The sequence below is a fragment of the Rattus norvegicus genome, chromosome 20 (genome assembly GCF_036323735.1).
Source record: "Rattus norvegicus strain BN/NHsdMcwi chromosome 20, GRCr8, whole genome shotgun sequence".
Classification (NCBI taxonomy): Eukaryota; Metazoa; Chordata; class Mammalia; order Rodentia; family Muridae; genus Rattus; species Rattus norvegicus.
The window spans coordinates 4,076,984-4,193,803 of record NC_086038.1 but is presented as its reverse complement, the minus strand read 5'-3'; the positions used below and the strand labels follow the sequence as shown (position 1 = coordinate 4,193,803).

The following is a 116,820-nucleotide window of genomic DNA, read 5'->3' as shown; positions in this document are numbered from 1 at the left end:
GGGGAAGCCATGGGAGTGGTCAGGGAACTGTAAGCCAAACTTGCTTTGTTGGGAAGTAACCCTGGGAGGTGGGGCTTACAGTAAGATGCTAATGTTTGACCAGGAGAACGAGAGGCTGGGGGTTCACGAGTTCAAGGTCATGAACCACTGCCTGGGGAAACCAAGGGCACCCTTGCCTACAGAAGACTCTGTAAGGGTGGGGGAGACAACTCCGGTTAACAGAGCTTGCTGCTCAATAATAAGGACTGGAGTTTGAATCCCAGCACCCACACCCAGCAGCTCACAACTGCCTGTGACTCCAGCCCTACGCCATCCAACACCTTCTGAACTCCTCAGGCGCCCGCACTCACTGTGCATGCAGATGCGTGCCCGTAGACACTTAAAAACAGGAAACAGGTCTTTTTTAAAAATGCAATGGTCCATAAACATGTAAAACTCCATAGGCTGGTTCTACAGCAGAATGGAGATTACAAAGGAGGGACCATGAACCTGAAGGTAAGGCACAAATCAACTTGAAATGAAGAACAGAAAGAAAAGCAGTCTGGAAATGTCGGAGCCAGCACAGAATCATAAGGGAAGAGCAGAACAAGGTGCTCAGAGCCCCTGGGCTGCACATCTCACGAGAGTAGAGCGGAGACTGCCCTTCACTGGTATTTAATAGAGTAGGATGCGCTCAGTGCCGAGGGGGCGGGGCGGGCGGGGTGGGCGGGGCGGGGGCGGGGGCGGGGCGATGACACCCCCCCCCCCTTCACACTAAAGCATGATGGTCGAGTTCAAAAGCAACTAGACAGAAATTCTTGTTGGTATCAAGCAGCACCCCTAAAATGGACGCCTCCCAATAGAATAAGGTGTGTCTGTGTGTTATGAGATTTATATTTATATATTTGGTGTGGGGGTGGGGATGTGTTCCTGCGCACCGGGGAGGGGGTGCCTGCAGAGGCCAGCAGAGGGAGTCTGATCCTCTGAGGTTGGTGTTCCCGGCAGTTGTGAGCCTCAGGGTGCTGATGCTGAGAGCCAAGCCACGGACCTCTGGACAAACATCTAGTGCTCTTAATCTCTGAGCCATCTCTCTGGCCCTGGAGCCAGATTTTACGGTTTTGTGCTTTCAACCATTCGGATCCCGATCCTTGGAGAAGTTGCCGACTGTGGTCAACCAGATCGCAAGGATGACGAAATAAACTGTGTAGCCTGGGAGTTAGATGGTTAAAAAAAAGAGCTAAGGGATGGGACAGGGTGGGGGAGGGGAGGTCTGGTTCGGGATCAGGGTGGCAACGAAAGGCCTGGGCTAAGGCAAACTTGGGCCGGGAAAGGTCCTCGTGTCAGGGAACACCCACATAAACGCTGAGCTTCCTAACGTGGAAAGTTCCTACGAGTGACATGTAAATAAATGATTGACACGTTTATCCTTCTCCACGGATATACAATGAAAGAAAACCCCCTATCTGAGAGAGTTAAGGAAGGGGGTGGTTTTACACCGATGCACCCTCGAATGCTAGTGCTTGGTTCACCAGGCAACTGCGTCAGCGTCCAGGAAGCCGGAAAGAGAAGGAAGCGCTCAGTGAGCGCTGCCCAGTTTGAGCAGTGAGGGGTTACAGTGGACCCAGGAGCCCCACAGGCAGCCTGAGCAGGTGCCTTGCCTCGGCACAAAGCAAGCAGTGCCCTGAGCAGCCCCACACAGCCCTTCACCCAACCACCTCTGCTTCCCCTTCTGCCTCACCACTTCCCTGTCTGCCTGATCATTTCTCCTTTCTCATAAGCTCCAGCCTGCTGCCCCAGCCTTCCTTCTAAGTGATGTGAAGCTGGCAGCGACCAGTTCTCTTCCCACTGAGCCTTCGCGGTTCCTCCAGAAACCAGGTGTCTCTTCCGGGTTTCGCTTTGCTGCCCTGCCAACACCAGGTGCCCCAGATCAGCAAACCAGGCATGGGAAAACAGGGACTTCTCACACTGGCTATTCCCAGAGCTCAGCTGCCTCCTCGACTAGGGATGGCTATGGGAAAATGACACATCTCCAGGACAATGGGCTGAAGGCAAGGCCAGGAAATGCACAAAAGAGACATGAAGACCGCCATCACACATGTGAAACAATGTTAACCCTTACTAACAAAATGCGGTGGGGTTGTGTGTGGTTTGATTGGGGGGAAAAAAAAACCTGTTCTGACATGGAGTCCCTAGACTCCAATCCTCCTGCCTCAACCTCCCAAACTCATTTTAAGACCCAGCACAACTGCAACTTTGAAGCAACAGTGAGACATTGTAGCAAGAAGTCAATGGAGAACAAGAACTGGGACAGTAAGGCATCAGCAGACTTTACTCACTGGGATTGAAAGTCCTGCACCGTGGCTGGATGAAGGATGGTCTAATGAGCCATGGTCTAATGAGCAAGGTTTCATTCCGTGGTCATCTGTAAGCTTCTGAGTTTTACTCCCAGTCAGCCTAAGAAAACAAGCAACCACAGGTCTGAACATTTACTGCAAAACAGTTTGTCCTGTTAAAAATCGGCTCCCTCTTTGACAAATCTCAATAGGAAACTAGTTGAAGCGACCTATGGCTCATATGGTAGAGCCCTGGGCAAGCATTTAAGAATGATGATGGGTAAAAAAAAAAAAAAAAAAAGAATGATGATGGGTGTGGTGGGGTGCAGTGAGCCCTGGAGAGGGGCGCACGCTTATCACATATGAAGCCCTAGGTTTGATACTGAACACCCCACAAAACACCTCAAACATCCGATATTCTCAAAGCTTAGAGCCATCTGTAAAACCGAATTAACTGACTAAAATCACAATATAAGGAAATACATACATATATATAATGTGTGTGTCTGTGAACCAGGGACTGGTCCAAGGTGCACGAAGCTCAGGGTTTGATTTTCAATGCAGCGTAAACCAAGGGGACATCGGTGCACAGTAGTGATCCTAGTAATTAGGAGATGGAGCAGGAGGATCAGGAGTTCAAGGTCATCCTCACCAACTTAGCAAGTTCAAGGCCAGCCTGGTGGGGGTGGGGACACTGCCAGTGTTCCTAGCAGGCAGTTCAGTACTGTGGGTTCCAGGATTTCTCAAGGCTGAGGGATCTGCTCCTGCAGACAACTCCACCACCCTGGGCCATACCCAAGGCCACTAGCGGAGCTCCAAGTATGACGGACTCCAAAGCAGTGCTGGGTCCTCAGGAAGGAGAGTGAGGCCTGGGCATTACAAGGCATACTGCAACCCCAGCACTTCGGAGACTGGGACAGGAAGACTTGTGAGTTTGAGGCTACCCTCCACTACATGGTGAGTTCCAGACCAGCCTAGGCTACAGAATGAGACCTTGGGTTTTTTTTTTGTTGTTGTTGTTGTTGTTGTTGTTTTTTAATGTATGTGAGTACACTGTCGCTGTCTGCAGACACACCAGAAGAGGGCATCGGATCCCATGACAGATGGTTGTGAGCCACCATGTGGTTGCTGGGATTTGAACTCAGGACCTCTGGGAGAGCAGTCAGTGCTCTTAACCACTGATCCATCTCTCCAGCCCCATGGTTGTCCTTTTTTACAGATGACTTAGATTTTATGTCTTGACTAACATCTTGACTGGATCCCAGCATCCTTTGTGGGGAAGGGAGATAGAGGTGGATGAAATACAGTGTCCCTGTGTTATTGGTAATGACGGTATTTTACACCCCTCTCTGAAGAAAGGTCAAGCCTCCCCCTACCCAGTACTAAAAGCAGCCCAGCAGGCTTTGGCCAGACTCATGGTGGTAGAGTGTCGGGGTGGAACACAGGAGACCTGGGCTCCATCTACCAGGGGGAGGGCCCAACATCCTGTCCTATCCCCAGGAAGAAGCCAGGCGTGCAGTCACGTGCCTATAACCTCAGCACCGAGGGGCAGCTGCAGAAGGATTCCCACAGGTTCCAGGCCAGCCAGGACTATGCACATGGTGAGACCCTGTCTCAAAACACTTCTTAAAAATAACACTCTCCCGGTTGGGGATTTAGCTCAGTGGTAGAGCACTTGCCTAGCAAGCGCAAGGCCCTGGGTTCGGTCCCCAGCTCTGAAAAAAAAAAAAAAATCCAAAGACACAATTAAAAAAAAAATAATAGGGCTGGAGAGATGGCTCAGCGGTTAAGAGCACCCGACTGCTCTTCCAGAGGTCATGAGTTCAATTCCCAGCAACCACATGGTGGCTCACAACCATCTGTAAAGAGATCCGATGCCCTCTTCTGGTGTATCTGAAGACAGCTACAGTGTACTTATATATAATAAATAAATAAATCTTTAAAATAATAATAATAATAATAATAATAATAATAATAATAACACTCCCAGAAAGGGACAGGGAAAGGTCTAAAGATGCCCTGGGTTGCCAAAGTGACTGGTTTCCGTTCAGGACAAGTTGCTGTTCCTTTGAGAAGTGGGTGTGCTACCCCAGAAACTTGAGTATCCTCTCCTTGTCCCAACACCTCTGTCTGTGACCTGCCCTTCCTGGGACACAGTGGCAGCCACTTACTGTTCCCAGACCTGTAAAAAGGAAACCATAGTGACAACTAAAAAGACAGGGACTCTCCCATTTTCCCGACGCCCCACCCCTATCCTGGTTTGCCCTGAGAGCAAACCTGCTCCCCTTGACCTTTCCCTGCCAGCTACACCAGCTACTCCGTTCTCTTCCCAGGGAGGCCCCTCCCTCACTCTCCCTTCGTGCTCTTTCACACACACCAGCCTCTCACCCCCCCACCCCCCAGTCAGTAGGGTGTCCAGGACATTGTGTGACTCAGGAAACAGCTCAGACTGAGGCGTGCAGCAGGCCCAGGAGGAAGAAGGGCGGTAGAGGCAGAGGAGGTGGCCTTGCCTGGCCACAAACGCTCTGAGGGTCCTTGCCTGGAGAGGGAGAGGAGACCGAGCCAGGGACAGGCGCTCTGGGATGCAGCGCCAGTGGCTGCTGCTTCTGCTCTTGCCGCTCAGCTTCCCAGTCATCCTGACCAGAGGTGAGGCACTGCCAGAGGTGAAGGGGTGAGGCATATCTCTCTCGGGGGAGATGCTTGGTGAGAGCAGGGAAGAAAACCAAACCGCCAGCTCGGAATGGACACTGCAGGGAGCGCTCGCTGACTCCCTCCGGAGGAGCTGCGGAGACCCACGCAGGCTTTGTGCCTGGTACTAGAGGTGGTGCCTGCTGTGGGATGGGAAGGAGGGTCCACGCCCACGGAGAAGCCAGCTGGCCCTGAAGTAAGAGGCAGAGGGTTTGTGGTGTGGGACAGACCGGAGGAAACATGGACTGCCTGCTATAGGGAAGAGAGGAGTGGTGCGCAAGAGATGGAGACAGAGAAGGGCCCACCAGCTCTCTCTCTCTGTCCAGATGTCTCCACCCGCGGTGGCTCACTGCCGGTCTTTCCTGAAGGAAATCCCTTAGGTGTCTCAGCCATTCACATCCCTGGAGCGCCCTTGGCTCCCTCCTAACTCCTGTTGTCTGGCTTCCGGGGGATGGAGCTGGGCTGAACTTGGGAGGCTAGAGAATAAACAGGAAGGGGGTGGGAGTAATAACAAGCCATGAATGGAAGGCCTGGGCCAAGGGGACCCTGGGAGACTGGGACTGGGTGTGAAGGAGAGAGGGTGGATACAGCACCATGCCCCTGGGCCACACTGTGGGGCAGGGGCTGCTGGTCAATGGCCTGTAGGGAGGTACCTGGTGGTGGTGGGGCACAGGTTCCATCATCTGGTCTCTTCTTCAGAGCTTCTGTGTGGAGGATCCCCAGAGCCCTGTGCCAACGGAGGCACCTGCCTGAGGCTATCTCAGGGACAAGGGACCTGCCAGTGAGTGTGTTTCGTGGAAGTGGGACCTGGGGAGACAGAGGAGGGAGAGAAGGAAGAGGGGCCACTGGCCTGAAATGTCCCTCTACCCTCAGGTGTGCCCCTGGATTTCTGGGTGAGACTTGCCAGTTCCCTGACCCCTGCTGGGACACCCAACTCTGCGAGAACGGTGGCAGCTGTCAAGCCTTGCTCCCCACAGCCCCAAGCTCCCACAGCCCCACTTCTCCACTGACCCCCCACTTCTCCTGCACCTGCCCCTCTGGCTTCACTGGTGATCGATGCCAAAGCCCTCTGGAAGAGCTCTGTCCGCCTTCTTTCTGTTCCAACGGGGGTCACTGCTCTGTCCAGGTCTCGGGCCGCCCACAGTGTTCCTGCGAGCCCGGGTGGACAGGTAAGTACAAGCGGGGAGGAACATGCCAGTCACTCTTGTTGCTGTGACTAAACTTCTCCAGGATGGCGGTAGCTGCCTGAAGGAAGGAAGGCTTTATTCTGGCTCAAAGTCTGAGGGTTCAGAATCATGGTAGGGAAGTCCTGGGTATTGAATGGCAGTCAAGGCAGGAACCCAAAGCTGGCAATCACACAACATCCACAGTCAAGAGCAGAGAGAATAACAACACCCTTGCTTACTTGGCTTCATCTAGCTTTCTCCTGCCGTACATAGTTCGGGACCCTCACCTAGGGAATGGTGCTGCCCATAGGGAATGGTGCCGCCCACAATGGACTGATAGGGAATGGTGCCGCCCTTAGTGGGCTGAGCCCTCCTGCATCTGTTATCAATATAGACAATCCCCCAAGACAAGCCCACAGGCCAACCTGATCTAGATAGTTCCTCAACTGAGGCTTTCTTCTCAGGTGATCTGGGTTGCGGTGAGTTGGTAAACAGAACTAACCAGCACACTAAGTGCTGGTACGTAGCTTGCCTTCTTTTTAGGCAGTGCAGAACAGCAATCCAGGAATGATGCTGCCCACATTCAGAATAGCTTTTTCCCGCCCCAGTCTAGAAACTCCTTCACTGCAGGCCTCTACAGGTGTCAGGCACACATGTGGGGCACAGTCACACGGATATACGCAAAGTACATGTAACATGAAAAAATATGTAAAATGAAAAAGAGTAAAAAAAAAAATAATCAGGGGTCCGTCGGGCCAGCAAGATGGCCAAGTGGGTAGCACCTGCTGCCGATCCTGGCAGCCTGAGTTCCATTGTGGGACCCACACCACACAGTGGAAGGAGCACAAAAGAGCAGAAAACAGGGCTGGAGATGGCAGCTGAGCTGGCAGTGTTGGCCTAGCATGCGTGGACCCGTGCATTTGATGCAATGGTGCATGATTCAGCTGTAGGAGCCAGGAGCACACGCCCACAGCCAGGAAGTAGACCCAGGAGGATAAGCAGTTCAAAGTCAGGCTGGGCGGTGGCCCAGCGGCAGAGGACGCCTTCAATCACAGCAGAGGCAGGAGGATCTCTATGAGTTTGAGAGCGAGTTCCAGGAGAAAAAGGAGGAAGAGAGGTTCAAAGTCATCCTTAGATACATGCTGATATAAGACCCTGCCTCAAAGAAAACCGAAAAACTAAAACAACAACAACAAGAAGAAATCCACTCAGAAACTGTGGCTTTTCCACCTCCCCAAGAGGTCACCACGGCGAGAAACACTTGTCCCAAGTTTTCTCGGGGGAACCAAATTGTAAAACTCCCATTGTTGACTACGTGTGCTTTCCAAAGGAGAGGGTGTGAACAGCCTACATACAAGCCTCCCAACGTACAGCAGGGCTAAGACAGGCCATGGAGCGCCAGGGTAAACGGTCAGGAGAACAGGCAGGGGCTCCTACACGCAGAACTTAGATGCAATAAACTAAACCTGGGCAGTGCCTGAAACAGTCCCCTCCCCACTCCAACCCCATGCCCTGCTGCAGGTGAGCAGTGCCAGCTCCGAGACTTCTGCTCAGCCAACCCCTGTGCCAACGGAGGTGTGTGCTTGGCCACATACCCCCAGATCCAGTGTCGTTGTCCAACCGGCTTCGAGGGTCACATCTGTGAACGCGACGTCAATGAATGCTTCCTGGAGCCCGGACCCTGCCCTCGGGGCACCTCCTGTCACAACACCTTGGGCTCCTTCCAGTGCCTCTGCCCTGTGGGGCAGGAAGGTCCCCAGTGCAAGCTCAGGAAGGGAGCCTGCCTTCCTGGAACCTGTCTCAATGGAGGCACCTGCCAGCTGGTGCCAGAGGGAGACACTACCTTTCATCTCTGCCTCTGTCCCCCAGGTAAAACCTCCTGGGGCTCTACTGCACCCCTCTCCCCTCAGAAGGGCTCCATGTTTGACTCCATGATCCTGACAGGTTTCACAGGGCTGAACTGTGAGATGAATCCAGATGACTGTGTCAGGAACCAGTGTCAGAACGGGGCCACCTGCCAGGATGGGCTGGGCACCTACACCTGCCTCTGCCCCAAGACGTGGAAGGGTGAGTTGTTTAAAGCAACTTCATGACTACTCCCGGCCTCCCTCCCTATGAGGCTCCCAATCCCAGCCCTTGTAACCCCCACCCCCGTGCCCCTCGCAGGCTGGGACTGCTCCGAAGACATAGATGAATGTGAAGCCCAGGGTCCGCCTCGATGCAGAAACGGTGGCACCTGCCAGAACTCGGCTGGTGGCTTTCACTGTGTGTGTGTGAGTGGCTGGGGAGGCGAGGGCTGTGACGAGAACCTGGATGACTGTGCGGCCGCCACCTGTGCCCTGGGATCCACCTGCATCGACCGTGTGGGCTCCTTCTCCTGCCTCTGCCCACCTGGACGCACAGGTGCGGACAGAGGGCCTGGTGCAGGGAGACATGGAGGGCAAGGGAGGGCCCCAAGCGTCCTCCTAGAGCCTCGCCCCTCGGTCTCCCACAGGCCTCCTGTGCCACCTGGAAGACATGTGTTTGAGGCAGCCGTGCCATGTGAATGCCCAGTGCAGCACCAACCCCCTGACGGGGTCTACCCTCTGCATATGCCAGCCGGGCTACTCGGGACCCACCTGCCACCAAGATCTGGATGAGTGTCAAATGGGTGAGGGTCCCCAGCAGAGCCCCTGAGGCCAGCCGAGGCCTCCGTTCCCGACAGAGGCCAGGCAAAGCAGTTGGTTTATGAAACTGAAACACTAAACCAGGCATGGCGGCCCATGCCCGTAATCCCAGAACCCAGAGGATCAAAGCAGGAGAAAGCTTCAACGACATATTATGTCCCGGGACTTCTGGAGGCTCACAGGACCCTGGTGGGGCTGCCGAGATGAGTCCACGGTTAAGGCAGTAGCCACCTGGGAGTGAGGACTCAAGTTCAAATCCCAGATCCCACAGAAGGGCTCACCCACATGTGTGTGTGCCCACGCACATGCATACCGTACACACACAAAGTGGCGTGTGTATGTGTGTGTGTGTGTTTTATGTATAAACTTATTTATGATTTGCTTCAGGTCTTCTCCCCAGTACTGAGCTCTGCAGACCCCACATATTGTCCTGTCATCCTCCATTATAAATACATAGCCCCCTTCCCACTTCTCTTATCTCCACAGACAGGTGCCCACACACACACACACACCTATCCTGTCAGTTTAGCCTCCTTGTCCTCTCCACCCCTGACCCCCAGATCCTCTCTCCTCCCAGCCCAGCAAGGACCCAGTCCCTGTGAACACGGCGGCTCCTGCATCAACACCCCTGGCTCCTTCAACTGCCTCTGCCTGCCTGGCTACACGGGCTCCCGCTGCGAGGCTGACCACAATGAGTGCCTGTCGCAGCCCTGTCACCCGGGCAGCACCTGCCTGGACCTGCTTGCCACCTTCCAGTGCCTCTGCCCACCAGGTAGAGCTGAGTGGGACTGTGGGTGGGCAAGATGGAGAACTAACTTGGAACCCAAGGGGAGTTGCCTGGCATCGGTGTCTCCAAGCATCTTTCTCTCCCTAAGCCCAACTAAAACTGGGGAACCCACGACCCCTAGAAGGGCGAGCTGCCCTGCAGTGAGAGTGTGCACTGTGTAGTTTAGGGATACGGTGCTCCATCCATGTCCTGATCGTCACGGAGTGTACATCCTGGTCCACTGTACACAGTGGTTCAGACAAAGAAGACAGAAAGGCAGTACATATGCCAGCCCAGAATTCACACGCACACATGCACACACACACACATACACACATGCACACACAGGCACACACATACACACAGGCACACGCACATACTTAATCACACGCTCCCCCATGCAGAGATGAAGTGTAAACCCTCAACATTCCACATGGTGGTGCGCTGGAGTTGGTGCAGTAGGAGAGGAATGCCTGAGGGTTTCCCACACAGTCGCCACCACAGTGGTCTTTTCAGAGAAGGAATCCCCATCCCATAATTAAGAAACTGGACACAAAGAGATGGAGTGAATTACCCAAGGTCACGCCTCCAGTGAGGAGCAGAGCCCAGCCTCCGCCCCCGGCTTCAGCAGTGTTAACCTCCCCACCCCACTCACTACTGGAAGCCAAGCAGCACCCACGCATCGTGGCTCAGGCCACGCATAGACAAGAACAGAGACGTAGGAAAACAGTTCCGTCATACAAGGGACAAGTCACAGGTAGCAAAGATGTCAAGGCAGAACCCCAGGAAAGAGGAGAGGACAGGGAGGTGAGGAGGCTGACCGTGAGACCACGGAGACCAAGGTAAACCTAAGGGTGAAAAATGGGAGCAACTCGGCTGTCCTAACGCCTTTCTTCAAATCATCCTCCTCCATCACCCTCAATACCGCCATAACCGTCATCAACGTAACCCCCACCCCACCACCACCACCACCTCCACCACCATCACCTCTACCACCACCACCTCCACCACCTCCACCACCACCACCTCTACCACCATCACCTCCACCACCACCACCACCACCTCTACCACCACCACCACCACCATCACCTCCACCACCATCACCTCCACCACCATCACCTCCACCACCTTCACGACCACCTCCACCTCCACCACCACCACCACCACCTCCACCTCCACCTCCACCACCTCCACCACCACCTCTACCACCTCCACCACCTCCACCACCTCCACCACCACCACCACCTCCACCACCACCACCACCACCGTCTCCATCACCACCACCACCACCACCACCACCACCACCACCACCGCCGCCTCCACCACCATCACCTCCACCATCTCCATCACCACCACCACCTCCACCACCTCCGCCACCACCACCTCCACCTCCACCACCGCCTCCACCGCCACCACCATCTCCATCACCGCCTCCACCGCCTCCACCGCCACCACCATCTCCATCACCGCCTCCACCGCCTCCACCGCCACCACCATCTCCATCACCGCCTCCACCATCACCTCCACCATCTCCATCACCACCACCACCTCCACCACCTCCACCACCATCACCTCCACCATCTCCATCACCTCCACCATCTCCATCACCACCACCACCTCCACCACCACCACCACCACCACCTCCACCACCTCCACCACCATCACCTCCACCATCTCCATCACCACCACCACCTCCACCACCACCACCACCACCACCACCACCACCGCCTCCACCGCCACCACCATCTCCATCACCGCCTCCACCGCCTCCACCGCCTCCACCGCCACCACCACCACCTCCACCACCTCCACCACCATCACCTCCACCATCTCCATCACCACCACCACCTCCACCACCACCACCACCACCACCACCACCGCCTCCACCGCCTCCACCGCCTCCACCGCCTCCACCGCCTCCACCGCCTCCACCACCTCCACCACCTCCATCGCCTCCACCGCCCTGGTACAGAGGCCTAGATAGTACATGAGGGCTGAATCACACCCCAGGCAGAGATGTCCACTTCCCATCTGTACTTCAAGAATGTCCAGGCTGGGCAGCCCACTGTGCGTGCCTCACCCTCTAGGTACACAGAAAGGGCTTCAAGCACATTTCCTCTCAGCCCTCTGCAGGTACCCTGCTCCCTGAGCCTTAAGCCCAAGGGAGGTAGACAGCCTGGCTGAGCCCACTTCCCACCCTGTCTGTGTCCTCAGGCCTGGAAGGGAGGCTCTGTGAAGTGGAGATCAATGAGTGTGCCTCTAACCCCTGCCTCAACCAAGCTGCCTGTCACGACCAGCTCAACGGCTTCCTGTGCCTCTGCCTTCCTGGTGGGTGAAGATCCTGACCAAGCCAACCTCAGTCCCCGGGGAACCTAGAGACCAGCCCCCTGCCCCAAAAGCCTGTGTCTCTCCCCCCTTCTTCAGCTCCCCAAACTCTTCCACCATCCCCAAGCCTTCCCTTGCTTACACCCCGGCCTTGCTTCTGTCCTGACAAGTCATTCAATGGGTTTCTCTTATCCCCACTGACCCCCATTCGTGTTGGTCCCTGCTTCGGCTGGGCCACCACAGACAAGAGAATGTCTCCTTCCCTTGGCAGTTTGAGAGCGATTCTTTCTTTCTTCCTTTCTTTCTTTCTTTTCTTCTCTTTTCTTTCTTTCCTTAAGATTTATTTATTTTTATTCTATGAAAAAATGAGTGCTCTATCTGCATGTACACCCACACGCCAGAAGAGGGCACCAGATCACATTGTAGATGGTTGTGAGCCGACTTGTGGTTGCTGGGAATTGAACTCAGGACCTCTGGAAGAGCAGTCAGCGTCCTTAACTGCTGAGCCATCTCTCCAGCCCAGAGACAGGTTCTTTCTCTATCAGTGCTGGGGACAGGAGGCAGGGTCTCACACATGCTGGGTAAGCACTCTACCTCTGAGCCATGACCCACCCCAGGCTCCATCACTACCCCCTCCTACACAGGAAGAAATGAGAGCAGGAAGGGAAAGTGGGTGGGCTGCCCGCAGCCCAGCAGCCTAGTAGCCAGCAGGGGCTGAGCCTCTCTATCGCCCGTGTTGCCCAAACACCTGGAGTCTCCTCGGAAGACTCACCTTCGTTCACCCCCGTGCCTCTCTGCCCTTCTTCGACACCCTCCATTCGCTTCCCCTCCCCCACCAGGATTCACTGGTGCCAGATGCGAGAAAGACATGGACGAGTGCAGCAGCGCCCCCTGTGCCAATGGGGGGCACTGCCAAGACCAGCCTGGAGCCTTCCACTGCGAGTGTCTCCCAGGTAAACTGAGGCTCGGTCCCTAGGACAGGGGACCATCTGTGCGATCCCTGACCCAGCCCTATGCCACAGGCTTTGAAGGGCCACGCTGTGAGACTGAAGCGGATGAATGTCGGAGTGACCCCTGCCCCGTGGGAGCCAGCTGCCTTGATCTTCCCGGGGCGTTCCTCTGCCTCTGCCGGCCTGGTTTCACAGGTCAGAGGGCAAGAGGAGGAACTGGGAGGGCGGGCGTGTGAGCCCACTGGGGGCGGGGAGGAGGCTGCTGGGGGGTGTTGGGGGGTCAGGACGGGTAAACAGAATGAGAATGGCCCTTCCTACAAAGAGTACTTAGAATGAGAGCTAGGGACATGGCTCGGAAGCAAAGACCTTGCCAAGTATGTCCCTGGGTTCGGTGCCTGGCACCACAAAAACCAGGACAGGATAAACGAATACTTGAGTGGGTAAAAGCAAGCAACGGAAACTGACAACCTGCACTCGGGACTCAGAATGGAGGGGACGGCGGATGTCCAGAACGGACTCTGTGAAGTCATCCTCTGGCTTCCACTCATGAGCCTGTGGCCCATGCCTGCCAACACACACACTCATACATATACACACTCACACACTCATACACACACGCTCATACATATACACACTCACGCACACTCATACACACACTCATACACACACTCATACACACACTCATACACACACACTCATACACACACTTATACACACATACTTATACACAGACTCATACACACACACTCACACACTCATACACACACACTCATACACAGCACATACACAGACAGCACATACACACTTATACACACTTACACACACACCCACAAACGCATGCTACACAGTCACACACAGCACACACATTCACACAACACACTCATACACACACACTCATACACGGCACACACATACACACTTAAACACACTCAAACCCACTAACACTCGATACACACACAGTCACACATACCACACACACACATACCACACTCATACTCACACATCACATACAACACACACAGCAAACATCACACATACATGCACCACATACAGATGCACACGCACACGCACACACACAAGACACCCATCCTACACACATACACTGGGAGCACAGGGAGGAACAGCACAAGGACAAGAATGAAGAGAGAGGGGAAGATGGGGCTGGGGATTTAGCTTAGTGGTAGAGCGCTTACCTAGGAAGCGCAAGGCCCTGGGTTCGGTCCCCAGCTCCGGAAAAAAAGAACCAAAAAAAAAAAAAAAGAGAGAGAGAGAGGGGAAGAAAGGACTTGTGCATGGGGATTGAGGAAGCCACACCTGGGAGGTGGCCTTTGACCCCTCAGGACATAAAGGGACTTTCTTTCCTCTTAGACTCATCTCCCCCGAACCCTCCCACACAGGTCAACTTTGTGAGGTTCCCTTGTGTAGCCCCATCCTGTGCCAACCTGGACAGCAATGCCAAGACCAGGAACACAGAGCCCCCTGCCTCTGCCCTGACGGAAGTCCTGGCTGTGTTCCTGCTGAGGACGACTGCCCCTGCCACCATGGCCATTGCCAGAGGTAGCCCCTTCCAGCCTCCTCCCATCAGCCTCCGCTAGGACAAACAGCAGGGGGCGGTGTGCAGGCCCGTGGGATCTGACCAATGGGGAAGCAGGAAGGAGACCGTCAGCTTCCTTGGGAAAGGAAGGGCATAGCTGAGGAGTGGTAGCTAAAGAGGGAAGGTTTGAGCATCGCAAAGGAGGCAGATGAGGGTCAGAGCACAGAGGACAGTGCAAACGATCTCTCCTCACATAAATCCCAGGGGCATCTTTGTGTGGACGCTTCCCAACACTGTTATCACATGGCTTTAATCAGAGGAAAGGCCGATGGGTCTGCAGCCAGGGCCACACTTCAGCTGAATAGTGAGCTCTGAGGCTGACCTGGGCTACAGGAGACCCTGGAGAGAAAGGGATAGGGATACAGGAAAGGGGGAAGAGAGGGGGAAGGAGAGAGGGAAGGAGGGAGGGAATGGAAGGGAGGGAGAAGGGATGAAGGAGGGGGAGAGAGAGTTTAGTTGGTAGAATGTCTCATCTACAGGTACATAGTAATTTGGAGGCTAGCCTGAGCTACCTAAGAAACGCCCCGCCCCCCCCCGTCACGCTTTTTCCCCTCATATACTTTTTCTTTCTTTCTTTTTCTTCTTCTTCCTCCTCCTCCTCTTCTTCACTTGGTTTGGTTTGGTTTGGTTTGGTTTGGTTTGGTTTGGTTTGGTTTGGTTTGGTTTGGTCCTTGAAGACAGTTTCTCTGAGTAACCCTGGCTGTCCTAGAACTCACTCTGTAGACCAACTGGCCTCAAATTCACAGAGATTCTCCTGCCTCTGCCTCCCCAGTGCTGGGATTAAAGGCATGCACCACCACAGTCCAGCTGACCCTTTTTTTAAAGGGAGAGAGCATTGGAGACACCTGGAAGAGCTTACAGTGGCTAAGAGCACTGGCTGCTCTGGCAGAAGTCAGGGGTCCCAGCATCTACAGGGCAGCTCGGATCCATCTGTACCTTCAGTGCAGAGGACCTGATGTCCTGTTTCGGCCTCCAGGGGCACCAGGCACAACATGGTGCCCAGGTGTGCATGCTGGCAAAACACCCACAGACATAAAAATAATAAGTAAAAGTAACTCTTTTTTTTTTTTTTTGTTCTTTTTTTCGGAGCTGGGGACCTAACCCAGGGCCTTGCGCTTCCCCCATAAAAGTAACTCTTAGTGGAAAGAGAAAAAGGCTAAGGAAACTCTCGAAGCCAAAACGGAGCCGGTCTTAAGGGTGCAGTCAACAAAGCAGGCAGGGAAAGAGAAGGACCCTTCACCTCTTCCTCTCCTTTATGACCAGATCCTTGTGTGTGTGTAACGAGGGCTGGACTGGACCAGAGTGTGAGACAGAGCTGGGCGGCTGCCTCTCCACACCCTGTGCCCATGGGGGGACCTGCCACCCACAGCCCTCTGGCTACAACTGTAGCTGCCTTGCAGGCTACACGGGTGAGTTTCTCCTACACCACACACACTCCAGCCTGCAGCCCCACAAACCAAACCTGTGGCTGCAACCTCTTCGAGGAGAGTCGGTGCGGGCTGTGGGGGACACGGGTGACTCCTGGGGTGGGGTGGGGTAGAAAGAAGAGGTCGGATGGGGCAGGGAGATATAGGATAGGTGAACAAGAAGACAGAGAAGAGAACTCCATATTTTCAGAGCTCACCTGTTCCCTCAGGGCTGACCTGTAGTGAGGAGATAACAGCTTGTCACTCAGGGCCCTGTCTCAATGGTGGCTCCTGCAGCATCCATCCTGAGGGCTACTCTTGCACCTGCCCTCCAAGTCACACAGGTCCCCACTGCCAGACTGCCGTGGACCACTGTGCGTCTGGTAAGTACCATCCTCAGTCTGAACCGCAGCTGGTTACAGAGGCTGAGCTGCAGGGGGACAGGGGGGTAATACGGCTCTGACATTTTAACTGTAGGCCGGGGATGTAGTTCAGTAGCGGAGGGTAAGACTGGTATCCATGAAGCCTTAGATTCAATGTCCAGCACCACAAGGGTGGTGCCCACTTATGATCCCAGCTCTCGGGCGACAGAAGCAGAGGACCAGGAGTTCAAAGTCATTCTTGGCTTACGCGTCCCCTTCAAGGGGACCCTGTCAAACATACTTTAGAGGTTGAGAAATGGTTCTGAGGGTCCAGGTCCTTGCCACCAAGCCCCAGGACTCCCGTGGCACAAGAGAACTGACTTAAGTTGTCCTCTGACTCCCGCATGCCCACTGCAACATGCACAGAATCCCACCATATAAATATAAAGGCATATATGTGTATATACATAAATAAACGTATACAGACATACATTTACGTATTAAACTTTGTTTATTAAAGAAATAAGTGGATGCCTATAAAAAGCAAATGTTAAATAGGTAACTGGACAAAAGTAAGTTGTATTGGTGAGAGGCATGCGCCCTTTGTGCTTCGTGTGGCCAAGGTCACAGGCCAAGGTCACAGGCCAGATTACAGGCATGGAACCCAAGCCCTCACAGACTCCTCTCTCCAGCCTCGTGTCTCAACGGGGGTACCTGCATGAGCAAACCTGGCACTTTCTTCTGCCACTGTGCCACTGGCTTCCAGGGGCTGCACTGTGAGAAGAAGATTCACCCCAGCTGTGCAGACAAGTAAGGGTGACCTGAGGTCCCCCGAAAGGAGCAGAGGAACCCCCAGCCTCCCCATACCCTCTCTACCTCTCCTTGGGCTCCGGTGCTATCACAGCTCCCTACCTTGTGGCTGCCCCTCCTCCACTATCTCCCCACAACCGCACCGCACCTGTTGCTTCACGGTACACATTCCCCGACTCCTAGATCTTCTTCCCACAATGCCCTCTTTGTCTTGTCCAGCCCCTGCAGGAACAAGGCAACCTGCCAAGACACACCTCGAGGGGCCCGCTGCCTCTGCAGCCCTGGCTACACAGGAAGCAGCTGCCAGGTGAGGTGGTCGTAAGCCGGATGTGTCAGTGAGAGAGCTGCAGGCATTGGGATCTAAAGGGTGGGCACCAGGGAGACTCAGACAGACGTCTGCATGAAGGGACATACGGATGCCGGGAGCATCTCACTTGGGTGTGAGGTAAGGGAAGGAAAGAAAATCTGGGTATGGTATAATCTATAATCCTGACACTTGGGAAGCACAGGCTGAAGGATCAGGAGTTCAAGGACAGCCTTAGCTACATAGCAAGTTTGAGGCATTCCTGGGGTAGGTGAGACCGTACCCTACACACACACACACACACACACACACACACACACACACACACGCGCGCGGGCGCCTGGGCGTGAGGATGTACGTGGCGTGAGTGTCTCATCCTGGAGGCTGTTCTGAAACATGAAGCCAGAGGTCAGAGAAGATCACCAGCTCGGGCCAATTGCAAGGATGTCATCTTAGAAGCGATTTTGAGGGAGCTATAAGTGGAGAGTCTCATCTCTGAGTCCCAGAAGCCTGCCCATCTCCTGTTCTTTCCCAACCCTCAGACTCTGATAGACTTGTGTGCCCGGAAGCCCTGTCCACACACTGCCCGATGCCTCCAGAGTGGGCCCTCCTTCCACTGCCTGTGCCACCAGGGATGGACAGGGTCTCTCTGTGACCTCCCACTGTCCTGCCAGGCGGCCGCGATGAGCCAAGGTACCAGATCCAGGGCCAATGGAGGGGCAGGGAGGGGTGTCCTCTTTTGACAAAACCCTCAAAGCAGCTACACAGCTTGTGTCATGACCAAAACAACCCAGAGTAATTCATTCTACAGCTCAACACACAGGATAGTCCTATACAGCTCCACTCTGCTACATTCAATATCAACGAACAAGGCTCTGATTTAACACAACCACTAGGGCAATGCCTCACCGGGAGCCACTCAGCTCTACCAGGGTCGAAACACCCCTGGAGTGAGCCACTATAACCCAACTTCACCAACATCTCACGTGTCTCTTACGGAACACGCTGTGTCAGGGGCCCCTGAGCACCCTCCCGCCCAACTTACACGCATCCCTCCCTGTCTGTCTGTCTTCCCAGGTGTAGAGATCTCCAACCTGTGCCAGAATGGGGGCCTCTGTATTGACACGGGCTCCTCCTATTTCTGTCGCTGCCCTCCTGGATTCGAGGGCAAGTTATGCCAGGATACTGTGAACCCCTGCACGTCCAAGCCTTGCCTTCACGGGGCTACCTGTGTGCCCCAGCCCAACGGCTATGTCTGCCAGGTACGAGGTCTAGAGGAGGATAGGGAGGGTGGGTGAGGCTCTAGTTTATCCAGTCCTCGTTCCTTTAAGCCAGGCACCCAACCACCCACCAGGTTTCACTTCCTCTTTCCTCCCCCTGCCCCCACCTTGACACCAACACCAAACTCCTGCCACCTCTGCCTCCACATTTGCTGCCTCAGTCTTCACCCCACCCACTCCCAAGGGAAGCTGGCCATCCCTCTCTGCTTACTTCACCCCTGCAGGATTTCTCTTCCCACCTGTCTCTCAGGCCACAGCAGCTCCCATCCCCCACTGTCCTGCTCCCTGATCCAGTGTCCCAACACGGCTTCTTAGCCTTTGAGCCTCATTTCCTGCCCCTTCCTTTGGGGGGGAGGGTGACCTGAGCTAGGGGAAGGTTTTCTCCTCGATGGCCCAGGTCACTATCCGGAAGAGGAAATGTTGGAATTATAGTAGAACCAGTTTAAATCCTGTGCCCAGAAAGTCAACTTTCTCTCTCTTTTTTTAATTTTGTGTGTATGAGTGTTTTGACCGTACGTGTACCGCATGCATGCCCGGTACCAATGGAGGTCAGAGGGCAGATTCAGACTCCCTGAAGCTGGAGATGCTGAGAGTTGTGAAGTACCCCGTGGGTGCTGGGGACTGAACCCCAGGCCTGTGCAAAAGCAAAAGATGCTCTGTCCTGCTTCTCAGAACACCCTTTCGACTGCCTAGCCTACCACAGACTTAACCTTGTAGTCGCCATCTCCAACAATAATCTATTTAACTTTATTTTAAGGACATTGGTATGTGTGTCTCAGATCCCCTAGAACTGGAGCGACAGACAGTTGTGAGCCGCCATGTGGTTGCTGGGAACTGGACCTACATCCTCTATAAGAACAGCCAACATTCTCTTAACCACTGAGCCATTTCTCCATCCTCCCCCCCACACACACACACACTCACAACTTTTTTATTTATTTTAAATTACACATGTGACTTTCTATGTGTGGGTATGTGTGCATGAGTACTGTGGCCCACAAAAGCCAGAGGCGTCTGATCCCCTTGGATTACACGCCACTATGTACTAACCTATGTGGGTTCTGGGACTGGAACCTAGGCCCTCGGCAAGACCAGCGTCTGCTTTTGCTTGTTGGTGTTTTGAGAGGGGCTTGCCCTGTGAAGGGCTGTCCTGGAACTCACTCTGTAGACCAGGCTGGCCTTGAACTCAGAGATCCACCTGCCTCTGCCTCCTGGGGGCTGGGATTAAAGGCTCGTGCTATCACCACCCAACTTTTGTGTTCTTAACTGCGGAGACATCTCTCTACCTCCCACCCCTACCCACCCTTTTCTTCTTCCTTCCTTCCTCCCCCGCTGCCTTCCTTCCTTCCTTCCTTCTTTTCTGAGGCAATGTCTCATGTAGCCCAGACTGGCCTTGGAAAACCTTTATGTTGCTTCGGATAATCTTGAACTCTCCTGCCTCTGCGTAGCCAGTGAGGGGACTGTAGGTATATACCCCCACACCTATTTTATACAGTTCAGGGGATCGAGCCCAGGACCATGTGTGTGCTAGGCAAACTCTACCCATCACCATCTCAAACCCTTATGAGACTAACCAGACAGAGAGAGCCAGGGTAGGGATGACCCTGTCTCAAGAGTGAAGCGTTCTGGGGTTGGGGATTTAGCTCAGTGGTAGAGCGCTTGCCTAGGAAGCGCAAGGCCCTGGGTTCGGTCCCCAGCTCCGAAAAAAAGAACCAAAAAAAAAAAAAAAAAAAAAAAAAAAGAGTGAAGCGTTCTGAACCTCTGCACTCTCATTTCACCTCACAAAACCCCCTCCTCCGGTGGTTTCCAGAATGCCCTCCACCTGTTCCTACCGCTCTAGGGTCAGGGGGGGTGGCCAGGGGGACTCCCTGAATTCTCTTGACTCCCAAAGCCTCCCTTCCGGCTTGCCATCTGGGAGAAGCATAGCGCTTGTGACTTTGGCCCAGCATGCAAAAAAAAAAAAACACAGTGTGGCTCTGGATAGAGCCGGTCTTGCTTTGACCCAAATGTCACTTCACCTTCTCCGCACACCGTTTCATTGTTGCGGGGTGGGAATTAAGTGAGGTAATATTTCTCTACACGGTTGTTAAGAGGATGGTTTAAGGTTATGCACACAGATTATGCAATCAAGGCCAACCACCTCTCCCCTCAGGCTGACCTGTGCTTCCTAGAAACACAGACGAGCTTTAATCATCCCTTTTATCTGTACTACTTAAACTGCCACCTGGCCAGCTAGGGAGATGGCTTAGCCAAGATCCTAGCCTGAAGATCTGAGATCAGATCACTGGAAACCCAAGTCCAAAGTCAGGCTCAGCAGCTCAGCCAGTAATGCCAGAGACGGCGAGACGGAGGCAGAAATAGGCAGATAGTCTCGTCTGCATGGCAAAGTTCCCAGCCAGGAAGAGGCCCTGCCTCAAACAAAAGGCAGAAGAGCCTGAGGACTAACAGGGAAAATGTCTTCTGATCACTACACACCATGCATATATGTGTGCCTACACACACACACACATGCATGCACACACACGCACGCACAACCTAAGTGGGTAATCAGCGGACACCTACAATTCATTGCATGGAGGGTAAGTTGGTATGGGGAAGAGGTGTCCCTCAAAATGAGGCCACATTATTTGGGACTAAGGATTGTGCTCTGTCACTGCACAATGGTGTGTCAGGTAGTGCCGAGACAGGCTGCAATGGAGGAGGAGCCTCAGCTGCTGAGGCGGGAGGCTGGAGCCTGGCAGAACACCTTGAGCTCTGCTCTTCCTCTGGCTCTGGCTGTGTCTCCAGTGTGCCCCAGGCTATGAAGGACAGAACTGCTCAAAAGTACACGACGCTTGCCAGTCCGGGCCGTGCCACAACCATGGAACCTGTACCCCCAGGCCTGGAGGCTTCCACTGTGCCTGCCCTCCAGGTTTTGTGGGGCTGCGCTGTGAGGGGGATGTGGACGAGTGTCTCGACCGGCCCTGCCACCCCTCGGGCACTGCGTCCTGCCATTCTTTAGCCAACGCCTTCTATTGCCAGTGTCTGCCTGGGCACACAGGTAAGGCCTGGGATCTCTGGGGCACATCTAAAACCAGGACAACCCGATGGTCCCTTCCCAGGAGGCAACCTCTGCCTCCACACCTCTCCCCATAGCATCTTCTTCCCCACCTATCACATGCTGAACCAACTGTCAGGAGGCAGCCACTGGAGCCAGGGGTGACCTCCAATCTCACCCCCCACCACAGGCCAGCGGTGTGAAGTGGAGATGGACCTCTGCCAGAGCCAGCCCTGCTCCAATGGAGGGTCCTGTGAGGTCACAACAGGACCGCCCCCTGGCTTCACCTGCCGCTGCCCCGAGGTAACTGATTCAACACCCATTTCTCTCTTCTCCATCTACTGATGAGAGGTGAGAACACCAGAGCCAGGACGGAGGGCCATGAGTGGGGAGCGCTGGAGTCAGAATTACTGGAGAGGGCCCGAGTTCGCCCTGGTGAGTGGCTCTCAGAAACAGTCAGGGGAAAGGCAGAATCGAAAGGTAGCATGATGTAATTCTGTAGTCCCTGCCTTTGGGCATCGAGGCAGGAGGATGAAGGGTTCGAGGTCATCCTTGGCTACAACAACGAGTTCAAGCTGGTGAGATGGCTCAGCAGTTGAGGACGCTTGGCTGCTCTTCCAGAGGTCCTGAGTTCAACTCCCGGCAACCGCACGGTGACTCACAGTGAATCTGAGATCAGATTATCTCAAAAAAGCAAAACGAAACAAGAGACTGACCCTTCCAAGAATGGCTTCAGACAAGATCTCTAAACTGTGTGGGGGGACAGGTGTGGGTGAGGAACTCCTGGAAAGAAACTGCCTGAGGCCTTGGTTTGTGAAAACAGGGTATACCTTCTTTTCTCACCCTGATGCCCTTAAGCCAAACCCAGGAATGCTGATAGTAAACACATCCCCCTATTTTCACCTTCCTCTCATTTACCCCAAGCGTGTGGCTTGTCTCCAAGGATTAAAATGACACAGTAATCAGTCAACTGCGCCAGGCAGTGATCAGTCTTCTTGGACTTGCACCCTGAAACTACACATGGCTACACAGCCACATTTCATACCGAGGGCGATATGCCATTGTGTGCAGTTAGCAGGGACCTACCAGCGACATCCGTTACAAGGGACTCTCTGAGGTCCCTGCTACGTATGATAGTCTAGAACCCTCTGTCCCATGCTGTCCTAGCTTGCTTCAGGAAAGAATAATGTAAGGTTTTTTCGAATTCTCTTCTCTCTGCCACAGGGTTTTGAAGGCCCCACCTGCAGCCGCAAAGCCCCTGCCTGCGGCAACCATCATTGCCACAACGGAGGCCTATGTCTGCCCTCCCCTAAGCCAGGCTCCCCACCCCTCTGTGCCTGCCTCAGTGGCTTCGGGGGCCCTGACTGTCTGACACCTCCAGCTCCACCAGGGTGCGGTCCTCCCTCCCCCTGCATGCACAATGGTAGCTGCACTGAGACCCCCGGGTTGGGCAATCCTGGCTTTCAATGCACCTGCCCTCCTGACTCTCCGGGGCCCCGGTGTCAAAGGCCAGGGGCGAATGGATGTGAGGGCCGAGGTGGCGATGGAGCCTGTGATGCTGGCTGCAGTGGCCCAGGAGGGGACTGGGATGGAGGGGACTGTTCCCTGGGGGTCCCAGACCCCTGGAAGGGCTGTCCCCCGCATTCCCAGTGCTGGCTTCTCTTCCGGGATGGGCGGTGCCACCCACAGTGCGACTCTGAGGAGTGTCTGTTTGATGGCTATGACTGTGAGATCCCTCCAACTTGCACGTGAGCCTTGGGAGTGAGGGGTGGGTGAGGGTCGAGGGTGGGGAGACATACATGCCCGCCCGAGTTACAGAGTGACCAGCATTGGACTCCAGGGGGCTTCCATGCTAAGAAAGACTCTAGGTTCCAATCCAGAGGAATGGAGTGAGAGACACTGTGGGACACAGGCTTGGTCTCCACTCCTGAGAACGCTAAGGCCTCAGACCTCAGCGTCTCTTCCCCGGCCCTTCCACCAAAGGATGCCTCCCTGGCAAGCAACACCCCCAAGAGAAAGGGTCTTGGGCCCTCTTTCTGAGACAGGGGCAGGAGGAAAGGTTGGCCCCAGTAAGCGGGGGTCAGCAGATAGCAACCTTAGCAACCCAAGTCCCAGAGGCAATGGAGGGGCCGTAATTCTCTGTGAAGAAGGGTCAGATTTGGGGAGAGTGCTGAGTCCACGTTCCCTTTGCCCGCAGCCCAGCCTACGACCAGTACTGCCGAGATCACTTCCACAACGGGCACTGTGAGAAAGGCTGCAACAACGCTCAGTGTGGCTGGGATGGGGGTGACTGCAGGCCAGAAGGGGATGACTCAGAGGGGGGCCCCTCCCTGGCCCTGCTGGTGGTGCTGAGTCCCCCAGCCTTGGATCAGCAGCTGCTTGCCCTGGCTCGAGTACTGTCCCTGACTCTGAGGGTCGGTCTCTGGGTGAGGAAGGACAGTGAAGGCAGGAACATGGTGTTCCCCTATCCTGGGACCCGGGCCAAAGAGGAGCTGAGTGGAACTAGAGATTCCTCTTCGTGGGAAAGACAAGCCCCTCACACTCAGACCCCGGGCAAAGAGACAGAGTCCCTTGGTGCAGGGTAAGCAAGACATGGAGGGGCAGGGGTGTGGGGGACAAATAACAGTTCTTTGGATGGAGCAAAAGGGAAGCTGGGACTGGACAGAGGTCCCTGAGGTGCCTTTCCCACAGGTTTGTGGTAGTGATGGGAGTGGATTTGTCCCGCTGTGGTCCAGAGCATCCTGCGTCCCGCTGTCCCCGGGACTCTGGGCTCCTGCTGCGTTTCCTTGCAGCAATGGCCGCAGTGGGAGCTCTGGAGCCCCTGCTGCCTGGACCCTTGCTGGCTGCTCACCCTCAAGCAGGGACCGGTAGGTGATCCCCTACCATTGCCCTTGCCTTAGCGCATCCCGTCTCTGGTAGAGATAAAACTGAAAACCAAAACGTTCTGCGTGGGGCACTCAGCCTAACACCTCTTCTTTGGAATGAATCTCCCCCCTGGCCCATCCGCTCATTGGTCTCCCTTCCTGTTTCCCTGAGGACTTTGTACTAACCTCTGGCATAGCCCAACTATTCTTATGAAAGAATAGAAACTTTCATATCATATCATGTCATACCCTATCCTATCCTATCCTATCCTATGAGCTCTCCTCTAAGCATGTTAACCGTTAACGTCTTAGGCAGGCTACTCCACTGGCCCAATCTTACCAAGAATGGCCCCTTCCTGTGACTGACTCTCTCCTACCAGGGTCCCCCGCCACCCGGCTTCCCTGGCCCATTCTGTGTTCGCCAGTGGTCGGGGTGCTCCTCCTGGCCCTTGGGGCTCTTCTCGTCCTCCAGCTCATCCGGCGCCGGCGGCGGGAACACGGGGCCCTGTGGCTGCCCCCTGGTTTCATTCGAAGGCCACAGACACAGCAGGCACCCCACCGGCGGAGGCCCCCACTGGGCGAGGACAACATTGGTCTCAAGTGAGACTCTCTGAGGGTCTGGGGTTCAGGGGAATGCCAAGGGTGCTAAGAACTACTCTGCAGAAGTGGAGGGGTCGGAAGGAGATGTGGGAGATGCTGATTGGCCGTAGCCTAACTACCCACTCACCCTCTCCAGGGCGCTGAAGCCAGAGGCAGAAGTGGATGAGGACGGAGTGGTCATGTGCTCGGGCCCTGAAGAGGGCGAGGTAGGCCAGGTGAAACTGTGTGTAGTGAGGCCGTGTGGTCTACAGGTGACAGTGGCAAGAAAAATCAACTCACTGGCCTTGCTCTTGCCCCAAGGCAGAAAAAACAGCCTCAGCCTCCAGGTGCCAGCTCTGGCCACTGCGCAGCGGCTGTGAAGGGCTCCCACAGGCAGTCATGCTGACCCCTCCTCAGGAGTGTGAATCAGAACTTCCAGATTCGGACACCTGTGGACCTGGTACACAAGCCACCTAGACCAAGTGGGGGAGTGGGAGGTCCTACTCTTGACCCTTTTAGAAGCAAAGGCCATTAGTATCCACACTGGAGAGCCTTTAGAGCTCCCAGGGCAGAGGCCCCAGAGAGAACGGGCACCACCTGGGGACGTGTCAAAAATACAAGCTGTGGTAGAGCAATGGGACCAGCCCTCTAGGGAAGGCTGACTCAGGTTCAAGCCTCAGCTCTGAGAATTAAGCCCTTCCTGCTCCGGTTACTGATAAACTGAGCCTCAGAGAGGTGGATGAAGATACCAAATCAAGCCGGTTGGTGGTGGTGCACGCCTTTAATCCAAGCACTCGGGAGGCAGAGGCAGGCAGATCTCTATGAGTTCGATGCCAGCCTGGTCTACAAGTTCCAAGACAGCCGGCACTACACAGAAAAACCCTGTCTTTAAAAAAACAAAACAAAAAAACAAACCACTGAATCAAGAGCCAACACTTGGCTGGCAACTGTGGTACACACCTTTAATCCTAGAAGGAAGTAAAGTTTTAGTCCTAGCACGAGAGAAGCAGAAGTAGGTGGATCTCTGCGAGTTCGAGACCAGCCTGGTCTAGTGAGTTCCAGGACAGTTGGAGCTACATACTGAGAACCTGTCTCAAGCATCCCTCTCCCCTACCCCCCAAAAAGGAAGAGCTTGGCCAAGATGGCTGCAATTCTCCCAGGGGCGTGTCATTATTCTCGGATCCTTCCAAATTGGCCTAGTACTCATTCTCATCCACAGATGGGGTGACACCCCTGATGTCTGCCGTCTTCTGTGGGGGAGTGCAGTCCACCACTGTACAGAGACTGGGACTAGGAAATCCCGAACCCTGGGAACCACTGCTGGATAGAGGGGCCTGCCCCCAGGCTCACACTGTGGGCACTGGAGAGACGCCCCTGCACCTAGCTGCCCGATTCTCTCGGCCAACTGCTGCCCGACGCCTCCTGGAGGCTGGAGCCAACCCCAACCAGCCAGACCGGGCTGGGCGTACCCCACTTCACACTGCAGTAGCTGCTGATGCTCGGGAGGTTTGCCAGGTAGGCACATATCTGGGTTCCTAAAGGAAGTAGGAGTAAGCTTAAATGTGAAATGGAGAGGTCTTCTCTGGAGATAGACAGATCTCTTGAGTGCCAGGCTAGTCTGAGCTGTATAACAAGACATTGTCTCAAAACAAAGACAGGCAACAAAAGCACGAGGAGCCTGACCTAGAAGCCCAGGGGTCACAGGCCCTTTCTGTCTCCCCAGCTCCTATTGGCCAGCAGACAGACCGCTGTAGACGCGCGCACAGACGACGGGACTACACCTTTGATGCTGGCTGCCAGGTTGGCCGTGGAGGACCTGGTTGAAGAATTGATCGCAGCCCGAGCAGATGTAGGAGCCAGAGATAAAAGGGGTATGCATAGAGCCGCTGTGGTATCGAAATGTTGGGGAGAGCGGGAAGGAGGTGAAGTTCAAACTACAGGCGCAGTAGGGACTACTAGAGGCTCCTAGGCTGTGGCAGTGTGGAGAGCGAGTTTCCCCACCACGGTCAACTACACGTCTTGTCGCAGTCCATGAAACGGGAATGGAAGAAGCACCTGCGGGAACGGGATGGGGATACCCGTCCCACCGACCCAGAACAATACCTATTGTCCCGCCCGCGCGCCCATGACGTCACCAGGGCAGCACTTGCAGCCGACTGTCGGTTGCCTGGGCAATGCTTCCCGCCTCTGAAGAACCCAAGTAGCTCTCCCTTCCTCCCCCCTCCTCCTACCAAGGCCAGAACCCGTGGGAAACTAAAACGTAGCAGTCTGACCCCCAGCTGCGGGGTAACCGGCTCCCACGTGGTACCCTAGGAAAAACTGCACTGCACTGGGCCGCTGCAGTGAACAACGCCCGAGCTGCCCGCTGTCTCCTCCAGACTGGAGCGGATAAAGATGCCCAGGACAGTAGGGTGAGCCATATTGCAGCCTCTCCACTGCACAAGCCAAAAGCAGGGGAATCCAGCAGGGGGTGGGAGTGGGGGTGGGAGGGAGATCAAAGGGGGCGGGACCCAGCGTCTGGCGGGAGGGTACCGACTCCCGGTGGGCGGAGACTCCCTGACCCTTCCCGTCCCCAAGCTTTTGGGTCTCCCCGACAGGAGCAGACGCCGCTGTTCCTGGCTGCGCGCGAAGGCGCCGTGGAGGTGGCACAGCTGCTGCTGGAGATCGGGGCAGCGCGGGGGCTGCGGGACCAGGCCGGGCTGGCCCCAGCAGATGTGGCCCGCCAGCGTAGTCATTGGGACCTGCTGACGCTGCTGGAGGGGGCAGGACCGATCACGCAGGAGGCCCGTTCGCACGCACGCAACACGCCGGGGGGCGGGGCCGCGCCGCGCTGCCGGACGCTGTCTGCCGGAGCGCGCCCGCGCGGGGGCGGAGCTTGTCTGCAAGCTCGCACTTGGTCGGTGGACTTGGGAGCGCGCCGAGGGGCGGTATACGCGCGCTGCCGGAGCCGATCAGGAGGCTCTGGAGGCCCCTCCATGCGCGGCCGCAGGCTTTCCGCGGACTCCCGTGGACGACGCGGGGCTAGAGTATCACAGGATGACTGGCCTCGGGACTGGGTGGCCCTGGAAGCCTGCGGCTCTGCCTGCAGTGCGCCGATCCCGCCTCCCAGCCTTACCCCGTCCCCAGAACGCGGATCCCCTCAAGTTTCCTGGGGTCTTCCAGTCCACCAAGAGGTCCCCTTAAACTCGGGTGGAAGGAATCAGAACTAGGCAACTTCGTGGAAGGAAGGAAGTGACACGAACGAGTCTGGAAGGCCCCGGACTTTTAAGGCCAAGCTAAACGTTATGCCCACTTGTCTTCCCCATAGAGTATGAACAGCAATGGCAAGAGGGTTTAGGATGCCCGGATTAGATATGCCGTGCTTTTTCCTGGAAAATAGGGCAGCTCCAAGAGGACAGAGTGGATTTTGAGAATCCCTAAACTGAAACCAAAAACTGTGGGCAAATTGGGTGTAAAATGTTTCTTATGTATGGTTTTCCAGAAGGAGCCTCTGCTATCTACTCCCCAAAAGTAGCTGGCAAATATTTATTGAGCACCTACTATGTGCCAGGTGTTGTGTAGATGATGAAAGCTAACCAGTGGCCAGTCCAGCTGATGACTCCTTGCCCTCTCTCCGCCTTCCCCACAAGGAAACTGGTACAGGAATGAAGCCCTGCTCTCTAGTCACGGTTATGTCTGAGAACCCCGAACTTATGAATAATAAAGCTATTTCGAAGTGCTACTTTATTTTCTGAGGGACTGGAGGATGAGTGCATTGCGTTTGGGAAATTAGGCACTCCAGATTCATTCATATAGGTAGAGGGCTTTTAAATATAAATTAAGAAGGGCAACCCGACCATCTGGGGGTCCCAGTTCATCTGGGGTATCACTGAAAGCGAGAATCTCCAATAGTCTAAAAACATACAAGCTGATGACCGCGTCCCTCATCCAAGGGCGTTTAGCTGTAGCAGCAGACTCTTGAGGGCTCAAAGACAGGAGGATCTTGAACTGCTCACATGTCAGCCCTGTGGCTTTACCTCCAGGCTGATAGGCCAGGAGGCATTCTGGAAGATCACCCACCATTTGTAGAGTGTTCTCCAAGTGCTAAGGGCCTCATTACAATTAACCCTTAGTAATTCTGCGAGGCTAAGTGCCACTACGGTCTGTTACAAGCGGTTGGGGTGCCTCTTTAACATACCAGAGCTCACTTGGCCTCCAGGTTCTCCCTGCAACTCCCAAGTCACCACCTGTTACAGGATATGGCTGTCATACCCTACCCCCTACCCTGAACTTTCCAGACAGGGGCTGAACTGCCCTTCCCCCCAGAGAGGCTCGACACTATATAACCCAGACACTTTGGTTACCTACTCCCTCTCCGTGCCCACCCCCACACCTCTTATACATTTATACCTTTAACTTGGCTTGAATTGGCTCATTACATCAGCAGAGAAACTTATCACGGTCTGCCTCGCCATTTCACACTTCCAGGCACAAAGATTCATTCACCTAAGACGGCCAGGCTCTCTTCAGCCAATTTCATGCTCCAAGTCACTCGACTTCACAGGGCAGACAGCCATCTGAAGACCCCCAGATGGCTGGCTGTCCTGCTCCCTTCTCTGGGCTGCCAGAACCAATCAAAGGCCAACCTTAAGATCAGTATTCCACTCTCAAACCCCTAGGCAACTCTTCCCCTGACCCTTGTTAACACTAGTCCGGCCTCTTGTAACCATTCCCTCATTCTCTCTGCTGTCTGTAATGCCTGGGGGCGGTGGTAACTCTCCAGCCTCAGTCTCTGGCTACTTACTGTATGTTGGGCCAGTGTTAGGGCCTAAGATGTATTGTGAGTGCATCCGGGGTCATCAAGTCTGCCCTCCTCTAGAACCTCATGCCTTTCCCTGACCCAGTAAGTCAAGAGAGATGAGAAGGGTCAAATCCTACCTCAGGATCAGACTTAGGGAGAGAAGGAACCTAGTTTGGGGGAGGGGGATCCTGAAGAGTGAAACCACTTCCTGTGTTGTAGCTAGTTCCGGTGTTGACAGAGAAGGGCTGAAGGGGAGGTGGGGACAGAGGAGCAGTGGGGCAGGCTAAGGGGTTACTGAGGCTCTGGAGATGAGACGGCAGGAATCCGCCCGTCAGGAGCACACTCCACTCCTGCAGCTGGAATTTCTCCCAGTCTCTGTCCTCCCCTGGGGCAAGAGAGGTCAAGCGAGCTGTTTGGGTGGGAAAAAGCGAGGATGGAGGAAGTTGACAGAGATGGGCGGGGCCCGTGGGGGGGCTGACCAACAACCCAGCTTCCTGCTCAGTACCTAGGCATCCAGCCCCCAGCTCACCCCCACCCCTTCCAGACCCCATTCCCCTCAGGAACCCAAGGTTCCAGTCCTCCTCCCAAATTCCAGCCACCCCTCCCCATCAGTGTCTCTCCCCAAGTCCAGGGATGGAGGCTGAAAGACCCCAGGAAGATGGTGAGCAGGTGAGCTGCTGGGTTGCCGGGCTGGGGGACCAACCCAGGGAGAAGGGACATGTGGGGGCCTAGAGCAGAATCCCAGTGAGCAGTGGACTCAGGAGACTTGGGAAAGTTTGGGCGCACCAAGACAGGAACAGACACACAGGGGAAATGGGTCACTGGCCTAGCCCTCCGCGAGCGCATACACACCCCTGACTGGAATGAACATCTCTTGGTATCTATAGAGTCTCCCTCAGGATGATCAGGGCTGGCCCCCTGTGAACTCCACCGCTCGGCCTTGGAGATCTGCACCTCCCTCCCCTCCTCCTCCTGGAACCCGACACACAGGTACCCCCCCTACCCTGTAAGATCTTGACCCCCCATTTCCCAGACTACCCCAGTGTAGGTCCACTAACCATAACACCTGCTGGCTTGCTGGTCCCTACCTAACCCAGTTACCAGCTCACCTGTCCTCTTGCTACTCCATTCTGCCACAGCCTCCGAGTCTGAACCCTCCTCCCTCCTCTCCCATAGCCCTGGGGCCCCGTTCTGGCTCCCTGCTCTCCCTGCAGACTGAGCTCCTTCTGGACCTGGTGGCTGAAGCCCAGTCACGCCGTCTAGAGGAACAGAGGGCCGCCTTCCACACCCCCAAGGTTCCCCCAAGCCTAGCCCCAACCCCACCCCGGCTTCTTGAAGACAAAGAACAGCTCTACAGCACCATACTCAGTCACCAGGTAAGGCACATCCCACCCCACATGCGCCCACGGAGGCAGGAGCCAGGTCTCCTAGCCGGCCTTCACTTGAGCCCTAACTTCTTTCTCCCTACGCATACGTGCTCTAGCCAGCCTCTAGTCCCCCATCCCTATCACAGATTTCCTATCTGCCCTGCACCAACCCTGGCCCCTCTCACCCCAAACCATCACAGGCTACCCATGCCCTTCTCTCCCTCCTTCCATGCCTCTAGTGCCAGCGGATTGAAGCCCAACGGTCCGACCCGCCCCTTCCCCCCGGCGGGCAGGAGCTCCTGGAGTTGCTGCTCAGAGTTCAGGGTGGAGGTCGAATGGAGGACCAAAGATCTCGGCCCCCTACACACACCTGCTGAGGCCTGAGCTCCCAACCAGTCCCTTCTCTCTGGGACTCAAAGCTGGGACACTCCCCGAAGGTCTTCAACCCTGTTTGGCTGGGGTACCAGAGACTGAAGACCCGGCTAAAATTGCACCCACTTTCCCTGGGGACTGGACTTGAGACAAGTACTCTAACCTTGAAGATAAGTAAGGTAGGGTTGGACACAGCTCCCTGAGGCAGTTAAGAGTCTCTCTCCTGAGCTGTCAAGCTACTAAACAGGTTGTGAGGGCTGAGGCCTGTCCCTGCCTAGTGAGAAAAAAGGGAAAAGAGTAAGACGACTGTCCAGCGCTAGCACCCCCCACGCCCGACCCCAAGGCAGAGGGGCGCAGAGGCTGTGAAGCGACCTTAGCACCGCCCCCACCCTACTGCCGAGTCTGTCTGATGTTTTGGTTGTACGAATAAATATAATTCCCCTCTGGACTGAAGACTGGTATCTGGGGGCCGGGTGCGGGGTGCAAGGTGGGTAGGTGAGGCCTGGGGCAGCCGCTCTCCGCGATCTGGCCAGAGGCCAGCTCCCCTCCCTGGCTGGTTAATTACTGGCTCATTAAGCAGCGGCTGGAGACCTCCCTAATCATTTCCCCCAGCCCCCAGTCTCCCGGTTTTAATTAAGTTGAACAAGGAGGGGAGTCATTAGAACAAGAAATATGAACCGAGTTGTCGGAGAACATTCCAGAGGCCGGACTCCGCACCGCCAGGCTCGGAACCCAGGTGGCCGAGCCACCCTCCACCCCACCGCTGGCTCGGCCGGCCCCGGGGCCAACCCTGCCTCTCCACGGCCGCCCCGCCGCTCCCCGCCTCCACCCGCCGCCGCCCGGCCTGCGTCTCCCCGCCCCCGACTCCTCCCCGTTCCTCCTCTCCTCCCCTCCTCTTCCTCCCGCTCCCCTCCCCCAGCCGCCTCCCTCGCTCCCCCTTCTCCCTCCTCCCTCCTCTCGCACACACACCCCCGCTTGGGCCTCCTCTCTCTCTCTCTCCGGCTCCATTTTCTCCGCCGCCGGGGGCCGGGGTCTCCTGTGGGGGTGCCCAGGCGGCACCCCGGGTCTCCCCTTCAGTGCCGGGGTGAACCCCCGAAGGGAGCCGGGAGGCGGGTTGCCGGGCGGGGTTGGGGCGGAGGGAGCAGCGGCCCCAGCGAGTTTGGGGGGGAAGTCACCCGGCGGGGGGAGGGGCGAGCAGGGAGGGGGCCTCAGGGCCCCCCCCCAGCTATGGACGAGCGGCTGCTGGGGCCGCCCCCTCCGGGCGGGGGCCGTGGGGGTCTGGGGCTGGTAGGTGGGGAGCCCGGGGGCCCTGGCGAGCCTCCCGGTGGCGGAGACCCCGGTGGGGGGAGTGGGGGGGTCCCGGGAGGCCGAGGGAAGCAAGACATCGGGGACATTCTGCAACAGATAATGACCATCACCGACCAGAGCCTGGACGAGGCCCAGGCCAAGTGAGTGCCCCCACCCCGGGACCCCGCTCACAGCTCTGAGTCCTCTGCCAGCCCCCCTCCCCCCAGGGCCCTCTCTGGATCTTGCAACTCTTTTCTTTCCTTAGTTCTAGTGTTCTCTCAAAGCTTGCTTTGCTCCTAGGCCCTAAAACCTCCACAGAGGGAACCCCAGGTGGTCTCACTCCCTCCTAACCTTTTGCTGACCCCTACAGTCTACACCGGCCCATCTCCTGGCTCCCAGACTTAGAAACTGTTCTCAGCCAAAGCTGTCCTCCCTAACTATCCGGCTAGCCCACCGCCTTCTCCACGTACGGATCCAGGATCTCCACACATTCCCTTCCGCTGAGGTCGGGGCCTCCAAGAGTCCTGCCTTTCCCTTGCTCAGCCCACACACCATACTGAACTCCCGGGCAGCCGGGCACCCCCTTCCCGGCCCCCTACCGCCTCACACTGACAGGCTCTGCTTCCCCTTCTCCGAAACCTACCTAGTCACCTTTATTTCTTCAGTCAGCTCTAGATCCTTTCTCCATCTTTTTGCTTGAACCATCCTTCTTAGCCTCAGCCCGCCCATAGTGACTTTAGCCCCATTGCCTGCACCTTCTGTTTCCCGTGGCCCAGCAGCTTCCAGACACCATGGCAGCCGATCTCAAGAACTTATCTCTCCGACTCCACACTACCCCATTCCCACTTACCCGCCTCACAGATTGTGTCCCCACCTTGCTCCCTGGCGCCCCTCTCCTGCCTGCCGCCTGAACTCTTTTCTCTCCTCCCTTAAGGAAACACGCCCTAAACTGTCACCGAATGAAGCCTGCCCTGTTTAGTGTCCTGTGTGAAATCAAGGAGAAAACTGGTATGTGGGTGCCCCTCTGATTCTCACTTCTGGGAGCAGGGCCTCTCTCTACCTTAGGGCTCAGAGTTTGACAACTTGAAGCCCCGAGGAAAGTGAGCGCCACAGAGGCCTCTTGAATGCGAGTGGGGAAAGGGGCGAAGCCTGGAGCCCTGGGTCTTCGAGGAGTTGAGGGGATCCTTAAGTCCACTTGCCTGCCTGCTAGGCCTTAGCATTCGCAGCTCCCAAGAGGAGGAGCCAGTGGACCCACAGCTGATGCGCCTGGACAACATGCTTCTGGCAGAAGGTGTGGCTGGACCCGAGAAGGGGGGCGGCTCTGCAGCGGCAGCTGCAGCCGCGGCAGCCTCCGGAGGTGGCGTGTCCCCGGATAACTCCATCGAACACTCGGACTATCGAAGCAAGCTTGCCCAAATCCGCCACATCTACCACTCAGAACTGGAGAAGTATGAGCAGGTGAGGAGGAGAGTCGCGAGGGTGAGGTTGGCGAGGGTGAGGTTGGCCCGGAGAGCGAGAAGGGCCCCCCCACCCCCAGACTCTAGAGGGCCCAAGCCGCAGGGCTCCTCCTCGACAGGCTTCCCGCTCCAACAGGCATGCAATGAATTCACAACTCATGTCATGAACCTGCTGAGGGAGCAGAGCCGCACTCGTCCTGTGGCCCCCAAGGAGATGGAGCGCATGGTGAGCATTATCCACCGGAAGTTCAGCGCCATCCAGATGCAGCTGAAGCAGAGCACCTGTGAGGCCGTCATGATCCTGCGCTCTCGATTCCTGGATGCCAGGTGGGGCTCAGGGACCCCTGAGCTTACCCTGGGTACCTGGCTCCCTCCCACGCCTCTCCAAGACCCCTGCCTGGGCTGCCACGTTTTCAGTCACCCACGTGCCCAATGCTTCTCTCTCTCCACAGGCGAAAACGCCGGAACTTCAGCAAACAGGCCACTGAGGTCCTGAATGAATATTTCTACTCCCACCTGAGTAACCCCTACCCTAGTGAGGAAGCCAAAGAGGAGCTCGCCAAGAAGTGCGGCATCACCGTCTCTCAGGTACTCCGGGGGCTTCGGAGACGTTACTGGGAGAGGGGTCCTGGAGAAAGGGTTCCACTTGACCCTCTCCGCCCAACACCGCAGGTTTCCAACTGGTTTGGTAACAAGCGGATCCGCTATAAGAAAAACATCGGGAAGTTCCAAGAGGAGGCAAATATCTATGCTGTGAAGACAGCCGTGTCCGTCGCCCAGGGCGGCCACAGCCGCACCAGCTCTCCAACGCCCCCTTCCTCTGCAGGTACAGCTCACTGCCGCTCTGGCTGGCTGCTTTGCCCATTTGCTGCCTTTGCTTCCACTTTTGTCCATGCAGGACTTTGGGGGGGTGAAAGACCAGGCTAAGACGGGGTGGTGATGTCAAGGGCCTTAAGTGGGTAGCCAGTTCACGTTCACGAATAGCCTGTCCTGAGGGTGGGCCTGTGGATAGTCTGCATATGCTTCCTGAGTGAGCTTTCTGGAAGCCAAGGGTTGGATTTACCTCCTGTCCCTCATCAGGGTGCCCTGTGCTTTTTCTCTGATTCTCTCTCTGCCCTCCCAAGGCTCTGGCGGCTCTTTCAATCTCTCAGGATCCGGAGACATGTTTCTGGGGATGCCCGGGCTCAATGGAGATTCCTACCCTGCTTCCCAGGTCAGAAGGCCCACCTCTTCTTTTCTCTTTCATTGCTGCGTGCATGATGGGGAGGTGGGTATATGTGTGAGACTGCGTATACGGCGATGTCGCTGCACACATAGTGATGTCACGGGGCATGTGGCAATGTCACTGCACATGGCGATATGTGCGGTCAGTTCTCCCATCTTTACGTGGGTTCCAGGGATCAAGCTCAGGTCACCAGGCTTTACTTGACAAACACCTTTATCCACGGAGCTGCACCAACTGGCCCCATCCCCTGCCCCACCCCCAAACACACAAGGCCCCTTCTAAGGCTTCTGTCTGTCATGCTTTTCTTTGTGCCCTGCAGGTGGAATCTCTCCGACACTCGATGGGGCCAGCGAGCTATGGGGATAACATCGGGGGAGGCCAGATATATAGTCCTCGAGAAATGCGGGTGAGTGAGTTGAAGGGCCTTAGTGCCTCCAGCTTTTGGCTCTACCAGGGCAGGAGTGTGCCCCCGCACCCCCCACCCCTACATTGGAGTTTCCCATTCTGACTCTCATTCTCTTACCAGGCCAATGGTGGCTGGCAGGAGGCTGTGACCCCGTCCTCGGTGACATCCCCGACAGAGGGACCAGGAAGTGTTCACTCTGACACCTCCAACTGACCTTGCCCCTCAAGGTCACAGGGTTGGGGGCTCCCACCAGGCAACTCTTGAGGAGGACTCTGGGCACCTAGAGGACTAACCCCACAGAAGCACAAAACAGGGCGATTGGGGTTGTGCCCTCCCCAACTAGACACTCGGTGCTGGGGTGCTGACTACATGGCAGGGAGAGTGGGGTGTCTCCGTTTCTTTTCTCCCCCTCCACGAAAAACAGATACTTATTTCTCAGATATCTCTCTTAAATCTACAACGTAATGCCAATTGTGTTTGGCTTGGGCTCCCCCTACTTCTATTCCCCACCCCACTTGTATACTCTGGAATCTGAAGACGTCAGCCCTGCCCGACCCAGAGATGCCAAAAATGGGGACTCTTGGACAGAGGCCCTGGGACGACACCCCCTCCCCCATGCATCCCCACCTTCTGCCCCTCCAGACGGCTTTATTACCTCATACGCAGCTCATCTTAAACCAATAGAATCGCTCGGTGGACAAGAGTGTCTGACTCAGATATCTACCTCGGAGGGACTTTCTGCTACTTTAGAGAATTGTTGACCAGGTTTTGAAGTTGGACTTTTTTTTTTTTTTAGAAAAGAAACCCTGAATCTGTATTTTTTTTTTTTGTTTGTTTTGTTTTTGTTTTTGTTGGTAGTGGTGATCATTAATTTTTTAATAGTTTGAAGAAGTAGGGTTTGGGGTGTGTATGTGGGTGTGTGTGTGTATGTTTTAAATAAACATGCTGATTTATTTTTGTTTACCCACTCGAGAAGTAAGCGCCAAAGGGGCCTAGTAAGAGAACAGACAGCGCTGGTGGTGGCTATTTGCTCCAGGCCTACCAGTGGGGAAGTGGATTTTGCGGGACACCGTGTCCTCAGCCTGGACACTTAGGTGTTTCTTAGCTTGTGCAGCCAAATCCCTGCTGTATCTGATGTGGATCACGATGCAGCTGTAGCCTCCTGTCTCCCCCCACACCTCCCCAGTAACCTTTGGGCAAGGCTGGACTGAACTCAGTGATTTTTGAAAAAGTCAAAAAGCTTTCGGTTTTGTTTTTTAAACTGTTTGCAGAATGGAGAAGATCGATCAGGAAGGGGAGTTCTTGCCAAATACGCTAAATACGGGCTGGGTGCTTCTCTACGTGTCTCCGCCAGTTTCCCAGAAATAAGTCTTTCTATTCAGTTCTTAATCTCATGCCAAAATCAAGGGGGTGGGGAGAGGAGGGAGGTCATGCAAAGCCAGGTATGAGGGAAGATTAAAAGTGTCTCATCTCAGCCCGGAACCCTTCTATCTGACCCTTCAGACATCCTCAGGATCTTCCAGACCTGTCACAGTGGGAACCCCTCCCATCAGTGGCCCAGGCGGGCCGGAGGGAGTGTGTGGAGAGGGCGGTGGGAGGGTGCCAGGGGCAGTTTCTCTCCTCACTTGTAAACTTGTAGATTCACAAAAAAAGAAATGGCAGTTTTAAATAAAGAGATTTCTTTTTCCCCTGGGTTTAGTTGAGATTTTTTTTTCAAAAACAAACAAACAAACAAAAAAACCCTATCCCCAAAGAATTATTACAAGGCTCCAACTGGCTCGAGGCCAGTCCCCACTACAAAGATTCACTCAGAAAGACAACAGACCAGGCTGGACCATGCTGCCTAATAACCCGCCCAGGTCAAGATAGAGCACTAGTGAGCTGGTGGGACTCATGGACCTCGGTGGGCTGAAGGAAATGAGATTTTTTATTGGTGTAGAACCCTACCCTAGGGAGAGGTTGTGTCCGAAGACTGCCAGTGTCCTCAGGTGGGGTGAGATTGCTTCTAGTACCTGAAGGACTCTTGTCCCAGAAGCACAAATTCCTGGCATTCTCTGATGGGACAAGATGGCAGTTGGGGGCAGGGTAGAGGGTGCAAGCCCCACCTAGGGCAGTAGCCACAGTAGGAAGTGGGGCAGACAGAACCAGGAGCCTGGGAAGGAAGCACCATGCCAACGGGGACAGTAGCTAGAGCCTGGGTACTGGTTCTTGCTCTGTGGGGTGAGCTATTCCCAACCCCACCAACTCTCCCCATCAGCTGCCCTGCTCCCATCCCCCCAGGACCTCTTCTCCCTAGAAATACCCCCTCCTGCCCCTGAGACTGGGCACCACTTCCCAAAAACCCAAACCTACCCTGCCCTACACCCACCAGCCCTGCCTCTCTCTCCCCTTCCACCCTTCTACAATGATGTTACCACCCAGGAGCCGTAGCTGGTGGTCAGAACATCACAGCCCGGATCGGAGAGCCACTTATGCTGAGCTGTAAGGGGGCCCCTAAGAAGCCAACCCAGAAGCTAGAATGGAAACTGGTAAGCAGGACCCCACCCACCCACACACACACCTGGCCACACACCTGGCCACCAAAAGCCCTCCTCGAGGGTCCCCAGCACCCGGCCCTGACTAAGCAGTTCTTCCCCAGAGGGCCCAGTCCGCTTAGGTTTTTCTCTTCTTTGCAGAACACAGGAAGGACTGAAGCTTGGAAGGTCCTCTCTCCCCAGGGAGACCCCTGGGACAGTGTGGCTCGAATCCTCCCCAATGGTTCACTCCTCCTTCCAGCTATCGGAATTGTCGATGAGGGGACTTTCCGGTGTCGGGCAACTAACAGGCTTGGGAAGGAGGTCAAGTCCAACTACCGAGTCCGAGTCTACCGTAAGGGTTCCAGGCCGTGGCTAAGTCACTTTGCATTTAACAAAAAGCCTTCATTTACAACCCCCCAACCCCCACCCTTGACTCTTAGCCCTGGTGTGTCTGGACCTCTGATCTCCACGGCCCTTCCTCCCATGCCTGGAGTGTGAGAAATTATGACTGAATTTTCCCTCTAGAGATTCCTGGGAAGCCGGAAATTGTGAATCCTGCCTCTGAACTCACAGCCAATGTCCCTAATAAGGTAGTAGGAGAAAAACAAGAAAACAGAGAGGGTCCTTTGGATGCTGTTGTGTGCCCATGTTGCCTTCCACAGAGAGGACAAGGTCTCCATTCTTTGTCCAGGTGGGGACGTGTGTGTCTGAGGGGAGCTACCCTGCAGGGACCCTTAGCTGGCACTTGGATGGGAAACCTCTGATTCCTGATGGCAAAGGTGAGTGCCAGGGTGCCCCACACCCAACCACCTTCTTCCTGATGGCCCTCCATACCGCTCTGGGTGTCTGATCTCATCATACGCACTACAGGGACAGTTGTGAAGGAGGAGACCAGGAGGCACCCTGAGACGGGACTCTTCACGCTTCGGTCAGAGCTCACAGTGACCCCAGCCCAAGGAGGGACCACTCCTACCTATTCCTGCAGCTTCAGCCTGGGCCTTCCTCGGCACAGACCCCTGAACACAGCCCCCATCCAGCCCCGAGTCAGGGGTGAGTAGGGAGGAAGGGCCCAGTCTGGCTCTCAGGGAGACGGGTCAATGCCAGGGTCATCAGGCTGGCTGCCAGGTGTCCTGATGGACCTCATGCCCATGCCCACCCAGAGCCCCTGCCTCCAGAGGGCATTCAGCTGTTGGTTGAGCCTGAAGGTGGAACAGTCGCTCCTGGTGGGACCGTGACCCTGACCTGTGCCATCTCTGCCCAGCCTCCCCCTCAAATCCACTGGATAAAAGATGTGAGTGACCTGAAGGCCTGAGGGCTGGGAACGACAGGCAGAGGGCTGATGCAGGGAAGGTGGCCTAAGAACTGCGTGGGCTGGGAGACAGAATGTTTGGCCGTGGAAATGAAGAGTCCGGGATGTGTGCACAGGGTTTCTAACAGCCCCCTGCCCCTTTCCATCAGGGCACACCCCTGCCCCTTGCCCCCAGCCCTGTGCTGCTCCTCCCTGAGGTAGGGCATGAGGATGAGGGCATCTACAGCTGCGTGGCCACCCACCCTAGCCATGGACCTCAGGAAAGCCCTCCTGTCAACATCAGGGTCACAGGTAACCCCTCCCCAAATCCCAGGGATCCTGGGGCTCAGGTGAGGGACACAAGACGCCAACTCCCTACCCCACTCAGACATGAACCCCAATAGCCATGCCACCCCTTCCTCGGTGCACTCAAAAGCCTGTCAGGAGGGGTTGGGGATTTAGCTCAGTGGGAGAGCGCTTGCCTAGCAAGCACAAGGCCCTGGGTTTGGTCCCCAGCTGGGGGGGGGGGGGCAGGGGGAAGCTTGTCAAGAGTAAAGCCCAGCTTCTCCACTGAGGGGAGATGCCACTGGGTCTGAGCTTGTCTTCCCTCTGACCACTGTCTTCCAGAAACCGGTGATGAAGGACAAGCTGCAGGTGAGGGACTAGGAGTCAATCAGAGAGAAGCACATGGCTGCCTTGTGTGGCTAGGGTCACAAGGAAGGAGTGGTGTACGCTAGAGCTATGCCCTCAATCTTCCCTATGTCCTTCCAGGCTCTGTGGATGGGTCTGGGCTGGGAACGCTAGCCCTGGCCTTAGGGATCCTGGGAGGCCTGGGAATAGCCGCTCTGCTCATTGGGGCCATCCTGTGGCGAAAACGACAACCCAGACTCGAGGAGAGGTGAGTGAAAGCCAGTGGGTTCTGGGGCGGCATGTGAGGGCTGTTGGAGTGGGCCAGTGGGTTACCACACCACTGTTCCTTCTCAGGAAGGCCCCAGAAAGCCAGGAGGACGAGGAGGAACGTGCAGAGCTGAATCAGTCAGAGGAAGCGGAAATGCCAGAGAATGGTGCAGGGGGACCTTAAGAGCGCCCAGGCAAACCCTGTCTCCTTCAGCTTCCGACCTCAGCTGTGCTGGCTCCAGACGAGCTCCCCCACTCTACGATCCCAATTCAACCTCGAGCCACTTTCTTCTCCAACCAGAGCCCACATGATCCATGCTGAGTAAACACCTGACACATGTTGCCGGCTTGTTGTCTGTGTGTGGGAGAGCGGCAATCTCACTCCTGCATCCCCGGGGACCTTGTAGGGGAGGAGCACAGTCCATGCCTCCCACCGCACCGAGGTCTATTCAGGCTGGGCAGAGTGGGCAGGGCAGCACTGTCCTGAAGGAAGGGACTGGAGAGACTTCCCAGCAATGCATTTCATTTATTATTATTATCATTATTATTATTATTATTATTTGAATTTGTAATAAAGGAGGTAGTGAGGGGTGGAAAGAGACACTTAAAAGAGTCAAAATTCATATTAGACAGTGTGGAGAGAAAAATTAAATTAAGTCGAGTGGAGGAGTTGGGGAGAGCCCACCTTTAAACACCAAATCAAGAAATCTTGGGGAAAGCAAAGGCTTGGGAGAGGGGAGAACCAGACACCTGTCTAGTCCTCCAGGCTGGGCGTGTCTGTGCTACTGGGCCAGCAGTACACAGCAGCAGGCACTCCCATGGTAAGCATACTGCTCACTCCTCCCCACGTCCTCCCGAAAGAGGCCTCGGCAAAGAGATGGGTCATGGAAGTAAGAGGGTGGTCCGGAAGCAAGGAAGGGCCAGCAAGGGACTCCCAATACTGATTCTCCTCTAGCTGGAGGTGGGCAGGGAGGAGATGCGGCTCAAATACTGAGCAGCCAGAAAAAGAAAAAGATGGCGAGGAACAGGAACAAGGAATCTTGCCAGCTGGAGGCTGGGTGACCCTGCCCCAGATCCACACCTGTAGGGGAAAGGAAAGCTTCACAACCTTGTAGGGCCAGGAGAGGACCCCGGTGGGAGCCAAGGGAAAATTCTTACCTGCACCCCTTCGGAAAGGCTCGTGGGCATTGAACACGGTGGTAAAGAAGCCAAAGGGGAAGGCGCCAACACCAAAGGAGAAGTGAAATCCCCCTGCATCACCGAATGGCTGGAACCCCTAGGGAGGCAGGGAAGATGAAGGAAACCCACAGGCTTGGGCACCGGAGGGACACAGCTGGACAGGGAGACTCACCCCTCTGCTCTCCGGAGCTGGCCGCTGGCCCTGAGGGCGGGGTGGGGTTTTCAATCTGAGAGGAAGGAGAGAGGGGTCAAGCATTCCTGTCTTGGGACGAAGCCTTCAGCTCCCCTTAGCATCACTCGGGTCTCACCTGGGATCCTGTGGCTTCTGGCTCCCTCGACCATAAAGAGGGACGACCTTCTCCCTGCTTATTCCGGCTTTACACACCGGGCATTCTTGCCGGTCTGGCCGTGTCTCCAGCCACTGGGAAGAAAATATGAAGTGTTTTCGAGTACAAAGAGGGTCTCCAAGCTCCTTGAGCCTCCCTGTCTCCCTGTCCACCTCATGAATACATACCTGATGGAGACAGGGCCAACTGGATTTAAAAAAAAAAAAAAAAAAAGCACGTGTCAAACTACAGGAGAGAGCTGCAGACCCCAGAACATGGAAGCTCATGGCCAGTCCTCCCAGGTACTGCTGCTATAATACTATTTATCTCTCCTGACAACTTATAGAATACTTGCTAACTTGCCTTTTCCAACCTCTCGTCTTTGACACCCAAACTTCGAAGGTACTCACATCTCACATATGATCCTCAACACATCTGAGTCTTTCCTCTCTTCAGGTGTCTCTCTTCCCTGTCTCTTTACACACACACACACACACACACACACACACACACACCTCCTTCAAAACCTCTCCTCCTTCTGCCTCCGAACTTGACTTCCCAATTCAACAGGTTTCCTTTCAGCCCGAACTCCATTCTTGCTCCTAATCCTCCAGACTCCCATCATTAACATACACCCACACACTGTTCCTTTCCTTCTCACTTCAAGCTCAATAAACCCCCCTCTCTCCGCGACCCTTTAACCTCTCCATCTTGTCCTTACACAATGCCCTGGTCCTCCACCCCCTCCCACATCTCATCTCAATACGACCCACAGCTAGGTCCAAAGTCCCTAGATCTTTCTCTCCTCCACCGAGAGGCACATTCCCTAAACTGAAAAGTCTCTCATCTATTTTTATCTCAACAGCTGGGTAGATCTAACGGGGTACTCTGGTTCAAATCTCCCATGCAGGAATATGCAACATCTCTCATTTCCCATCCCTCCTCCTAGAATACCACGTACCGCTTCCTACGACCCTCCTTTCCAGACATCTCATCTGTACTGACACGACCCTTCCCTCACCCCCCCCCACATACACACACCAGCAATGACACAAGTCCCCACTTCAGGCCTCCCCTACCTGTATGTGGGGCGGGGGGCGGGGGTGCCCCTCGGGTCATCTGAAAAAACTGCATGGTTCCCGCTCTCGGGCTCCCCAACACAAAGATGAGTCCCGCCGCCTTACCCCAAGCCCCTGCCTCGGATTCTCACCAATAGAGGTGGCCACACACGCTGACCACAGCTTCGCGAGCTGTCTCCAAACATATATTACATTCGAAGGTCGCGCTCGCCCCGCCCCGCTCGCGATTTGGCCCTTCGGGGCCCCCGTCCTCTTCCTCTGCTGCTGCCATGGCAAGTTCTGCTTCGCCCCCACGTAGCCCTCAGTACCCCCAGGCACACACACATATACACTCACACACGGCACACACACGGGCACACACACACACTCACGCCCCAACAAAGCAGGACCGCCTTCTGCCCACGATCGTTGGGCAGACTTCAAGGTTTTCTCATCAGTATTGGTCGAGGGGCCTGCCCATCATCCAGGATCAAAGGACACGATTGATCCAAAGAGTCGGGGGGCGGAAAAAGGTGTGGGAGTCCTACCCTTGCCCGATGATGATTGGCTGATAAAGCTTCAGTCACTACGCACTGCCGAGGGATTGGTAATAATGAGTTAGGCCGGTGTTGTCGCTCAGCTAGAGAGGCTTTGATTCGTCTGTGTAGCTGTCAGTCATAGCCAGAGCTGAGAAGGGATTGGCCCAGGCCCACAGAACTCGCCCACTATGAACCGCTTTCTTTCCTTCTCTTCCTCTTTCGAAGAATGTCCGGGTTCCTATTGGACTTTAGAGCGGACGGTTCCAAATCAAATGATTGGCTGGCACGACACGGAAGGATGAGCATGCGCAATAAGCGGGGCGGGGGGGCATGGAATGGGCCAACCGGACGAAGGCTGTGCCGGCTCCGGTCCCACCCCTTCACTCTATCTCGTCACCATGGCAACCGTTCTGCTATTGGCGGGGCTTGCAGTTCAAAGGCCTTGGCTCGGTCTCATCCGGGTCTTCCGGCGGGGACTCTCTCTGGTCTTGATTGGGCGGTTTACTTCGCCGCTGATTGGCCGAGCCCTGGAGAGACGGTGCAGAGCTCGGAAGGAAAAAAGAGCAGAAGTACCAGGGTCGCAGGGTTCAAGATGGCTCCGGCCTCCTTGGGTGACGTAGAGGGAAGACCTTGGGTCCGCCCCTCCCTCTTCGAAAAGCGGGGAGCAGAACTGGGGTTAGCCCGACGTGTGGATGGTGCGGCCGTCGGCCAGTAGCGCTGGTGTTAACCCCACTCTCTCGGTTGGACCGCTCGGCCTCTCTAGGTGATTCTCACAGCAGGACCGAGCCCAAGGCCCACCGTTGTGATGTGACCCAGCAGACCACAGTGGACCTCAACTCCGTTCTAGACCTTAAAAGCAGAAAAGGACTGACTGGTTCCACCCCCTTATGAGTGGGCGCCCAAAGGGCAGGGTCCGATCCCTAGGTGACCCGCCGCAGGATGGAGTAGATCCGCCCCTTCCTTGTAATTTGCCCTGCAGAGATTTGGATCTTCTTCCTGGCTGAACCGTTCCAACAGTCAGTGACCCTCACTGTGGCCCAAGGCCCAGAATTAGGTAACAGTCCTCTCACTACCGAGGGCTCTTCACCAAGCCACGTAAACCCAGGGCAAAGGTGTCCATGGGCGGGAGACAAGAACAAGCTAGCTAAGGATTATCCGATACCTTTAAAAGGGCCTGTGTGACTGAGGAATAAAGGTGAGAAGCTGGGACTCTATAGAGGAGGAGGTGCGGAGAAGCGAGGATTCTGGAGTATTAAAGAGGTTTAGATGCTGAAGTGGCGACTATGGAGGTAGGAGTAGATGGACTGGTCCTGTAGAACACATGGCTCGTCCCATCATTCTATCGCCCTTAGGAAGCAGCGTTTTCTTGTCCAGATCCCATCGAAAGAAAGAACTTAAGATTCTCACAAGTTTCAACGATAGCCTCAAACTCGGATACTCCTGTTCCAGGCTCTCGCGTGCTGCTATTACAAGCACACACTACCAAAGCCTGCGGCCAGATTCTGTGTTGGAAGGGGAGGGTTTGGCTCAGATTGGGTGAATGAAGAGCTAGGAGAGTACGTAAGCAAACAAGCTCGTAAGGGACAGAGGTCAGAGAGGGCCCCTTTTATCTTTAAAGACCGAAGGTGGGTGGAGGAGATGAAGACCAGGGACAAAGGGCAAGTGGACAGAAAGCTGGACAACTATTCGGGGAAAGCCGGAGTCCTGGACAGAAAAGGTGAACTTAATGCTCGAGTTCAGAAGGTACTTCATAAACGTTTGTGATTGAAATGGGGACAGGAAAAGGGGGGGTGGGGGATCCTAGAGTTACACAGCGCTGGGGTTCAAAGGAAGGCAACGGGGTCAGAGAGAACGCGAACGAAGCTAGACGGTGCAGAGGAACAGAGCAGGGAGGGAGGCAGGGTAGCAGGTGCCGAAACCCGGTGGACCCAGCGATGTAGCTGGCCGAGGCCTCGAGCTCCACTGAGCTCCCCGGGGCGGGGCCAGCGAGAGGCCAGGCAGGCGTGGGGAGGAGATGCGGGTCTCCGAAGAGGCGATTGGCGGGGCCCGCTGCCCATCATAGCCCCCCACTTCCTGGCCAGCCCCGGAAGTCAGCAGGCGCTGGGAGGGGTGGGGGAGATAGCGGCGGCAGTAGCCCCGGCCCTCAGAGAGCCGGCAGGGAGGGAGGGAGGGTGTTGGGGGTACGGCCCCCCACCATTCCTACCGGTATGGGCCCAGCTTCCCACTCCCACCACCCCTCCATCGGCCGGGGCTAGGACATCCCCAAATCCTGTCGCCCCCTTGGCACCGACACCGAGACAGAGATACAGCCAGCCGCCACCACCGCTGCCGCAGCCTGGCTGGGGAAGGGGCCCGTCCCCCAGGCTCCCCGCCCCATTGAGGTGTGGGCGGGAAGGGGGTGGGAGGCTGTGGGAGGAGGGGGCTGGAGAGGGACGGGGCTGGGAGGGCCGGCTGGGGACGGGGTTGCTGGGGAGAGGGGCCTGAGCGGAAGAATGGGAGCGACGGGGGCTGGGGACTGGCTCCGAGGTGGAGGGCTCGTTCTGAGTGCAAGAGGCGATGAGAGGAGGGATGGTAACTCCGAATTTGGGACGGGGTGGGGGGTGTGGATCTTGAAGAGGGGATTCCCTTCAGGTTTCCCAGTCCTTCTGCTGCGTTTTGGCCCCACATGACTTCTGGGTGGAGGTGAGGAGCCAGGTCTGCTTCCGAGGAATGCTATCAGGCACCGTTAACCTCTAGGCACAGAAGCACTTATTTCGAACAGGCCTTCCAAACTGAGACCCTTAACTAACACTCGGTGTCCTGTGGGAGGCCCCGAGTGCCTTGGATAGGTCGAGTAGCTTATGTGCAGCCCTGTGCTCTCCTCACAGGCTGTAGGGAATGACGTTTAAACTCCCATCAGAACGGCTCTCCTATTTTACACCCATGCCTCAAGTTCAGTTTGTGACATGCTCCAGTGTCAAATTTATGCGAGGACTTGGCATGTTTCACCTGTTGGGCGTTTTCTGCGTTGCCTCGATGCTCTTGTCTCCCCTGTTTGACTTAGCTCAGCCCCTCCGCCTCACAGGTGTCCAGAGCTGCACTGATTCAGTGGCTTCAGCCCTGTTGTGACCACAGGAGCCTGTTTTATTGGAGGACTTGGTTCTCACCACAAATCTGCATGCCCGTGGTGTGACATGTTGATGTACTAGTTTTACCTGCCATTTATTTCCTAAATTCGTTGTGATTGATTGCTCATTAACCCGTTTGGCATCCCAACATGTTTATGAATCTTCAAACATTTCTGTCTAAAGATGATCCCTTCATCAGGCCAAGTGTTACACAAGTATTACTTTTAATTCCGCCAAGTTTTGTTGTTTTGTTTTGAGACAGGGTCTCTATGTAGTCCTGGCTAACCTCAGGCTCACCTGTCTCTGCCTTCCAAGTGCTGGGATGAAAAGCATATGCCACCATGCCCGGACTAAGAATTCTCTTTTCCTTCTTTCTTTTTTATCACCTCCGGCCCCACCCACCCCCTTGGCAGTTTCACATACCCTACGCTGGCCTTGAGTTTGACATTTAGCCAAGGCTAGCCTGGTATTCCTTACATGTTTGTGTCACAACACCCATATCCCAAAGGACCGTTCTCCCTTTGCTTTACTGACCACCCAGCCTGTCTCTTCACATCTGTTTCTCCATGGGCTGGGTTTATAGTCTGTGTCACAGCTTAATCCATGTCTATCCGTGGGGAGCCCCCAGTTGTGTTCATGGATGAACCACTGTTTGTGCCCCACTCTTGGCAGGGTTGGCACGTTTGGTGACAGGAGTGTGGTGACATGTTGGTCCCGTTGTGCATACTGTCTGAGACAGCATCTTCCTGATGTAACTTCTGTCCCTGAGGCTTCCCTCTGGCCGTGCGCGTTTAGAATGGGTTGTTCTGAATGAAGCTTGTTGTCAGTGTTTTGGGGGGGGGGGGGGATGCCCTTTCCTGATTAACACACCTGAAAAGGTATCGATCTGTGCTGATCAGAGCTGCCCAGCACAATGTCTCTGCACTGCAGAAGCAAAAACGAGAGGAAACAGAAGGGAACCATGCTGCCTAGCATTTGCCGGACAGTGAGGTCGTGTCCATGGCCACATAATCCATTCACCAAGACTCGCTGAGCACCATTTGTTCCCACAGCATTGAGAATAAGACACAATCCTGGCCTGAAGTCTTTACAGTTTGGAGGAAGCTGGGCAGGAAAAAGAGCAGTGAACATTTTACCTAAAGCACTTACCATCAGGAGGTGTCAAGGCAGGCAGTGTAAGACTTACCTGGAAGGCACATTAACATACAGATTGGCCTGGTGCCGTGATTGGCTCATTATGTGTGTGGGTGAGGCACGAGAGTTTACATTTCTTTTTTTTTTTTTTTTTTTTTTTTTGGTTCTTTTTTTCAGAGCTGGGGACCGAACCCAGGGCCTTGCGCTTCCTAGGCAAGCGCTCTACCACTGAGCTAAATCCCCAACCCCGAGAGTTTACATTTCTACACCTTGACAACCACTGCTCTTTGCCGGTGAGGTGGCACACACCTTTGGTCCCTGCACTTAGGAGGTACAGGCAGGAGCATGACCAGTCTAGGGATATGGAGGGACAATAGAGAAAAGTTGTAATGAAAACATGGGCCTGTCCAGGTTCCAGAGACATTGAAAAGTGGCGCTGGGTTTGTGAAGCCTGAGGAGGCAGGGCCTGCCAGCCAGAGGGAACAGAAGCATGAAGGTCTTGTGGCAAATTTGGGGACATGAAATCAATCATTTTTGAAGATGGGGTCAGAGAAGTACAAGTCAGCTTTTCAAGAAAGGCCTTTGGAGAGGCAGATACTCAAGATGAGGTGACAGCATCTCTGGCAGCCATGTGTGAATGGGGTGGAGGGCACAGTGACCGAAGGGTACAGCGTACACAGCACAGGGAGGGAGAGGCTGGGCAGAGCAGTCAGAAAGCCCACTGTTGAGTTCTGGGAGGGCAGGGGTGGGGCAGACTCTGAAAAGAAGGAAGAGCTTTTAGCCTGCGTGGAGAGACAGGCTAAGCCCCTTCTTGTCACCTCCGAGGGGCAGAGTGCAGTAAAGAGGAAAGGCCCAGGAGGCAGGCGGCGCACACTGCCCTCTTCCTTCCCGTCTTGGCAGGGGATTAAAAGTTCCTTTGACTCTGGCCTGTTTCCTTGGCATGGCCTCTCACACAGCTGTCCTCCCTCCATGAGGGTAGAAGGAGAGACAGGAAAGTTGGGTTTGTTTGCCCATCTGGAAGCACACTTGGTATGTTAGGTGTAGGGCACAGAGGTCTCCGCCTGGGGAGAAGAGAATTTTCTAGACGTGAATTTACTGTATCCATCCCCAGGTTTGACGGTAAATGTGTGCTTGTGTGTGACTATCAGCCTTTGTGTGCCGAGACTTTCTGCGCCACGAGCCTTCATTCTTGTCACTTGTGCCATAGCGTTTTTGGGGCACTGTTTCCACGTCTGGCATGCGCATGCACATGTGCACACGCGTGCATGTGTAGCGACAGTGTAGTAGAGTTCAGAAGCACAGGACGATTCGGGTTAACCTGGAAGCTGCTGTGTGGGAGCCAGGTGGCCTCAGGTAAGGCCCTTTCCTGGAGTCGTTTCCTGTGAAACCGATAATGTAAACTGAACTGCTGTGTGGACCACGTACAGAGTTTAACATGGCACTTAGACCAGCGCTGTCCACCAGGCATGAAATAGGGCTGCCCTTTAGTTTTAAATTTCTGATAACCACAGTATAAAAGGCAAAGAGAAGCAGGTCTGTTTTGTTGGTATTTTTGACCGAAGCCAGTAGATCCAGAAGGAATCGGTAAAAGATTAGGTCAGGTGGTGGAACTCTTACCTTGCATGCGCAGCAGGGCCCCCCTCCCCCCTCGCACTGGGAGGTGGGGCGAGCACTAATGGGATGGTTTACACGGCCGTTTTTTACCCAGAATCCTCAAGTCTGGTGTGCATTTAACAATCTCAGCTCCCTCTCCATTGGAAGTGGACGGTACACGTGTTGTAGACTACCTGCCCAGAGCAGGTCTTGGTGCCCTGTGCTGGCTGTCACCTTGGCATGTAGGAGACAGGAGTGTCGGTCACTATGAGTTAGTTAGAGGCCAGCCTGGACTGCAGAGTTCCAGGTCAGCTTGAATTGGAATGAAACTCTGCCTCAAAAACCATAGTGTCTTCCAGCCACCGCGTGTGCCCCCAGTGTTGCGTGCTGCTGTCCCGCTTTCCTTGCCTGGGAGCACAGGTGTTTGGGGCTCTTGTCTGTCTACATCTAGAGACCCGGAGCAGCAGAGAAGAGCTGTCTGACTGAGTTCCTCCCCACTCTGGACCCTTGGAACCTCGTTCAGCTCTGCCCACCGTGCCTGGTTAACCTGGCTCTTCCCGTCCACAGGTGACCAGAATGGAGCTGTGGCCCGGGGCCTGGACGGCGCTGCTGCTGCTGCTCCTCCTCCTGCTGTCCACCCTGTGGTTCTGCAGCTCCAGTGCCAAGTATTTCTTCAAGATGGCCTTCTACAATGGTTGGATCCTCTTCCTGGCAATACTCGCGATCCCTGTGTGCGCCGTTCGAGGACGCAATGTCGAGAACATGAAGTAAGAGTTGAAGGGCCAAGAAGTGGGGGGTCTTGGGGGATCCTTAGGGGGAAAAGGGAGTGGAAGATTTGCAGGGGAGAAGAACCCAGAGACAAGGATGGGGGAGAGTACCACAGAGGTGGCCAGAATGTGAGGAGTAGGTAGGGGCCGCAGAGGCATGCATGTGGGATCCACTGACGCCCCCTTGCAATGACCCCACAGGATCTTGCGTCTGCTGCTGCTCCACGTCAAATACTTGTATGGGATCCGAGTGGAGGTGCGGGGGGCTCAGCACTTCCCTCCCACACAGCCCTACGTTGTTGTCTCCAACCACCAGAGTTCCCTCGACCTGCTTGGTGAGGCCTGTCACAGGGCCCAGTCCTCTAGTAGAGCCTTCTCTTCTGGTCCCTCCCCACACCTGCTTTAACCTCCTCTTGGATGCCACCCCTCCTTAGGTCTCCTTCCCCTAGGGTGGGTCACTTCGCCTCAGGTCTCCTTCCCCCAGGGGTGGGTCACTTCTCCTCAGGCCCCACCCCCCACCCCATGGCTCACTTCTCCTCAGGTCTCCTTCCCCCGGGGTGGGTCACCCTTCCTCAGGTCTCCTTCCCCTGGGGTGGGTCACTTCTCCTCAGGCCTCCTTCCCTGGGGTGGGTCACCCTTCCTCAGGTCTCCTTCCCCCGGGGTGGGTCTGACCCTGCAGGTTCACATACCTGTGTCAGTCCCGATTCCCAGGCCTTTTACCACCCAGTCCTCAGTGTGTGGGGGAGTAACCTGGGCTAGGTGGTGCCTCCTAGAATGTTGCTTGTGCCCTGATCTGTTCCCCATCCCACACCCCGCCAAGGAATGATGGAGGTACTGCCAGATCGCTGTGTGCCCATTGCCAAGCGTGAACTATTATGGGCTGGCTCTGCCGGGCTGGCCTGCTGGCTGGCAGGAGTCATCTTCATTGACCGGAAACGCACAGGAGACGCTATCAGTGTCATGTCCGAGGTGGCCCAGACCCTGCTCACCCAGGATGTGAGTCTTCCTCAGATGGGGATTTGGGGATTGGGGAGCGAATGGTTGCAAACCACAATAGTCGGTGCTGTGCCCTTCCTTATATGTGCTCTGGCCTCCCTCAGGTGAGAGTCTGGGTTTTTCCTGAAGGAACAAGAAACCACAATGGCTCCATGCTGCCCTTCAAACGAGGCGCCTTCCACCTTGCAGTACAGGCCCAGGTGATTGATTGTAGCATCAGCACCCAGACCCACCCCTCCCCACCCAGGACAGGTGCACTCACTGCTCTGCCTCCTCCCAGGTCCCCATCGTCCCCATTGTCATGTCCTCCTATCAAGACTTCTACTGCAAAAAGGAACGCCGCTTCACCTCTGGTGAGCGCCCCAGGTCGATATCCCTGGGGAGGGTGGAGCCAGAACGATCATGGGAGGCTGGGGGATGCCCCTGAGACAGGGGCCATGGCAGGTGGGTAGTACTGTCTGGGAGGGGAGTGAGCTGGACTGATGACAGTTTGAACACTGGCCGCACACTGCAGCCTGGACAGAGGCCTGGGGACTTTGTCAGCTGTTGGATGGAACAGGGACGGTGGCGGGATGGTGGCGGGATGGTGGCGGGATGGTGGAGTGGTGGGCTGGCCCCGCAGGTGGCCGGGATCCCAGAGTGCTGGTCACATAGATGCTCCTCCTCATCCCACCAGGGCGATGTCAGGTCCGGGTGCTGCCCCCAGTGCCCACAGAAGGGCTCACACCAGATGATGTCCCAGCTCTGGCAGACAGAGTCCGGCACTCCATGCTCACCATCTTCCGGGAGATCTCCACTGATGGCCTGGGTGGTGGCGATTGTCTAAAGAAGCCTGGGGGAGCGGGCGAGGCCCGGCTCTGAGCTCCACCCGTCCTCCCCTTCTTCCTCCCCATACCTGACACAGGGCCTGAGGCAGGGCCAGGCCCACTTCCCTGGTCCCCACTCCCTACTCTCCTTTTGGAATCCTCAACTTCTGAAGTGAATGTCACTCCATGTTCTGTCCCTGCCCCACCCATGGACTCTCCTGCGTGGGTGCAGTCTCCACTCCAAGCCCACCTGCCATCTTGTCTTGTGGGACTATTGCCTACCCTCATCTCAAGTGGCTCATGATACAAGGGTGGGAGACATTCCATCCCATCCCTTCCCTAGTGGTCTCTTTGTGGCCTTCTCTCCCTCTCCGCCCTACACTGGACAATGAACTCATCTGTTCTGTGGAGCAGTCCACCCCTCACCCCAAGTCTGCAGACTGACTGGGCTCACCTGCTACTGAGGACTCCCCCGTCCTGTGGCTGGAAGCTGAACCTGACACTCCTCACCGGCTCACCTGGGGACTGCCTCAGCACTGTCACCCTCCATCTCCATGGGGCTGTCACCCTCCGTGGGGCTGGCTCTTGTCACTCAGAGGTCTCTCGTCCCTGCCCATGCCCGGGGCTGAGCACACTCCACATGCCAATGTCTGTGTCCCCGCCACACCACACCCCTGCCCCCAGTAGTGGTCTTCAGGGCCCTGGCCCACACCATCTAACCAAATTCTGGAGAGGCAGGTGCCAGAAGCTGTGCTCTCTCCTCCCTGGGGCCTTAGGGAGAAGAACCTGACTCTGGCAAGAGGGAGAGCGGGGCACTTAATTTATTTCTTTCTTTGAGGTACCTCCCTCCCGGGTCAATTTTCATTTCCTCCCAGTGGCGCTGGCCCCCCTGCCTCCCACTCTAGACCCATTCCTCAAACCCAGGAGGTAGACTGGGGGAAGAAGGAACGGGCGGGATCCAGTTTTGTGTGGTTGGTTTTTATTATCTGGATAACAGCAAGCAACTGGAAATAAAGAGAAAGAGAGACGTGGGGTTCTCTGTGGCTGTAGCACCTCGGGGTTGGTACCAGATCTTGGGATCCCACGTTAGCAGGCATAGTTTCTGTGTGAGTTAGGGACCCCAGCCGCTGCCGGCATTCCTTGTCATCCATGGAGGCCTGGGCCCAGGCTGTTGTCCTCACAGGAACCTGGTTAATGGCAAAGTGGCAAGGTGGCTGTGGCCTGGAGACCTGTCGCCCAACAACACACAAGTGGCCTGGGGACCAGGACAGGGCGAGGACAGTGTGGGAGGGAGGGTTTCAGGAGTGCAGTGCTGACTTGAGGCTGGGTCTTCAATCATGGAGGAGGAGCGGGGGACTCACAGGCACCCAGCCTTTCCTCCAGTAGCAGCACCTGGTCACTGAGGGACTCGATCCTGTCACCCCGGCCCCAAAGTTCAGCCACCTGTTCAGGCCGCAGGTCTTCAGGGGCCACCGGCAGCACTGCTCGAACCCAGGCCCCAGCCTGTGTGGCCCACTACAAAGGAAAGTGGTACCTCAGGATGCTGGCAGGGGCCCAGGAACACTGGCAGCCGCGCCACTCCCAGCTGCTCACCTGCTCCAGCCTCTCTAGACGCCCACGAAGCTCTGCAACCTCCCGCCTCAGGGCATGCTCCTCGCTGTCTGCTTCCCGAACTAGGGCAAAGGAGAACAGAGCGTGGCCTTCCCCGGCGCCTCTGCAGAGACCAGGCCACCCCACAGGTGCCCCACACCCACCTGCCACACTGAGGATGCCAGCACTCGTCGAGGACTCCGGAGGGCCCCCTGCACAGGCGCGTCCATCGGGCCCCAGCACCAGGGGGTTCGGACAGCTGCAGGTGAAGCTGCCCAGCGTGTTGAGACAGCCATGAGAGCAGAGGGTAAGGCTGGTCCTGCATTCATCCACATCTAGTGACCAGAAAGAGGAGGGAGTTGAAGGGGGCAGGATGCCTAGGGTGGGTGGGGCGATCCCGTTCCCAGCACCCACCCCCACTGCCCGTGCAGGGGAGGGGCGGAGCTATCCTGCTCACCCACGTGGCAGTGCTTCCCTGCCCAGCCTGAGGCACACTCGCACTGGTCCGGTCCGGCGCACACACCTCCATTAAGACAAGGCTTAGAGCAGATGGCTGGGGTGCATGTGAGAGGAGAGTTAAGACCCAGACAACGGACTGGCTCCCCAGCAGGAGGGAAGTGCCACAGCCAAAAGTCCCAGCCTCACCTTCACAGGTGAGAGCTCCTGGGTGTGGCTTCTTCCAGCCCTGGCAGCACACCACATGTGTCTGCTGTACCTCCCGCCTCACTTCCCTCCAGGCCACGCGGTACGTGGTCCTAGAACAGGGAAGCAGGTTCAGAATTCCGGGTACCCATCCTGGGCTTGGTTCTTGGGATCCCTTTCAGAGATCCGGGAGCCCTAGGGCTTCACCTCTCACCTGTAGGTGCTACATATGCGCCTTCCAGCACACAGGGTCAGGTAGGGTCTGTACACTGGTTGACTGTAGGACTCATTGTAACGGAGTGGAACCAGCAGCGTCTGCTTGGAGCACACTCCCAAACTGCAGGGACACCAGCGGGGGAAGGTAGAAGACAGGGAGTGTGTCTGGCCCTCAGCAACTCACAATCGAGACCAGGCACCCCCTCCCATCCCCCCACCCCACCCAGGTCTCTTGCCTTCATTCAGAACTTTCCATTCTTTTGCCCAAAGATACCCCCACCCCCGCTGGCTGTCACCTTTCTTTGAAAGGTCCTCCTTTGGCCCCTTCTGTCATCAGTACCAGGAGGAATGAGAATCCTCGTAGGAAAATGCAGCACCCAGCCCAGGGCTCCATGGCTTTCACTCTGAGGGCTGCAGACAAGCAGTTACAGGAGCTCTTCCCTTCTCTTTGGTCTAGGTGAGGTCCTCAAAAGCAGTCTGAGGTCAGCACATTGACTTTCCTGAGCCACTCACACGGTCTGGGCACCTGCACATCTAGCAAGCCATGGCCCTCAACCAGGCTTGCCCCTAACGCCCCTAACACTCACCACTCTCAGCCTTCCTAAACATCCCTTGCACACTAAGAATGTTACCTCTGCAAGTGTACACACCTTACACCCAAACCCAAGCATCCTGAACACATCTCGTCCACCGCTGCTCCCCCACACCCTCACGCATACCCCACACCCGTCGCTCAGAAGCCCTCCCCCTCATTCATCCGCACTGAAAGGCGAAGTGATGCCAGTTCTTCCTACCATTGACATCCTCTCCTATGCACCCACCTCTCCTCCTGTTGTTGTCCCTTGTCCTGGAGGCTGTCCTGGAGGCTGCAGCCGTAGCAGCTGTAGCAGCCCCAGCAGCTACACTGGCGGGTGGGCCTCTCTGGTGAGAAGATGCCAAGGGGCTGGACCACACAGCCTCCCTCCCAGTCCTGCCCCCTCCAACTAGCTCCCCACTCTGGCTGGTTGGCCAGTAGTCAGACCCTGCCTTCCTTACCTTCTCCTCAGCCAAGTGCCGTTCAGCAGGACCTACACAATCTTTGGAGGTCCCCAAATCAGAAGCTCTAATAGGAACCAATACCCCACCCCCTCTAGCCTAACAGACTGTGGGATAATGTGAGGACATGGAGAGAGGGCGGGAGACAAAGCAAGGGCAGGTCACGGCCAAGTAGGCCAGATCAGCTGAGGAAAGAAAGCAGCCGTCACAGAAGGGCAGGGGCAGCCCAAGGCACCAAGGGGAAAACTGTCTCCATCTCTTGATGGCATTTGTTGGGGGCTGTGGGGCACCACCCCCAAGCCAGAAGAGACAGGGCCCTATTGTCTCAGCCCAAATTCCTCCTCCCAGGCAAAGGGAGACTCACTGTCCAGCCCCTCACCCAATCCTGGCCTCCAAAGGTCAAGGGGTATGACACATGTCCACCCTGACCCTCAGCCCACTCGTCTAGGCTGGGGGCGGCAGGCCAGTTTCATCCATGAGGCTGAGACCCAAACTGGCAGAGCCTGGGGCTTAGCCCCCTAACCCTAGGCTGGGACAGGAAGAGAATTGTCTTCAGCAGGAAAGAACCCACAGAGTCAGGAACCCACACAGAATGGGCATTGAGAGGAAGGAAACACCAAGGGGGTCCCCACCCCAGGCCAAGCATCCGGGCACCCAGGTCCCAGGCTCTATCCCCACCCACTTGGGGGGAGCTCAGGTCCCCTTTACCTGGGAAGAAGCCAAGCCACATTGAGGAAATGGAACTTTTATTTCTATAAATACGGGGACCACCCACTCAAGGGTGGTTAAAAGAGGGGCTGGGGCCTCAAAGAACCTAGGCTCCCAGGGGATACCCCAACACTGATCATAGGGACTGGGGGATCCCCAAACCTGAGATGGGCCTTGCAGGCCACAGATATTCCCCAACACTGACACTTCAAAAGTGGAACTGTCCCCATAGGGGAGCCTCAGAACCCCCTTGTACGGGCGCCCCTCTCGGTGGGGAGGCTGGCCACAGGGACAGAAAAGAGGGGCATGGGAATAACAAGCTAAAAATGTCCTGAGTGGCCTGGAAGACCCCTGAGGTGGGCAGGGGCTGGGTTCTCCTCCGGTACAGCCAGACCCGGAGAAGCAACAGCAGCAGCGGTGAAGCCACAGTTAAAAACCTGGTGCTTGCTTCCCAACCTCAGCCATGGCAGAAAGGGAGAGCATGGAGACGTCCCCAAGTGAGGACATGAGGTAGGGGACCAGGACTTGTCATTCACAGAGGAGCAGAGGGGAGGGTTTGGGAGCCCTGGTGGGGAGGTGGGGCAGTGTGGGAGCGACGAGGTGGTCACAGGCACGCCAGAAGGCCACCACTTGATCTCTGGGCTGGGGAATTCCTGGAGAGCCCTGAGGACGTCTTCAGGAGAGCCAGGGCTCAATGCAAGCGTCATAGAGCGTGCGATTGGAGTGCCAGGTGGTGTGAGAGACCCCAGCCATGGGGCATCTCACTATGGCCCCCCGGGCCAAGAGAGTCTTCAACCCAAAAGAGTCTCGAAGATACACCTTCAAGAAACATGGGAGAGGCAGGAGTGAGACACCGCTGGGGTCCACACCAGCCCCTCCCTCCTCCATGAGGCATACCCTTCAGTTGAGTCAGAGGCAGACAGAGCCAGAATGAAATAGAGAAAATGGGAGAGGGAGAGAGAAAGCAAGATGGGAGGGGCTTACCGGCTGTTCCTCCATCTCCAAGACCGTCTCGTTGGCATCATAGAAACCAAAGAAGCTACAAAGACACGTGCACAGAGGTTATCAGGAAAACCAAGAAAATTAGTGTGTGTTCTCACTCACAGCCCAGGGAGACAGGCGGCACCGAGCACACTCAAAATCTTAAGGGGAGCTGGCATGATGACACACTTGAAGGCCAAGTGTGGAGAGCGTGACCCCATGACCCCATAGTGAGTTCCAGGCAAGACCTGTCTCAAACAAAAAGCTAAGAACAGTTCATGAGTAAAAGAAGTTAAGGGCCATGTGTGGTAGCACACAGCTCTTTAATCCCAGCACTTGGGAGGTAAAGTTCGAGGACAGCTTGGTCTACAAAGTGAGTCCAAGACAGCCAGGGCTCTAATACACAAAGAAAACCTGCCTTGAAAATACCGAAATAAAACAAGCTATAGAATTTAAGGTCTGAGAACTGGCTCAGAGGTTAAGAGCATGGCTCCTTCTCCAGAGAACTGAGGTTCAACCCCAGCACCCACATGGCATCTTACTCCATTTGTAGCCCCAGCTGCGGGCCATCCATGCCATCTCATGGCCGCGGCCTCCCTGGATATAGGGCATGTGTATGGTACACAGATGTGCACACAGGCAAACCACTCAGGCACATAAAAATTTAAAATAACCGCCAGGTGGTGGTGGCGGCACACACCTTTATTAATCCCAGCACTTGGGATGCAGAGAGGCCAGCCTGGTCTACAGAGTTCCAGGACACCAGGGCTACACAAAGAGACCCTGTTTCAAATTTTTTTTAAAAAGAGCAAACATCTTTGGGAGCTGGAGAGACAGCTCAGCAGTAAAAACAATGGCTGCTCCCCCTACGAAGGCACCTGCATGTGCACTCGCACAAACACACACACACACACACATGATTTAAAATGAAAATCCTTAAGGAAATAAAAGAACTGAGTGTGATGACCTATGTATGTCATCAGCACTGGGGAGGCAGATGCAATGGATCTCAGCAAGTTCAAGGCCAGCCTGGTCTACATAAACAAGTTCCAGGATAGTTGAGGCTACGTAAGAGAACTTGTTTGAAAAAAACAAAAAAGCCACGAGCCTGCGGGAGTAAGAAGAAAGCAGGCTAGGATTGAGAGAAACATGTCCTAGCCAAACAGGACAACAAGATGACACAACGGCCAGTGACTGCTGCCCCCAAGTGAGTGGCTGAGAGAACTGCACCAGGTAATATAGGAAAAGGGAGGGGCTAGAGAGAAGGCTCAGCAAAGAGAATCTAGTGCTCTTTCAGAAAACCCAGGTTCCATTCCCACACCCTCAACGGTGGTGGGGGATGGGAGCGGGGCTCACAGCCGCCTGTGACTCCAGCTGCAGGAGATCTGACACCATCTTCAGGCACAGCAGGTGAAGGTGCCTCAGACTGAGTTCAATCCCACAGACCCGCATAGTGGAAGGAAACAGCCAAGATTTGCGAGCTGGCCTCTGATTCCCCACGTATGTGCCTGAGCATACTCAAAGTAAATCAATGTAGCTAAACTGAAAAATAAATCGTAAAGGGGGGAGCCTTACAACAGTGCTTTGGGACAGACCACACGCTATTTAGCCATGAGCTATTACAACCATGGAGTTCTTTTACATGCGAAATGGTGCTGTGTACATAAAAGCCACTCTTACTCTTGCACTGTTTTTATTTTGGAAGGTTGCCGCTCCTTCAATCCAACATCTTCCTATCCCACTGAGAATATTTTGTCTGTTTGCTTTTGAGACAGCTCACTTTGCAGCCTTGGCTGCCTTTGAACTCATTTTGTAGACCAGGCTGATTTTGCACTTGGCGATCCACCTCCTAGCGCTGAGATTGATTCTGATAAATCTGACTGACTTATTATTATGCGTGTGAGTATTTTACCTTCGAGGAGACCAGAAGGCTGTGGTGCATACCTAGGACTAGAGTTACAGATGGCTGTGAGGCCCCCCCGTGTGGATGCTGGAAACCAAACCTGGGTCCTCTGAAAGAGCAGCCAGTGCCCTGAACCACTGAGCAACCTCTCTAGCATCTTTTTCAAAAAGCAAGCACACTGGCTGCCTGGGGTTAGAGGCGGGGAACGTCTAACCAGCACGGAACTTCAGTTTAGTGGACAATGTTTTCCAGAGGGATAAAGTTGAACATTGTACAAGTATTAATGTAGCTAATGTCATAAAAGTAGACATTTAAAAACCATAATTTCTAAGGTTGGTTACATAGCTGAGTTGGTAGACTGACCGCCAAGCAGGCCCTGAGTTCTGGGTTTCCTGTCGAGCACTACATACACCTGACACAGTAATAAATCTGTGTCTTTGGCAATACAAATTTGAGGCTATCCTGGATTATATGACTGTCTCACAAAAGACAAAAAAAAATTATAACTTCCGCCTACCTATCTACCATAATTCTGTTTGTCCTTCTCTCTTCCTGGTGCTAAAAGTCAAACCCAGGAGCCAAAGGTGGTAGTGCAGGTCTTTAATCCCAGCATTCAAGAGGCAGAGGCAAAAGGATCTCTGTGAACTTAAAGCCAGCCTTGTCTACAGAGCTTCTTCCAGGATAGCCTGGGCTATGCAGAGAAAAACCTGTCTCCAAAACCAAGCAAGCAAACAACAACAACAATGAAACCGAGCCTGGGACTTAAGCACGCTAGCCAAATACTCTGAGCTGTACCCTCTCCACCTATCTGTTAGCTCATTTGTTTTAAGTTAGGTCTAATTGGTAGCCCAGGCTGGCCACAAACAGAAATATCCTCTCCTCCCTCTGCCTCAAAGGTACTGGCAATACAGTTGTGTAGACTATGTTCAGCTACAGTCTGTCACAATAAAAACCAGCCCAAGGGCCTGACACTTGGCCTACAAGGATTCATGTGGCCACACCCTGCCTCACTCACCTCTGGCTTTCTCCACACTGCCTTCCCCAACCCTCACAGTGCTGGGCTCCCAGGTCACATGCCTTCCCTTACTTCCTCAGGCTTGCTCAGATGCCAGCTCCTTCAAGGACACTTCCCTCCCCACAGACGACACCAGACCTCTTCTCACTGTACCCGCCACCAGTATTTCTAGTGTCTTCTCCATAGCTAGAGCATAAAGAACGCGGCATTAGGGTTGTTCTTTAGTGCGGCTTCCCCAGGGCCCACAACAGCACCTGGGCACACACAGTGTTCAGTAAATATTTGTTGAGTAAATGTCAGGCTCCCAGATCAGCCCATGACGACACAGAGACAGGTTCACAGCCTTCCTGAGGAATGAGGAGGATGCAGAGGCTCGCAGGTGGGGTGAGAATCTGAACTGAATGTGATAAAAATGGCGGGGACCTCACTCTTACACTGTAGTTATGTCAGAGTTCCGGCTTTGCTCTTGAGACTTTTTTGGTTGGTTGGTTTTGTTTTGTTACTGTTTTTTGAGACAGGGTTTCTCTGCGCTGCCTGGGAATTTACTATGTAGACCAGGCTGGCCTTGAACTCAGGGATCCACCTGCCTCTGCCTCCAGAGTGCTGGGATTAAAGGTGTGAACCTAGGTACCTAAAATACTGCCTCTAGGAAAATCTTGACAGCATACGCTTGATAAACCATCTCTGAAACCTAAGGATCTGTGACTAAAATGAGTGGTTTTTGAAATCGGTCTCAGAGCCCAGACTGGCCTCATAGTCACTAGGTAATCAAAGGATGTCTTTGAGTATCCGATCCTCCTGAGTGCTCCGAAATGGCCTTTGTGATTGAACAAGTGGCCTCAGGCATGCTAAGCAAGCATTCTACCAGCTGAGCCACACCTCTAGCTGCCAAAATTAGAAGGCTTTTTCTACCAGTAGGCTCGCTTGTTTTTGGTGGTATTTTGCTTTATTATGACAGACTCACTGTATAGCCCTGGATTGCCTGAAACAGGGATCCGCCTGCCACTGCCCCCTGAGTACCAGGATTAAATATTGCTGGCATACGACTGGAGAGATAGCTCAGAGGTTGAGAGAACTGACTGCTTTCCTGAGTTCAAATCCCAGCAACCACATGGTGGCTCACAACCATCTGTAATGGGATCTGATGCCCTCTTCTGGTGTGTCTGAAGACAGCTACAGTGTACTCATATAATCAATAAATAAATCTTTTCAAAAAATTACTGGCATTAAATATATCCATTTGTGTGTGTGTGTGTGTGTGTGTGTGTGTGTGTGTGTGTGTGTGTTTTAGTGAAAGCAACCCATTGTCTCGCCACACCCATACTGAACTCCTGGGCTCAAGTGACCTCCTTGCCTCATACTCAAAAATTTCTGGGGTTGGGGATTTGGCTCAGTGGTAGAGTGTTTGCCTAGCAAGCACAAGGCCTCTGGGTTCGGTTCCCAGCTCAAAAAAAAAAAAAAAAAAAAAAAAAAAATTCTACAAGGGTCAAGTAAGCAGTATACTTGCCAAGTGTGCAAAAGTTCCAGGGTCTGGTCCTCAATCCCACCAAAAAATAAGAGGGAGACATGGGTGTGTGTCACTTGGGACACAAAGGCAAGAGGTCCACCAATCAAGCCTGAGCCACACACTGGTAAGGACCCTGTCTGTCTCTAAAAAAGAACGTCTGCTGTAGGGGGCTCTAACAGGCCAGGTTAGGGAGCTAAAAATTAGTGGGGGATGGAGAACCAGTCCTCAGCCTCTATAATCCCACATTACCTAGATTGCCAGGGAGTGATGACTCCATCGTCCGGACCCCCAATCAGCACCAGACGGCCCACACGAAGGAAGTTCTTCCGCCATGCTGTAGAGACGGGAAGAGATGGGAGTCAGCCGTGAGTCAGGCCTGGTTTAGGGAGGAGCAGAAGAGGGAACGCAGGTGGGAGTCGGGGGGTCTTACCAGTGGCATTCGGATGGTCTCTCTCCCCATTGATGAGGGCCAGAAAGCTGCTGGCGTTGAGGTACAAGTCATCGTGGTGAGGGTCTGAGTGCAAACAGCAGTTAGCAGGGACTGGGGATGTGTGACAGATCACGTGCCTGCCTAGTACGCCTAAGGCCCTGGGGTTTGACCTCATGTACCACATGAACCAAGCATAGATGGTACACACCTATAATCCTAGCACTCAGGATGTTAAGTCAGGAGACTCAGACGTTCAAAGTCATCCTTGGCTACATAGAGTTCAAGGGGGCCGGAGGACTGGCTTAGTAGTTAAGAGCACTGGATGCGGGGCTGGGGAGATGGCTCAGTACTGACTGCTCTCCCAGAGGTCCTGAGTTCAATTCCTAGCAACCACACGATGGCTCACAGCCATCTGTAATGAGACCTGATGCCCTCTTCTGGTAAGTCTGAAGAGAGTGACAGTGTATTCATATATAATCAATAAATAAGAACAACCAATATATATTATTTAAAAAAAAAAAAGCACTGGGTTCTTCTAGGACTCGGGTTCAATTCCCAACAACCACACGGCAGCTTACAACTGTAATCCCATCCCCAGGGGATCCAGTGCCCTCCTCTGGCCTCCACAGGCATCTGTGTGGCACACCAATACGCAGATTAAAAAGGAAAACCCACCAGTATACAATTTAAAAAGGAAGCAGTGTGTTAGAAGCAGGATGGTCAAGTCAGGAGACCTCAGTAATAGTAAAGACTGGGGCTGGAGAGACGGCTCAGTGGTTAGAGCACCCACTGCTCTTCCAGAGGTCCCAAGTTCAATTCCCAGCAACCACGTGGTGGCTCACAATAGTCTGATGCCATCTTCTGGTGTGCAGGTGTACATAAAATACAAACATAAATGTAATAGCAAAGATAAAAGAATAAAAAATAACCTCAACATAACGGAAGGCAATTTTGGGGTTTGGTTTTGTTTGCTTTTCGAGACAGGGTCTATTTAGTCCCGGCTGTCCCAGGACTCCTATGTAATTCATGGTGGCTTCAAACGCAGAAGCCTCTGCCTCTCAAGCGCTGGGATTAAAGGGGTGCACCACCATGAGTGAGCAGACTGGAAGACACTATCTGGTACCCTGTATGAGCTGGTGACAGTGTTTTTCTCATTGAATGATTACAGCCACCATAGGGCCTATGGTCCACACTGTAGCAGCCAAACTGGGACCCACAATGGTGGAGAGAGAAAACAGACTCTACATAAATTCGACATGAGCATGCACACGCATGTGCACACACACCCACACACACGTTGAGTGTGCACACACATCCATGCATGCAGAGAGACACACTAACAATAAAGATAATAAGCCGTTTTTCTGGTTTGTTTTTTTTTTTTAATTTTGCCTCTTTGAGGCAACTGGCTGGTTTGCATACCACGTTCTGAACGGTGGCCTATTTGATAAGTATTAGATAAGCAGAAGCTGTTGCTATGGTTACGGCAGAGTGGGAGCAGCAGGCCCCACCCTCCACGGAGCCCCGGGCAGAGGCCCCACCTCACCGCCCCCGACTCAGACTCACCGTGCCAGTAGTTGCAAATGGAAAATTCCTGGCCCCAGGGGCTATAGCAGATCCGATAGAGGTTAGACCGCATGGACGTAGGGAACAGCCACTTCAAATAGTCCGTGTCTAAGAAGAAGAGAACAGCAGTGCCAAGGGGCCTCAAACCTCTGTGCCCCGGACATGTTGGCTTCTACAGTCCACAGTGCCCACTCACCTCCATACTGTCCCATCTGTGGAGAAGAAAGGGAGATGAAGGAATCCACATTGTGCTCATCCATGACAGACAGCAATGCGCGGCACACCAGGCCTCCTGAAAGCACAACGCCAACGTTGGAATGGGTCTTAACAGGCTCTGACGTGACCCTGCTTCCTGTCTCTCAGAACACCAAAACCAAGACCGGGATCCAAGGCCGCAGATACACTCGGTGCCAACACGGGTCACGGGTCACATGATGGAGCCGAGGTGAGAGTTTAGGCCTCTCTCACCAACGGACACGCTTTTAGCTGCTCTCCAAATCAAAGAACTGCGGCCATTGAGGACAGAAAGAATCCTCCCTCCCACTCAGGACACAAACACCAGAAAGCACGCCTTAGATAAGGGTCAAGCTCAGACGGGGTTTGGGAGTTAAGAGTGTGTGTTGCCTACCCTGGGAGTAGCAGATGAGGTGTACCCCCTCAGGGGCCTTTTCCATGATGGGGACCACAGCCTCTCGGAACCCTTGAACCTGTTCCCACAGGGGTCGCAAGCTCTCTCTGCCATCGAAGAGATCAAGCACTGTCACCACAGTCCCGGGGTGTGTCTGTGGGAAAGGGGCAATGCAGCCACTGGGTTGAACTATGCTCGCCCTGCTTTCTGGAACCAGGAACCCCCGCTCCCACCTCTCCCCAGTAGGTCAGTAGTAAGTAGCACACTGAAGAACTGGCTGGCCTAGAGGGGTTGTCTTTCATCTGCCTACTCTTCCTCCCCCAGCCACGGTAGATGCATCCGGTATCCCGACCGACCTCATTGATGTAGTCCAGCAGGTGGCGGAAGCTGTATGAACTGTCAAAGAGCCCATGCACCACGATCACTGGCTTGTAGGACCCGCGGTGGGGTGCGGGGGCTGCGGGCAACAGCAGCGGCAGGAAAGGCAGGAGAAGCAAAGCCCAAGCCGAAGGAAGCCTCTGCCTCCATAGCCCCGGCATGCTCCCACCTGAGAAGGAACGAAAGGCTGTGAGGGAGACGGACCACCCCCCACCTCCAAACAGACTCACAGCAAGCAACTCTCCCGCCTCCGTTCCTACTCCTGTCCTTGTGACGACAGGCTACTTTTAACTTACTCCATCCAGATAGCTGCCACAAACACACCCCCTACCACCTCCATGCACCAAAGCTCACCCTAAGTCCCGCCCCCAACTTGGCGCTCAAGGGACTTGGTCCCAAGGCCCAGGATCTTCCTTAAGCATCACCTCGACCATGCACTACTCCGAGATCTGCAAAGACCAGGGAACAGAGGCCCAGTACACACAGAGAGTGGAAACTCCCACCTGGCCTGTGTCTGGAGGCTTCGTTCCGCCAGCTGTTTACTTGTACCTAGTCGGGAATCCACGGGGTACGGGGGGAAAAGGGGACAAGGAGAGCGCGCAGGGGGATGACGGACGGGGGGGAGGGTTGCTCGGGGTCGCGCAAAGCCGTCACGTCCGGGGCTTTCCCTGGCAACAGGGCGAGCGTCCCCTGCAACGCGGACAGCGGACCGGAGGGGCAATGGAACATTCCATTGCACCCAAAGAACTGGGGAGGAAATAGACGGAGCGATCCATTTGGCCGAATGGGGAGAGGCAACGGCAGAAAAGATAATCCCGGGTATCTAAAGAAGGTTTCGCACCTCCAGCTGTATTCAGCCACCCAGGGGTGCAACGTCCCCTCTTTGATGCTTCCCACTCTTAAGTCCAGGCTTTCTGGCTTCTCAGCAGAGTCCAAGAGGACGTGCGAAGGGGGAGGTTAGGACTGGCTGAAAGGCGATTCCCACTTTATCGCTGGACGCCTGGCTTGTGGCAGGCCTGAGTGCCAGGCCTGAGTGCCAGGCCGACCGCAGCTGGAGAGCCCCTCTTCCCACTCCTGCCTGCCCTCCCGCTCCGGATCAGCGCCTTACAACTCTTCACTTTGAAGTGCGTGTTGTGCCCTTGTCTCCGGAGACGCCAAGAGTCCTCCAGGCCCCTCGAGCGAAGTGCAGCCTGACCCAATTTCTCTGGCCCTACTTTTATCTCCGCATCCACGACCCACCCTCCAAGACCCACCTTCTATGGGCGTGGAGCCCCCGTAGGCTTCAAGGACTCACCACAGGATTTCCACCAGTCTGAAATCCTGAGCAACCCCAACGATCTGCTGCTCAGATCCCTGCGGGCTGCTGGCGACACAGACCCTGCCACTGCAGCCAGACTTCCTCCGCGCTGCTGGCGCTGGCAACACTCGGCCTACCCGTGACCCCTGCGCGCGCCCGAGCGCCCCGGGATGGCCTTTATCCGTCAGGGATTTTACTTAGCAATTAAATAAGTTTGCAGGATTTCTTGCCGGAGACCCAAGGCCTGTACTCAGGATCTTGGCTCGGTCTAAACTCTCTGAATAAAATTAAAGCGTGTATTGAAGATGATGTGGGAGGGATGGGTCCAAGGTTCCCTCTGATCTCTACATGCTTGAAAAACCAGAACCACCGGTATGAAGTCGCCGTGTAAAAATTTCTCAGACCTGGGACAGGTTCAAGCCAGGCCTTGGAGACTGCTCTCCAGGACGCCATCCGAGGGGCTCCTAGAGCAGTTTTCTAAGGACTCAGGAGAGAGCTGAAAAATCCTAAAAGAGTGGGGAATTTCTGATTCTCCTGCTAGGTTTCTGAAAAAGGAAAAAAAAAAAAAAAAAAAAGGCTCAACTGGTGTAATCGCTGTAATCGGCCTATCCTCACCCCACCTCCCCACCCACGCCCTTGCAAGAGACAAAAAAGCAAATAAAAAGACTTCAAGTCACCGCTGTGTCTCGGGTTGACTCCGGGGGTGGATCTGCGTCTTGGGGCAGGAGGAGGGGGAAGACAGGGGGTGCTGTAAGGGACAGTTATGAATGCTGACTGGGCCGAGAACTCTTCAGCCCCCACAAGCACGGTTTTCCAAACCTGCCTGTCACAAACAGGCAATTACGGCTTGCTTCCCTCGGAGGAAGCATTTCAGCTTTGTATAGCTCTAGAGAAAGAAGGTTCCTGCGTACCCCTGCAGGTGCTGTCACTACTTCAGCCACCTTCTGCTTCTTACCTCTCTCTGTTGCTAGGAGGGCAGGCCCAGGCTGTATATCTGGGGGTCTTTCAGACCCTCTTGGTTCCCATCCTTTGTACAGTTCTCTCTCACACCTGGTTCTGTCTCTACCCGGAGAAACCTAGAACTGTCTTGCAGGAAGTTCTGAGGGAAGCAAAGGGAAAAAAAAAAACCCCTTGGGTGAGCAGGGTCTGGTTAAACAGGGTCTGGAGATAAGTGTGGTAATTCCATTGAGCTGGCTTCTTCCCTCAATATAATCACTACAGCGAGTCTTTGCGGGAGAGACTCTAGAGATTTCTCTCTCCCTCCCTCCTTCTCTTAGTCCCACCCGCCTTGCCTGGTCTTGCCTCCCGGTTTCCATGACAACGCCAAGGGAGCCTAAACTGGGGGCTTGAATGCCAGGGTGAGAGAAGGAAAGAGGTGGTCAGGAGCAGACAGAAACCGAGTTGGGGAAGCTCTTCCCTATCCCTGCCTCGGTCCCTTTAAGCTCCCCCCCCGCCCCCCCAAACACACACTGTCTTCATCTCTCCATTTCCTCGCTGCTGCTGCTGCTACCGCCGCTGCACCGGCTGCGCCATCCGGGACTCAGACTCCTGCGCCAGCAGTCAGGGGGCCCTGACTCTAGCTTCAGAGACCCTGTTCCAGCGCTTGCGAGCATGTCGTCAGAAAAGTCAGGTAAAAAAAACTCTCTCTCTCTCTCTCTATATATATATATATATATATATATATATATATATATATATATATATATATATATATTCCCCACCCCTATCAACCCCTACCTAACCCCCACTTGCCCCAGTCCCCTTCTTTGACCCCCTCTGGGTGTAGTGTGTGGCTCAGTTCCATTCCCCTTCTCTCCGTGCATACCCCCCACCCCTCCCCTTTCTATATTCCATCCTCCTTCCTTAGGGTCAGTCTGCCTCCGTCCCTTGTCAACAACATTGGTGGGGGGGGCAGTTTAGAAAAGGAAAGGGAGGCACAGTCAGGTACTGCAGGGACAACATCCCTGGGGGTGACAGATGGACAGTCACCGGTTCACTGGCATGGAGACACCCAGTGGAAAAATTACGGAGACTTGATCAGACGGGGTTGTTGGGAAAGTAGTATCTAGAAGATTCCTCTTTATTGAGATGAGATTTCCCTATGTAGCCCAGGCGGGTCTTGAACTTCCTCCTGTTCTTCACCCTTCTGCCTCTGCTTCACAAATACTAGGATTGAAGGCATGAGCCACCATGCCTAGCCCCAGGAGCTCTGTTATGGGCCTTAACCGAGGCCATGAGATCCCCAGGTAACTCCGACCTGACGCAAAGCGGAAATGTTAAACTGAGCGTTCATGCCCCTGTGACACGGCCACATGTGCTGGGAGAGGAGCAGCTCAGACGGCCCTGGAAGAGGGTTGTGGTTGACAGCAGGGGAACCTGGGAGGAGTTGTGACAGTTGTGACGGCAAAACTAGAACTGGGGCCAGGTGGCCTAGATACAACCCCTTCCCTGACCCCAAAATGGGAGATGTCGTCTCAGCTATCTCTCCCTCGCTATTTCTCCATCTCTTGCTGTCTCATGTCTCTTACCCTTCTGATCTCTGCTGTCTTCTCTCTCCCCTTATTCTCTCCTCGGCTTTTCCATGGCCAGGCCTTCCAGACTCGGTTCCCCACACTTCACCTCCGCCCTACAATGCCCCCCAACCTCCAGCCGAGCCCCCCATCCCTCCCCCACAAACCGCTCCATCCTCTCATCATCATCACCACCACCACTACCACCAGTCTGGCACTGCCACCCTCCCGCGCTTAGGAGCAGGTGGCCTGGCCTCTGCTGCGGCTGGCGCTCAACGTGGTCCTTCGTCCTCTGCCACGCTACCGCGGCCCCCCCACCATGCCCCTCCCGGTCCCGCTGCTGGGGCTCCCCCACCCGGCTGTGCTACCCTACCCCGCATGCCACCCGACCCTTATCTGCAGGAGACTCGCTTCGAGGGTCCACTTCCCCCACCACCGCCTGCGGCCGCCGCCCCACCCCCACCAGCGCCTGCCCCGACGGCCCAAGCCCCAGGCTTCGTGGTGCCCACGCACGCGGGGGCGGTGGGCACGTTGCCGCTGGGGGGCTACGTGGCTCCGGGCTACCCGCTGCAGCTGCAGCCGTGCACCGCTTATGTCCCGGTGTATCCGGTGGGCACGGTGAGTATGGGGCTGACAGGACCTAGGAGGACAGGGAGGCAGGTGCAACAGGGACGCACACACTCTGGAAGCTGGGAGAGAGTGAAACAGAACCAGGCTGTCCGCCCTTCTGGTAACAAACCCTGGACAGAAGAGTGGAGAGAGGAGAGACAATGGGTGGGAAAGTGGTGGACCTTGGGGGGAAGCGGGGAGGAGTCTGGGGGATCAAAGGTCAAGGTTTGGGCCGTGGTTCAGAAATCAGTTGGTCTGAAAGAAGGAAAACAGCTTGGAGGGAGAGAGAGAGATGGAACCTGGGAAGCCAGGGGTAAAAGAGGGCAGAAGCCTGGGCCTGGAGATGCTAAGGAAGATGGAAACAAGACCGGAAGGACAGACAGACCCATAAGCCATACCTTGTAGGACACTGTGGGAACTTCCCCGAATATTCAAGTTAATGATACGTGAAGAGAGGCCTAGGCCGATTTTACTGTCAGGAACGATTTTTTTTTCCCCTTAAGCAAAATCGTGTTTTTAAAAACCTCTTTGCCAATTGGCCAGCTGCTGGCAAGCAGCAAGACTGTTGGTGTGACGTCCCTTTCCCCCACTGTCCTTCCCACAGCCCTACGCAAGCGGGACCCCCGGGGGTCCAGGAGTGACCTCCACTCTGCCCCCGCCGCCCCAGGGCCCAGGGTTGGCTCTGTTGGAGCCCAGGCGCCCGCCGCATGACTACATGCCCATCGCTGTGCTGACCACCATCTGCTGCTTCTGGCCCACAGGCATCATCGCCATCTTCAAGGCCGTGCAGGTGTGGGTCGGGGGCGGGAAGTAAAAGCTTAGGCTGACCAGGGGCTTCCTTAGACCGGAGCATTCTGGACATAGTCTTAGAGGGGGGCTGTGGCGGGTGAGCAGTGGCTCTCTGACCCCTCCCCTCGCCCCTCCCCGGTAGGTGCGCACGGCCTTGGCCCGCGGAGACTTGGTGTCCGCCGAGATCGCTTCGCGCGAGGCCCGGAATTTCTCCTTCATCTCCCTGGCCGTGGGCATCGCAGCTATGGTGCTTTGTACCATCCTCACTGTAGTCATCATCATTGCCGCCCAGCACCACGAAAACTACTGGGATCCCTAAAAACGTCCCCGTCTCGGCCCCGCTCCGTGCCCCCTCCCAACCTCCCAGGCGCGTGGCGCAGTCCTGCCGCCTACCCAGAGCGCGCCCTGCACATCCTCCTGAGGCGCCGCTGGACTTCCAGACATCATAAACTCCGCCCCCACGGAACCTCTGGCCCAGAGAGTACGCTCAGTTCCTCAGGAACCCCTCTAGCACCCACATCCTCAGCGGCACTGGAATCCGCGCCAAACCCCGACCCTCCAGTCGCCCCAATTCCCCACCCCATCAAAGTGCAGTGCCAGCCAGGGGCGGATCTCTCCTGCTCTCCGCTCCCCAGTAGGGAGTCAGGTCCCAGAAGCTCCGCCTCATCTATAAGCTCCGCCCCAAATCCCACAAACCCCGCCTCCAGGTCGGCAGGCTCCGCCTTCTTTTCTTCTTTGGGGTTTTTCAGTCTGGTGATTGGGTCTGTGAATCCAGGCCCCCAGCCCACAATACAGACGGACTAGTCCCCCTACCTCCCTAAAAGGACTCAGCCCTGGGAGAACTACACCCCCACTCTAGCTCGGATTTTTGCCAGTGCGGATTTTTCTCCCCGCCCCCAACCCCCATCTCTGCCTATTTTCTTGCTAATTACAGAACTTCCCATTTTGCGGCTTTTGGAGTGAGATGAGGCAAGTTCCAGGTTTAGTACCCCTCACTCTGGAAAGAGAACCAAGTCCCTATAATGTAAATACCCTTTCTACATGTGCCAACCCCTGGGCAGCGGGGGCAGAAGAGAATCCAGGGTTAAAGGGAGGGAGTCGACGCTCCCCCGCTCCCCTCTGCCCTAGACTTGTTTTGATCTGTGTGTGCCAGTGTGTGTGAACTTCTGAAAGACAGTATTAAAGACATTTTAGTGGATTTATCACCCGCAGTTCCAAAGACCACAGCTCAGAGAACACCCTGGCGTTCCGTTCCCGTTTTGCGTTTCATCTTGTCGTTCCCCTACGGGGGGGGGGGGGGGCCGAGGGGAGAGGGGTGGTGACACCAACAGAGAAAAAAGCCGGAGGAGATAGTTTCCCATGCCGGCAGAAAAAAGAGAGGCCCCCAAGCCAAGCTTGCTGTACTCCTTAGCCCTAGTATCTGGGAGAAGAGTCAGGAGTTCAAAGCCATACTCCACTCTATAGAAAGTTAGAGGTCAGTCTGGGCTTCAGTGAACTCTGTCTCCAAAGAGAGAGAGCTGGAAGGGACCGGACTGGAGAAGACCTGGAGTGTCACTACCAAGGGGGTTCCCAATCCCACTTTCCCCTCCCTCCTAAACTGGGCTTGGGGCGTTGGGGAAGAGGGTCTTGGGAAGATGTGAAGAATGACCTCGGTGGAGAAGAATGACTTTGGTTGGGGTGCCTGGAGCTGTGAAAGAACGGCAACTGCCTGGCAACTGCCCCCACTGTTCCTGGCCTGAGGCTGGACAGCCTACACCGGAGTCCCACGGGAAGGCAAGCTCGGTAAGGAGCAGAGAGCTGTGGGAACGCCAGGGAAGACGGTCAGCAGAACCTCTCTAGTCTACCTGGGGCGACTGTCCTAGCTAACCCTAGCTTAACCCTCTGTGAGAGGGGACTGGGGAACAGGCAGAGCGGGTGTCCTGTTCCCCTGCACACATATAACGCAGGAACAAACCCCAGGTTTGTTCATTCATAAGACATGACCATGACACAGGGTGACTTGTGAGATATGCCCAGACCAGGCTCTGACAGAAAACCTTGTATGGAGGCTGGGGTAGGGACAGATATCACAGGTTGGGACATTTCAGGCCTCATACGCCTTTCCTGACAATAATTCTTGCAGACATTTTATTTCCATTTATGTGTATGGTATGTGTCTGCTTGTGTGTATATTCGAGTAGGTTCAGCAATGCCCAAAGAGACCCTCAGGGCACACTGCAGCTGGAGTTACGGGGTTGTAACCATCTGCTGTAGGTGCCGGGGACCTGAACCCAGGTCCTCTGTAAGAGCAGCAAGCTATAACCACTGAGCAGCCTCCACCAGTGTGCTTACAGGGTTCCGTATGTGTAGCATCTCCTTCCTCGTCCCCCATCAGCTTTCCTCTTGAGCTGCTATGACAACCGTCTGGGTGTCTCTCAAGCCCACTTTCCTTGGAATCCCCTCCAGTTCCTCACACTGTTGAATCTCAAAGAACCAGTGACAGCAGTGCAGAAAAACAGTGATATTTTCAAAAGAATTTGCTTGTCCCATCCCTTTTGTGCCTGTCTCGTCTGACCCACCCCAACTCCTTATTTATTTACTTATCCAAATATTTGAGGCAGTGTCTCCTATAACGCAGTTAAACTAAACTCTGCAGGTAGCTAGCTGAACAGGGCCTTGAACTTGAGAAATACCGCTTCTGCCTCCCAAGGGCTTGGGTTACAGGTGCCAACAATCCTTTCTCCACTTCCCCAGGTGTCTAGCTCTAGATTCTACTTTTTTTTCTCCTCTTTGAAAACTCAACCGCTCGTCAGTGGTGGCCTACACCTTTAATCCAGCACTCAGGAGGCAGAGGCAGGTGGATCTCTGAGTTCAAGGCCACCCTAGTCTACAGATCGAGTTTCAGGACAGTCAGGGCTGCACAGAGAAACCCTGTCTCAAAAAACTAAAAAGAGGGGGTTGGGGATTTAGCTCAGTGATAGAGCGCTTGCCTAGGAAGCGCAAGGCCCTGGGTTAGGTCCCCAGCTCCCAAAAAAATAGAACCAAAAAAAAAAAAAAAAAAAAAACTAAAAAGAAAGACACGAATCTCACTCAATCAACACAGCCATCAACTCTGTCAGTCTATCCTTCACAGTATATAGCAGAGTCTTCCTTCAGACTTGGCAATCAATGCTACTTCAACCTGCCACCATCAGCACCCACCTCCTCCACAACCTTTCCCCCACCCCTGTAGGCCACATCCTGGGATAACGGAGCTATACCATCAAGCCAGGATTCTGTTTATGGTTTTTCTGTTGTTTCTGCTTTTAAGACATTGGGGATGGGGGTATTTGTGGGTGGTGTGGGGTTTGCTTTGGTTTGGTGTTTATTTTTGTTTCAAGACAGATTTCTCTGTGTAGCCCCGGCTGTCCTGGAGCTCACTCAGTAGACCAGGCTGACCTCGAACTCAGAGATCCACCTGCCTGCTTCTTCATTCTTTTTAGTTCTGGGTTAGCCACCAAGCTGCATCTCAACCACTGACCCTCCCCTCTGACCCAACTCCTTTCCTGCATGATACCAGCAGACATTCTCCAGAAGCCGTGTGCTTTCACAGAAAGGGACCCTGCCTTCCAAACCAGCTTGGTGAAAGATACTACAGCGGGCTTCCTTCCTGGTGCCTTTAAGGACAACACGTCCCAGCCATCTCTTAGCCTTGGTGTGCTATTGAGCTGAATCAACTCCACAATCAGTGTGCTTTCCTACGGTCCCTCCCTGGCCCTCGCCAGAGCGTGACCTCATCCTGGATTATTACAGCAGTTTTCCCGAAAGGTCTCCCTACCTCCTACCTCCTCCCCTACTCTAAGTCTCCCTCAGCGTATCCTCTCTAGCCCTGGTTCTTAAATAATGCCACAGTTCAGAAGTCTCCAAGAAGTCAGTCAGGGGGCTCCCCGCACCCAGAAGACAGGGGGAACTCAGGTCAGCCTCATCTACAAAGTGAGTTCCAGGATGGCCAGGACAACAAAAGCCACAAAAAAAAAAAAAAAAAAAAAAAAATGGAGTCATGGAGCCACCACACAGAAGGATGACGGCTTGATTGGAAAGAATTCAGTCTGGGGGGGTCTGGCGGTCTCTTTCTGTGTTAGGTGGTAAACCCAAAACCTCAGTCACTGGGCTACATCTCCAGCCATAAGGCAGACACAGAAACGAAAGGATTTCAGAAGCGTAGCCTGAAGTTCTACCCACTGGGAAGGCATTGGAAAGAGGATCACGGGTTTAAGGCCTGCCTGGCAAAACAGTGGTGCGTGCCTTTAGTCCCGGACTCGAGAGGCAGACTGCTTCAACCTTGAGAGTTCAAGGCCTGTCTGAGGGGCGAGAGAGCTCAGAGGGTAAAAGCACTTAGCAAGCCTCCTGACTACTCCAGTTTGATCCTTGGAATACGCGCGCACGCACACACACACACACACACACCACATACACATACACACCACATACACATACATACACCCCACATACACACACCACACACACACACACCACAAACACACACACCACATACACACACACACCACATACACACACACACCACATACACACACACACCCCACATACACACACCACACACACACACCACACACCCCACATACACACACACACACCACACACACACAGATTCACACACACACACATACACACACACCACACACACACACACACACACACTTACTTATAAATATTTGTAATCGAAGGACTCTTTCTGTAGGAGAGGAGGTGGAGACAGGAGAATCATAGGGAAGTCTCCGGGCCAACTAGCCAGAAACACATAGCCCAGCCGACCCCAGAGAGACCCCGCTTCCAAGTTCTCCTAATCTCTACACACATGACATGGCAAATGCACGCACACGTACACTCGAATAATAACAACAATGATCTCTTGAAGGCATATCTGGACTCCAGAGCAATTTCAAAGTCAGCTTAAACAACTAGTGAAACCCTGTCTCAAAAAAAAAAAAAGTGGGGAAAAAGGGGCTTGGGGTGGGGAAAGAGTCTATTCTCCACACTGCGCAAGGCCCTGGAATGTTTTGCTTGGTTTTATTTGTTTGGGTTTTGCTTTTTTGAGACAGGGTCAGTGTAGCCCTGGCTGCCCTTGAACTCACTCTGTAGACCAGGTTGGCCTTGAACTCACTCTGTAGACCAGGCTGCCCTTGAACTCACTCTGGAGACTGGGTTGGCCTTGAACTCACTCTGTAGACCAGGCTGCCAGCATCTGCCTCCTGAGTCCTGGGATTAAAGGCACACGCGGCCACCTATCCTAAAAACCCACTGCGGGGCTGCAGGAATCTTGCCTGATCTTCCTATGTCAGCAGTGTTGTTACAGCCCTAGGTTTAATGTCCCCTAAAGTGTTGGAGGAATTCCAAGGCTGGCTATTTGCCTATTCGATTATTTCCCAAGTTACAGTCTGTCTGAATACTCCTCTCATAGTTTAGGCAGCCCACTGTTCCTGTTTAACCCAGTTTTCAACTGCACTATACCCCTCCACACTCCCACCTCCACATGTCTAGCCAGCAGCACCTGAATCTCAGGCCTGTGTCTCTAACCTCTGCTAGGTATGAATCAAAGGGCTTCCTTTACCCTGAGTTCCTGAGCACCTCCCAGCTCTAGGCCACTTGTGGGCTCCGCACTGCCCCTAGGCTCTAGGCCAACCCTTGGCTCGCTCTCTTTCTCTCTCTCTCTCTCTCTCTCTCTCTCTCTCTCTCTCTCTCTCTCTCACACACACACACACACACACACACACACACACACACACGCGCGCGCGCGCCTGCACTCGCTCAGTCTCTTCCTGTCCTTCAAGGCTCTTTGTCAGCTCACTCCTCAGTCTACCACACACGTCCTCTAGTTCCTAAATGGTCCCAGGCAGTCCATGTGTGAAGGTTCTCCCTGCCGGCCACACCTTAGGACTCTGGGGCTGGAGGGGGTGGGGTAGGGTGTTTCTAAAGCCCAAAGCTCAGGTGACATCCTTGGGGCGATGAGATCAGAACCTTTGGGTGGGGAAGTGCCAATACTGTATGACAACCCCAGAGGATTCCAAAGTGCGTGCAAGGCTGGAAGTCACCCCAGAGACCACCCGAGTCACCCAGAGGCCACCTGAGTCACCCAGAGGCCACCCATGTCACCCCCAGAGACCACCCGTGTCACCCCCAGAGACCACCCGAGTCACCCAGAGGCCACCCATGTCACCCAGAGGCCACCCGAGTCACCCAGAGACCACCTGAGTCACCCAGAGGCCACCTGTGTTACCCCCAGAGACCACCTGAGTCCCCCAGAGGCCACCCGTGTCACCCAGAGGCCACCCGAGTCCCCCAGAGACCACCCGTGTCACCCAGAGGCCACCCGAGTTACCCAGAGACCACCCGAGTCACCCAGAGACCACCCGTGTCACCCCAGAGACCACCCGAGTCCCCCAGAGACCACCTGAGTCACCCAGAGACCACCCGAGTCACCCAGAGGCCACCCGTGTCACCCCAGAGACCACCCGAGTTGCCCAGAGACTCTGAAAGGTGCTCCAGCCAGGCCAACCTTCTTTAGGGCAAAGCTTCTGAATCCCGCACCCGCACTTCCCTGGCTCTTCTTACCTGTGGTCTGGACACGCGCACTTAGCCTGGAGCAACCCCTGGATGCTGGTGCGGGTGTCAAATCCTGCTTCTGTATGGTTTTCAGATCCTCGTCTGCCCAAGTCTCTTCCACTAATATTTGAACTCTTTGAAAGTAATTAGGAGAAGTCAGTAAAAACAAAACCAAAAACAGAAAAAAAAAAAAATCACTTCTCATCTCTCCCCTTCCCCTGAGATTCTGCCGCTTCTGAGGGAGTGGAGGAGGTCCCATGTTCCTATGGCTCTTCTCCTGCCTGGCCTCAGTGCCTTGGTATGCCAAGCCCCAGCTCTTGCACCCTGTGGACAGCCCGAATCCTCTAGCGGGGACTCTGCTCCCCGTTAGTGTCTGCTTGGGATTAGCATCTGCTTGGACACTCCCTGGCTTGGTCAAGTCTACCCTGGCTCTCTGTCTGCCTCTCCCGTCTTCCATGTTTTGCTATGCTGTTATTACTGGATCCATAAAGCTGGGAATTGAAGCCAGGACTCCTCGTGGGCCAGACGAAGACCGTGCCAGGGTCTACATTCTGGGCCCCTCGGCTCGTTTTTGGTGTCTTTTTTTTTTTTTAATTTATTTTGTGTGCATGAGTACACTGTTGCTGTCACACAGACACACAGAGGAGGCCATCGGATCCCGTTACAGATGGTTGTGAGCCATCATATGGCTGCTGGGATTTGAACTCAGGACCTCTGGAAGAGCAAGTCAGTGCTCTTAACCACTGAGCCATCTCTCCAGACCTTCGATGTCTTTGATAACCATGTATATCACCCAGGATTTGAATGATCTAAACACCCACTCTCTCCCACCCTGCACTGACCATCCACCCATCATGTCTTCAACACAGATCACCACGGTAGCAGCCGCCCTTGCAAAAAAAAAAAAAAATCCCATTTATAGTCTTTCCGCGCCACCCCTCAGTTCCACCTGAAACGTTCTCAGCTCCGTCTGGACCGCCCGCCCACTGACTCCGTCACTTGAATTTTTTGAAAAGATCGTTATGTGTCTGAGTGTTTCGCCTACATGTGTGTCTGTGCAACACTTGGCTGGTGTGGCCACAGAGCCAGAAGAGAACGTCAGATCCCTACAGCTAAAATTGCAGATGTTTTTGTGGGTGCTGGGAGTCAAACCATGGGACTCTGGAAAAGCAGCCAGAGCTCTTAACTGTTGGTCCTTCTCTCTGTCCCATGACACTCTTATTATTGTTTGATTTTTCTCTCTCTCTCTCTTTTTTTTTTTTTTTCATTTCCAGACCAGGCGGGATGATGGCTCATTCCCATAATCTAAGCGCCTGGGAGGGCTGAAGCAGGAGGATTTCGATGTGTTCAAGGCCAACCTGGACTACTGACACCCTATCTCCATAAAATAGAAAGAAAGAAAGAAAGAAAGAAAGAAAGAAAGAAAGAAAGAAAGAAAGAAAGAAAGAAAAGAAAAGAAAAGAAAAGAAAAGAAAAGAAAAGAGAAGAGAAGAGATATCTCATTTTCCTCATTTCTCAGTTAAGCATCTGTCCTGGTTATTTTATGTCAACTTGACACAAGGTAGAGTCATCTGAAAGGAGGGAACCTCAACTGAAGACCGGTCTCCACAGGATCCAGCCGTAGGGACTTTCTTAATTAGTGATTGATAGAGGAGGGCCCAGCCCATTGTGGGTGGAGCCATCTCTGGGCTCTTCTCTCAGGAGGCTGGGCAAGCCATGAGGAGCAAGCCAGTAAGCAGGGCACTCCACAGCCTCTGCATCAGCTCCTGCCTCCAGGCTCCTGCCGCGTTTGACTTCCTGTCCTGATTTCTCAGTGATGGGCTGTTAACCTAGCAGTGTAAGCTAAAATAAATCCTCTTCTCCCAGGTTGCTTGGTTTTGGGTTTCATCATGGCAATAGTAGCCCTAATTAGGGCAGCGTCCAAAGGTGGATGCTGTGAAGACTTCCGAGGTCTTACTCTGTCCTCTTGGCTCCGCTCCCTTTAATACAGTTTTGAAAGGAAAATTATACAGATTTAAGGTTTAAAAATATGAAATTAAAAGAGTAAGTTTCAAAATTCAGACTCAGGCCTAAACACTGTGAAAAGCAAGTCCAGGCAGCCCCGCCCTGCCGCTAGGACTAACAGACCATAAAGATAAAGAAAAGGAATGCAGGAACCAGCCCGAGTTATCAGGACTGACCCAAACCATCTGGCAGAAAGGCACCTCCCCCAGCTTACTCAGAGTCACACCTTAACCAGATGTCCTTCAAACCCTGATATGCCCCTAGCTCCTAAGATCCTGTACGCTCTAGTCAATACGTACTCCTGCTGTGCTGTAATCTCACTGCCATGTTTAAATGAGCCAATCACTTATAGCTGCGCCAGAAATTAGCCAATTGTGTGTAACCGCGCCAAACCCCCTAGCCTTCCCTATATAAACCCCTGACTTTTGAGCTTCGAGGTCAACACCTCTGTCTCCTGCGCAGGATACGTGTCGACCCGGAGATCCCCGTAATAGATCTCCGTAATAAACCTCGCCTTTGCTTATTACATCCAAAATGGTCTCTCTGTGTCTGGGGTCCTCAATTTCCCAAGACTTGAGTAAGGGTCTCTCTGCGTGGGATCTTTCAGTTTGTCTCTTGCTCAATCTCACCCTGCCTGCTAACACTTCACCCATCAGCTGAACAGGGCCAGGGAAACGCACAGTCATACTGGATGGTTTGTTTCCCATAAGTGGAACTGCCAGCCTACACTTCTCTCTTCAGTTGACCTTCCCCGTGCTGAGACCAAGATTGCACAAGGTGGCAATGCTCTTTCCAAAGAGAGCAAGAAAGCAGAGGACTTCTCTGCGGCTTCACCCAGCACTCCTGGGGGATCTGCTGCAGACACTCGATTGCTTCTGGCCTGCGGAATCCAGGCCTTCCCTCTGCCAAAGCTGGGACTTCTTAAATCATCCCTTTTGAAACGAATCAAATCGTTGGTTCCTCTGAAACCAACATCACTGGAACGCAGCCATTATCGTCCAAGCGTGCTTTCACTTGACCTCTGAAAAGAAAGGCCTCCGTAAAGTAGTTAACGTGGGCGGGGATAGTGTTAAGATGCTTGGGCTCTGGCAGGAAGGGAATTCTGGTGCGATTGGGAAAGAAATATGTGAGGTGCAACAGAGGTGCTCTGGCCCTTGTTCTCTCTAGACCAGCAGTTTGCTGCGTCTCCAGCCCTGCTGCTGTGGCAGTTACAGTTTCTCTTCCTCCCCTTCCCCACCCTCTCCCCCTCCTCCTCCCTTCTCCTGCCCTTCCCCCTCCTCCTCTTCCTCCTCCCCCTCCTCCTCCTTCCCTCCCCTCCCCTTCCTCTCCCTCCTCCTCCTCCCTTTGCTGCTGCTCCTCCTCCTCCTCCTTCCCTCCCCTCCCCTTCCTCTCCCTCCTCCTCCTCCCTTTGCTGCTGCTCCTCCTCCTCCTCCCCTCCCCTCCCCTTCCTCTCCCTCCTCCTCCTCCCTTTGCTGCTGCTCCTCCTCCTCCTCCTTCCCTCCCCTCCCCTTCCTCTCCCTCCTCCTCCTCCCTTTGCTACTCCTCCTCCTCCTCCCTTTGCTGCTGCTCCTCCTCCTCCTCCCCTCCCCTCCCCTTCCTCTCCCTCCTCCTCCTCCCTTTGCTGCTGCTGCTGCTGCTGCTCCTCCTCCTCCTCCTCCTCCCTTTGCTGCTGCTGCTCCTCCTCCTCCTCCCCTCCCCTCCCCTTCCTCTCCCTCCTCCTCCTCCCTTTGCTGCTGCTGCTGCTGCTCCTCCTCCTCCTCCCCCTCCTCCTCCTCCTCCTCCTTCCCTCCCCTCCCCTTCCTCTCCCTCCTCCTCCTCCCCCTCCTCCTCCTCCTCCTCTTCCTCCTCCTCCTCCTCCCTTTGCTGCTCCTCCTCCTCCTCCTCCCCTCCTCCTCCTCCTCCTTCCCTCCCCTCCCCTTCCTCTCCCTCCTCCTCCTCCCCCTCCTCCTCCTCCTCCTCCTCTTCCTCCTCCTCCTCCTCCCTTTGCTGCTGCTGCTGCTCCTCCTCCTCCTCCCTTTGCTGCTCCTCCTCCTCCTCCCCCTCCTCCTCTTCCTCCCCCTCCTCCTCCTTCCCTCCCCTCCCCTTCCTCTCCCTCCTCCTCCCCCTCCTCCCCCTCCTCCTCCTCCTCCTCCCTTTGCTCCTCCCCCTCCTCCTCCTCCTCCCTTTGCTGCTCCTCCTCCCCCTCCTCCTCCCCCTCCTCCTCCCCCTCCTCCTCCCCCTCCTCCTCCTCTTCCCCTCCCCTTCCTCTCCCTCCTCCTCCTCCCTTTGCTGCTGCTGCTCCTCCTCCTCCTCCTCCTCCCCCTCCTCCTCCCCCTCCTCCTCCTCCTCCCCTCCCCTTCCCACCTTTCCCTTTTGCTGACACAGGCCCATGCTTGCCTTGAATTCTAGAGCCTCAGCTTCCTGTGTTCTGGGATTGTAGTCCTGCTTCACCATGCCCAGCTCAAGCCAAGAGTTTCTGTTCCTTTTCTTTGTTTGCTTGTTAGATTTTTAATTATTCAGAATTTATATTGCCAGGCACTCTGGAGGCAGAGGCAGGTGAATCTCTATGAGTTAGAGGCCAGCCTGGTCTACTTAAGAGAGTTCCAGGTCACCTGGGATGATACAGTGAGACCCTGTTTCAAAGGAATTTTTTTTCTTATTGTGAGGGGATTATGGTGTGTGTGTGTGTGTGTGTGTGTGTGTGTGTGTGTGTGTGTGTGTGTGTATGTGTGTGTATGTATGTGTGTATGTATATGTGTGTATATATGTGTGTATGTATGTGTGTATGTATGTGTGTGTGTCTGTATGTGTCTGTGTGCGTGTGTGTGTGTTCGTATGTGTACCACACTGCAGGGGTCAGGGGACAACTTGCATGGGTCACTTCTCTCCTTCCGCCATGTGGGTCTCAGAAATCAAACTCAGACCATTCAGCTCGGGTAGGAAGCCTCTTAACTCAGCAATAATTTCACCTCCCCTAATGGACTGACTGACGTCTGTTGTTTAAAGTTCTTTATTGTCCTGTGCATGCGTGGATCCACTCATGTGCACGCCTGGCATGCATGCATGTGGAGATTATGTGGCAACTCTGTGGAGCTGGTCCTCTCCTTCCATATGTGGGTTCCAGGGATAGCACTCAGGTCCTCTGGCCGGCTACGAGAAAGCACCTTTACCTGCTAAGCCACCTCACCAGCCCTGCCATGTTTTCTCAGACCGGATCTCCGGTATCCCAGTCGGGTCTCACACAGACACAGATGACATAGCTGAGGGTGATCTTGAACTCCCGATCCTTCTGCTTCTACCTTCTGAACTCAGAGTTAGAGGCATGCCCCGTCGTGTCCCATTTATATGGTACTCGGGGTCAGACGTAGTACTTCCTGCATGGTAGGCAAGCACACTACCCACTGAACGACACTTCCCCACCCCACAGTCCTCAGGCCACCACATATCCTTTGTATAACAGGACCGAGTGAAAACCTGCACTTAGCACTGGGTTAGAAATCACACACACACACACACCCGCACTCGCGAGCTCCTGGACCTTCCCCTCCTGTTCCCTTACCCTGGTCTGTTGGTTCCTGAGATCTGTCACTACCCTGACACTGAAGGCATTTTCATCAATAGGCCTCTGTGCCCTTACATCTTCCGCTATAACAGAGTAAGCTACTGTTAGTTCCTCCGCCTGTGGCCCTAGCTCAGGGCTTAGGAAGAAGAAGGCCAGCCAATAGAAGGAGCCCGTCAGGGGCCCACCCCGCCAGAGAGACTGTTGGCAGTTGAAGATTGTTTGGGGAGGAGAGCTTAATCAATTCACTGGTGTAGTCAAGATAACCCGCTCCCACACTCCCGCTAGCAGGCTAGTGGAGGTCAGGTGAGAATTCTTACTCTGTGGCGAGAAACCCATATTAACCCAGTGGGTCACACATTGATGGATTTCGCTCGGAAGGGTTCCAGTGGGAAAGAGGGAGGCGAGGGAGGGGAAATGAAGCAAAAAACGACTAAACGTCAGATTATATGGGCATATGAGACTGGCTGGCGTGGTGGAGCGCTCAGGACTCGGAGGAAGGCTAGCCTGGTCTACATAAGTGAGTTTCCAGACTGGCTAGGGCTACAAAGTGAGACTCTGTCTCAAAATATAACTTTTAAAAGATTTATTTTATACACCTAAGTGTTTAGGCTGCACGTGCACCGTATGTGTGCCCGGTACTCTCAGAGGTCAGAGAAGAGCAGGATACCCTAGGACTGGAATTACGGAGATCGTGAGTCACCACGTGGAGGCTGGGAACCAGACCAGGTCCTCTCGCAAGAGCAGCCAGTGTGCCTAACCACTGAGCCATCTCTCCAGCCCCGGTTAAATAAAATAATATTAAACTGTTGACCAGAGCCTGGGAAATGGCTTAGGGATTAAAAAGCTGTCCAGAGCCCTGGGATTACAAAGAGGGAAAGAACATGAATGAATAATTAGCTCTGGGGTTACTCTAGGAGAAAAATGAGGTAACACACATTAGCTAATACACAAGAGCTCAGACAATAGTCCCTTAACACAATGCCTGCTGTTGCCATCCTGACTCATGGCCAGGTTTACTGTGGAGCACTTCCTATGAATTGTTCTACCACAGAAAGACTTTCTGTCACCTCGGTTTTCCTGTCAGAGAACCCTGCCGGCGAGGCGGGCATGGTTCAAAAACTTTGGGAGGAAAAGAGGAACAATTTTTGACACGAATCCCAGGAGAACCAAAAACCCACAGAAACCACCAAGACGAAACAGAAGGGGATATTTGTTTAACCTCCGGGAGGCTAGATTTTTTTGGTGTCTCGTGCAGATGCTAAACCATTAGAGCGGCAGGGCATTTAAGGGCGGCTTTGGTTCCTTGCAGTGTGGAACGCATGGTGCTTGACCGCGTGAAAACCTCCGGCTGGCTCCAGGCTTTGTGACAGGGGCAGCGGGCATGCGGCTTGGAATAGCTTGGGCAAGCTGAGACTGAGCCAGAGGTGCAGAAAGCTGGGTGGAGGGAGGTTTGGGCCAACTCTCCGCAAGGCAAAACAACAACAACGGGCAGCTTTCAAGGCTCAGCAGTCTGATTGCTTTCGCTCGCGAAGCCAGTCCAGATGGCGCTGAGCTGGAAAACACAAAGGCCCTGCCGCCCAGCCCCCCTTTTCCTGGCATCTGGAAGATTTTGAAACAAGACACCCCCGACTGGTGCGGCTCTCTGCCTCCATCCCTCATTGATAAATCCTGAGTATTTAGCAAGGATTTAAGGGTGGTACTAGTGATTGTACAGTATGTCCATCCTCTGGCACTGAGGGACGCCCCAACCCTTAGTAAGGATTACTAAGAAAGATGGGCCAGTGGTTAGGGGCTTGCTGCTTTTGCACAGGACACACGTCCCAGATGTGGTTCGGTCTTCAAGTAACTTTGATTCGTGTAGTGAGAATTCTGGAGTTTTGGTTTCTTTTAAAAAGACAGGGGCTGGAGAGGTGGCTCAGTGGTTAGAGCACTGACTGCTCTTCCGGAGGTCCTGAGTTCAAAACCCAGCAACCACATGGTGGCTCACAACCATGTGTAATAGGGTCTGATGCCCTCTTCTGGTGCGTCTGAAGACAGCCACAGTATACTTCTACATAATTACATAATATATAAATATTAAAAAAAAAAAAAAGAGGGGCTGGAGAGATGGCTCAGCGGTTAAGAGCACTGACTGCTCTTCCAGAGGTCCTGAGTTCAATTCCCAGCAACCACATGGTGGCTCACAACCATCTGCAGCACAATCTGATTCCCTCTTCTGGTGTGTCTGAAGAGAGTGACAGGGTACTCACTTATATAAAATAAATAAAATCTTTAAAAAAATAAAGAGACAGAAATATTATGAAAATGTGCCTTCATTTTAATCCCAGGCGTGGGGGTTGTGGGGCCACTCAGACTGCCCGTAGCAGCTGACTACGATTTGCCTCGTGCGCTAGCAGGGGCGTGACTTTGCCAGCTGCCGATAGTTCCTGCAATCATGAGACTTTGAGATTCTGGGAATTTTTCAGAGGGTGTATAAATGCTAGGACTGCCAAGAGGCAGTGTGGGTTGGGGAGGTTGGTTGCAATTTGCTAGTAGCTGTGGTCAGAGAAGAAATGAAAGACGTTAGATACAGGGATATCTCCCTCCCTCTCCCCTCTGTCCTTTCTCTCCTATCTAGTGATAGAAGGTGAAGCAGGGTAGGAAAAAAAAAAAGAAAGAAACTGCAGAATAGTAAAGACCCACCACGGATCTGTCCTCTTTCTTTCTTTTTTTTCTTTTCTTTCTTTTTTTTTTTTCTTTTCTATTTTTCGGAGCTGGGGACTGAACCCAGGGCCTTGCGCTTGCTAGGCAAGCGCTCTACCACTGAGCTAAATCCCCAACCCCTCTTTTTTTTTTTTTTAAGATTTATTATATTCATGTAAGTACATTGCAGCTATCTTCAGACACACCAGAAGAGGGCATCAGATCCCATCAGATGGTTGTGAGCCACCATGTGGTTGCTGGGATTTGAACTCAGGACCTTGGCAAGAGCAGTCAGTGCTCTTAACCGCTGAGCCATCTCTCCAGCCCCTCTTTTTTTTTTTTAATATTTATATATTATGTAATTATGTAGAAGTATACTGTGGCTGTCTTCAGACGCACCAGAAGAGGGCATCAGACCCTATTACACATGGTTGTGAGCCACCATGTGGTTGCTGGGTTTTGAACTCAGGACCTCCGGAAGAGCAGTCAGTGCTCTAACCACTGAGCCATCTCTCCAGCCCGGATCTGTCCTCTTTGTCATTCATGTAGCCCAGGCTAGCCTCAGACTCACTCACTATTTAGTTCCTTCCTCCACATCCTAAGTTGGGGCTATAGAAGTCATCAGACTCCAGGCCATTCTTCAGATGTCAGCACAACTGTTATTACCACAAAGAAACCCCACTCCCTGTCACAGCTCACCCTCACAGCGCAATACACTTTGGCTACCTCTGTGATTGCTTTCTGTGGTGAGGTTCTACCTCTCATGAGGGCAAACGCTCTGTCCTTCTCATCTCTGACTCCCCAGGCCTAGCATGACGCCTGGATACAACAGGTGCTCACTGGATTCCTGCTGAATGAATGGAGGAGTTACACGCGCGCGCACATACACACACACACACACACACAGGCGCACAGGTACACGCACACGCAGAGTCACTGCCTCATGCGGTCTATTAGAGCTAAAATAGACACATGGGTTTCTTTGTCCGAGGATTAGGGTGTAGACAGCTACACTTCCTACTTTCCTTGAAATCCCTCAGGGGACAGGGGAAGAGAGAGAGGATGGATTAATTTTCAGTAAGATCCCAGGGCTTTCGAGAACCACAGTAGTTAGTCGAGGTGTTGGGGATGGGGAAGTGGGCTAAAACCAAAAATAAAACTTTCGAGGGGTTGGGGATTTAGCTCAGTGGTAGAGCGTTTGCCTAGCAAGTGCAAGGCCCTGGGTTCGGTCCCCAGCTCCGAAAAAAAAGGAAAAAAAAAAAAAACTTTCGAGAGGGGTAGAAAAATGAAGGCCAGTGGCCCGGAGTGGGACAGAAACAGAGAGACGTGGGTTGGTTTTACTTCATTGTTGTTTGTTTTTCGAGACGGGATTTCTCTGTCCTGGCCATCCTGGGAGTTGATTTGTAGACCAGGCTGGCTCCAAACTCACAGAGATCTATCTGCCTCCTGATTTCTGGGATTAAAACCATGCGGGAGACACCTGGCTTGTGTTTAAATTTAAATTGCCAACCCATCTTACGGTTTTGGTGTTTTTTTGTTTTGTTTTTGTTTGTTTGTCTGTTTGTTTTTGTAATTTAGCAAGTGTTTCAAAAGCAGAAACTGTGGGTTTGGTTACCCAGAAATTACGGTTTCGGGACAATCAAGCAGAGTTACCAAAGGCAGGTTGCAGCCTTCCTTATCTCCGGGTTACGTTTTTCTGTGTAGTTGACTAGGCCCAGCAGTTTCCATTATCCTTTTTTTTTTTTTTTTTTTGGTTCTTTTTTTCGGAGCTGGGGACCGAACCCAGGGCCTTGCGCTTCCTAGGTAAGCGCTCTACCACTGAGCTAAATCCCCAGCCCCGTTTTTTTTTTTAATATTTTATTCATTTATTATATACAAGTACACTGTAGCTGTCTTCAGACACACCAGAAGAGGGCATCGGATCTCTTTACAGATGGTTGTAAGCCACCATGTGGTTGCTGGGAATTGAACTCAGGACCTCTGGAAGAGCAGTCAGTGCTCTTAACCACTGAGCCACCTCTCCAGCCCTCACCTATTCTTTTTATATTCTAATCAGTGTCAAAGCTTGTCAGTATTTCTTTCACCCTACATCATCAAAGAAGCACCGGGTGTGATCCACAGTACCACGTAAGTCAGACACAGTGGAGCATGCCCGTAGTTCCAGCATCCTCTTCTACATAGAGTTCCAGGCCAGCAAGGGATACATATGACCCTGTCGATCATACCAAGAACAACATATGCCAAAGTGAGATACTTAGATAATAAGGGGTTCTCCTTCCCGGAAGAGCTGTGCTGGCCCAGCCTGCACAGGCAGTTCCCCCAGCAAGGCTGAGTCACAAAAGGGATCTATTTACACCTTCTGTAGGGAGGAGGAGACCTGTTCTCCACCGGTCCACTCACTGGAGCATGCTATACCAGTTACACACAAAAAATATAGGACAAGCTGAGCTGGCGCCGAATGAGGTCACTGAGGGATCACACTGTCGGCCGGGCTGGAACACTGTCTAAGAATCTCAGGCTCCATCTCAGACTTTCGAAATCCAGGTCTGCAATTTAACATCTTTTCTCATGACACACATGCACCTTCAAGTTTAAAAAAGACTGCAATCTGGATCAACTGGCTCAGTTGAAGGGCAATGGTGGATGTGTGGCAAAAGTTAAGCATGAGCCAAAATGGTTGGTTTCAGCTAAGAGCTCTGAATTTAGGCATAATAACAGGGGAGGGTCTGAAGCGGCTAAAATCTCAGCCTTTAAAAAAAATAAATTTGTACTAAAGCTCGAACTCAGGGTCTTTCACATGCTTGGCAAAGCTATCTACCGCCGCTCTGTCTTCTTCAGCTCCAGTTCGCCATTTCTGGCCGTTTTACATTTTGACAAAACCAGTCAGCCAGATCTTTGTCAAGCTCGGTTGGATTTGGCTAATTCTGTTGCTTAGGTCTGGTTGCTAAGGCACGGCGCTTCGTGGTTGCTGGGGAAGTGACGTCACGAGTAGGCGGGACCAGCAGCCTCTTCGTCCTCCCGGTTGGCCGTCATGTTAGAGACCAGTCCCGAGGACTCGAGGGCTGATTGAGACGCTCAGCTGCTCCCAGGCTGCTCCTCCAGGCGCCAACACCGTACTCAATGCAAGAATTGTGACTTGGGTCATCCTGCCATGCCCCCTGGCCTCTCAGGTACTTTTTGACAAGGTCAAGTGCCCATAGTTCGGGCGACTACCCGAACCATGGGGGAATTTATAGTTCTAAACTAGATCCTGGTGGACCCTAGCTTTAGAAAGGAAAAAAAAAAATAAACTTTTAGGACTACGAGGAGTCTTAACTAGGAATTCTGGAATTTACATTATTTTGGGTTTTTTCCCCCCACCCCCCCAAGGTCTGAACTACAATTGACCCGTCGTCACTTTGCAGACTAAACTGTTCCTTCCTTTATCTCATCTACTGTGGAAGGGATCAGGAGATCCAAATGGAGACCTCACTTATCAGCCCAATGAAAGAGAACAACACCGCACAACCGCAGCAGCGGGAAGAGAACACCCAGCAAAACCTAAATGCAGCCGTTCCGATTAAGCAGCAGTCCCCAGGTCTTCTCCCTGAAGCCCTGGAGGTGGGAGTGAAACCAGATCCAGCCAGTCAAATTTTAGCGACTCAAGAGATTGAAAATCCCGTAGCTGGATTTGAAGGTGACTCTGATAAATTTCACATCTCCACCGATGAGATGGCAGAGCACCTTCAAGCTTCTGATCTTTGGTACTGCCCTGATGGGAGTTTTGTAAAGAAGATCATAGTTCATGGCCACGGCTTAGACAAACCCAAGCTAGGCTCCAAATGCCGAGTGTTGGCTTTGGGGTTTCCTTTTGGATCTGGGATGCCAGAGGGCTGGACAGAACTAACCATAGGCACAGGGCAATGGAGGGAAAAAACATGGGGGGAACTCACAGAAAAATGCCTGGAGTCGATGCGTCAAGGTGAGGAAGCCAAGATTCACCTTCCTGGATCCTCTACACCTCTTGCTAAGCTCAGACTGGATTCCTTCACCAATGGCCGGGACTCCTGGGAGTTGGAGGCTGTGGAGAAGGAGGCTCTGGCCAAAGAAGAACACAGAAGGGGCACCGAATTGTTTCGAGCTGGGAACCCTCAAGGGGCTGCCCGATGCTACGGACGGGCTCTCCGGCTGCTGCTGACGTTGCCCCCACCCGGCCCACCTGAACGAACTATTCTTCATGCCAATCTGGCAGCCTGTCAGTTGCTGCTAGGACACCCCCAGTTGGCAGCCCAGAGCTGTGACCGAGTGCTGGAGCGGGAGCCGGGCCATTTAAAGGCGTTATACCGAAGAGGGGTTGCTCAGGCTGCCCTCGGGGACTTGGATAAAGCAACTGCTGATCTCAAGAAAGTTCTAGCAGTAGATCCCAAAAACCGTGCCGCGAAAGAGGAGCTGGGGAAGGTGGTCATTCAGGGAAAGATACAGGATGCAGGGCTGGCTCGGGGGCTGCGCAAGATGTTTAGCTGATTAAAAAGTTAAATTTTAAAAGAGACAGGAACCTGTGAATTGTGTTCTGTGTTGTGGGTTTTTCAAGGGCCACTAAGGATGGGGTTTCAACTCATATCCTAGGGAGTTGGCGACGGTGTCAGTGAGTCACTTGGTGGAGGGGGTCCGGGGAAGCTTATCCACCTCTGAAGACAGGAGAGGCTATCTATTTAGGATTAACTGTGGCAAACGCAGAACTTCCGGATGTCAGGACCTTGCATCCTACGGAAGTGGAGTTACAGATGATTGCGAGTCACCGGGTGTGGGTGCTGGGAATGCAATCCAGATCCTTGCAAGAGCAATACACACGCACACACACACACACACACACACACACACACACACACACACACCACTTGGTTTTTCGAGACAGGGCTTCTCTGTGTAGCAACCCTGGCGGTCCTGGAACACACTTTGTAGACCAGGCTGAGATCCTCTTGCCTCTACTTCCTCAGTGCTGGGATTAAAGGCGTACACCGCCGCCACCTAGCCTCAATAAGCACTTTTTAACTGCTGAGCCATCTCTCATTCCAGATGCTGGAACTTTTTTTTTTTTTTTTTTTTTTTTTTTTTGGTTCTTTTTTTTTCGGAGCTGGGGATCGAACCCAGGGCCTTGCGCTTCCTAGGCAAGCGCTCTACCACTGAGCTAAATCCCCAACAAGATGCTGGAACTTTACTCATCCATCCATCCACCCACTCCATTCATTCATTCATTTATTATGCGTGTATTGGTGCCTTCGTGAGCTTATGGACACCACGTGAGTGCAGTTGTTTGCAGACTACCGCTCAACCATCAACTCTCTAGCTCAGATGCAGGCACTGTAAGTGCTAGGAACTACATTTCCCACAAGGTTAGTCTCTGGGACCTATACAGCGCGTGCGCGGTCTCGACTGGCCCCGGTAAAGTGATCAGGTTTCCATTGGCCCGGCATGTACAGTCATTGCTCCTTCGTGTCATGTGTTCAGCAACCAAGCCTCTGACTGGTCAGCAAGACTTCCGGGACACCCGGTTTTTCCTCAACGAGCTCACGGATTTGCCGAGGCCCGGAGGAGGCGGGCCCGAGAACCGGCTCATGGTGGGGGGTGGGGGGAAGATGGCGGAGCTGATGCTCCTCAGCGAGATCGCCGACCCGACGCGCTTCTTCACCGACAACCTGCTGAGTCCGGAGGACTGGGGTGCGCGGAGTGAGGCTCCGGGGGAGGAGCGGGCTGTGGCTCGCCATGGGCCAGAGGCACGCGGGAAGGCAGCGGAGGGTGAAAGAGGAAGGCTGGGCGGACGCCGAGCCCATCTCTGAGGGAGCGCGCAGCGGGGCTCGCCCTTCCCTGGGATGCGGGGGAAGGGAAGATCTTGGCCTCCCCCGGAGCACGGGGCTGCCCGGGGTCAGGGGAGAGGGGCTGGACGCCTTAGGGTGTCTGGCTGTGCGAGTGGGCGGGCGGTGGGTCTGGCCTGGCCGAGCCAATGAGGAATGGAGGAGCTGGGGCTGGCGTGAGATCCTCCTGACACGCGGGCCTCCCTGCAGACAGCACCTTGTACAGTGGCCTGGATGAAGTGGCCGAGGAGCAGACGCAGTTGTTTCGTTGCGTGGAGCAGGATGTCCCGGTATTGCTACCTCAGAGTTTCTCTTATAACCCTTGGTGGCGGGAGGGCGACCCCAAACTTGGAGTCCTCACCAAGCCACAGTTCATCTGCTCTTGTTAAACCCGAAAATCACGTGGAGAATTACCAGTTTCAAGGGTCCAGTGATCTAATTGGAGCAAGCTTTATTTTAGAGTCGCACCCGGGTCTGGCCAGCTAGGTCGGGATTTTAGAAAGCAGCCCCTTCTGGGTTTTTGAGGTCCCTCTTTGGGGTACAGTTAAAAAGATTGACAGCCGTGTGTTATAGGGGCGAGAGAATTGATTGAAGCGGCAGACCAGCAGTTTTGTAAACTATGGGGCCTTGATCCAGTGGGCTTCTTAATTTGCAAGCTATGTTGCTCCTGCTTTGGTGTCACACTTTCTCACCTTCCTGCCTTCTAATTTGCCCCACCGCTTAGTTTGACAGCAGCTCTCTGGATGTGGGGATGGATGTCATCCCCCCTGAGCCCCCTTGGGACCCTCTACCCATCTTCCCAGGTAAGGCATCAGTAGGATTTCCCTCATCTTGCCAAACACCCTTCTCTTCCCTTTGCTGCCCATAAACTAACATCCCCATGGCCTCGGGTACACCCCATCTGCCCCTCCCTGTGACCCCGGTGTGTGGTGTCTGTCCATACTCTCCTGCCCCACCTCAGCACTGCTCTACAAGCAGTGATAGGCTTTACTCTTTGGTTATTTATTTCTGCAGTGTTGGCCAAGCTTCATCCCCAGACTTCTCTGTTTATTCCCCAACTTTTCTCCCTGCAGATCTTCAGGTGAAGTCTGAGCCGTCCTCTCCCTGCTCCTCTTCCTCCCTCAGCTCAGAATCCTCACATCTTTCCACAGAGCCCTCCAGCCAGGTGAGAGCCATCTCCCCCCTGGTTCTCCGTGGCTCCACTCACGCTGAGTCATGAGGCGGGTGGCAGTTTCTTCTTAGCCACAGCCCCCCTCACTCTCTGTCCTCCCAGTCTGGTTGCGTAGAAAGGGCCTTTTGAATGTACAGAGACGGTAAGAGAAGGGCTTGGGAAAGCAGTTGACAATGGCCGAGACTGTGCAGGCTGTTCTCGCCCAGGCTGCCCACTGTAATGTGATATGTGCGATCGTGAATAGAAAATAGGAAGAACATAGAGCCTGGGGTAGCCTAGGTAGGGGTCAGGACCATTTAGAGCAGGGCGTATCTGCTTGGCGGGTTGTAACTCGGGTCTCCGTTCTTACTCTCTCGGTTTCTTTCCTTCTGCCGCCCTGTTCCGCCCTCACTCTCACAGGTTCCTAGAGTAGGGGAGGTGCTGCAGGTAAAGATGGAGTCCCTGGCACCCCCGCTCTGCCTGCTGGGAGATGATCCAGCGTTCCCCTTTGAAACAGTCCAGATCACTGTGGGCTCTGCCTCTGATGATCTCGCAGGTAATCACAGCTTGTCGCTGACCTTAAGAACTGCCACTGCCACCGGGGGTGGGGAGTCAGGTGGGGGGGGGTGGCGGCACACACCTTGAACCCCGGCACTCGGGAGGCAGAGGCCAGAGTACAGAGAGGAACAATCTCAAAAACGAAGGAAGTGAAACCAGAGTACTGAACATGAGGACATGAAAAGTATAGCCCCAGCATGTGGGAGGAGTGCCGGCCTGGTCCACAGACTGAGTTCTAGGACAGCCAGGGCTGCACAGAGAGATGCCGTGGTGGAAAGCAAAAAGAAACAAACCAAAAATAAAATAAGATAAAAACTAGCCAGAGGGGAGGGGTCAGGAGAGACGGCTCCAGGGTTCAGAGGGTTACTGACTGCTCTTCCAGAGGACCCAGGTTCAATTGTGGGTACCACATGGTGGCTCACAAGTGTCTCACAGGGGAGCCGAGGTCGTCTTGCAAAATGCTTATGCTCATGAGATAAAGAACTTAAGGAGAATTGGACAGGAGAGTGAACCTGGGTTTGCCAAGCCTGCCCTTGCTCCGGAGTCTTCCACAGCAGTGCACAGGGGCTGTGAGAGAGAATAAGGGGGGAACGAACATCCCTGTGTGAGAGAGCTGCTGAAATAGAAAGGAAGGTGGGGGTGGGAGGAGCCTTAGAAGTCGGGATCACATGGGGGCTGGAGAGATGGCTCAGTGGTTAGAGCACTGACTGCTCTTCCAGAGGTCCTGAGTTCAATTCCCAGCAACCACATGGTGGCTCACAACCATCTGTAATGAGATCTGATGCCCTCTTCTGACCTGCAGGCATATATGCAGGCGGAATGCTGTATACATAATAAATCTTAAAAAAAAAAAAAAAAAAAAAGAAGTAGGCTCCCGGTCTCTCCTGGGGGGCACCTGTAGTACTGTAGCCAGATAAAAGGAGAATTAACCCTCATCTCCCTTCATCTTCAATATTTATCTACCCGCCAGCTGCTGCTGCTTTTAAGATGTATTTATTTTATGTGTATGGCTATTTTGCCCGCATATGCACCATGTGTGTGCCCGATGCCTCCAGAGATCAGGAGAGGGCATCGGGTCCCCTGGGGTTACTGACAGCTGTTAGCGACCATGAGGACTCTGGGACCAGTCTCCTCCAAGAGCAGCGAGTTCTCTCTACCACCGAGCATCTCCTCAGCCCCTGATAGCCGGCTCTTGTGTCTTTTCCTGCCTCCCTCAGATATCCAGACCAAGCTAGAACCCGCCTCTCCGTCTTCCTCTGTCAACTCCGAGGCCTCCTTGCTGTCAGCAGACTCTCCCAGCCAGGTGGTGCTCTCCTGTGCAGCCCAGCAACCTTCTCCAGGGGTGTGGGAAGTGTTCCCTTGACCTCCTGCTCCATCCCTACACTCCCAGCTAATCTCTCTGGACTGCCCCCGTGTAGGCTCTTATAGGAGAGGAGGTTCTGGAAGTGAAGACAGAGTCTCCGTCCCCTCCAGGGTGCCTCCTCTGGGATGTCCCAGCCTCTTCACTTGGAGCTGTCCAGATCAGCATGGGTCCGTCCCCTGATAGTTCCTCAGGTAATGGGGTCTCCTGACCCTGGGCTTCCTGTTCAGAGGCCTCATGGTGATGCTATCCCTTCCTTCCCCTTCTCTTCCTTCAGGGAAAGCTCCTGCCCCTCGGAAGCCTCCACTGCAGCCCAAGCCTGTGGTGCTAACCACAGTTCCGGTGCCACCTAGAGCTGGGCCTGCCAGCACTGCTGTCCTTCTGCAGCCCCTGGTCCAGCAGCCCGCAGTATCCCCGGTGGTTCTCATCCAAGGTGCTATCCGAGCCCAGCCTGAAGGGCCAGCTCCGGCAGCCCCTCGGCCTGAGAGGAAGAGCATTGTCCCAGCCCCTATGCCGGGGAACGCCTGCCCGCCTGAAGTGGACGTACGTGCTGGGGAGGCTGGGCAGGCTCTGTCACGGGAGGGAGGAGAGCGCTCTGTCCTGGGCAGCAGTGTGGTGAAGGGAGCTAGTGTGCCAGTTAGAAAGCCGAGGGTGTGGGCGGCCTTTGCTGTTCGTGGTGTTAGGTGCCTAGGCGTGCTTTTGTAGCATACAGAGGGGACATCACGCTTGGCCCAGGACACAGGTGGCGTCCCAGTGGAAAGCCAGGTCACTAAGGAGAGGATTAGCTGGCACCGTGGTCCTACAGTCTCACTTGTCCCACACTGAGGACCAGGAGGGCCCTTTCTCTGTGGGGGAGGCAGGAGAGTGGCCGAGAGCTGTGGGTGGGCGTGTCTAACTCATCCTCATTCCCAACCCCGCTGGCTGGCGAAGGCGAAGCTGCTAAAGCGCCAGCAGCGGATGATCAAGAACCGGGAGTCAGCCTGCCAGTCCCGCCGCAAGAAGAAGGAGTACCTGCAAGGCCTGGAGGCCCGGCTGCAGGCCGTGCTGGCCGACAACCAGCAGCTGCGCCGGGAGAATGCTGCCCTCCGGCGGCGGCTGGAGGCCCTACTGGCAGAGGTTGGCCTGTGCTGTGTGCTGCCCTTGGAGAGGGGCGGGGCCAGGCCCTGGGGTAACTACCCTCACCTCCTTCCCGTGTCTCCCTCGGTGCTGCTGCAGAACAGCGAGCTCAAGCTGGGGTCTGGAAACAGGAAGGTTGTCTGCATCATGGTCTTCCTTCTCTTCATTGCCTTCAACTTTGGGCCTGTCAGGTGAGACCCTCACCACCTCCCTGCGGCCTCTGGATGGAGCTGAGCCTCGCGGCCGCCCACTAAATTACCTGCTTGGCCTGGGCAGTGTGCTCCCACTTCCACAAACGTCTCTGGCCCCCCAGCCCTAATGCTGTACCCAACAGCCATTGCTGTTGCACTGTTTCCCTCGGAGGGGGGCGTGGCTGTGGGTGGGTGTGGTGGCGGTGTTGATGAGAAGTGACTTCAGGGGTGGGGATTGCCTCAGTCAGTCAAGTGCTTGGCTTACCAGCATGAGGACCGAAGTTTGATCCTCCCAACTCACATTTTGAAAACAGCCGATTGTGGTAGCGTGCACTTACACGGCAGTGGGAAGAGAGAGTCAGGCAGGTCCCCAGGGCTCACTGGCCATTGGTGAGTGACAGGCTGCTGAGACAGTGTCTCAAAAGTAAAATAAAAAGGTGCACATGTATATACGTGTGCACAGGTATAACATAGCTATGCACATATATATTACACACACACTTGCGCGCGTGCACACACACCCCGCTGTCCCTGACATGCCCATGCAGATGGCTTACGGCCTTACTGGCTGCTATGGATTAGAGGATCCATTCTCCTTTCCTGCTTCCTGAGCCTGTGAGGTTGGCACCCTCTCTACTTCCTGCTCACTGAAGGGAGACGCAGCCGTGTGCAACAGGTGGTGCCTGCCTTGGGTGCACAGCCCTGACTGGTACCAGACAGCTGAGAAAGCTTGTGTGCTTCACCTTCCCACTCCCGCCCACAGCATCAGCGAGCCACCTCCAGCTCCCGTCTCTCGGATGAGCAGGGAGGGACCCCGACCCCAGAGGCACCTGCTGGGGTTCTCAGAACCAGGGCCAGCTCACGGCATCGAACCCCTCCAGGAAGCTGCCAAGGGCCCTGAGGAGCAGCAGCCCAGCCCTGCAGGCAAGCCCAGCTTCAGGTGAGAAGCAAAACGGCCCTGTCTCTAAGAAGTCGTCCTGGAGCCTGCCCGTGCATGGCGTAGAGCCAAAGTTGTTCCTGGTCCAGGAGGCTTCGAGCTGCTCTGTGCTGTGGGTCTCTGGTCACTGCCTCCTCTGCTTCACTTCAGAAACCTGACAGCCTTCCCCAGTGGGGCCAAGGAGCTGCTGCTGAGAGACCTGGACCAGCTCTTCCTTTCCTCTGACTGCCGCCATTTCAACCGAACTGAGTCTCTGAGGTGTGCACAGTCTGTCCTTTGAAGCCTCCACAGACAGCCCAGCTGTCCTGCATGGAAAAGCCAGCTCCCCTGCCTTCTCAGGCCTGCTTGTGGGTCCGGAGTGCCTACTTAGAGGTGGTGGCCTATCTCCCTAGGCTTGCTGATGAGCTGAGTGGCTGGGTCCAACGTCACCAGAGAGGTCACCAGAGAGGTCGTCGGAAGATACCTCATAGGGCCCAGGAGAGACAGGTAGGAGCCAGTGGGCGGGCCAAGGGAGGTGAGAGGAAGACAGAACTGTGTCCTTGTAGAGATTTCAGGGGTTCTTCGGGAACATGGAGGAGTGGCTAGGAGATGGCACCAGCTTCCAGGGACCGCCTGTCTCTCTCCCTCCTCCCTTTACCCTCTTCAAATCTTTAGATACTTCTCCTTCCAGAAGTCTCAGCTACGGAAGAAGTCCCCTCCAGTGAAACCAGTCCCCACCCAACCTCCAGGACCCCCTGAAAGGTAAGTCCTGGGTAAGTACTTCTAAGTGCGGTCGCTAGAAAGAGCTGTACCCCAGGAGGCACTGCCATTGTTCCAGAGGAGTATGCTGTCCTCTCAGCCAGGCCTCCTAAGTCTGCCCTCACCTGCCTAGGGACCCCGTGGGCCAGCTGCAGCTCTACCGCCACCCAGGCCGCTCACAGCCGGAGTTTCTAGATGCAATTGACCGGAGGGAAGATACCTTCTATGTTGTCTCCTTCCGAAGGGTGAGCTCCTGTCATGTGTCTGTCACCCTGGGTCCCCAGTCATATTCTTTAGTGGGAGGTTAAAGAGTAGAGCTGGGGAACCTGTTAGTGTGTCTTCCACTGCCACCCAGCATGGCCCTTCTGCTCCTAGGACCACTTGCTGCTCCCAGCCATCAGCCACAACAAGACATCCAGGCCCAAGATGTCGTTGGTGATGCCAGCCATGGCCCCCAATGGTAATTCTTCCCTCTGGCTGGCTATGGGGAAGGTTCTGAAATCTAAAACTGAAGAAGGAGAGATCCAGCAGGGGGCGCTGAGGGAGAAAGTGCGTGGAAGGGTGATCCAGAGAGACAAGGCTCTGAGAGGCTCGGAACCAGGGGAAAGATAAAGTCAGGAGATGTGGGCCTGAAATTGAGCGTTGAGACCTCAGGAGTCTGAGGTAGGGGATGGGGAAGTCCAGGTTCCACAGTGAGACCCTTTCTCAGCCAGACCACAAACTGCTCTGACAGGTGGCTAGGCAGAGAGGGTGAGCTGGAGCCTGCTAGACCTTGTCACTTGGCTTTTCTTTCTGGGCATCCTCTCCCGTGGGCCCCTTATTGTCATTTACTTTCCTATGCCATCCCTGTGCCCTCACTCGGCCTGTGGGTTGCCTCTGCCTTCCTCCTCTTCAGAACTTTCTAACCGTCTTCCTCTTCTCACTCCAACCACCACCGTCTGCCTCCCCTCCCTTCTCACAGAGACCGTGTCAGGCCGGGGGCCCGCTGGGGACTATGAGGAGATGATGCAGATTGAGTGTGAAGTCATGGACACCAGGGTGATTCACATCAAGACCTCCACGGTGCCCCCCTCACTTCGGAAGCAGCCGTCCCCGTCCCCAGGCAATACCACAGGTGGCCCCTTGCCAGGCTCCGCAGCCAGTCCGGCCCGTCAGGCCTCCCGCCAGCCCCTCTACCTCAATCATCCCTGACTTCTTCAGCCCATATTGGCTTAGAACCGGGTTGGGGAGCCTGATCCTGGGGCTCGGGGCAGTTGGTAAAGGAAGGTGGGGTGTGGGGATTAAGCACTTGGCGGGACATGGGTGGGTGGTTCACCTCTCTTCTCACTCTCTCCGGAATATAGAGCTCCTCTGGTTCCTGCACCCCCAGTCCTCTTTCTCCGAGGGCACTGCGTGAGGGTGGCTCCTGTACCCTCTTCTGTACCTGTACCTTTATCTATTCGGGAGTAAAGGTGGGACTTGGTCCCCAGGTGGGACAAGGGATGGTCTCGGGTGGCACAAGGCAGTTATGTGTGTGCATATCTTTTTTATTATTATTATTAAATAAACAACTTGGAGGGGTGTAAAGGAAGGGTGGCCGCCGTCCTAGTGTGTGACTGGTATAGGGCAGCATCAGAGGACCCAGTGCTGAAGATGGCATGGTGGGTGGGACGGAGCCAGACTCCTGTCATCCCCGCACCCCACCCCTGCAGCTCTAGGGCATGTCTGTCTAGCTGTCTGTGGCGTGACAGCGATAGTACAGATCACCAGAATGTGTCTGAGTAAACAGGAAGGACAGGGGGCCCCACGCCCTTCAGGGTGCACAGCAGCTCCTGCCCTCACTCTGCCGCAGGTCCCCCTTGCTTTCCAGGGTGAGCTGTCCATACAAACAAAGGCGTGGGGGCCAGAGGGCTGGAGCCCGGGAAGGCGGGGTCCTGGACGGGCAGGAGGGAGAGAAGGAAGGGGCATGGCATGGGACATCCTCTTGGCTCTGAGCTGAAGAAGACAGACCTGAGGGAGGTCCAGATGGATGGAGACAGTGGGTCAGGCAGCAAGGAAGGGCTGTGTGCTCCGAGTGGGAGGAAAGGGACCAGATCCAGAGGAGGGCCCCAGCCCGCTGACTGCTGGGTCCCCTGCCATCGTTCCCCTTGCAGCAGTGCCTTAGGCCTGACCCTACAGGAGTGGCCTGGGTCAGCTGGAGGGTGTGAGCTGGACCTGGGCTCCAGGCCCAGATGACTGGACAGGGGCTGCCTGGCTCTAAGCCCAGCCCTGGAGGAGGGAGGAAGGACCTCACGTGTCCAGCCAGGCTTTCCCTCCGCCCTTTACCCACCCCTTCTGTGTTTGGGGTGAAAACAGACGGGGAACCATGGCAACCTGGAACAGGGCTCCCAGGAACTCAGCCTCTCCTCTCTCCAGAGGGCAACTCTGGTCCATAGCCACCTCCTGTCCCAGGATCCCTGAGCTCCTTACCCAGGGAGTGAGGGAAGCAGATGGCCTGGTCCTGGGCCCCTTCATGGCCCCACATTAGCTGATGTCCTTAAACACCTAGGCCCTGCCTCTTAAAGATGTGACCCACCTCCCTACTCTTGAGGGTAGCACTGTGAAACTTGATGCTTGGGCTGTACTATTGGGCCCTGCCTCTGTCCTAGATCTGCTTAAAACTTGCACCCATCACTTCCTTGACCCATTTGGGAAGGGTGCTTCCCAAGTGCTGGCTCCCTACACTGAGGGCTCTGGAATGGTCCCCCTGGACCCCTTCTGAGTGGTGGAAGACTGGGGCCCTCAAACATGTCTTGGTTGGGGGAGAGGCATCCAGGGGGCTGAGGAGAGATGCAGAGAAGACCCCAAGGAACTATGAGCCCAGAGCGCCCTGGGTTGCAGGGCGGCAGGTGCAAGTGGACTCGGCTGCTGCCCTGCAGGCCAGTACAGGTTTCCTCCTGTCCACTGTGCTGTCCAGTGCTATGTCAGCATGCCAGGCCACTGTCAGGCTGACACATAAACACCCCCTTCCTGTCCCAGACCCTCTGCTTCCTGGTCGGCTCTGGGCTCATAGTTCCTTGGGGTCTTCAGTCTGTTGTCCCCGCCCTGCTGTCTCTGAGCTTCTCCCTTGCCTTCACCCTCTGCCCACTGATCTGCTGCCTGCTTAGTTCTGTGTCCCTTCCCAGTTTTTGTCATCGTCCTGTTCCTTGGTCTTCGCATCTCTTCCCGCCAGCCCTGTACTGTGGTCTTGCTCTGTCCTGTCCTCTCTCCTACCCACTCCACGGTCCGACCTCCTCGCCCTGCCCCTCCACCTCTACTCTCCCCCTCATGCTTCCCTCCCCCCCTACACTCCAAGCTCGGTCCTCTCCCTGGCTGTGGGGGCCAGGACTGGGGAGCCCAATGTTTGCCTCATCATTCTGCTATGGCTTCTGGATACAGCACATCTGGATCCCGGGGCCCAGATGTGTGGTTGCCACAGCGACCTCAGTCCCTCTGGTAAATACAGGCGCCCACCCGCTCCAGAGCGGAGAACAAAACAATTGTGTGACTTTCTTTTGTCACGAGATAGAAATGTCCTCCCTCCCCCTCCTGTCTCCCCACACCCATGTCTCCAGGCTGAGAGTTTGAAGGCCCCAGACCCTTCTTGCTGCAGTGTCGGAGCCCTGTAGCCTCTTCCGTCTTCTCAAGCTCTTTCCTTCCCAGGTTCCCCTTACCCTGCCACTGAGCGCTCCACCTTGCATGTTGGCCACGCTGACCCGACCCCCGTCTTAGGCAGTGTCTTGTCTACACAGTAACTGGGCAAAAGGAGAAACGTCAGAAGCCCATGTTCTTTGTCATTCCTTCTCAAAACCTTTGAAGAAGCCACTTCAGTCCTTCCCAGAACTACTGTTGAGGGAGTGAGAACAGGCTCTGGAATTGGCTGCCTACTCCACTAGCCAAGCCCAACAGCGCCCACGAGCCCTGTCTCCTCACTGAAGGATGAGGGGAAGTCTGTGCTGAGCTAGGCAGCCACATACAGACGCCAGGTCCTGTTTCCTGGAAGCCAGGTCCTGTTTCCTGCGCTTGCTTCCCTGGGACACTTCCTCAGCTCACCCTCTGGCCTCTCTTCACTCTCTTCTGTGCCCTCAGTCGCCCTTACTCTTCTTGGTCAAGTTCTCTCTCTTCCCTGCCTTTGAACTCGAAGGGTCATTCAAGGATACAGTGCTCAGAGCCAAAGACCCCTAGAAGAAGGATCCTGGGAACAGCCAGCACACACGCGGTTCTGGACAACCCTGTGACCTTGCTGCCCGCAGGACACCTCACTGGAGCCGCCTCAGCTGCTGGCTTTCCTGCCCCTCCCCCAGTACCCATGGGCTAGTCGACTGTAGGGGATTATTTCTGTTAGTCAGTCTGGCCTCCTGGGGAGCCGTTCACACTGCTGGTCCTTCAGGACTAGTGGAGTTTCCCTTTCTTTCCACGTTCTCCTCTGCACTCCTCCTCTCTCGCCTCTCTCCACCTCACGGTCCCTACCTGTGATCCCCCAGCCCCTTAACTCAAACTGGACCTCTTTCTATTCCTCCCAGTAATTGGCTATCTACAGTTTTGTTTAACCAATAGTTTTAACTCGAGGGGCAAGGTTTGCATACCTCACTCAGCTCAGTGTATGTGAGGCCACAGAGCAGCACCAGACCCCTCCCCCCAGATTTCCATTTTTACATACATAAAAAATCTCTTACAATAATAAGCAACATACAGTAAGGACAATTATGAAACAATTACGTTGCCTCCCAAGTTATCCGATTGGTTAATGAAGATGCTTACAGCCTAGGCTGCGCAGAAGAGAGTGGGAAGGGAGGGTGGGGTAGGAGCAAAGGTTCCTGGGCTTGGAGTCCCAGGCAGGACTCAGGAGATCGAGGAGGAAGAAGGAAGCTGCCATGGGGTAGGCGGGTTATGAGCTCATTTCATGAGGGCTGGCCTGGTAGAGTAGGAGCTGCCCAAGTGGGACATGGCAGTGACACCTCAGGGTCACCACAGGGAAGCTGACAGAATCCCACAGAGGACTGATAACCGCCCAGCTCTAGTGCTTTGAGCTTATTATAAGCCTAAAGGTTTCTGTGTCTTTATTTGGGAATATATGTGCTCTAAGTGGGGTAGAAACCCCTAAAAATATTTAAAGGGGTTTTAACAGTCTTCAGATAAATATCCACAACAGTTGACCTTCATTCCCGACAGTGAGGTCCGGTAAGGTTTGCTGCTTTGTGGACATGGAAAAGCAGAATTTCCCAGGAACCTGGGGTCCGGGAGGAAATGGTTCCAGACAATCATGATTTCACACTTGCAGCTGTATCAGCATCCAGTCCCTTCCAGATGTCTTGTAAGCACATGAGTCGGAGCCCTACATTCCCGTGTGGAGATCCCAGCATCCAGCCCCCAAGCCATCTTCCTGACTGGATTCAGTTGACTTTCCTGGCCACTTACACAGCCAACTGTATTTAATGGTGACCCTACTTCCTGAATAATAAAGCTATGGGATGGGATGAAGGGATAGATATGTTAATGATCCTACTCCAAAACACCGGGCGATCAAGAGCCACACTGCCACCTGGTCTTCCTTGCAATGGAATGCAGCTTGAAGACCTCCCTCAATTCCCCCGGAGACCTGAAGAAGCTGTCACCTACTCACGGCTCTGGGGGACTCTGGCCAAGGCAGAGGAAGGAAGCTAAGTCCAGCTCTATCCCAAATGCTGACTTCATCTTCCCCATCAAAGCCAGGAAAAAAAAAAAAGCCAGCCACACACCCAAGCACACGGTACACCCATGAGGAAGGTCATGCGTGCTGCTGGTCTCAGCCACATGGTGCTGGTGGCAGTGGCCGAGGTCACATGCTGTGTCAGCCTGCTTCCTCTCAGGCACACCTGTGACCGGAGATGTGATCTGTGATGCAGACACTTGTGGCACCAGATACATGTGGGCCCCTTCCAGTCCCTTCACCATTGTCTGACTGGGCTAAGGTGTGTGCACACCTTAAGGATACAGTTGCCGTGGAGTAGAGTTAGCTCGGTGCTCAGTGCGCTAGTGGGAGGTGGCTTTCCTCAGACTGTCAGTCGTCCAGTGGCTGAAGTCCTATCAGTGCCTTGTTAGGGAAGTACTTGGCTAAACATCAGTTGCTGCCTCTAGCTGCTTGGTTACCTCTGTTACAACCCCCTGAGCTTCCATTTTTCCTTCCTTATCTCCACACGTCCCCCACTACTTTCCCAAGCTGAATGTCCTGGTGTTCAGCCAAGCCTCTGCCCAGCCTGTGCCCAAGTCTCACTCGCTGTTTCTCTAGGAATTTGCTGAGTTGGGAGAATGGAACGGGGCAGAGATCCGAGCTGAGAACCAGAGAGGAGCTGGGCAGAATGGGCAGTGACCGGCCACTCAAGCCTAAGCAAGAGAAAACAGAGGAAGGGGCCACTGGGTACGGCACAGAGGGCGAGGAGCTCCAGGAATGATCTCAAGTTGGAGATCAAGCTTGAGTGTGTGGGTCACCTCTTGATTCTGCTTCTGCTCCCTGCATGGCACAACCCTAGGCAAGTTTAGGGCTGAAAAAAGGGATACTGAACAACACGTGCGGTAAATAAAACCCAAGTTGTAGTGGCAGCTAGGACGCAGTGGAGGGGAGCTTGGTGGTCGGAGGGACGGAGACCGGCCTTGAAGAATGGTGCTGGTGGAAAGGAGAAAATGGGTTAAAGAGAAGGGATGGAAGGAAGGGCACAGAATGGTGGGGGGTGTCGTCAGGTTGCTCAGAAACTAGGGTGTGAGGAGGTTAAAGTGAAGTGGGCGAAGAACATGGGTGGCATAAAAAAAGAAGCAGAGGGGTTGACATGAAGGTATGGGGGGGATACTTGTCTTGGACAAGGAGGGGCTGGTGGGAGGGGCTGGAGGGGACAAGACCTGCCCTATCTCCGCTCCCCTCCCTGACCTCACACTGGTCCTCCCCTTCTCCTCCCCCTGCTTGCTGCAGGCTCCCTGCCTTTCTGTCGAGGCTGTGAGATCAACAGTCCTGGCAGTGGCTCCCAGAGCTTCTGCTGCAAGAGACCAGTGAAGGGTTCCCCAACTCCGCCCCCCCCCAAGGGTCCAGGGCTGCCAAGGCAGTGCTTACCCTGCCTGAGACGCTTCCCTTACTGGGGTTGGGACTGTGCAGGTTCAGAGGTGTAGCAGCCAGCACAAGCCACCAGGCTCTCCAGGTAAGTAGCAGAACTCTGGGGAAACCAGAGAAGGGAGAAGTGGAGGGTTTCTCTTCTGCGCTGCTCCGTCGCTGAACTCGTGGTGGGAGTGCCTTCCAGGACAGAGAAAATGCAAGTAGACCCTGGAGGTGTGTCCAGGCAGGAGAAGGCAGTGTGCGGTGTGTGCTGCGTGCACCAAGGTTTGGAAGGGATGCCAGTAGCTGAGAGGGCCTGGGAACTGTGGGACTCCAGGAGTCAGGCTGATCTGAGGAGCTGCAAGGAGACTGGACTGAGCTGTCCAGCCGCACGTTGTGGGAAGCACTGTGGATTTTGAGTGCTGGGGTTGTAGTTGCTGAACCTGGTACCAGGATGGGGCAGAAGAAGCAGTTTCCCCATCCTAGATGGCATTTCTTCAGCTAACTGTGCAGGAGTTATGGGATCTGAGAACAAGGTCTGGGGAGGTCCCGGGCTTTTAGAGGTGCTGAAGTGGAACCTAGTGAGGACTCACGGGCTGGGAAGGGCTCAGAGCTTGCAGAGACGATCCCATAACTTGTTCTTGGCGAGGGCTGTGCACCCATGACTCACGGTTCAGCGGGCCTACAGAGGCTGACTGATGTCCCCACAGGGCACAGGGCTGGGTCTTCATTCGGTCCCCCTTCCAGGCTCCCTGCTTCTGTGCTCCTGAATCTTCCCACCCACTCCCCAATACACGTGACGGGCCCCGGGTGGGGCGGGCGGGGCCTCTTATCTCGCCTGGAAAGAATTTAATGGCTTAGAAACAACTGGAAGCGGAACTGAGGGGGGCTACTGGGAAGCGAATAAGCGACCAGGAAACTGCAGCCCCGCCCCTGCTTCCCGGATCTCAGCCCCTTCCCGCTCTCCCTGGCTGCTTCCAACCCCTGGAGACCTAGCACTTCCATTAGTCAAACTTTCTTCCTCTCAAGTCCCGGCCTCTGATGCAGGACCAGAACCTATCTTCCTTTCAGTCACTGAGGGTCCAGAAATCTTTTCTCTTAATTTTTCCATTCCTGCGGCCCCTGTACTTTCTCCCCAAAATAAGAAGCACTGGGATTCCCCCAGCTCCTTCTCTCTTTGGAACCCTCTTCTCAACTTCTTTCAGCCCAGTATCTGAACCCCCTCTCCATTTTCTCATGCCTCCACCTCTCATTGCAAGACTTTGCTGGGGGTGGGAATGGCAGGTAGAGCTGGGTATGGAGCGGAATGGAATGGAACCAGACCCTGGAACACCCTTCACAGACATGTGCTCCTTTCCCACCCGGTAGGACCAATGGTCCCCAATGAGTAAAGTGTCAATGTTGGCCCCGTGCTGAATACCAAGGGTGCTGAGTCACAGTTTGGGAAGATGCCCCCACCCTGTTGGTCCTCAAAGCACGGGAGGATGCCAAGAGGGTGAGGCCAGCCCCCCAACATACTTCAGAGAGGCATAGAGGGAGACACAAGAAACACCCAATTCTTTGTTTGCCCAGTGCCAAGAGAAGGGTCAAATTTTTCCAAGTGTTGGGAAGGGAAGCGGGGGGGGGGGTGTTGATGGCGCTCTCAGGAGGGGAGGGAATGAGGCTCTGGGCCTCACCTGTCTACAAGACCAACATCGATGAAGCCAATGGGGTTTCTGTACTTCTTTTCCAGCTGCAGAGAGCCCTATGGCCTATACCAGCTGTTCTTAAGAGACTGGGGTGTGGAGGGAGCAGGAAGCGCATACCCTCTGCTCCCCACTTGGAAAGAGCAGCTCCTTGTGCTGTCTACGGCAGCTGCCCTCTGTGCCGATGTAATCCACTTTCTTAGACATCCACCCGTGACCAGGCCTGGGTGACCAGGAATGGAGCAGCTACAAAACGGAAATGGAATGCCTAAGTGGCCCATCCTCCTGCAAAAATACTGCCTCATTCCCGTTGCTGGTGGACTCATGCACAGGTGCACCTGTATCTGCGTCTACGGACACATACGGGTATCCGCATGTGCCACACAGTGTGTGCGAGCATGGTGCGGGGGCATTTTCTGGTCCCTAAGCACAGAGTGACAGGGAGGGTAGGCCAGAGCCCCCTCCCAGCAATGGCTGTTTTCTAAGCGGGAAGCAGCCTTGTCTCTGGCCCCCCTTTGTCTGGGGCAGGCACTTCACATGGACAGTCTGTCCCATGTCTCCCTCTTTATGTTAGACTTTGAGCCAGTCTTAGGCAGCCCAGACTATTCTTTTTTTGTTTGTTTGTTTGTTTGTTTTTAAGATTTATTTATTATATATGAATACACTGTCTTCAGACGCACCAGAAGAGGGCATCAGATCTCATTTACAGATGGTTGTGAGCCACCATGTTGTTGCTGGGATTTGAACTCAGGACCTCTGGGAGAGCAGCCAGTGCTCTAACCACTGAGCCATCTCTCCAGCCGCAGGCTGTTCTTAAATCTGCTGTGTAGATGAGCCTGCCCTTGGCCTGCTGATCCCTCTGCCTCTACCTCCCAAGTGCTGAGATGACAGGTGCGTGTCACCAAACCTGGCTATGTGATTCTGGGGATCAGACCTGGAGCCTCCTGTATGCTAGGCAGGCACCCCAGCAACTGAGTGGCATTCTTCTGCCTCAAGGCCACCAGCCATGAAGCAGCTCTGAAAACGCTTTTCTCTTTGGCCCAGAGGAATCCAGGATGTGTGTCTGTTGGAAGAGGGGGAGTCACAGCCCTTCCTCCCTGGCTGGTCAACACTCCCACTGTTCACTCTGCCTCCTGCCCTCTCAGCCTCTCTGTTCCAGAGGACCTGGGCATCTGCCAACATGGCTCAACCGTCACCCTAGTTCAAGCCCAGCCTGCCTCTTCCTGCCTCATGTTCAAGCCCTTTCTCCTGCCTCAGACCTTTCTTCTCAAACCGTCTCTCCAGTTGTCTCAGAGTCTAAACCCCATCCCTTCGATTTTATTTTTCCCCCACACAAAGCGCCTTGGCTTTCTGTCTCAGAGCTGGAACCTTCCCCTAGCACCTACGAGGCCCCTGGGCTTAATCCGGGCACAATAAAAAAAAAAAACAATTAAAGTATAGATAGGCATGTAAATAAACAAATACCTTCAAGGGCCAGCAAGATGGCTCAGCAGGTAGAGGTGCTTGCGGCCAAGCCTGGTGACCTGAGTGTGGAACCCACATGGCAAGAGGAGGAAACGGACTCACAAAAGGTGTCCTTCAGCCCCCATATTGTCAGAGTGGGATGTGCATGTCCATGCACGAAATAGTTCGAATGTGGCAAAAACGTAAAGATTAAAACTGCCCTCCCTCCTCACGTCTGTGCCCCCTGTCTGACATGCTGACCCCAGGCTGGCATGCTGCCTTCGAGCTCCAGCCCCCTCCACTTTTGGCCTTTATTTTTAGATCGCTGTAGGAGACAGTGAGTTCCTTTATGTGCGGTCATCTATATATCACCATACTCCGCCGCCCGTATTTGCTCTGCCTCTATCTCTCCAGCCCTTGCATTTTTTGAGATGGGGCCTTACAGTGTAGCCCAGGCTGGTTTTGAATTCCTGCCTCTCCTGCCTCAGCCTCCCAAATCCTGAGATTAGAGGTGCAATCTCTGAGTCCAGCACAAAAGGAAATGTTTTTAGCGCCCCAGAAATCCCACATCAATGCCCTCTTCTGGCCACCCTTTCCCCCACAACACTACACCCACCTCACTCCCAGCTCAAAACTGCAAGCTTCTTACCTTCTCCCTTTGAACTAACATTTCTTTACTTTCTTTCTTTTAAAAGAACTTGATGTGGACTCTCTCTATGTAGCCCAGGCTGGCCTGGAACTCACTATGCAGTCCAGGATGGCCCCCTAAATTTACAGAGATCCACCTGCACAGGTGTGCACTACCGCATCTGCTCAAACGTTCTTTAATAAATTACCCAGCCTATTTCTTCTCTGTCTAGCTTTCATAATTGGTTAAGAGACATCAAGAGTATTACACTTAGTAGTACACGAACTGTAGTCCACGTAGTGCATATAAGCCACGGTTAATTCAACAAATCTGCTGATACGAGACACCTGGTAGTTTCCCCTCAGGGGCTGTGGTTGCCCGTTCTGCTACCTTGTCCTAGGAGTCGCCGTAGGGTCATTAGCTTTGCATGTGTCCAGCTTTATCCCACCATACATATCCTGCTTGTACCATCTGATCCTTCCAGGGTTCTCCCCTCCTGGCTATTGACCCTGCAATGGTTCCTACTGGACTTCTAGCCCAGACACTGTCCGTGGTCCTAGCCCTGACCTTGGTCCTGTTCTTGACTCTGGCCTTAGTGCTAGCCCTGGGCTTAGATTTGGGCTTTGCAACCATCATTAAAGTCAATAAATATTTAGGGGGCACAAGGATGTGCTGGATGGAGCAGCCGGTGAGAGCAGAAATGGTTGGTGTAGCGAGGGGCACGAGAGGCAAGAGAGCAGCGGTCCCACGCTTTCCCCACAAGACCACGGATTGTTACAGTATTAGCCAGAACCGTGCAGTGTGTCAGGCATCCTGGTCAGGAAGGCTTCTCTGGGTGATATCGGTTTGAGACCAGAGGTTCATTGGGTTTAGCGAGGAACTAGGAGAGTGAAGTGTTGACTGAAGTGATAAATGAAGTTCACCCGTTCCCTCGTGGGGGGATGGGTGGTGAGGTGGCTCAGTGGGTAAAGGCACTGACTGCCAAGGCTGATGACCCGAGTTCAGTCCCCAGCACCAAAACAACAGAAGGAGAGAGGGCTGGTCTATTGGACATCGCATGCTTCGAAAAGGAAAGAGACGGCCAGCTTACTAATTTTGAGGAACGTTCAGTAAGATGAAGCAGATCTCCCCTAGATTTCTGTGGGAGACCATGGGAGTTGTTCGGTTATTTTGAAGGTGGTGGGGAAGCCATTTGGCGTGGATTACAGCACTGAATGGGGAAATAGGAACAGAAAGTGTAGAAACGTGTGGTGGCTGGAGCGCTGCTGCGATGTCGGGCAAGGATTTGTTCTCAGTCACAGGGTTTGATTTCAGACAGTGCTCTGTGTGTGACTGTGCACACGTCTGTTTCACCCTTACCCGGGGCAAGGTACAGGAATCCCAGAAATCTTCTGCCTCCTTCCAGCCTGGGGTATCCCTAACCGTAACCCCATCTTATCTCCTAAAGCACAATGCCTTCTTGTGCGCCCACAATAAGTAACGTCATTTGGAACATTTTCTTTCCAAGTCTGGCTTCCTTTGCTCGGCACACGCATGAAATTCATCCATGTCCTGTGTAGAAAAGAGGAAGGTTTGTTTGTTCGTTTTGTAATACTCCGTCTCTGTCATCATTCATCCAGTCTGGCTGGGGTTTCAGTGAAAGTAAATAAACCGTGTGTCCGTGTCCGTGTGTGTGTGTGTGTGTGTGTGTGTGTGTGTGTGTGTCTGTGTGTCTGTGTGTCTGTGTGTCTGTGTGTCTGTGTGTGTATGTATGTGTATGTGTGTGTATGTGTATGTGTGTGTGAGTATGTGTGTGTATGTATGTGTGTGTATATGTGTGTGTGTTTGTGTGTGTATGTGTGTGTATGTGTGTGTGAGTATGTGTGTGTGTATGTGTGTGTATGTGTGTGAGTATGTGTGTGTATATATGTGTGTGTATATGTGTGTGTGTTTGTGTGTGTATGTGTGTGTATATGTGTGTGTATATGTGTGTGTGTTTGTGTGTGTATGTGTGTGTGTATATATGTGTGTGTGTATGTGTGTGTATATGTGTGTGTGTATGTGTGTATGTGTGTGTGTATGTGTGTGTGAGTATGTGTGTGTGTGTATGTATGTGTATGTGTGTGTGAGTATGTGTGTGTGTGTGTATGTGTGTGTGTGTGAGCTCCCCTAGAGTTGGAGTTGCAGGTACTTGTGAGCTGCCCAGCCTAGACTCTGGGAACCTAATTCAGATCCTCTGTAAGAGCAGCACACACTCTCAACCTCTGGGCTATCTTTTCAGCCACAGGAGTTTTCTTTTAGATTTTATGTATGTAAATGTTCACGTGTGCCACGTACCCTCGGAGGCCAGAACTTGACCTGGTTGTCCTCTTCTGATTCTCTCTACCTTATTCTTTGAAATAGGGTTCCTGAACCTGGAGCTCACCCATTGGGCTAGGCTTGCTGTCCTGCCTCCAGCTCCTGGGAAATGGGCTGACATGCATGCACGGAGCACCTGGCTTTCATGCAGAGGCTTTTATGTGCTTTAATGAGCACAACTACTTTACCAACGGATGTGTCACCACAGCCTCTACTTCAGATATTCTCTCTCTCTGTGTCTCTGTCTGTCTCTGTCTGTGTCTCTGTCTCTCTGTCTCTGTCTGTCTCTCTGTCTCTCTGTCTCCCTCTCTCTGTCTCTGTCTCTCTCTGTCTCTGTCTGTGTGTGTCTCTGTCTGTCTCTGTCTGAGTCTCTCTGTCTCTGTCTGTCTCTCTGTCTCTCTGTCTCTCTCTCTGTCTCTCTCTCTCTCCCTCCCTCCCTCCCTCTCTCTCTTATGTTTACCTAACACATCATTTTCTCCCAGCCCATGGAGCGTCTTCTTTTCTTACTGATGTCATTTGATGACCAGATGTTTTCAATTCTTGAGTTAGACATGCAGTCCCAGGGGCAGAGTCCTTACCCAGCCTATTCCATCCCAGCACAGAGGAAGTCCGTCTGGGAGAGAGGTTGTCAGTCCGCCAGGGGAACCATTGCTTTTCCTTTTGTGTTTAGGACCACGATCAATCTCACAGACGTTTCTGCATTTTCATATAAGGTAGAGACCAACCCTTTCAATCATCTTCAAGCGATGCAACACTATTTATGTCTTTGATTTAGTTATTGTTTTGTTTTTATGTGCCTGAGTGTTTTGCCTGCGTGTACGTCTGCGCACCACTTGTGTGCAGTGCCCGCTGAGGTCAGGAGAGGGCATCAGATCCTTTGGAACTGGGCTTATAGAGGATTGCGAGAGGCCATGTGGGTGCAGGGAACTGGACCCGGGTCCCCTACGAGAGCGTTAAATACTCTCAAGCTCCTAGACATCCCTCCGGCCCCACGCTTTCTCTTTTTAATTTCCATAGTATCTTAGTTGTAAATCAACTGACCACACATACATAGGCCATTTTCTACTCACTCCACTGTGAGTCCCCCGGTACAGTAAGCCTTGGAATCTGGCGGTTCTGAGGGAGCGGTGTAGTCCAACGCTTTAGGCTTATCCCTGACTGGCTTACAAATAAATGAGACTCCAACTATGAATGGCTTTGACAATTCCTAGGGAGTCACCCCGAATCTGCTGTTCTAACTGTTGGCCTGGGTGCCCCCTAACAGAGCACCCCTGTTTCTCCTGGAGATGGTCATCCTCCAGCTCCCTCACGAAAGCTCCCTCTCTCTTCTCTGGGTCTTATTTACTTGTAAGCTGGTCGAGAATAAGCTTAAAGTGGGGGCCGCACTACAGAGAATTGTGCTGTTTGTTTGTTTGTTTTAAAAAGTTATTTATTTATTTTATGTATAGGAGTATGTTGTAGCTGTCCTCAGACACACCAGAAGAGGGCATTGGATCCCATTACAGATGGTTGTGAGCCACCATGTGGTTGCTGGGAATTGAACTCAGGACCTCTGGAAGAGCAGCCAGTGCTCTTAACCACTGAGCCATCTCTCCAGCCCAAGTTGTGGTTTTTAGTGGGAGACATTTGAGCTTATAAAAAAAAAAAAATTGAAAGGCTACATGCTCGGAACCCCTTTCTTCCTACTGGGTTGCCTCATCCTCCTTTGATCTGAGGGTTGGTGCCTTGTCTTATTGTAACTTACTGTGCCCTGTTTGATTTATATTCCTGGGATGTCTGCTCTTTTCTGAAGGGAAATGAAGGGGGAGTGGATCTGGGGAGAGGGAAGGCGGGGTGAGGAACAGGGAGGAGTGGAGGGAAGAGAGGCTGTGGATGGGATGAAATGTATAAGGGGAAGAACTTTTAAAGAATTAAAAGGCAAGATGGGTATGGTGGTGCACACCTCTGATCCCAGTACTCGGAAGACAAGGTCAGGGAGGGGAGTCTCCAAGTTTGAGGCCAGCCAGCCTGGTCTACAGAGCAAGTTCCAGGACAGTCAGAGCTACACAGAGAAACCCTGTCTTGAAAAACCAAAACCATGGGCTGGAGAGATGGCTCAGCGGTTAATGATCACTGGCTGCTCTTCCAGAGGTCCTGAGTTCAATTCCCAGCAACCACACGGTGGCTCACAATCATCTGTAATGGGATCTGAATGCCCTCAGTGACAGCTACAGTGTTCTTATACATAAAATAAATAAATCTTCAGAAGTCAGAAGAGCATTCTAGACACAGGGAACAAAGCACAGAGGGCCTTCGAGTAGTGTCGGGTGAAACAGGGAAGACGGTGAGCAGATGACATCAGAAAGCGACACTGCCCAGAGAGGACACAGACCAGATCTGCCCAGAGAGGCTGGCCCTCCTTTAGTTTTGGGTTTTAATCCGTGGGGGAGTTGAGTTTATTGCTGGTAGGTGTTCTGCTGATGTGCGCTGGAGATGAAGGGAAACGATTCTGTCCCCTTCCTGAGTCGGTTCTCACACTTGTTTCCCCTCCCCTCCCCGCTGCAGCCTCCTGAACCATGGCAGCACAGTGCACCCCGTCTATTCTGACCGTCCTGGTGTTGCTCGGCACAGCCAGAGGGGGCCCTTTCTCTCCTCGGTCCAATGTGACGCTCCCGGTGCCACGGCCCCCGCCCCAGCCAGGAGGTCCTTCTTCTCAGCTATACGAGCACACCGTGGAAGGAGGAGAGAAGCAGGTGGTCTTCACCCACCGCATTAACCTGCCCCCTTCAGCTGGTTGCGGCTGTCCACCCGGCTCTGAACCCCCGGTGCCTGCTTCAGAGGTGCAGGCCCTGAGGGTCCGGCTGGAGATCCTGGAGGAGCTGGTAAAAGGGCTTAAGGAACACTGCTCAGGAGGGTGCTGTCCCACAGCGGCCCAGGCTGGCACAGGTGAGCGCTGACTGGGGTGGGGAGGGGAGGGAAGAGGGTGGGGATGGGAGAGCTAAAATGGCCTTCTGGAAATAGGCTTCCCATAGGATACTTACACGGGCTGGGTCTCACTTCTTACTACTCCAGGCCAGACGGATGTGCGCAGCCTCTGCAGCCTCCATGGTGTCTTTGACCTGAGCCGCTGCGCTTGTTCCTGTGAGCCTGGCTGGGGTGGACCCACCTGCTCAGACCCTACGGACACAAAGACACCCACCTCGGCCCCGCCCTCAGCCTCCAAGGCCTGTCCGGAAGACTGCAACGACCAGGGCCGCTGTGTCAGAGGACGCTGCGTGTGTTTCCCCGGCTACAGTGGCCCCAGTTGTGGCTGGCCCTCTTGCCCTGGAGATTGTCAGGGGCGCGGGCGCTGCGTGCAGGGTGTGTGCGTGTGTCGCGCGGGCTTCTCAGGCCCTGACTGCAGCCAGCGCTCCTGCCCTCGTAACTGCAACCAGAGAGGACGCTGCGAGGAAGGCCGCTGCGTGTGTGACCCCGGCTACTCTGGTGAGGACTGTGGGGTGCGGAGCTGTCCCCGGGGCTGCAGCCAGAGGGGCCGCTGCGAGAACGGCCGCTGCGTGTGCAACCCTGGCTACTCCGGTGAGGACTGTGGGGTGCGGAGCTGTCCCCGGGGCTGCAGTCAGAGGGGCCGCTGCGAGGATGGCCGCTGTGTGTGCGATCCGGGCTATAGCGGCGAAGACTGCAGCGTGAGGAGCTGCCCATGGGACTGTGGCGACGGAGGGCGCTGCGTGGATGGCCGCTGCGTGTGCTGGCCCGGGTACTCGGGCGAAGATTGTAGCACGCGGACATGCCCGCGTGACTGCCGTGGCCGAGGCCGCTGCGAGGACGGGGAATGTATCTGTGACCCAGGCTACAGTGGCGACGACTGCGGCGTGCGGAGCTGCCCTGGGGACTGTAACCAAAGGGGCCACTGTGAGGACGGCCGCTGCGTGTGCTGGCCCGGGTATACCGGAGCGGACTGCAGCACGCGCGCCTGCCCACGGGACTGCAGGGGCCGCGGGCGCTGCGAGAATGGCGTGTGCGTGTGCCACGCGGGCTACAGCGGTGAGGACTGCGGGGTGCGCAGCTGTCCCGGGGATTGTCGCGGCCGTGGGAGCTGCGAGAGCGGCCGCTGCGTGTGCTGGCCCGGGTACACAGGCCGAGATTGTGGCATGCGTGCCTGTCCTGGTGATTGTCGTGGGCGCGGGCGCTGCGTGGACGGCCGCTGCGTGTGCAATCCGGGCTTTACTGGCGAAGACTGTGGGAGCCGTCGGTGCCCTGGAGACTGTCGAGGACATGGACACTGCGAGGACGGCGTGTGCGTGTGCGCCGTGGGCTACTCGGGCGACGACTGCAGCACGCGCAGCTGTCCCAGCGGCTGCAGAGGCCGCGGCCGGTGCCTGGACGGGCTCTGTGTATGTGACGAAGGCTACTCGGGTGAGGACTGTAGCGTAAGACTGTGTCCACGCGACTGCAGCCAGCATGGCGTGTGCCAGGATGGCTTGTGCGTGTGCCATGCGGGCTACGCGGGCGAAGACTGCAGCATTCGCACCTGCCCGGCCGACTGTCACCGGCGTGGCCGCTGTGAGGACGGGCGCTGTGTGTGCAACCCAGGCTACACCGGGCCGGCATGTGCCACCCGCACCTGCCCAGCTGATTGTCGTGGCCGTGGGCGCTGCGTGCAGGGAGTGTGCGTGTGCTACGCTGGTTACAGCGGTGAGGACTGTGGACAGGAAGAGCCTCCTGCCAGTGCCTGCCCCGGGGGCTGTGGGCCGCGGGAACTGTGCCGCGCTGGACAATGTGTTTGTGTTGAGGGCTTTCGAGGCCCAGACTGTGCCATCCAGACGTGTCCGGGTGACTGCCGGGGCAGGGGAGAGTGTGTCCAGGGCACATGCGTCTGCCAAGATGGCTATGCTGGGGACGACTGCGGAGAAGGTGAGCCAGGCGCCTTCTCCAATGCGCGGGGGCAGGAACGAGGGTTCTGGTAGCAGGAGCCTGAGGCTTAGGGACCTAGAGGAAGAATGGAGAGAGTTGTTCCCGGTACAGTGAGGGAGGGGTCAGTCAGAAGGACCCCGACCACCAAGGGTAGTGGAACCACAAGCGCATGCCAGTAGAAAGTCTGACCTTTAGATTTCTGGGAAGAGGGTTTCCTTTAAATTTTTATGTTCAGGACATGGGGGAAATTGAGGGACCTGTGTTTGGGCAGTGGTGGCCCTGAGTGACGGTGGGGACGGGGGTGTGTGGGGGTGGGGTGGGGTGTGTGGGGTGCCGCTCCTGGCTAATCAGTTTGTCCTGTTCCACTCTGGACAGAGATACCGGCCATCCAGAACATGAGGATGCATCTCCTAGAGGAGACAACAGTCCGGACGGAGTGGACACGGGTTCCGGGTCCTGTGGACGCCTATGAGATCCAGTTTATCCCCATGGTGAGGCAAGATGGGCAGTGTTGGGGGAGGGAGGGCTCGCCTCATGCAGGAGTCACACTCATGGTACCTGAGTCTGCTCCAAATGCCTTCTTAGGCTGCCCGAGCCTGGCACAGAGGCCTCAGCATAGGTCTGTGGCAACTAGGGTGTTGATGGTGATGGTGGGCTCACCACTCCTGGCTGTTCAGTGTATGTCAGCCACTGTTAGGGTCCCCCCCCCTTTTTTTAAAAAGATTTATTTATTTTATTATATATTAGTACACTGTAGCTCTCTTCAGACACACCAGAAGAGGGCATCAGATCCCATTACAGATGGTTGTGAGCCACCATGTGGTTGCTGGGATTTGAACTCAGGATCTCTGGAAGAGCAGTCAGCGCTCTTAACCACTGAGCCATCATCTCTCCAGCCCTGCTGTTAGTCTTTGCTGCTGAGTCCACGTCAGTCCCCATTCTGCACCCATCCGTTTGCCTTGGCGGGGCACCAGCACAGGGTACAGGGTGCTGTCCTTGCTTCCTGTGCTCAGGCATTCTTCTCAGGCAAACCCCCAGCGCCTCTGCCATGCTGTGCTCTCAGACTCTTTACTGATCTCTGCCTTTCTGTACATGCTTCCCAGACCGGGAGAGAGCCACTGGCTGACTGTGGACCTGCAACATTTTCTCGGGTTCTATTTATGAACCTGCACTCAACACAGACTCTCTCTGTGGTTTCAATTCTGTCTGTTTATCTTTTGTTGTTGTTGTTGTTGTTGTTGTTGTTGATGATGATGTTGTTGTTGTAAATCTCGAAGGAGCCCAAAGCAGAAACATTTAGAAATGAAGGAAGAGTGGGACTTTGATCCCAGCACTCGTGGGGCAGAGGCAGGTGGATCTCTGAGTTTGAGGGCAGCCGTTTCCAGGACAAGTCAGGACTACGCAAAGAAACTCTGTCTCAAAACAAACAGCCCAAACAAATAAATAACAGGCCCGGGGGGGGGGGGCAAGAGAAAGGAAAAAATATAGATAAAAGCAAAAAGGAAGGAGAGAATGAAGGGAGAGAGGGGAGGAAGGAGGGATGGAGGGAAGGAGGGAGGGAGGGAGGAAGGAAGGGAAGGAAGAGAGAGGAAGGGAAGAGAGAGGAAGAGAGGGAGAAAGGGAAGAGAGGGAGGAAGGGAAGAGAGGGAGGAAGGGAAGAGAGGGAGGAAGGGAAGAAAGAGGCCAACAGCATTTAGCCGCTTATCCCTTTAGTCTATATATAGGTTTTGCCTTAGGCTCTGTTTAATGTTATTGTTCTCGGTTTAGGCCAAGCTGTCTGGGCCACAGCAATAACTCTGAGTCGTGAGCCCGTTTTCCCAGCCCCCCTGTCATCGAGGCATTTCTCCCAGCATTCTTCTCTGCCTCTAGCTTGCTCCTTTGGGAGCTCAGTAAGGATGAGATTGAAGCTATGGCCTCTCCCTGGGAACCGCCAGGACACAGTCTGTCACTGCCCGTCCTTTCTCCCACTTCTCAGTAGTCATCTGCCCTTTCCCACTTCTTCCCCCAAACGGTGGGCAAGACCACACTTGTATCCCCAGATGGAGCTCTAGACAGGCACACTCGCTGGCCCTCGCTCGAG

At 54.4% G+C, this 116,820-nt stretch overlaps 11 protein-coding genes and 1 long non-coding RNA gene across 48 annotated transcripts; 8 read left to right on the top strand and 4 right to left on the bottom strand.

Moving 5' to 3' along the window:
- The first annotated feature begins 4,731 nt into the window (after positions 1 to 4,731).
- On the top strand, positions 4,732 to 28,835 carry Notch4 (notch receptor 4). Of its 7 annotated transcripts, NM_001002827.1 has the most exons (30): positions 4,732 to 4,958; positions 5,700 to 5,781; positions 5,874 to 6,169; positions 7,688 to 8,035; positions 8,111 to 8,233; positions 8,333 to 8,569; positions 8,661 to 8,816; positions 9,410 to 9,604; positions 11,813 to 11,926; positions 12,763 to 12,876; positions 12,946 to 13,068; positions 14,271 to 14,430; positions 15,731 to 15,876; positions 16,104 to 16,256; positions 16,928 to 17,045; positions 17,265 to 17,352; positions 17,892 to 18,042; positions 18,427 to 18,611; positions 21,417 to 21,669; positions 21,857 to 21,969; positions 22,891 to 23,414; positions 23,864 to 24,247; positions 24,358 to 24,533; positions 24,911 to 25,130; positions 25,267 to 25,336; positions 25,431 to 25,569; positions 26,329 to 26,624; positions 26,833 to 26,980; positions 27,423 to 27,520; positions 27,707 to 28,752. In NM_001002827.1, the coding sequence occupies exons 1-30, from the start codon at positions 4,895 to 4,897 to the stop codon at positions 28,316 to 28,318; spliced, it is 5,886 nt and encodes a 1,961-aa protein (NP_001002827.1). In that variant the 5' UTR covers positions 4,732 to 4,894; the 3' UTR covers positions 28,319 to 28,752. The 7 variants fall into 7 exon arrangements, with proteins under 7 accessions (NP_001002827.1, XP_038954856.1, XP_038954859.1 ...); XM_039098926.2 differs by lacking the exon at positions 27,707 to 28,752 and having other exon boundaries at positions 4,735 to 4,958; positions 27,345 to 27,473; XM_039098928.2 differs by lacking the exons at positions 25,431 to 25,569; positions 26,833 to 26,980; positions 27,423 to 27,520; positions 27,707 to 28,752 and having other exon boundaries at positions 4,734 to 4,958; positions 26,329 to 26,471.
- A 1,377-nt stretch (positions 28,836 to 30,212) lies between these two features.
- Gpsm3 (G-protein signaling modulator 3) lies at positions 30,213 to 32,074 on the top strand. The gene is made up of 4 exons (NM_001003974.2): positions 30,213 to 30,558; positions 30,777 to 30,879; positions 31,066 to 31,265; positions 31,496 to 32,074. Exons 1-4 carry the CDS (start codon positions 30,523 to 30,525, stop codon positions 31,631 to 31,633), a joined length of 477 nt encoding a protein of 158 aa, NP_001003974.1. The 5' UTR covers positions 30,213 to 30,522; the 3' UTR covers positions 31,634 to 32,074.
- Positions 32,075 to 32,300: 226 nt separating this feature from the next.
- Pbx2 (PBX homeobox 2) lies at positions 32,301 to 37,697 on the top strand. 2 transcript variants are annotated; one of them, NM_001002828.2, is made up of 9 exons: positions 32,772 to 33,076; positions 33,850 to 33,923; positions 34,126 to 34,373; positions 34,509 to 34,699; positions 34,825 to 34,960; positions 35,045 to 35,198; positions 35,497 to 35,585; positions 35,917 to 36,003; positions 36,124 to 37,697. In NM_001002828.2, the coding sequence occupies exons 1-9, from the start codon at positions 32,856 to 32,858 to the stop codon at positions 36,214 to 36,216; spliced, it is 1,293 nt and encodes a 430-aa protein (NP_001002828.1). In that variant the 5' UTR covers positions 32,772 to 32,855; the 3' UTR covers positions 36,217 to 37,697. The 2 variants fall into 2 exon arrangements, with proteins under 2 accessions (XP_063135418.1, NP_001002828.1); XM_063279348.1 differs by having other exon boundaries at positions 32,301 to 33,076; positions 34,825 to 35,198.
- Positions 37,698 to 37,847: 150 nt separating this feature from the next.
- Ager (advanced glycosylation end product-specific receptor) lies at positions 37,848 to 41,046 on the top strand. 2 transcript variants are annotated; one of them, NM_053336.2, is made up of 11 exons: positions 38,119 to 38,223; positions 38,425 to 38,531; positions 38,679 to 38,871; positions 39,045 to 39,109; positions 39,211 to 39,298; positions 39,390 to 39,569; positions 39,680 to 39,810; positions 39,978 to 40,119; positions 40,435 to 40,461; positions 40,579 to 40,705; positions 40,792 to 41,046. In NM_053336.2, exons 1-11 carry the CDS (start codon positions 38,172 to 38,174, stop codon positions 40,886 to 40,888), a joined length of 1,209 nt encoding a protein of 402 aa, NP_445788.2. In that variant the 5' UTR covers positions 38,119 to 38,171; the 3' UTR covers positions 40,889 to 41,046. The 2 variants fall into 2 exon arrangements, with proteins under 2 accessions (XP_006256087.1, NP_445788.2); XM_006256025.4 differs by lacking the exon at positions 40,435 to 40,461 and having other exon boundaries at positions 37,848 to 38,223.
- A 164-nt stretch (positions 41,047 to 41,210) lies between these two features.
- Rnf5 (ring finger protein 5) lies at positions 41,211 to 43,772 on the bottom strand. Of its 2 annotated transcripts, NM_001109025.2 has the most exons (6): positions 43,420 to 43,657; positions 42,398 to 42,416; positions 42,192 to 42,304; positions 42,056 to 42,110; positions 41,863 to 41,980; positions 41,211 to 41,785 (listed from the first exon to the last, which is right to left on the bottom strand). In NM_001109025.2, the coding sequence occupies exons 1-6, from the start codon at positions 43,557 to 43,559 to the stop codon at positions 41,688 to 41,690; spliced, it is 543 nt and encodes a 180-aa protein (NP_001102495.1). In that variant the 5' UTR covers positions 43,560 to 43,657; the 3' UTR covers positions 41,211 to 41,687. The 2 variants fall into 2 exon arrangements, with proteins under 2 accessions (NP_001102495.1, XP_063135456.1); XM_063279386.1 differs by having other exon boundaries at positions 41,211 to 41,980; positions 43,420 to 43,772.
- Positions 43,773 to 44,272: 500 nt separating this feature from the next.
- On the top strand, positions 44,273 to 53,239 carry Agpat1 (1-acylglycerol-3-phosphate O-acyltransferase 1). Of its 7 annotated transcripts, none has more exons than XM_063279352.1 (8): positions 44,273 to 44,569; positions 45,425 to 45,549; positions 50,208 to 50,407; positions 50,609 to 50,742; positions 51,228 to 51,403; positions 51,508 to 51,603; positions 51,684 to 51,756; positions 52,080 to 53,236. In XM_063279352.1, the coding sequence occupies exons 2-8, from the start codon at positions 45,445 to 45,447 to the stop codon at positions 52,262 to 52,264; spliced, it is 969 nt and encodes a 322-aa protein (XP_063135422.1). In that variant the 5' UTR covers positions 44,273 to 44,569; positions 45,425 to 45,444; the 3' UTR covers positions 52,265 to 53,236. The 7 variants fall into 7 exon arrangements, with proteins under 7 accessions (XP_063135422.1, XP_063135419.1, XP_063135420.1 ...); XM_063279349.1 differs by having other exon boundaries at positions 44,289 to 44,860; XM_063279350.1 differs by having other exon boundaries at positions 44,289 to 45,001.
- Egfl8 (EGF-like-domain, multiple 8) lies at positions 53,172 to 56,273 on the bottom strand. 7 transcript variants are annotated; one of them, XM_006255978.5, is made up of 10 exons: positions 55,693 to 56,273; positions 55,479 to 55,578; positions 54,954 to 55,068; positions 54,656 to 54,778; positions 54,445 to 54,554; positions 54,257 to 54,352; positions 53,964 to 54,134; positions 53,803 to 53,882; positions 53,571 to 53,724; positions 53,172 to 53,396 (listed from the first exon to the last, which is right to left on the bottom strand). In XM_006255978.5, the coding sequence occupies exons 3-10, from the start codon at positions 55,049 to 55,051 to the stop codon at positions 53,353 to 53,355; spliced, it is 876 nt and encodes a 291-aa protein (XP_006256040.1). In that variant the 5' UTR covers positions 55,052 to 55,068; positions 55,479 to 55,578; positions 55,693 to 56,273; the 3' UTR covers positions 53,172 to 53,352. The 7 variants fall into 7 exon arrangements, with proteins under 7 accessions (XP_006256040.1, NP_001004070.1, XP_063135424.1 ...); NM_001004070.3 differs by having other exon boundaries at positions 54,954 to 55,134; positions 55,693 to 55,751; XM_063279354.1 differs by having other exon boundaries at positions 54,954 to 55,191; positions 55,479 to 56,273.
- Positions 56,274 to 56,421: 148 nt separating this feature from the next.
- On the bottom strand, positions 56,422 to 76,716 carry Ppt2 (palmitoyl-protein thioesterase 2). Of its 9 annotated transcripts, none has more exons than XM_006256017.4 (9): positions 76,602 to 76,716; positions 64,787 to 64,977; positions 64,431 to 64,584; positions 63,999 to 64,094; positions 63,803 to 63,910; positions 62,237 to 62,320; positions 62,056 to 62,140; positions 57,385 to 57,439; positions 56,422 to 57,219 (listed from the first exon to the last, which is right to left on the bottom strand). In XM_006256017.4, the coding sequence occupies exons 2-9, from the start codon at positions 64,967 to 64,969 to the stop codon at positions 57,076 to 57,078; spliced, it is 909 nt and encodes a 302-aa protein (XP_006256079.2). In that variant the 5' UTR covers positions 64,970 to 64,977; positions 76,602 to 76,716; the 3' UTR covers positions 56,422 to 57,075. The 9 variants fall into 9 exon arrangements, with proteins under 9 accessions (XP_006256079.2, XP_006256085.1, XP_006256082.1 ...); XM_006256023.4 differs by lacking the exon at positions 76,602 to 76,716 and adding an exon at positions 67,061 to 67,332; XM_006256020.5 differs by lacking the exon at positions 76,602 to 76,716 and adding an exon at positions 66,062 to 66,776.
- Positions 67,418 to 71,239, top strand: Prrt1 (proline-rich transmembrane protein 1). 5 transcript variants are annotated; one of them, XM_063279357.1, is made up of 4 exons: positions 67,579 to 67,735; positions 69,018 to 69,233; positions 69,829 to 70,014; positions 70,156 to 71,218. In XM_063279357.1, the coding sequence occupies exons 3-4, from the start codon at positions 69,940 to 69,942 to the stop codon at positions 70,330 to 70,332; spliced, it is 252 nt and encodes an 83-aa protein (XP_063135427.1). In that variant the 5' UTR covers positions 67,579 to 67,735; positions 69,018 to 69,233; positions 69,829 to 69,939; the 3' UTR covers positions 70,333 to 71,218. The 5 variants fall into 5 exon arrangements, with proteins under 5 accessions (XP_006256043.1, XP_063135428.1, XP_063135427.1 ...); NM_001032285.2 differs by having other exon boundaries at positions 67,591 to 67,735; positions 68,695 to 69,233; positions 70,156 to 71,239; XM_063279358.1 differs by lacking the exon at positions 69,018 to 69,233 and having other exon boundaries at positions 67,562 to 67,735.
- An 11,160-nt stretch (positions 76,717 to 87,876) lies between the features above and the next one.
- Positions 87,877 to 89,347, top strand: Fkbpl (FKBP prolyl isomerase like). Its single transcript, NM_001002818.2, has 2 exons — positions 87,877 to 87,989; positions 88,189 to 89,347. The coding sequence occupies exon 2, from the start codon at positions 88,279 to 88,281 to the stop codon at positions 89,320 to 89,322; it is 1,044 nt and encodes a 347-aa protein (NP_001002818.1). The 5' UTR covers positions 87,877 to 87,989; positions 88,189 to 88,278; the 3' UTR covers positions 89,323 to 89,347.
- Positions 89,348 to 90,269: 922 nt separating this feature from the next.
- Atf6b (activating transcription factor 6 beta) lies at positions 90,270 to 98,270 on the top strand. 4 transcript variants are annotated; one of them, XM_006255983.3, is made up of 17 exons: positions 90,270 to 90,516; positions 90,861 to 90,940; positions 91,375 to 91,453; positions 91,724 to 91,815; positions 92,221 to 92,356; positions 93,576 to 93,661; positions 93,777 to 93,888; positions 93,996 to 94,261; positions 94,649 to 94,834; positions 94,934 to 95,025; positions 95,789 to 95,965; positions 96,113 to 96,220; positions 96,355 to 96,448; positions 96,633 to 96,703; positions 96,834 to 96,945; positions 97,076 to 97,160; positions 97,662 to 98,270. In XM_006255983.3, exons 1-17 carry the CDS (start codon positions 90,297 to 90,299, stop codon positions 97,889 to 97,891), a joined length of 2,226 nt encoding a protein of 741 aa, XP_006256045.1. In that variant the 5' UTR covers positions 90,270 to 90,296; the 3' UTR covers positions 97,892 to 98,270. The 4 variants fall into 4 exon arrangements, 3 of the variants coding, with proteins under 3 accessions (XP_006256045.1, XP_063135429.1, NP_001002809.2); XM_063279359.1 differs by having other exon boundaries at positions 93,777 to 93,912; positions 96,636 to 96,703; NM_001002809.3 differs by having other exon boundaries at positions 90,419 to 90,516; positions 93,777 to 93,912.
- Positions 97,914 to 104,583, bottom strand: LOC120098978 (uncharacterized). The gene is made up of 3 exons (XR_005497807.2): positions 104,351 to 104,583; positions 103,779 to 103,955; positions 97,914 to 103,340 (listed from the first exon to the last, which is right to left on the bottom strand). It is a non-coding gene; the product is annotated as an uncharacterized LOC120098978 (long non-coding RNA).
- Between the last annotated feature and the right edge of the window lie 12,237 nt (positions 104,584 to 116,820).

Coding starts and splice junctions, on each gene's coding strand:
- Fkbpl (NM_001002818.2), top strand. CDS start 88,279: ATGGAGACCTCACTTATCAGCCCAATGAAAGAGAACAACACCGCACAA.
- Egfl8 (XM_063279354.1), bottom strand. CDS start 55,051: ATGGAGCCCTGGGCTGGGTGCTGCATTTTCCTACGAGGATTCTCATTC. Junction 54,555..54,655: donor CGCATATGTAGCACCTACAG/GTGAGAGGTGAA, acceptor TCCCTGTTCTAG/GACCACGTACCGCGTGGCCT. Junction 54,135..54,256: donor AGGGAAGCACTGCCACGTGG/GTGAGCAGGATA, acceptor TCTGGTCACTAG/ATGTGGATGAATGCAGGACC.
- Agpat1 (XM_063279352.1), top strand. CDS start 45,445: ATGAAGACCAGGGACAAAGGGCAAGTGGACAGAAAGCTGGACAACTAT. Junction 45,550..50,207: donor TTAATGCTCGAGTTCAGAAG/GTACTTCATAAA, acceptor TCCCGTCCACAG/GTGACCAGAATGGAGCTGTG. Junction 50,743..51,227: donor GAGTTCCCTCGACCTGCTTG/GTGAGGCCTGTC, acceptor CACCCCGCCAAG/GAATGATGGAGGTACTGCCA.
- Prrt1 (XM_006255980.4), top strand. CDS start 68,418: ATGTGCTGGGAGAGGAGCAGCTCAGACGGCCCTGGAAGAGGGTTGTGG. Junction 69,234..69,828: donor CGGTGTATCCGGTGGGCACG/GTGAGTATGGGG, acceptor TCCTTCCCACAG/CCCTACGCAAGCGGGACCCC. Junction 70,015..70,155: donor CCATCTTCAAGGCCGTGCAG/GTGTGGGTCGGG, acceptor CCTCCCCGGTAG/GTGCGCACGGCCTTGGCCCG.
- Rnf5 (XM_063279386.1), bottom strand. CDS start 43,559: ATGGCAGCAGCAGAGGAAGAGGACGGGGGCCCCGAAGGGCCAAATCGC. Junction 42,111..42,191: donor CAGAAGCCACAGGATCCCAG/GTGAGACCCGAG, acceptor CCTTCCTCTCAG/ATTGAAAACCCCACCCCGCC. Junction 41,981..42,055: donor CAGCTCCGGAGAGCAGAGGG/GTGAGTCTCCCT, acceptor CTGCCTCCCTAG/GGGTTCCAGCCATTCGGTGA.
- Ppt2 (XM_006256017.4), bottom strand. CDS start 64,969: ATGCCGGGGCTATGGAGGCAGAGGCTTCCTTCGGCTTGGGCTTTGCTT. Junction 62,321..63,802: donor CATTTGCAACTACTGGCACG/GTGAGTCTGAGT, acceptor GTTTGCACTCAG/ACCCTCACCACGATGACTTG. Junction 62,141..62,236: donor AGACCATCCGAATGCCACTG/GTAAGACCCCCC, acceptor CCGTCTCTACAG/CATGGCGGAAGAACTTCCTT.
- Ager (NM_053336.2), top strand. CDS start 38,172: ATGCCAACGGGGACAGTAGCTAGAGCCTGGGTACTGGTTCTTGCTCTG. Junction 38,224..38,424: donor ACTGGTTCTTGCTCTGTGGG/GTGAGCTATTCC, acceptor GTTACCACCCAG/GAGCCGTAGCTGGTGGTCAG. Junction 39,110..39,210: donor CAGCCAATGTCCCTAATAAG/GTAGTAGGAGAA, acceptor TTCTTTGTCCAG/GTGGGGACGTGTGTGTCTGA.
- Notch4 (NM_001002827.1), top strand. CDS start 4,895: ATGCAGCGCCAGTGGCTGCTGCTTCTGCTCTTGCCGCTCAGCTTCCCA. Junction 8,036..8,110: donor TCTCTGCCTCTGTCCCCCAG/GTAAAACCTCCT, acceptor TGATCCTGACAG/GTTTCACAGGGCTGAACTGT. Junction 13,069..14,270: donor CTGCCGGCCTGGTTTCACAG/GTCAGAGGGCAA, acceptor CCTCCCACACAG/GTCAACTTTGTGAGGTTCCC.
- Atf6b (XM_063279359.1), top strand. CDS start 90,297: ATGTGTTCAGCAACCAAGCCTCTGACTGGTCAGCAAGACTTCCGGGAC. Junction 94,835..94,933: donor TGGAGGCCCTACTGGCAGAG/GTTGGCCTGTGC, acceptor GTGCTGCTGCAG/AACAGCGAGCTCAAGCTGGG. Junction 96,704..96,833: donor CCTCCAGGACCCCCTGAAAG/GTAAGTCCTGGG, acceptor TCACCTGCCTAG/GGACCCCGTGGGCCAGCTGC.
- Pbx2 (XM_063279348.1), top strand. CDS start 32,301: ATGAACCGAGTTGTCGGAGAACATTCCAGAGGCCGGACTCCGCACCGC. Junction 34,700..34,824: donor TCTCGATTCCTGGATGCCAG/GTGGGGCTCAGG, acceptor CTCTCTCCACAG/GCGAAAACGCCGGAACTTCA. Junction 35,199..35,496: donor AACGCCCCCTTCCTCTGCAG/GTACAGCTCACT, acceptor TGCCCTCCCAAG/GCTCTGGCGGCTCTTTCAAT.
- Gpsm3 (NM_001003974.2), top strand. CDS start 30,523: ATGGAGGCTGAAAGACCCCAGGAAGATGGTGAGCAG. Junction 30,559..30,776: donor CCCAGGAAGATGGTGAGCAG/GTGAGCTGCTGG, acceptor TGGTATCTATAG/AGTCTCCCTCAGGATGATCA. Junction 31,266..31,495: donor GCACCATACTCAGTCACCAG/GTAAGGCACATC, acceptor CCATGCCTCTAG/TGCCAGCGGATTGAAGCCCA.